Source organism: Mytilus edulis, chromosome 1 (genome assembly GCF_963676685.1).
Source record: "Mytilus edulis chromosome 1, xbMytEdul2.2, whole genome shotgun sequence".
Classification (NCBI taxonomy): domain Eukaryota; kingdom Metazoa; phylum Mollusca; class Bivalvia; order Mytilida; family Mytilidae; genus Mytilus; species Mytilus edulis.
This window is the reverse complement of record NC_092344.1, coordinates 67,743,693-67,887,871: the sequence shown is the minus strand read 5'-3', so window position 1 is coordinate 67,887,871 and position 144,179 is coordinate 67,743,693. Positions and strand designations below refer to the sequence as shown.

General features: G+C 32.7%; 6 protein-coding genes across 6 annotated transcripts; 3 read left to right on the top strand and 3 right to left on the bottom strand.

Moving 5' to 3' along the window:
* The first annotated feature begins 8,005 nt into the window (after positions 1–8,005).
* Positions 8,006–13,082, top strand: LOC139487775 (uncharacterized). Its single transcript, XM_071272855.1, has 4 exons — positions 8,006–9,057; positions 9,794–9,976; positions 11,480–11,599; positions 12,189–13,082. The coding sequence occupies exons 1-4, from the start codon at positions 8,080–8,082 to the stop codon at positions 12,342–12,344; spliced, it is 1,437 nt and encodes a 478-aa protein (XP_071128956.1). The 5' UTR covers positions 8,006–8,079; the 3' UTR covers positions 12,345–13,082.
* Positions 13,083–19,024: 5,942 nt separating this feature from the next.
* On the top strand, positions 19,025–19,768 carry LOC139529486 (uncharacterized). The gene has a single exon (XM_071325496.1). It carries the CDS (start codon positions 19,025–19,027, stop codon positions 19,766–19,768), a length of 744 nt encoding a protein of 247 aa, XP_071181597.1.
* Positions 19,769–20,649: 881 nt separating this feature from the next.
* LOC139487815 (baculoviral IAP repeat-containing protein 7-A-like) lies at positions 20,650–30,789 on the bottom strand. The gene is made up of 6 exons (XM_071272952.1): positions 30,757–30,789; positions 27,498–28,715; positions 26,815–26,990; positions 25,904–26,069; positions 25,083–25,274; positions 20,650–20,924 (listed from the first exon to the last, which is right to left on the bottom strand). Exons 2-6 carry the CDS (start codon positions 28,708–28,710, stop codon positions 20,725–20,727), a joined length of 1,947 nt encoding a protein of 648 aa, XP_071129053.1. The 5' UTR covers positions 28,711–28,715; positions 30,757–30,789; the 3' UTR covers positions 20,650–20,724.
* Positions 30,790–74,244: 43,455 nt separating this feature from the next.
* LOC139529330 (uncharacterized) lies at positions 74,245–99,129 on the bottom strand. Its single transcript, XM_071325482.1, has 5 exons — positions 99,078–99,129; positions 96,153–96,363; positions 81,603–81,846; positions 81,260–81,355; positions 74,245–74,466 (listed from the first exon to the last, which is right to left on the bottom strand). Exons 1-5 carry the CDS (start codon positions 99,127–99,129, stop codon positions 74,245–74,247), a joined length of 825 nt encoding a protein of 274 aa, XP_071181583.1.
* Positions 99,130–104,844: 5,715 nt separating this feature from the next.
* LOC139487767 (polyunsaturated fatty acid 5-lipoxygenase-like) lies at positions 104,845–128,994 on the bottom strand. The gene is made up of 16 exons (XM_071272843.1): positions 128,864–128,994; positions 126,907–127,389; positions 123,126–123,170; positions 121,713–121,841; positions 120,783–120,880; positions 119,735–119,870; positions 119,039–119,134; positions 117,779–117,875; positions 116,375–116,492; positions 115,979–116,071; positions 114,283–114,343; positions 111,912–112,020; positions 108,884–108,975; positions 108,395–108,568; positions 107,645–107,808; positions 104,845–105,138 (listed from the first exon to the last, which is right to left on the bottom strand). The coding sequence occupies exons 2-16, from the start codon at positions 127,363–127,365 to the stop codon at positions 105,024–105,026; spliced, it is 1,986 nt and encodes a 661-aa protein (XP_071128944.1). The 5' UTR covers positions 127,366–127,389; positions 128,864–128,994; the 3' UTR covers positions 104,845–105,023.
* Positions 128,995–136,489: 7,495 nt separating this feature from the next.
* LOC139529174 (KRAB-A domain-containing protein 2-like) lies at positions 136,490–137,101 on the top strand. Its single transcript, XM_071325468.1, has one exon. The coding sequence runs from the start codon at positions 136,490–136,492 to the stop codon at positions 137,099–137,101; it is 612 nt and encodes a 203-aa protein (XP_071181569.1).
* Positions 137,102–144,179: the final 7,078 nt, after the last annotated feature.

Sequence of the window (144,179 nt, the reverse complement as noted above, 5' to 3'; positions counted from 1 at the left end):
ATGTCTTAAAATATTTCCTTCAGTTTGTTGTTTAATATATCTCTGGAAAAAAAAGTAGAATAACAAAAATACTCATAGGAAAATTTAAAAGGAATAGATTCTGACTAGGAACAAGCATTTTCATATATAAGAAATGGTAGATTAAACTCGATATACAGCTGGCTAAACTACTAATTTGGATAAGAGTCGCATAAAATTTCATGATTTGACAACGGTGTACTCAGCGGTGGTGTTAAACGACCCTGGTTGCACGATCAGATCGGTCCCCAAAGTCGTTTTTCGAGCATTTAAATGTTTTTGTTGTCAAGTATGAAAAGGCGGTCATTTTGATTTTGCTAACCTATTTGATGTTTTACTAACTATGGTTGGTTTGCAGTTTACTTCCTTCACAATGGCTTCTAACAAAGACACACTGACTGACTTTCTTTTCGAACTAACAATACATATTCAAATGATTGATTTGACTGTGATTGGTCATTATATTAGGTTTTTATGTTGCAACTTGCTGGATTTAGATTGATAACTTGCATATAACAATAAATCTGCAATTACCTTTCTGTCTTTTGTAGAATAGCAAACTCCATGAATGGACGTGTTTAGGAAATAATTTGTTCATGTCTTACTTTATGTTGGTTGACCATTAAGGATTAAACGATTCACAAATGATATCGGATATGTTCTTTGCGTCGTTACTACAATCCCCTTCCCCTGCATGAATGTGACCTACCAAATTAGACGATTTGCCGGATTTGTTATAACATGAGCAACACGACGGTTTCCGTATGTGAAGCAGGATCTGCTTACCCTTCCGGAGCGCCTGAGATCACCCCTAGTTTTTGGTGGGGTTCGTGTTGTTTATTTATTTATTATTTATGTTGTGTCGTGTGTACTATTGTTTGTCTGTTTGTCCTTTTCATTTTTAGCCATGGCGTTGTCAGTTTATTTTCGATTTATAAGCTTGATTGATGGTATCTTTCGTCCTGCTTTTATGTTAGGTTTAGCATGAGAAAGCACTATATTTGTGAATATTTCTATATTGAGCGTAATTGCGGTGTAAAATGTTGACAATGGTGTATAATGCATGCTAGTGTTACAAAGAGAACGGAGCATTGTATGACAGAATTACTCTATCATAATAGAAAAATTCAGACATTATGTACTCCGATTTTTGAGACACATTTGAAATGAAGAAACTTCTAGAAAAAATTGAAAATGTAATCTTATTTTTAGAAATATTTTATTGCATCTCGTAGCTAGACACAAATGTCCATTCTGATCTCCGGTGCAATTGTAGTTGAAGAGTCAAATACGTGTTAAATGTTTTATTCGAAAAATATGTTGATTTTTTAAAGCCCCGGTCACAACAGATCGTACGATTTTTTTGTCGTGGAAGATCTATAAAATAGTTGTCGTGGAACTGTCGTGCAAAATGTCAAAAAAATAGTTTCGAGTAGTCACATCAGCTACGACATTCCACGATGGTTCCACGATGAGTACAAGGCAGAAAAAAGAATTGTAATTGTACTGTCGTGGGTTTGTCGCAAGTCGGTCGTGCTACAGTCGTGCGACAATTGTACGACAATCATTAGTTTTTCAGGGCTATTTTTCAGCTTCCATGTCATGGGATACGCGTGTTACTGTCGTGTCACTATCGTATCACTTTCGTGTCACTATCGTATTACTGTCGTGTCACTATCGTATCACTGTCGTGTCACTGTCGTGTCACTATCGTGTCACTATCGTATCACTGTTGTGTCACTGTCGTGCGACTCTCGTTCCACTGTGATACGAGGGGCGACTCTCAGCAAAAGCTCTTGAGACATGCCAGGCTCCATCCGCATGAATACAACGAAATCACCGCCAGATTCCAGCTCCAGTGTACTATACTGTCCAAAAATCAGACGCCGTTCGATCCATGGCCTAACCCATCATGCAAAGTCGGGCGTTTCGCCGGTTCCTATAATGTTCACGGGCTCGAATCTATATTGCTAACAGGATCATATTTTGCTCTTGTTGGAATCCGGCAAAGCACCTATTCAGCAGGGCCAAGCATAATCGTTCTGGTGGAATTGCTATCCTCTTTAAACAGTAGACGGTATGTTTTACCAAACATCCATTCTCGCCGAATTGTATTCTTCTTAATTAAACGAAAATATGTTATACGACGAACGTACCACTGTCGTTCGACAGACACTCAATGTTGTGCGAGCATCGTACGAAATTTGGTATTCGTGAGACAATCGTGCGACTGTATCACGAGTGTCTTGTGATAGTCGTGAGATTGTCGAACGACAGTCGAGCGACGATTGTTTTATTAAAATGTTTTATGTCGGTACCTGCGACAATGTATTTATCGCACGACAGTCAAATGGCCGTGGTAAGACACTCTCACGACAGCCACAAGACAGTGAGTGACACGACAAAATATCGTAGAGCAAAAATGGTGCATGTCCAATTTTCGTCCCAAGACACACGATAGCGCCACGATGCTCAAAATATCGTGCGTCTGTCGTGCGATTGTCGTACGACGATCACATATGACCCGCGATTTGACCAGATTTCATGTCGTGGCGCTGTATAGATGTGTCTTGTGTTCGTTGTGACCAGGGCTTTAGCGAAAGAATAGCTTCATAGTGTTATAAAACAAAAATGCCGTCTGTTTTTTTTTTTTAATTTAGAAAATCAAGTAAACAGGAATGGTATATTAAAATATCAAATCCGATGCGGTGATTTAATATATTTTAATTCAAACTGTTTCTTAAAAATGTATTCTTAAATCGTATTATGAGTTGCATTATTTTATTATATACGTGAACGTTTAAACAAATCATTTAAGTTAATTTCAGACTTTTAATTATTTCGCAATACATGAAATTATCACAATTTGTAGTTGCATGTACCGTAAGAGGTAAAGAAAAAACTAAATGTTCAGCCAGGATTGCAATTGCATTCTAGGTGGAATTTTGTTTTTTAGATTGAACAATTTGAACAACACATATTCAAAGACTATTAAACAGCATACTTTTTTTCATATAGTCTATAGTAATTCTTTTATCTAACATTAGAAACACAAATCGTTTCATTTTGTCATTCCAGGATGGAATTTGGTGAGCCTTACGAATCAATTTATGATGAGATAAAGGCAGAGGAAGAATTTAATAGCCCCCCCCCCCCCCCCCCCCCAAACAGAAACCCATATTTAGATGTGACTTCTGGATATGAAGATCTCGGACAAATGTCAGCAACCAACCCGTACAATCAGCTGCAACAAACGAACACTGAAGAGCTTAATCAAGAAGTGACGAATACTGATAATCTTACAAGAACACAGCTATCTTCCAATGACTTTACTCAATATGAGGATTATATGGAACCGGTTGATACGACATATTGAGGCAACATTATGGCTGTTAATTTCAAGTAGTAATAATGAGAACTGAAGAATTGAAATTACTTTAAGAAAGTTTTATGAACCTAAACAAAATAATTGAATATGTCCAAATAAAATATGAAATGTAATTTTATCTATTTTTTTCAACCTACTACATTAACTCCGAAACCTGATTTTATAAACACTGCTTAACATCAAGAATTAGATTTTGTAAATTTACTCATCGAGCATGATTTTTTCTCGCGTATCTATGTCGTTATCTCCAGATAAAGGCACATTTAAGGATTTCATAAAAATGTTTTATGACCAACGCTTAAACACTGTAACGACGAAAATGAATTGTGAGGTTTAAAGCACTAAATTGATCCAACTCAATCTGTTATCATATCCAATTAGTTATCAAAGGTACCAGAATTATAATTTAGGACGCCAGACGCGAGTTTCGTCTACATAAGACTCATCAGTGAAGCTCAATCTTTTATCATGTTGCCTTGAAAATAGTAATAAACATTACAGAAACTGAAATAGGTTTTTTTTTCAAAGACAAGCACTGTAGCATATTATTGGATGCCAATACATTTTAATCTTGATAAGTGGTATTCTGGTAAAAAATAATATATATAGATGATTATAAACAAATACTGCATGATAATTAGATATATGAAGATGTGGTGTGAGTGCCAATGAGACAACTCTCCATCCAAGTCACAATTTATAACCAGACAACCATAACAGGTTAAGGTACAGTTTTCAACACGGAGTTTTGGCAAACGCCGAACAGCAAGCTATAACGAACACCAAAACAATACTATTGTAAAACCATTCAAACGAGAAAACCAAAGGTATAATCTATATAAAAAAAACAAGAAACGAGAATGACTAATGAACCACATAAACAAACGACAACTACTAAACATCAGATTCCTGACTTGGGACAGGTGCAATCAATTGCAGCGAGATTAATCGTTTTAATGGTACCAAACCTTTTCCCTTATCTGAAACAATAGTATTACAGCACAACATAGAAAAATACACACTATAAAATATCAATTGGAATGGCTTAACTCAATAAAAAAAACGTAATTACACAAATTAACACACAATGAACGAACAAATTTGATCTATGATACAATGTTAATACAAAGTTGATAAAAATAAGGGACGAATAATTTAAGTAAAAGTATTCTACCGTTGTGAAATATTAAACAATTTCAGAAAAAAAATTACGTCATAAAATAAAATTGAGAATAGAAATGGGGAATGTGTCAAAGAAACAAAAACCCGACCATAGAATAGACACAGGTAAATGAAAATAATTGTGTTGTTTTAAAAGTATACCTCTTCCTCTGTCTGTATAATCTTCCGTTTAGAAATACCATGAAATGTCTTGTTTATCAATAAAACTAATCTAAATCTTGGTACGTGTGGGTTGAATATCAACAATAAAACTATAAAATTGGTGCTCGATAAAACTTCGTGTTCTTCATGTTCAGGTATCAAAACAGTATAAAAGGAGAAAGAAACAATGCTGATGTTCAAAGAACAAAGAAGTGAAAAATTGAAGTAATTCTAAACAATCAACTCTGGTATATATACCAGATGCATGTTAACATTGAATAACAAAAGAGCATTACAAATAGTATCATCAACTGGTCAATTTAACAAAAAAAGTACGATTTCAGAGTACTCGCAGTTACTGACAGTCAGTTAAAATCGAAAACAAATAAAAATAAAAAGTCATGCATCATAGACTAAAATCAACTATATTACATCCCAGGGATTTAGAATTTTAACGTCATGGACAGTCAAAGAAGACATGACTATTTGTTTTTCATGAGCTGTTGTTATCTTAAAAAGATGTTTTATACATTTACTTATATGTTTTATTATCCATTTGTTTATCTTTTCTCTATATTCATCTATAAATTAAGACTTGAAACAGCAGGAAATATTTGGACCACTCAAATAATAGGTGCAAGAGTTTTTAATTTGATCCATAAAATCTACCCTGAAGTCGATCATCCATGTTTACGTGTAGTTTACAATATCATTTCACGCATCTAATTTAGGTTAGATACTTTTAGCTCGCTTTAGTAACTGTGAGAATTCTGTGAAACTGTATTGTGTATTGTACTTTAGTTTTGGTATGATATTCTGTACTACCGATCACTACCGCTCTCCTGGTTGGTCTCGTGTAGGGGCGTTCGCCTCGAGAACGGGAGGTCTTTAAATTTGTTCGAATCCCGAACGGGTCAAACAAAGATGTTAATTAAATCGGTATTCTATTTCAATGCTTAACACGTGGCATCATAGAGTAAGAGCATAGACTGGCCGGCTCAGAGTCGGAAATGTGTCCGGGTCGGGTGACCTTTCTTCCTGCGAACTAATATCTAGTGAACTTACACGATAAAAAAATACCGACTCAACTTGTCAGTCTAGTAAAAAACGGGGTTAATACTCTTATTATATTTACACGTAATCGTCCTGAATATTAATTTTATTCGCCGCTGGTCATCATCCATTATCATTATTTATTTTACCGTTTTATTATACAGTGACGTGTTTTTCTTTTACTAGTATATATTAAAATTTCTTAAATCTTGACCAATCAAAATTTAAAAATGGCAGGTGAAATCTTTCAAACACTTGTGATTGTTGCGATTATTATCTTTGACGGTAAATAATATTAAATCAAATGTGCCTTTTCGGATATATAATATTTGAAGGAAAATATTATTGAATCAACTCTGTATAACTATTATTTAGTCATGAGTCGGTTTTGAGCTTATTATTCTGTTTACGGAATGTTATATAAAAAAGACCGAATGTTGAATATTTTTATTTATCTGTGTCTTTGGGTTGCTGTCGCATTAATGTATACCTTTATCTCCTTTTATTCAAAACCCAGATTCGCTTGACATCTCTAGACCTCTCACGTCCCACAGTATACCCTTGCTAAATGGGTGCGTTCGTTTGGCTTATTGGTTATATAAATACGCAGCTGTGTCCGATCAAAATATAATTGGAATGTATATCAGATGCCTGTTGCAGTGAGAATTCCACGCTATCGAAAGGGGAAAGACGATCTACGCACAAGTTCAATCATTGAAATGTGTAAACAACAAGAAAGGTCAGCTTAATCTTTTTAAATAAGTTACATGGCTGATTTTAACAGCATTTTTTTTACTTTTGCTAGAACAATAGTAGATGAAAACAAAATATAACAAAACCGATCAGCAAGACAATATAAGAAAAATGAAACGCTCAAAATACATGTAAGTTGAATCTTTTTTGAATTGTTGTCAACCTTTTTTATCATTTTTTTTGTTGCTTTTATGACAACTATTATACCAGTCTGAGATATAAATAAACTTTAAACAGCAAATGTTGTCACCTAGACGAGAGAGCCGTCATTGTTCGCTTCAATATATGAGTTATTGCCACTCATTAAAGATTTTTTTTCTATTATAGTCCCTCCCCTATTAGTTTTGCTGGAAATTATACAATGTAACCCCTGATGTGTACTACCACAACGTTTTTTTTTAATATTAAAAAAAGAGAAAATGCAAAGAGAAAATGATGGAAGAAATGCTAAGATTTACGCATAAAAATTCAAATGTAAATAAAAATAAAATATATAAAACTTGGAAAACTGTTTGAGACTATAATCAACTGAGGACAAATGATTATAAATCACTAAATGAAGCTAATTAATTTATTGCTCCTTTGTGTTCAGTGGCAAATATGTCATGCATATTCACGACTAGATTCAAAGTGGATGAATTTGAAGCAAATGTTTACAAATTTAGAGTGGCACTTTTTACAATAAGGCAGAGCGTTCGCTAGAGGTAAAACGTATGCCGTAATAGAATAGATTTGAACCATAATGATCGAACTCGCTTTCCTCTTTTTTCTCGACGGTAGACGAACGTCGTATACAAAACGTCATGAATTTACAAGCAATAACGGCCACTCTAAGTAAATGAGATATGGACTTTTTTATAAATTAATTCCTATTGCAGCCAACATCTCCCGGTTCCGGACAGGTTATTTATTTCCACAAAATACCGCCTGATTATTGATCGAAGATATTTGAGCAACCAAAAGCACTTTGAATTAAACAAATTCTCGAAATTGTAAATTAAGGTATTTTGCTGGGTGTTTTTTCACAATCCTATTTCGGACCCCCTGATTTTAAGAGGGCGTATCTACTTAGTCATCATGCCCGATTAACTTTAATTGAATTGAACCTCAACTTAAAGACCTACATCGGGTAAATAAGTTCGAGGTACAATAAGTAGACAATAGAAATCCTTTGTGAAATAAGATCGTCCCAGGTATCTTAGAAAATAAATTTGCGTTGAATAACAATGAAAAATGCACGAGCAGGTTTGTAAAAAGAAATAATATTTTGTTAATATTATCCCTCGTCAATGATTTCGGTTTATATATGGACAGTAATGCTACAGCATGGTTCTCACAGGAAAATAAATACGTGATACTTTTGGTTAAATACAGGAAATAGAAATACTTTGTATTAAGAATAAATTTCCATTGTTCCTTGACATACATGTTTATATAAATTAACAATTTTAAGAGTGATTCATAAGGACGTAAATGTTACGGATTCGATTTCGTATGTGTTAAAGTGTCTTGAGAGTATTTGTCATTCAGATCGAAAGATAACCATGAAATCAGAGATTTGTATACTCGCTTTGGTGTTTATATTGATTGCTTTCTCTCGTAATGTATATGATATACATAAAGTTGGCCATCGACCCGTCCTGTTGGTAGAGGGAGATTGTGTGTATGTAGGTGGAGAATTAGGTATGGTTAATCTAGACAAAAAATCGTTTGAAGAACTTAAATTCATGTCGGTTCAAAATGTATGGGCACTACTAGTTGATGATGACGCAAATTTGCTGATTGTATGTTCCTCTCTTGGAGACGGGAAAAGTCAATGTCATAAAATGAACAGGAATCTCAAAGAAAATGACATAACATCTGAGCAATTTATGATCGATCTTAACACACCTCCGTTAAGCATAAAATGTAGATTATCAGACGAAATAGGAATTGTGATTGCAGCACCATACATAAAGTCGTTCACCAATCGCAAAGATTCCAAAACTATATACAGCTTACAAATGGGAAGTCTGAATGAGTTTAGGTATTCTAGCAATACTGTATACCAGTTGGGTTATAATGAAAATATGAACCGCTCACAGATGAGGTATATTGCCGGTTTTGTGCATGAACAGTTTGTTTATTTTTTGTATAATATTTATTTGAACGATCAATTTATTGAAGCAAAGCTAGGTAAAATGTGTGCATCCCACCATACATACTCAAGTACTGGTTTTCGTACTTCTTATGAAGATATTCCTCTGGTGTGTTACCATGATAACGTAAACTACACGAAGATCGAAGATGGATTGGTACTGAATGGAACAATGATTGCATCTTTCAGTTATATGGAATCAAGTGTTATCTGTTCTTTTAGCATTAAAGAACTAGCGAAACGTTTCCTAGATTCGCGGATGAATATTTTACGTTGTAATCAGAAAACAGGATGGAAAAATCGTAGCTTCAAACCGGATCCTTTTATAGCCTGGCAGCCAAACACGTGTATTCATTTGAACAACCAGACCTGTGTTGAATCGATGGTAAGCGTGTGTTAGACATGACTAATGAAAGCATCTACCTGTTAATTCAGCACTATAGATAATGATTTTATATACATTGTTTTTAAATGTTTGGTTTTTGACTTCAGAATACACCATTAGAAAGACGTATTGATTAATAGTATTTTCAAGAATCACCATTGTTCTTTAAAGCAAACTGATTGTGTGATTTTTTCGTGTGCCTTATCTCCTTTATTATTACAAATTATAATATATAGCACATAAAGAGTCTGTAATAACGTCTTTCAAATTTGCTAAAATGAAATATTACGACATAAATTCTTGCTTTTGAAATTGAAATAAAACAACTTTGTTCTCACGTCAAAAGAGACAAGAGTATGGCTCATGGAATGAATATTCATGTCTGCATTATATATTCTGATAGCTACTATGTTTTTTTTACCATTTTCATTTGCAATAATGCCCTTCATTTCCTCGTCACATGGATCCAACCCCTAGCTCATACCGGTATTGTCTTACTACTGCTCGTCATCTCGACAGGTCCAATTTGACATTTAGGCTATCAATAATCTTACTTTTATGTTCATAGTCATAAATAAAAACAAGCAAATACGTTATGGTTGCCAATGACCCAACTATCAATTACACATTAGAAATGATACCCACACATTCTTATACTTCGGCTGTACACTGTTTCGGTACAAACAAACTCATTAGTGTTGACACAATTGAAAAAAAAATGTGTCATATATTTAAGGTTTGTAATGTGATCAAAGGAGATTTCTGCAACACTGTTCTATACTATACAATTGAGGGAGTAGATCCAATTGTCTCAAGTGCAGTTTACAAACCAACAAGGAGAGTTCTACGACATCTCGCTGGAGTTGATTCAAATGACAGGGTGCTGATTGCAGCAACAAATTCTGGGCATATTATTAAGGTAAAAAAATTTTTATATCTATTATTTATATTTCGTCTAAGTAGTTTAAGTTTAAGTAGTTTGGAAAAACTTTAGCTGGGACTATTAAAGTATAAATTTTTATAATTCGCATTTGTTGGTCACTTCGTGCTTGAAAAAATATCTGTAAATATTGAATACAATCAAACTCTTAACATTTGTTTAAAATTGATACAGAAATTTTAAACAAATAATGTTCTGATTTATCTAACTATGCATTCAATGTGTAAAATTTAATAAAAAAAAACAAGAGTAAAAAGAAAAGAACAAATATAAGTCATATTTATTTAACTTGCATTTACCAGGTATCAATTTACAATTTGCAATCCTCTTCCCTTTCATAAATGTGACTTACCGAGTTACACTATTTACCGGATTTGTTATCTCATAAGCAACACGGCAGGTGTCATATGTGGAGCAGGATCTGCTTACCCTTTCGGAGCACCTGATATCACCCCTAGTTTTTGGTGAGGTTCATGTTGTTTAGTCTTTAGTTTTTTATGTTGTGTCATGTGTAATATTGTTTGTTTGTCCTTTCATTTCTAGCCATGGCGTTGTCAGTTTATTTTCGATTTATGAGTTTGACTGTCCCTCTTTTACAGATTATTTTCATTTTCTTCATATTCTCAAAAATCTTTTTAGAAAATGTGTCATGGACAAAAAGATCTAGGTTTTTCCTTGTATAAACAATTAATGTTAATTTTCACATTTCCTCTATCTATATTGTTATCGTCTTATTATAGAATGGACCGTCATCAAATTACTTCACATTCAAACAAACAAAGAATGTTTATCAATTAGTGTGTCAAGTATCTACTAAGTACATATTTAGAATTTGAATTATTTAATCCATATATGGTTTTTGAACTTCATTAGGCTTATTACATGGCGTGCAGGTTCAATTTCCTTTTTATGTCATCAAAGTACATTTGAAAAAAATATATATTTGACAAAACAAAAGATCAATCGAAATAAGTTGGATTCCCTCTCAGCTTGATAAAAATATTATACGAAAACTTTATTCCAACATTTACCTTATGTATAATACTAAAAATATTTCTATTTTTACTTCATTATTTACATTTATTTACATCTTGAAAAATATAACTATGCTTCTTCGCCTTTGACCATTTATTACACATGTTACATGTTACGTATATAATCGGTTATTTTCTGTATTATAATGTATGCATGTTTCAATCCTCATGAGTCATAATGATCAACTCAATCTGTACATGCAAATTTAAAAACAAAATGAGGTCGGCATTCCTTTTTCCACAATACAAGAACAACAAACAATGTCTTGCTATACATTTGTATGTTGATTCAAATAATAATTAAACTATAGACTTTAGAAAAAATCTCTTTGCTTAATTTTTATCATTTTTTAAAGTTTTATAGTAATTAATCTTTAATAAATGTAAATTGCATTTTCAATTACTTATGAAATTATATTTTTTTTTACATATGTACATGTATTCACAGTTAAACATCAGCTCCTCTTCCTCCTATGCAGTAGACGTAGAATATGAAATAACAGGATCACACAACATTGTAGACTTACAGACTCTAAATGGAACAATCTACATATTAACAGATACAGAGGTATATTTAATAAATGTAAACTTGACGATGTTACAATAAAAGAGGGACGAAAGATACCAGAGGGACAGTCTAACTCATATATCGAAAATAAACTGACAACGCCTGGCTAAAAATGAAAACAGACACACAATAGTACACATGACACAACATAGAAAACTAAAGAATAAACAACACGAACCCCACCATAAACTAGGGGTGATCTCAGGTGCTCCGGAAGGGTAAGCAGATCCTGCTCCACATGTGGCACCCGTAACTGATTAACTGGTTAAAAAAAGTACAGTCGATGATTTCTGTTATATATGAATAATATCAATGTTTACAGTCCTATTAGAAGAAATTATCTTTAAAAAAAAAAAGCGAACATCCTTAAAGTAGTTTTATGCCCAGAGGTAATTACAATGATGAATTTATTGATTGATCTATCTTTTACTCTTCTGTCACCACTCTGAGAATTTACAATCCTAGTCGATTAAGATAGCCGTCAAGCGCACAAGCAAACAGCAGCATAGTATTGCGTATAAGTCGACGGAAACATAAATGTATTGTGAGAAGGTATGATAGTCATTTGTTCTGTTTTCTTTTTTTTTAGTTACAAAGAATAGCTGTGGATGACTGTGTCTTTGACAACAATTGCAGCAATCAACACATTGACTTGAAAAGCTGGTTCAACCATATCAAGCCTTCGATATATATATGTACCATAGCTTTACTATACGTTAGAAGTGTCCTCGGGGAAATGTTCTGAGCTGGTGTGTGGCATTTTACCTAGTTAAACAAGCTTCTAAAGAAGATACTTGTTGATGTTTCTATTGAAATGTCCCTGTTATTATAGATACATATTGTAAGTTTATAAGACTTTCGCTACGGATATCACTTGTTGTGTTCGTATTAAAAACATATGGAAATTTCAAGATAAGAATAACAAAATACCGTGTTCAATATTCATACGGAAAAAAGCGAATACAATCCAGTGGTTTTGTTTATCTGTTTCCTATCAGCCGAATATAATTGTGTGTGATATGTTATCTAATTACTCTAAATAGAATTTTTCGTAAAAGTAGTTTGTTTATAAAAATCGGCTAAGTATTTACCTGGACTGGATTCTTGGACTTGACTACACTAATCTGGACAGTTGGTTGGACTGGACTGGACTTGCATGTTTTTTTAAATGATAAACATTCACTTATTTTTGTAGTTGTTTATATAGTATCTTCTTCCTTATTTACAATTTTATTTTTTAATATTATCATTTTAGTTTATAATCATGTCTAAATTATAAGTTGTATTGATTAACATTAGAAACATAATCTTAATTGCAAATATTTACACTAATACAAAAATAGCTTGGTGATTAAAATAAAAACTCAAATGAAGTGTGATATTTGATGGCAGGAGTGTTGTGGTCTTCCTTTTAAATACACCAAGTGCTGTAAATAACCTTTTTTATTCACAAATAAAATTACACCATTTCATTCATTTAAAACCGGTTTCTTTCACTTAATCTTCCATCATCATATCTATACATATTAGATTTCGTATTCTTATTTCATTTTATATTCACCGTTTACGTGATATCGCAGAGCTTGCTCGTCAGGAAATTGTGCCCGAAAGTGGGAAATGTATTCAGTGGACTTTTATAAACTATTACATGTACATTAAAAACCAGCTAAGCTTGTCCCTCTAGTTCAAGATGATTTTATTTCTCATTGGTTCGTCCAAATTAAGCGATCTTACAACATGAAATAAAAATTAAAACAAAAATTAATACCAATGCAGAAACAACATTCATTCTGTGAATATTGTCTGGCAATACATACTAGTAGTCCAATATCAGTTCATACTTCATTGTACTGGAACGAAATGCTTACTTGGTCTGTAACTTGTCATGGTGTAAAGTTATCAAAGGTACCAGGATTATAATTTAATACGCTAGACGCGCGTTTCGTCTACATAAGACTCATCAGTAACGCTCAGATCAAAATAGTTATAAAGCCAAACTAGTATAAAGTTGAAGAGCATTGCGGTTCCAAAATTCCAAAAAAGGTTGTGCCAAATACGGCTAACGTAATTATGACGTTACGCTCGATGTTGGTGACGTTTTCTGATTTCATTCACCTATGACCAATAATCTGCTTAAAATAAGAAAAATACCGAAAAGATCAACTGTTTTTTGGTGTTAAAATCTTCGGAGCAGGTGTTTTTTTAGTTTTTATTCCCTTTTATCAATCAGCTTTCCAAAAACAAACATGAAAAATCTCATGTTTTTGCGTGTAGACGGGTAACATCCTAATATTGTTTTTGAGGGTTCCTCCTAATTTCGGATACCCAAAAATAGATAAAATATAAAAATTATATACCATTTTAAAGAGGAACGTTAGGGCTTCATGACGTCATATTTGTATGACGTAATCGACGCCATTTTTGAATCGAGTAGACCTTAAAAGACGCCATTTCAGCTTGTATACACTGAAGGAAAATTATAAGCCCTTAGCGGCATCACAGGTAAGAATCTATCGATAGCGAGATTATTTGTAATCAAAGTCTTTATATTATATCGAATATCATTATGTATATATATCTTTATTCTCACAAACCAAATTACAAAGGTATAGAGATAATTACATATGTCAATACAATTATTACAATTACATAAATAAATAATGTACGAAAGTAGATAGAGGCGTTCACAATTGTTCACCCAGAAAAGTTCAATTTGTTATTTATCTCCTTAATAAGTTTACATAGTTTGTTCAGGTCTGTACATTTTTTAGAATTCATTAATTCATAAAACTTCAATGAGTTTGGTCTATTTCTATAGTAAAATGCAATACATTGTTTTCTACAATTATCAAAAGCTGAACAATTAAAAATGTAATGGTATTCATCACCAATGGCATCTGAATTACACAATAAACATTTTCTGTTTTCTCTTTCTATGTTTTGCCATCTTCCAGTTTCTATTGGAAATTTCATGTTTAAAGTTCGAAATTTAAGAAATAAGGATATCTGCCTGTCATCCAAAATATTTAAATATTTCTCAAACTCCAAAGTATCTTTAAATAAACGATAATTTAATGCTTTTGGTGATTCTTGTAGGCTTGCTAGCCATTTTTGTTTAAATTGATCTATCAAATTCTGTTTGATGGTTACATGTAGCCATGTTTTATTTACAAAAAAGATATTATCCCATACATATGACAAGCCACACATGTCTAAAATTGATTTGACTTGTTTTAACCATAAAATATTTGTACCATATTTGGCAGTTGCTAAGTTATACAAAATAAAAGGCAATTTGTCAGGTTTTCCAGTTACCAACTTGAACCAATAATTAATCATTCGTAACTTGATTGAAATATCTAATGGATATCTTCCCAATTCACCATAAATCATAAAATCAGGAGTAGACTTTTTTACTCCAAGTAATATTTTACAAAATTTAATATGAACCCTCTCGATTATTGAATTATTTCCAAAACCCCAAACTTCGCACCCATAAAGAAGTATTGGTTTCACAATTTTATCAAATAGATCAAGTTGGCATTCAATTGACAGATTATGTACTCTACCTTTTCGAATAATATCGTACATAGCATGTGTTGCTTTTCCACATTGCTTTTTTTTAGCTCTTGAAAAAATTTCCTGACCTAGACAGTAATACACCAAGATAAGTAAATTCACTCACAATGTCTAGTATTATATTATCATACTTAAAAAACAATATTCTGCGGTAGTCTACCTTGTGAAAAAATGACAATCTTACTTTTTTGCACATTTACTCTAAGTTTCCATAACTCACAATATTCATATAAGGAGTCCAGTTGTCTTTGTAAATCTATCTGAGATTCTGCCATTAAGACAGTATCGTCAGCATATAAAATGACAAACAATTTTAAATAAACATTTAACTCTATTTCTAACTCATCAGAGATAGTGCACAAACCTTCTATATTTTTATTCTTTAAAAACAATTCCAGATCGTTAAGATATATAGAAAAAAGCAAAGGAGACAGATTTTCTCCCTGCCTAACACCAATAGAACAAGGGAAAAATTCAGAAAAATCTGATCCAAAGTGAATACGTGATTTGATATTATTGTACATGTTGACAATAACGTTATACATCTTTCCGTTAATCGAGTGTTTAATAAGTTTTGACCAGAGACCAGACCGCCAAACAGTATCAAAAGCTTTCGCAAAGTCCACGAATGCACAATATAGTTTCTTCTTTTTTCTCTTTAGCAACTCAAATAATATGTGAATAACAAATATATTGTCTACTGTGGAATAACCTTTTCTAAAGCCAGCCTGGTTTTCATTTAATAATAAATAATCCTCTAAAAAAGAACTCAATCTAAAAATTTAAAACAGATGTGAAAAGTTTTCCCAGGCAGCTGAGTATAGTTATTGGTCTATAATTCTGGGGATCAGATTGGTCACCCTTGTTTTTATAAAAAGGTATAATATTTCCCATAAGCCATATGTCAGGCAAATTACCAGAATCAAAAATCATATTAAAAAGTTTCACATAAACGGGTATAAAAATGTGTGATGTGCTTTTCATAAATTCATTGATTATCAAATCATCGCCACTGGCCTTTCCGTTTTTCAAGTCTCGTATACACTTGCTAATTTCTTCTGCGGTAATTTCTGAATTTAAAACTTCATTTACACCTTGAATGTCATTCGGCTCATTTGTGACGTCATTTGTATTCTCGGCGTTATTTAAATTTTTGAAAAAATCAAACAGTACATCTAATGCTATGTTAGGTTTAGTTCTTTTCCCTCCCCTATTTAAAATTTTCAAATATTCCTTCGGATTTTTTGTCCTCAGGTTTTTCATATGTTTTTGAAATTTTTTTCTATATTCCCTCATCGATTTATCCATCTGGCGTTTATATACCCGTTCTTTCTTTTTCATTTTTTCCCTTTTAGCTTCTGATCTATTACTGCTATAATTTCTCTTTGCTCCCCTGTAAATCTTTCTCTTATTCCAACATTGCTTATCAAACCATGGTTTGTTCCCCTTTTTGTCCATTTTTTGTCCTGTACGACTCCCTTGGCTAGCATTATATGTACCTAGAACATTTTCTGCAGCATCCAAAAATATGCTGTTAATGTTTTCAACTACTTCGTTTATTTTGCCTTGAGATAAAAGGTTACTGTCAACTGATTCTAATTCGGCAACCAAATCAGAAATTTTGTTCTTATCAATAAATTCTACGAATTCATTCTTTTTCTCAACATCCCATTTTTGTACCCGTTTTACTTCTCTTGCATTTTCCACGCTGTTCTCAGCAATGTGCACATCTTCCTCAATACCATCTTTAAAATTTAAAGATAACATTAACGGAGAGTGGACATCTGAGAACAGCTTGGAAAAGTCTTGAACATACATATTTACAACGAAACATAGACGCCATTTCAGCTTGTATACACTGAAGGAAAATTATAAGCCCTTAGCGGCATCACAGGTAAGAATCTATCGATAGCGAGATTATTTGTAATCAAAGTCTTTATATTATATCGAATATCATTATGTAAAACAAACTTGGAAAATGCTTTAAAAACATTGATTCCCAATTTTAAAGAACGAACTCCATGAGAACTTCGACATCATAACCAAAATCAAAGACCCGAAAAACACTGTCACAACAACGTTAAAAAAAGACATGATCTACTTGAAATTATCAATACCGAGTAAAAATATGTAAAGCATGCTATCTAGTCAGAAAAAAATACATGTCCGGTAATCTAGAACATCTGAACGGCATGTATTCATATAGCAGTCTCTTTTTTTAGCATTACATAAAATCATATTATGTATATGAATCCCCACAGGGATCCCGTCACAAAACTTTTAACTAACGTTTAACGTTCGTAATTTCGATGGTTTTTAAAGAAAACGTGAAAAAAAGAGGGTTATACATTTCAGAACGGCGAAATGATGCCAATATTATAAATTCCTAATGAAAGGGGAACGGTTGTATGCATTCGTATATATTTTTGTCAATTTATTACGATTTCTGATGCGTTGGAAGGGTGTCTACCAAAATGTCACAAAAACGGCATCTTCGTTTTTCCTCTAAAATACTTAAAACAAATTGTAACAAATCTTTTGAAATAAGAGAAAGCTGTATAATTGTTAAGAAAATTCAAGCGATAATCGTAAATTCTAAAACCGAAGGAACATTTCGATATAAATAGGATAAAGATTAATGTTCAAATTATCAAAATAGATTAGTCACATGGTGGTCTACCAAAATGTCACAGCATCGCTTATTTGACGTTATTGACGTTCACATTACATGTAACCTTTTTTTACGTTATGGCGTTTTTGAAACGTATTTATTTTGTTATAAAAACATCTAAAACTTAAATTCAGAATATACGTTTTCTTTCAAATGCTTTTTCTTTCATGTCATTTTTTGTTAAGTTAATGAAACAGAAACTCAACAACAACAACAAAAATATACAAAAGTCATGTACATACAAAACTAATATCTTCAGTGGAGAACATTCTTCTCAAATACCACTAGCATCATACATAATGGATATCTGTATCAATTAAAGTATTGAATAAGAAAGTTGAACGTTGTGTATACATGTACGAATACGGACACACGACACATGTAAAACAATCAAATACGGAGATATGTTATACGTGCAGCTAATTGGGTACACTTAATTACAAATACATTTTGTAAATGGTAATAATTAATACTCCCAAACACTTTTTTCCGTTTTATGATTAATATTTTAAAAGTACATATATGTATCTAATAAAAATCATCGATACTTTATACTGCCTTTAAATACATAAATATTGACGAAGAAACTTTTGGACATTAAATCAACATTCGGTATGGGCTTTGCTCATTGTTGAAGGCCGTACGGTGACCTATCGTTGTTAATGTCTGTGTCATTTTGGTCTCTTGTGAACAGTTGTCTTATTGGCAATCATACCATATCTTCTTTTTTATATGTTCGGGATATCTAGGTTGGCGTGTTAAATATTCACCTCAACATGTCTGATATTTAAGTTGTCTTGTCAGATATTGAAGTCGATGGAGTACATAATTGTGTCACCATACTAAACAATAACAAGCAAAAAAAAACGCAACGCAAGCTCTTTCACGCCATGGACTCAATAGTAGAACAAAAATACTACTAGAAATAATCTGTATAGTGTCAAAATATATAAATAAGGAGATGTGGTGTGGTTGCCAATGAGACATCTATACGCTAGTAAGACTTAGAGTTCCAATGACGAAGACAAATGCAATTAAAGGTTACCATTACATACGATCTTCAACAATGAAAAAAGTCATATGTTATAGTCAGCTATACAAGTCTTGATATCAATATAAGAAAATTTTAAATAAAGATTGATTCAAATATTGTCATTTTCCGACTTGTAGGTATCATGACAGTTATATCCAAAATTCAAAAACTGAGAGCTGAGAATAGAAGAGAACAAAAACGCAAATGGAAACAAAAGAGTAAAAATGACCAAACAAAAGCATTATCAAAGTCTTCTTCTGCAATCCGAAAAAGGAGACAGAGGGAAAAGGATAGGAATAGTAAAATAGAAGATATAGAGAAAAGAGCAGCAACAACAAAAAGAAAGCACAAAAGTAGAACTAAAAAAAAAGATCAAATATCAGCAAAAGAAATAATTGAACAGACCTTAAGGGGTAGAAAGACAAACAGACAGCGTATATGGAGGGGAAAACAAAAACAAAAACAGCCGCAATCGCCAGTACAATTGAATTTGACCACGGCTGAAGACAAAAACGATCCATTTAAAAACAAAATGAGCCGAAGCCGCGCGGTAAGAAAATTGAAAAGAGCCTTACCTGTAACGCCAAGTAAAAGAGTAGCTACAGTTAAAGCATACCTTTCAACAAATAAATCTCCAACAGCAATCACACTGCAACGCATTGGACTAGTTCCTTCACCCGAAGAAATCAAAGAATCAAAACTTAATGCGTCAGTGGTTGAAGATATTAAAACTTTCTTAAGTAATGAAAAACTCAAACGCAACGACCAATCACGTGCATCTGTAGAAGTATTAGCTGCATCGGTGTCTGGACCTGCAGTTGGAAATTGCAGAGCTAAGGTTGATTTAGCCAAAAAAACTCGGAGTACCTGTAAGACGTATTACTAAAGGGTTTCGCGTACGGTCAAGGGTTCTCACATCAGACAAGTTTTCTTACGAATATGTCAAAAGAAAAACGAGGTCGCATAAATTTGTCTGAAGAAGTACGGAAAATGATATACGATTTTTGGTGTTCCCCTGAAAATTCTCGACAGACGGGCAATAAAATAGATGTCAAACGTGTTCGTATTGGGATAAAGACATACTGCAGTCATGCAGTTCAAATTTTGGAGAAAACGTTCTATTTCTGGGATAAGAAAATCCTTAGTTTTTCGAAAAATTTAAAGTTTTGTCAACAGAAAATTTATAAAACGACCATATAATTGATATTCATGTCAGCACAGAAGTGACGCTCAGATCAAAATAGTTATAAAAGCCAAACAAATTTGAAGAGCATTTAGGACCCAAAATTTCTAAAAAGGTTGTGCCAAATACGGCTAAGGTTATCTATTTCTTGGATAAGAAAATCCTTAGTTTTTCGAAAAATTTTAAAGTTTTGTCAACAGAAAATTTATTGAAATTAGTTATTAAAGCCAAACAAATTTGAACAGCATTGAGGACCCAAAATTTTAAAAAAGGTTGTGTCAAATACGGCTTAGGTAATCTATTCCTGGGATAAGAAACTATACCAAATATCAGGTCACCATCATCAATGAAAAATCTACTATTTGAGTGAATTTTCTTAGATCAAGGGCCATAACTCTGCACAAAATGATTACTAGGGAACAAAATTTGAACTTGATCTGTAATTTGTCATAACAAAACTATATGCTATCGTCCAAGCACGAAGAAAAAGGTGTATCAACTGATTTACCAGACTGACGGACGGAGTGCAAACCTACAGTCCTCTTCGACGACGTCGGTAGGGGACTCAAAACAACAAACTAATATTTATCATTTGATTTTTCTTTATTATGAAGTACATATTAAATTTCATAAATAAAACTTCAATAATAACACATTTGTTAACTCAAAATAGCCTTAACGGTTCCTTTTATGAACGCTCTACAAATTGGACATCTCCTTAGCGCAGGCGCACAGTTTGTGCAGGCAGCTAGATGACCACATGGAAGAAAAACTATGGCTATTGGTTCGTCTAGACATATTTTACATGTCTGTTGATCTTTCAGGTTTTGATTTTCTTCTTCTAAGCTTCTTATCGACACTGAAATATAATTTGAAACAGATCACTGAAAATTTCATCAAAGTCAATATTATATTATAAAACATGTCAATAGTAAGATAATTTATTAATCCCTTTCACGAAATTTATTTCCAGTTACGATTGAAATCCATTAAAAGAGTTTAGCTCAGATTCTTTTGGCTTTGCTGTATAAAACCATACTAATAAATCTTATTTCTAAACCTGTTTGTACCAAGCGTAGCTTATTACTGATACATCTGGCATCAGAAACACTTTTATTGGCATCATACGTTCATTAAAGGGAAACTTCGCAAAAAAATCAAAAATTGATATTATGTCCATTCTGTATAAAAAGGCTCAAATTTATAGATATTAAAGTTTTATTCCGCTAGATAAGAGATCAACATCGATTTTAAAATTTGAGTATCAATTTTCTACGCTCCGCCATCTTGTCATCTTCTACGATTATAATCACGATATGTCTATAAAACACAAAGGACCAAAACTACAGTAACCGATGTAGTCGTAATTGCGTGTCGATATCTTGTCAATCGTACGATTGTTTTATCTGAGTAACTATAAACTTGATACGGAAAATGTTCTTATTTTTTTTTAAATGACCATTATTATATATCTGTTATTTTTAAACTGTTAATATTGGAATTAGTTAAAGAGTCACAGTTCAAATAATAAATAAGTGTTCCGTGAAAATTGTTTTCAAAAATCTAATTCGTTCATAATTCTTTAAAGTAATAAACTTTATTCAAATAAATTCGGATCTTTCCTCATCTGATCACCAGCATGGCTAAAGGTATTACTCCCAAAGGTATTGTGAGGGGTGTGAGGACTCAGGTGACACGTCCGGGTATTCAAGCGATTTCCTGTCGGGCTTGCAAGTTCATGCATCGTTTCACTTCTGTAGGTATTGATCAGTGTACACGGCAGACTTATAACTTTCCATTTTGAACTATCAGGTGTATAATACACATCTCTGTCTTGTGTGTCCGAAAGTGATATGATGCCAATAATTTAACTCGTACGCTTGTTTATAAATAACATTTCTGGTGTAAAGAATATTATTTATGAAAATATAAAAAATACCACAAAAAAAAAGATTTGAAGAAATAAAAATCTATATACATATTTTTTCCGAGGGTTAATTTGGGAAAATGTAATTTGTCAATAGTAAAGGACAGACTGGTACATACCAAAAAATATTGATTTAAAAAATGTACGCACTTGTCGATGTTGGCTTATACGCCTGGATAGAAAGTTACGGAACTATAGTGCAATTTAAAATATATACATGTATCAGACTATATTGTATACCAAAAGAAGAAGAAGAAGAAGAAGAGAACCAGTTTGATTTAAATACAGGTCAATATATATCTTGCTTTGGTTCATCGAAGTTATGAACATAGTAAAATCCCAGTTTTATGTATCAATTAGATTGTTCTCGAATAAAGGAAGAAATTCGTCATCATCACAATTGTTCCGACATTCATGTAAAATATATGCAACTGGACGTACACTAATAATCCCAAAGGGGTGTGAGTATTTTCTAGGAAAACTATTGAGTATTAAAGTTTCAAATCAATTTCGGGATTTATTTTCTTTCTTGCCGTGATATGATAGCAATTTAAAGAATAAACTGCTTGTTCGCTTTAGCGGTATTCTTGCCAGTTGAACAGCCTTATAAGTTACATTCAAAAATAGGGAAAGATGACATAAAATTCGCTGTCTTTTGTTTTTGAACATCGTTGGTCAAATAGTATTATACGTTGTGAGACGAGGACTATTTCAACAAATTCTATAAATACAAGTGGAAGTTTTCGTTTTTTGCAATTTGAGAGTAAATGATGTATCAAACGTTCAAGAATACGCATGTAAAATGTGTCACTGGATATAAAAAAAAATCAATCTCAAAACCTACTTCCGTATGGAACTTCCCCTTTCAGTGACCTGCAAATTTAACAGATGATACACTTTATAAGATTTGCATGTCCAACAACGACCCACTACTCTACATGTGTTACTGACAGCCTAAGATAGTAATTCTTCTGTTAGGTCAATTCTCTTTCGAACAATACCAGAAAACATGGAAAATAAGTTCTTTAAATTTTGACTCTGGAATTAACACCATTTTTTCGTGCGACAAACTTTATTTCTGGCGATGAGCAGACATGGACGGAAAACAATAAACAGATAGGTTTAATATTTGTTCATTCATTTAACATGTATAATATGAATACGATTGTACTTAAAAAAAACTTATATAGTTAGTTTCAAGAACAACCGGGTTCAGACAAACTGTTATGAAATCGATGCTGTTACTTATGCATTCACCCAATTCAATATTACGATCAAAGAGAGTAAATTAGTGGCAACATAGACATTCCGTTAATAACGGCATAAGTATGCAGTTAGTACACGAACACCAATCTGTGTTTTAAAAACTAGCGATGGTTGCTAAGGATATCTTCATTTCGGGAACTTTCTGCAGCTTCCATTTTATGGAGCTCTTCGAAGTTCGGTATACCCTGGCTCTAGTGCGTACCCAATATGACCATACTCGTCAAAATCTGACTCTTTTGACTGACTGGAACCACTGTTATAGTACTATCATTCTCCGAACAAGACATTTTTAGTTATGATTTTATGATAAATTTTTGGACCATATATAAACTGTTCTATAAAAACAAGCACGCAAAAATCATAAGATAGAAATATAAGTAATATGTGAGTAAAGTTAATTGAATCATTTAAGTTAATATCCTTTGGGCTCGAATGTAGTTAACTAATAAATGTGTTTTATAGGATAGCTCAAATCCTCATCCAAATAATATAATCTAGTATATGTAATAACCCCTTCCTACTACACCGAGTTTTAATGCCAAGCGGTAGACATATTTTAGGTACCAATTAAGTAATTGAATGAGTAATAGATAACAATAATTAATCATGAATGTGCAAAGATTTAAAAACAAAAGTATTTTTCTTTGTTCGTACATATTATACTCCGCTTCGGTAGATTTATCTACTTATCTTCAGATAGTTTCAGATATACATTAATACATGGCTTTCAAAAGTCTAAATGTAAGTGTTCTCGTACATTTTTTGCCTAATAAAGAAAATCAAAATGCTTTGGTAAAGCTATTTCTAATTCCCCCTTTTTAATGAGACATACATCAAGGACAAGAGGTGTATATCATTTCATTCTGACACATGAATTAAGTTTCCCGTCTTAACCGAAAATTGTTTAAATTTTATTACTTAGTAAATTAATTTATTTGAATTGAAATAAATGATACAGCAAATATAATTAAATAATTCCACGGCGATCTATTTTTATTTGTCACAAACTTGAAACTTGAATTAGTATTATAGATGTGTATATTGAATGCTACCTTGTTTTATAATCCACTGATCCGAATAGACAGTCACACCTGGCAAGGTGTGCCCTAGAGGCGTGGTTAAATACCGAAGTGCAAATAACAATTTACCTTTCAACAAGCCATCTAAGAGTATTCAATTTGCCACAGAACCGTGAATACACACATCGTATAAATCTAGTCAAAGCAGAGATAGTAAAAGGTCAATAAGAGTACACCAACATATTGTCTTTACAGATTATTGTACTTTAATTTGTTCACCTCATATATCAGTCCGAAAATGCATTAATTAATAAATTTATAACTTTTTTGGTTGTCTACTAAAATAATTCGAATATATCTTTTAACATAGAAAATTTATCTCATGAATGTGTACAATTGCACGTCTGTGCGTCTTATCTTCTTATTATCGGATGTTTATTAGATAAACCATAAGTCATCGGCGCGCTTACGATTACGTTTAAATATCATTAAAAACCAAGACTTTTACTGATTGTATTTTAAATCCCGGCATGCAAAAACCAGGAGAAAACGTCACGACCTACAGGAAGTAGTTAAAAAAATTTATTAATTGTTGAATTTCTCCTTTATTACTGGACATATAGCGATAAAACTTTGTGAATATATATATTTTGTCATAATGAACATATTTAAACCATAAGTAAAAAATCGCGTATTTTCCCTTTAATGGTCTAATGTGTGTTCTAATGAAACAAAAACGCGAATAAAATAATTCATATCTCCGACAGAAAAAAGGTATATGTTTATCTAATAATTGTATATTTACATTCAAGATCAGGATTACATGTCGCTTCTTCGGTAGATTTATTTTTATTGGCCTCTTTTAAGTTGTCTAGTTTTGCCTTTTGTGTACCATTGAAAGGTTGTTGTTCAGTTTCTGTTGAATTTGTTGACTCGTTATGTCTGCCATTTTCTTCAAGTTGGAAAATGGCTTCAAGCAGACGTGTTCCAGTAATCTCTGAAATATAAACTGAGTTTTGTAAAATTTATAGTCGACGGGTTTCAGGCAAAACATATTTAGTCATAACAAATTCAAAGTAGTTCCCTTTATAACATATAAAAGAAGATGTGAAATCTCACTAAACGTTCTAAATAAGGATTGTCTGTTCAAGACTTTCAAGTTAAGATAATACTATTCAAATTCCGTACGTCCGGAGTTCTTTTCTGAAGTAACCTTCACTATGAACGCACAAACACAATTGTTTGAATGCGAGACATGTGTATAAATAAGTTGAAACGTTATGAGATATATTACCAAAAGACACCTTTAAAATATAGCCCATTCGTAATAGTCAATGCGTATGTGTACTCCTTAAAATTACGAACAAGATAGTTCTATCCTTAAAAGAAATGCATTTTAAAGCATAAAAATAAAATTGCGAGTCGAGTAAATATTTTTTTGGATGATTTGGTCTGAAATGTTCCTACGAATTGTGTTACAGATGAAAATATTACATGTGTTCGGAGCGCTTTTCATGATTAACTATTACCAGAAATGGTTATTATTTACTTTTTTCTGAATTTATAGTTATAATGTAAAAATAAAAACATGTAAGAAAACTTTGAATTGACAGTACTGTTATGTACCTGTGGATCCTGATTTCTGTAGCGATTCATAAGCCTTCTTTACCACGCGTTCATCATATCCAAAATCTGCAACCGCCATTACAGCAGGGTGGTTACTGTATTCAACAGGCTTTGTAACCTGAATTCTTGTTTCTCCAGACGAATTTGGACGCCAATTATTTTCATTCTATAAGATAATGTGTATTTCAGTATCTGAGCAAGATTTGAACGCAAAATACATACATTTTCGATATTATAAAGCTGATATATGTCTGAAAAAATTTAAGATACATGTAACAGGAATTTTGAAATATCAGGGTTTGATACAACAATAATTTCGAGATAAAGGATTCAACTATTAGATGCAAACATTGAAACTAACGTTTAAAATTAATGTCAATTACTACAATAGTACATGCATGTATTATTTTTAATGCACTAAAAGATCAAACAGAGAATTGTTTGATTACAAGCCTTAAAGAGCGGCACTTGACCTTGATTACATTAGATCACTAATGAACTATTGCATGTATGGTTGGCAATCTTTTAATTCATAGAATGCATATGGAGATGTTGCACTTGATAAAACGAATGCATACTTATTACGTTAACCTTTAGCAAATTTAAATTTGAAAAAAATATATATATAGCATTTTCGCTGAACTAATATAAATTTTTAAGGGACCAGCTGAGGCCTGACTCCGAATGCAGGATTTGTTTGCTGTATTGGACCCATTGGTGGCCTTTGGCTATTTTTTGCACTTTTGTCGGGTTTTTGTCTTTAAACACGTTCCACGTTTCCATTCTCAATTTTATTAGTTTTAGACATATATCTGTTCTAATATCTACATAAGACCTCAGTTAATTTGTTATTTTTATGCAATACTTTGTTTTAACTTTTACATACAACAAAATAATTAATATACATATACCTCATTTGGTAAAATTCTATTCATTTGAACATCTTCTATAAATTTGTCTCCTTTACACTGCCGTAAAAAAGCACACTTCTGGTACCATCGTGCATGTTCAATCCATGGATGATCACCTGGTTCCCAGCTTCTTAAACCACCACCACAGAAAAAGCATCTGCAATGGTCGTCTGTTCCTTTAGTAAATAAAACAAAACATTTATTATTCATTCAATTTGCCCATTTAAAAATATTTAATCAGTTTTCCTAACAAAATGATAGGCAATTCAATAATACATATTTGTTTCTTGAAGGTTTTTGTCAGTTATGACGTCCATGTTATTGTAATAATTTTTTAATATTCAAAACAAAACAACAAAAAAAAGAAGTTTTGAAGCAATTTACTTGTAACTTGAAAGCTTTTTTGATTTTACAACAGTTTAACATTTTTGAATTCCTGGTATAGTAATGTCCCGTTACACATTCATCTTATGATTACTGATGAAATCTTTACTTTCACTACATTTGGTGTGATGTGTATAAGACTGGATTAATAACAAAAGACATGTGTCGTTTGTCTATCTTGTATCATGTCAGCTGTTTGAGATTTAAAAATATGACAGAATTAAAATTCATTTAAAATTGTTTATATCTCTTTCTTTTTTCTTTTTTTTTTTTTTTGTCCACAAAAGATAAAATTTTACCTGTGAAATAGAATCCAGCTGTAACCATTTCTTCTGGAGACTGTGTCAAATACTGCGGCCAATGATTAAATGAATCAAGTCTCACTGATCTTATAGCGTATTTAGGATACTTTGGTTTATCAAGACATACTCCTAACGCTGTTGATTCTCTTTGATTGTTTTGCGACGTAGATTTTGTACATACATCTTGCATAATACTTCCAGTAGCATTTAGTATTCCATGTTGAGAATGTTGAGTGTGCGTATTGAATTCAGGAGTTCTGATTAAACTTTGTGTGTCATTTTTGGAATAACTGGAGGCGATAGGAGTACCTTCCGTTCTGTTGTTGTTTACGTTGGCAGAACTTATTTGATGTGAACACGTAGAACTAAACCCTCTGCTCCCCCATTTTTCATCCTTCGATTTAAAAGATATATGAGAACTTTTATCGTCTGAAATAAATTCCGTGTTATCTGGTTCAATTTCATTACGCCCACAAGCACCTGACATAGAAGTGGCTTCATCGCGCACTGGTTTTATATCCAATAAAAAGGAGCAATTTGGAGATATTTGTTTGTGAATATTAAAAGGTACATCGTAACGATTCCAGTGTTTATGCTTTACTCCGCAGCTGTGGCAAATAACTTCATCATCAAACCCGGAATAAAAGAATCCAGCTTCCGCTAGCCTAGTGGCATATATTCCTGGTATATCAGGAAATGTTGAAAATGTGGAGAACCTTGCACCTTCAAATTGCATACTCTGTGATTTCTTCTCGTCTTTCAAGAATGTTCGAAAATCTTGAGGCAAGAACGGCATAATTTTAATTATAGACTTTGGTATGTTTCGAAAAGGCATAATAATGTTATCGAGCAGCGACTTATGTCCAAAACATGATTCTTTTATCTTTAGAGAACTCTTCCATTTTACTTTAACTTTCGTTGTGTAGCCGTATTTTCTTATCATGGTTTTATAAATAGAAGCCTGGCATACACATTTTACAAAGAAAATAATGCACAATGCCAATATATATATATTCATCTGACTATTCTTGGATTTTTCGTATGAATGCATTGAAGTATCATAATCTATATTAGTATATAAAGCACATGCGATTGGTTGATGGTCAGAACTAGATGAGCAGTAGGATTCATATTTAACTTGCTCGTTATACTTTTGAACACCGTTGTCGCTGGGTTTTGGTATCTCGTCGTCTTTGAAAGGGATAGTCATTGTAACTGCAAAAAAAACCTCAATGAAATATACATCCAATGTATTCAGTGTCTTAATATTTGCAGTGATGTGCCAGATTGCAATGAACGAAAAAGTTTTGCTGCTGAAAAGGCCTTTTACTACAAGGATATAGATACCATAAATTGCTGAAAGCTTAAATGATAATTTTGTCTTGGTGATTATCTTACTTATATATAACTGACAGTTTGTGGGTTACCTTCACAATCTGTGTGTATGCTTGTCTCAACAAACTTATTGCTAAATGTTCTGGATTATTTAGTCTTGTTCAATTATCATCTTCTATTTTTGCGTCTGATATCAATTTTCCCATTTATAGTTTAAACAAGACTGTTATGTTTGGGTTTTTCTAATTTCTGCAATGATATTATATGAAAATTTCCATTTGGCATTGCACAATATTGTGTAATCCTTAACTATTTATGACGTTTATGTGTTTAATCTAAACCTAATTACAGCCGCAAATATTACAGTGTATGACTGCATAAATATTTATCAGCACTTCATATACTTTGAGTCTGATTTTAATAGCGGCTTTTATTCATTTACGGTAATTAATTTTCTTATTTCGTTTTTCATATCTTTTATATTGCTATTATAGAGAGTTCTGTTTTACTTTTTTCTTATGGAACGTGTTTATGTAAATCTTTTGTTATCCAACTGATCGAAATGTCAAAAGGGTTGAAATATAATATATCTACTTTAATCCAACCGCATGATAAGGTGTCTATCAAGTCAGTATCCTCATCAATGGTTCTCGTTAGAGATAGCGTTGTTTGGGGGGTTAACATCAGAGCTCTCATCGGCACTGATTTTTAAACTCGACGAAGACAATGCTGATATAAACCTTTGAAACAAAACAAAAAGTGTACACACGAGAGCGCTAACGATGCAACTTTTCATACGATTAATGTTTCTAAGGAGCATAACACTTTAAAAATTGTTGGTCGACACTGCCGTGTTACGAACTCGTCAAAGTCATTGCTATATAAACCTGATATAAGTTTCATAAATATCAGGCAAGAATTGTACACATGTGGGCGCTAACGATGGAATTCTGTATTATAACCATTGCTTCAAGGACCATGACTCTTAATTAACTAATGTATCAGCACTGATCTTCGAAATCCAAGACATAATATGATTGCTAAAATACGTCATATGTAAGTTTCATAAAAAAAATCTTGACCAGAACTATACACGTGAGAGCGCTTACAAGACCGTAAGGACGGACGCCCGATAGTTCAATGTCCCCCCCCCCCCCCCCCCCCCCATAACGCGTTCGAGGGGACAAAAAAATTGCTGAGTCGATCAAAATTGTTCCTTGAAGCTTTAATTCGTAAGGGGCGACCATTTGCTTTTGATGTATATATCAAAATTCTTGCCTTGTAAGAGTTGAAAATAAATAATCTTGCGTAAAACAGTATGACAGTGAATATCCATTTACTCAAAATACAGGAAACAATTATGTACAAACATGAAAATAACGTTCGTGCGACGAAACAAATATGTAATAAGCAACAGATGAAAATTGAAAGTAAATCAGAAAGAAAAAAATCTGCCCCCCCCCCCCTTTCCCTAGATTTCAAATAGTCGCTTATAGGAATGTGTTTAAATTAGGAGTTCGTATAAATGGACATAAGACCAAGCCAATTATAAAAAAGCTGTTAAAATTGTTGATGGGTTGATCCGTTTTATCTGAGAAACAGTAAATGCTGACATAAACAAAAAACAAAATGCAAGGAATTCTTATGAAGAGGCAAATGATTTATTCGATCAAAATCAAGATAAGTATTTTCATTTGTGTCAAGGAACTTTATTTTAAAAGTTCACAAAGACTGATCAACACATTAGTGGTAACTAAATTATTTTTGAGCTAAATATCACAGTTTTCTATAGATAATGAAAAAGGTTTATGATATACACATCTCAATATAACGTTGTCATATCTCTTAAAATAGATAGAGACACATAAACATATCTCATTATTTCATTATTTTTTTGTGTACCTTATTTTTTATCAATTACCTTTTTTCACTCTTGCTGATTCCCGCAACAATTTAGAATATTGCATAAGAACGATTACATTTACTTTTATATAAATCAGAAAATAATGTCTATTTTTAAAATGAGCAAAAGGGAGATAACTGAATTTATATTCACATACCTGTGTGTGTTAACTATTATCTATTGATTTGCTAAAAATGTATTTATACGGCTTATTAACTTAAAATTTATACATGTATTTATGTTTTGTTCTGCAATATCTTTTATCAGATACGCTGGAAATCTAACGTGTAGGAAATCAATGAAACAAAGACATCCATTTTCACGGCCGACACTCGGCTAACCGAGAGATTGGTCGGTTAATCTATATTGAGTATGCGGCTATATGGGCGGTTGGTCTGTTAATCGGGTTGGTTATACGTCTGTTAAGAGTAAAACGCACAATTTAATATTAAACTCTGTTAAATATACAGATTTTTGGCATATTATAAGAACCAAATCAAAAAAATAAAAGTGTCTGACAAAATGATATCTACCATAGAACGTTTTCCACCTGTAAAAACATTTCTTAGTCTGCGCAGTTTTCAGTAAAACTGAAAGGCGTCGCGCATGTATGTAGTATTGATGCTTATATGCATAGCAATTTTTTTTAGTAAAAGGCGAAACAAACAATTTTAGATATCATTTAAAGGACACAAAATAGTATTTAGGTTCTAAAAATAAATTGACATTAGTAAATATTTCATAATTGTAATATAACGTGAAGAATACCACGTTTTAGCGAAAATTGTGGAATAGAGTCTGTTAATGGGTTGGACAATTAAAATTGTGTCAGTTAAGAGTTATTTAACCACGGCAATAGTTTTGCTACCTTTATATTTTCCTATTGAAAAAGTTAAGAATGAGATGTTCTTGAGTAAACAAATACGGTGCAACAGTATCCTTCTAGTAAGAGCATTTTTATTTTGACTTTCTTAGCATTTTATTGAAGGATGTGTCACTTCAATATAGCGTGATATGGATTGGCCGCTGGAATATGCATAAAATTTATTATTAACCATTTCAATCAGCCTTAATTTTTGTGTCTGTTCAAAGTAGCACGTTCTAATATCCGACTGAAAGTGTCTTTCTAATACAACACAGGGTACATTTAACGTGTTGTCGTTCTCATATGCACATGATATTTGTCACTGGACGTTAAACCCTAATTCGTCAGCATCATCCAATCGGTTCTTTTCTTCTATTACAAATCATTCTAAAGAAGTAAATGGAAAGGAGCGATTGCAGCTAAATTTGGCTGTCTTAAGTTTTAATTCATTTTATTCCTTTAAGTTCCTTTCTACATAAGTGCAGAGGAGAACTGCAGTTGTCCGCATGTAAACGTCTAGCATTTGTCACCAATTTGAGTACATCGCAATCCGTTACTTTTTCAACACCCAGGGGTGTTTCATCTCTGTATTCTTAAACAATTATTATTTTTTCTCTTTTTTAGCAATGCATCACTTCTGTCCTTATCTGTTATTCTATATTCTGCGTCTCCATCCAGATTCTCGTGTATACCACGAGGGTCCGGATTGGGGGTGTTGTAGATTTCTGTATTCTTTAAATTGTTTTGTCACTTTTCTCTACATTTTATTTATCTTACTCATTATTCTTTCTCTATTCTTTATATTTTAGCATCCCGATATATTTTTCTTACTGATGTTTAGTTACATTACGACGTTTATCTCTGATTTATATACTAGTTACACATGATGACAAATTGACGTCATTCAAGACAATTAAACAGAATCCACATGATATATGCGACCATTCTGGTCCGAGAACACAATTATTTCGTAGTGCATTTCTTTTAGAACATAAATAAAAATAAAAAAAATCCCACCTGCGCTTTCTAAAAGAAACTTTTACAGTGTGTTGTACTACTTTTGGGACAAATTATATCAAAATTATAGAAAAATTCCTCGGCTCTAACTCAAAATATGGACAATTTTATGTTTAGGGCGTCTTGAAATCTTTTGACAGCTTCCGAAGTGCTAATTTTCAACCTTTTTCAGCTGGACCAAATCACTACTTTCCTTTAAAATTCTGAACCCAAATTTTTTTACAGTGTAATTTCACCCCCCTACTTGCAATTTGAGGCATTAAACAAAATAAATTTGGAAGGGGTATAAAAATTAATGGCAAGTAACCCACTGTCAACACTAGGGACTATATTCGTGAACAACGAAAATCAAGGGGCGACAGAACAACGAAAATCAAGAGACGACAGAACAACGAAAATCAAGGGACGACAATTGTGGTCTCGGACCTTCTTGGATGAAATTAATATTAAATATAACAATTGTTGAACCATTTTTATCAATTTTCAATTTCCATTGTCTAAATTGTTCATTGTTCATGTGTTGTTTCCGTATATTTTATGTTTCATTGATCATGTGTTGTTTCCGTATATTTTAGCCGCTCGTCTTGAGCCTATCCATTTGATCCGATAACACCCAATACATGTATAGCTTTTATTGCCATTCAGAACTCTTAACAGACCAATTAACAGACCGGGTTTTATACATCCGACCCATTAACAGACCAGGTTTTAAATAAAAATTGAGTAATGTCACCAAAATACAGATTTTCGCGTAGATTTTTCACACAATGATATTTATATGGATGACAAACATAATGCTTGTCTTTTTTCTATGTTCAAATTATTGCATGCAAGTAAATTCAACCAACGTGTCATTTTGTGTACATTTTGTGTGTGTAAAATGTGTATAAATTTATTGATGAGTAACCCGCCTTTTCGTTTTATAGATCGTTTATCGAAGCTAGAAAAATAATAATTACACCACTAGATTCAGTACATTGAATTGTTTTGTCAGACATGAATAATTTTTATGATAAAAATATATTTAAAAAGTTATACATTGAAACATACTGAACTTGCAAAGATTTTCTCGATAACACCTGATTAACAGACTTTAGCCAACCCGATTAACAGACCAACCGCCGATATAGCCGCATACTCACTATAGATTAACCGACCAATCTCTCGGTTAGCCGAGTGTCGGGCGTGATTTTAGAGTTACTGTAGAAAAACCACACATGCATGAATAGAGCAGTTTCTGATCAGCTCTTTTTGAGCATGTTATGGGAGTAATCAGTTTAGCATTTATTTAAAACTGTACAATATTTAAATAACCTATGTATATAAATGATAGTGATAACGTAAGTAAGCGTCATGATAATAAGCCGCCTTCTATCTATAGTGCCTAACAAGATTTTGTGAGGTAGACCAAATTGACCTTAAAACGATCGTATTGACTTTTTTGCTCCAAAAATAGGTAGATCGGACATATTTTGACTTTATTTAATGATTTCCTTAGTTTGGGATTAATTTGTTATTAGCATGTTTCAATGAGACTGAAAAATGTTGTTTTTTTGTAAGATGAATAATAATTTTACCTGGCGTAGCCGTGTGTAAACTGTATTTCGGCTTTCCTCTCCGAAAAATGACCTGTTTATTGGAATACAACGTCTTATTTGTAAACTTTTTCTGTTTTTCTCCGCAATTGACTATTAAAAAAAATCTGTTTACTGTGTATTTTGAAAATTTTGTGAAAATAGGAGAATTGGCATTTCTTACCTTTCATACCTGTACTTTCTTTGATAAAACATAACATGAACTCATCCAGTGTCCAGTTTGAAGGTCATTTTAGTTACTATCACATTCATTCACGTTCTGATTTAATCAATAGTCATGTATAAAAAGTATAAACAGTTTGAAGGTAAACTAATAATAACTTAAGCCAATCAAATTGCGTAATATTTAATAACAATGACCGGTCCACATTATAATAAGTAATAGGGGTAAACTTGGTTGGGAGAAAATGTAAGATTTTCAAAATTTATATTTTTGCGATAACGAATAAAAATTTGTCAACCAAAAGTTTTGCTGTAATTTCATTAACATGTCATTCTGTATTGGTACAGTTTTTTTATCTTTCATTTATGTATTTAAGGCCATACAAAATTATGGCTTCAAAAGTTAAAACCTAAAAGTTTCCAAAACAATACGTTTTTACAAAGTAAAATCTTTTCTAAAAACACTTCAAAAAATTTCATTTCGATTGGTACAGAAGTATTGTCATAAAGTGCGTTGAAATAAATAGTGGTATGGCAAACATCGAATTCCCTCACAAAATCTTGTTAGGCACTATAAATATATTTTATTTCTTTTTAAATTGGGTTTTTCCCGTTTGCTATTTGTAGTAACTATTAATAGATGGGAACTAGTTCTGATACTGGTTATGCAACAGTATGTTTGATTTTAGGATCATAAGGGACGAGGAAAGTTTTGGCAGTTTCTACGGTGGGGTTTAATGATACTATATAAAGTTTGGCATTTAAAATGTAAATGTATTAGTACCGAAGGTGCTCGATCGCAGTTGCGTCGAATTGATGTTTGTGACATTGGTATATTTACAGTTGCTGTTATGTATGGCAAGCCGTTGTGGAATTTATTCCCTATTTATTAATATTAATAAATCATTTATTAATATTAAATATTATTTTTTAAGAATATTCATTTATTAATATTAAAAAATCAGCGTATTATTTAATATTAAAAATTCGATTTATTAATATTAAAAAATGATTTATTAATATTAAAAAATCATTTATTAATATTAATAAATGATTTTTTAATATTAATAAATAGGGAATAAATTCCACAACGGCTTGCCATATGTTTATTGTTTTATTGTACGTACACACGGGTGTCATTCGGTTGAACGGGAGAAATGATCATGAAAGAATATCTAACGGTGGTCAAGTATTGCGAGACAATCGTGGAGAAGACTATATAAGTTTGATTCAGAGGCGGATTTAGGAAGGGGCCAGGAGGCCCGGCCCTCCCCCCCCCCCCCCTTTGGGATTAACTTGTGTCTCATCCCTTTTGCACATTTACGCAAATAAAATATGTTTAAAATAAGACGATCGTGAAAGCTCTGGTTCCGGATCGTGAAAGATAATTAATGTACATTCTAGTTTAGAATATGTGAAAAAAATCGCTTAATTTTCAAAACGCGGAACAACTCATATTGACAAATCTGTGTTAAGGGGTGTAAAATTCAGTTTGATAGCTTCAGACGTGATAAAATTCGACCTTTTTGAACTGGACCAAATCACTACTTAACATAAAGATTCAGCACCCACATTTTTTTTAACATGTAAATACATCCCCCTACTTAATATTTCATGCATCTAATATCAAGAAATAAACTGGGAAAGTGTATCAAATAAAACATGCAAGTTATACACTGTTTACACTAGGGACTATATTCGAAAACCAAAGGACGATAACTGTGTCCTTGGACCAGCACTAAAATTGGAATTGTTTAGTCAAAAAATTGAGTGTCAACTTATTCCTCAGTTAACATATAATAGCTGTACAATAAAGCCAATTGGAAAGCAACCCAAATATAAATTTGTTTCCGAAAATTATACAATAGCTATCTTTGGTAAAGTTTCATAATTATATTTTCATATCTGCACTTCGAAATAAAATAAAACCAATAAATAAGCAGAACAACAGAATCGTCGTGGAGGAACAAACAGTGGCGGATGCAGGAATTTTCGAAAGGGGGGTGCTAGCCCAGGGCAAAGGGGGGGTGCAGGGGGGGGGGGGGTGCAAACATATGTCCCGATTCAAATGCATTGATCGGCCAAAATAAGGGGGGTGCGGACCCCCGGAACCCCCCCCCCCCCCCCCTCTGGATCTGCCACTGACAAAGCTAGACTGGCATTATTACGTGTCGATGCGTACTACGCATGTTTATTTTCTCCTACATATAATCAAACCACGTGTTTCATATTTCCCGCCAATTATTTTGTCAGTCTAAAAGCAAGATAAACAGACAACAGAAGAAATTGACAAATTAAAAATTATTGTTACACAGTTATTTCAATAAATCGTTTTCAAATCCTATCCCAGCACTCCAACTTCATTTATCACAAGGTGTTTCGAACATCTATTTAGACCAATTAGAATAAACTAATTGACCATGTCCATGTCCATTGTCAGGAGACCAAGCCATTGCGTCGTGACACTTATTTTAAATAAACTGTAATTTTATAAGGAACTCGACACCTCGTGATTTGCTTGAATAATACTTTTCTATACTTTTATTTTTATTTTTCATGTTTATCAATTATTCAATGTTGATAAACACGTACAGCATAGAATAAGTTTTCATAGTTTGCGACATGTCAATTGCCAAAAATTGCAGATAACGTTATGTCTTTCAAATTTTTAAGCCTGGTGAAAGCGAAAAGAGGTCTTTATCGAATAAAAGGTTTGCCTCTTCGTCATCTTTTAATGTATCACAGTGTTTGTTAAATTTTGTTATTTTTGTGTTTTTTTCTGTCTTGAATACATTGTGGAGAATACCAAGGGAATCGACTGTAATATAGATTTGTGTTTTATCATAAATGTGTCATTTCTTTGTTGTGCAGATATTTCTTCCATAACAATTTTGATTTCATTATCTTTAATAACCCTTTTAATAAGGCCTTCAAAAAAGAACGCATATTGTGTTTGCAAATATTTTCCAGAATGTCACGAGTTCTAAGATTCTTTTTTCTCGAGTCTTTGGCCTTTAAGTACCAAATAAACTCGTCATAGATACCAGGACTAAATATTGTACATACGCCAGACGCGTGTTTCGTCTACAAAAGACTCATCAGTGACGCTCGAATCCAAAAAGGTTAAAAAGGCCAAATAAAGTACGAAGTTGAAGAGCATTGAGGACCAAAATTCCTAAAAGTTTTGCCAAATTCAGCTAAGGTAATCTATTCCTGAGGTAGAAAAGCCACTTTAAAAACTGCATTTTGGTTTTTGATATCTCGTATGCAAATTTTAGTAGTGCTTGGTGTCTGTTAGCATGTTCAAACCATTATATGTTGGAAAATCCTTAAAATACTAATTTAGACTTCAAAAACTCTCAGATCGGTTATTTTAGGTGATAAAATATTTCCCATTTGAACTCCAGTTAACGTTTTCAGGCGACAGTCTAACTTTGCAGCCTCTACAATGCTGCCTCACAACCCCTTCCTCTGCCTATGGTTCTCATCAGATCTAGAACGGTCTGATTTGAAACACACTGAAAATATAAATCAAATACCGGTAGGATGAAAATTGGAATCAAAACGACAATGTGCAACGTAAAACATTTCAAGAGAGCAATTACCATTAAAGGGAAAGCAAGGCTTTGAGAGTTTTTAATGATTCATGTATCTACTCAACAAAAATAATCAATAATTTGGAGTACAAAAAAATTTAAAATTTTAGACCATAAAATAGGAACCAAATAATCTAATCGAAATGACAGATGTATTGCTAGTAATATTCATCAAGTGTACCTCTGTTGAATTCTCTTGGTTGTTTGGAGTAACTTTGCTCCCTTTCTGTATCTCTGTATTTTCTGAATTTTATTAATTAATGACTCCGTTTCATAAGTCAATGATCACAGCGTAGTGACACGTGATACTGCGTAGAATAAACGTTCCAAATCGTAAGAATACGTGCGAAAAAGTATTTCAATTAGAATTAGAAACGTGATGACCCCTTGAAATACATACTGAAACGTGATAAAACGTTGTTTATACGTAATGAAATGTATTAAAGCTTAGTAGAACTTGCCCCTTGTATTTATCGAAAAACCTAACAAAACGTAACAATACGTAAAAGAACGTATAAAAACGTGACATAAGCCTAGAAAAATATACAGACCTTAAAGCCCAAGTCACACTGTCACGTTTCAAGTGCTACGTTTTACTACGTTTCGAAAGCGTAGCGAAAAGGGAATATACGTAACGAAGCGTATCGAAACGTAGTGAACCATTTTTCAAAACGGGACGTGCCCCGTAAAATTTGGAAAATTCAACAACAAACGTAGCGAAAATTGAAGCGAACAGTAGACACCTAGTAAATACGTATCAAAGCTTAGCGGAACGTAGCAAAACGTACTAAATACGTATAGAAACGTATCAATGCTTGGTGGAAACGTGGGTCTACACGTACTTATTCGTAGCAAAACGTGATAAGAACGTAGCACAAACCTAGTAAAATCCAGCTTTTCACCATGAATATTACGCTTCATGGTACGCAATTCTATGTTTCATTACAATACTCTAGGCATTAGTACGTGTCGATGTGTACAACTACGCATGTTTACGTTCTACTTCGTATAATCAAACCACATGTATCGATATTTTCCTACCATTCTCTAAAAAAAATTGTAAGTCTAAGAGCAAGATAGACAGACAACGGATGGAACTGATAAACTGAGGATTTATGTTACACACGCACATTTTGCAATTGAGAATGTTAGTAAATAGATGGAGACATAGACAAATGCGTCGCAGAGTGCGAACGATGTGAGTAAGGGATTGGATAGGTAGACGATCTCAATTTGGTGTTTGTGCACAAATTTTGGACGAATAAAGAAATAAAGACACTTCTTCTTTCAACAACGTTATAAAAATTGATCCAACCATGTTTCAGGAAATTGTTAATAGATTAACACCAATGCAACAAAGGAAACATACGTGGTACTAAAGGTCATTGTCAGTTGGTCATAAAGTACCAATAACCCATTCGACATCTTGCTAAAACGGACAGTTATCATTCACTTATGTATTTATTTAGGGTGCCGCATAACACTATATCCAATCATTTAGTACAATTCTGGGAAGCAGTTATTATATTACTGATATGTGGCATTTTTATCATGTGCTTGGTGCACTAGATCGGAAACACGTTGCTATCATATATAGGTTAACGTTGGTGCATCAGGCGCTTGCTCTGATGCACAAATTTGGAGCAAGTCAAACTGAAAAAATCATATAATTGAGGAGAATATTCACATATCACACAGCAGAATCTCTTCCGTATGATGGCAAAGACATTCCGTACTTCGTCGTTGGTGATGACGCGTTCGCCATCTTGGAAGAAAATGGCCCTTGAAGAAAGATTTTTTAACCACAGTTATCACGATCACGAAAAGTTGTTGAAAACGCATTTGGGATACTTGAAAATAGATTGCAATGCTTACTTTCAACTTTGAAGCAAGAGCTAATATTGTCGAAACCATAATTCAATAATTTAATTAAATAGAGAAGACGAGAATCATCATCTTTTCCTTGGAGTTTGACGAGACGAACCCGAAGGACATCGATAATGTGCAAGGTTGGAACTATCCTTGCAAGGCAGCTAATTGAACAACACATACTTTATATTAAACATTATTTTTTGTCAACTGCAGGAAAAGTTCCATGACAAGAAAGGACGATTCAATAACGTTTTTTCAACTGTTTTATTATAGTTTATTTGAATGAAAAGTATATGATTTGGAATTTTGTTTATTTAACTTTAAATGTATCAAAACAATATTATGATACATGCCTATAATAGTTTACTTTTATAAATTGTTATTTGGATGGAGAGTTGTCTCATTGGCACTCATATCACCTCTTTCTATGTCTATTAAACTTTTACTACAATAGTTTACAAATTTTTTGAAAACAATGGCAGACAAAGGTCAACATAATATAATGTATTAGAATTTTGAATTTATCAATTCAATATTTTCGATAAACAGAAAATTTCGGTATAACACAAATACAACATAACAGACCAATCAAAATGAATACAAAACAATTCGCACAACAAAACAAGCATTTGGACAACTGGAGATACTTTGATACTATAATTGCCCTTCAATTTTTACTAGATTTGGAGATACCGTATATTGTCAAATTATCGGAATCCTGATGGGGTCTAACTGATCACCACTTATTTGTTTTAAGATTATAACACAGTGATGACTGCTGTTACCATATTTTGACCATTTAACCTAATATGTTTGTTTTGTTTACGCATCGTTGTAAATATTGCTATAAAACCAGGTTCAATCCACCAATTTTTTTCATTTGAAAATGCCTGTACCAAGTCAGGAATATGACAGTTGTTGTCAATTCGTTTGATGTGTTTTAATTATCATTTGATTTGGCCATTTGATTAGGGACTTTCTCTTTTGAATTTTCCTTGGAGTTCAGTAATTTTGTGATTTAACTTTTTTTGCGGACCTGTTTCTGTATTGTTATGAATTAACATTTATGACTAAAATCAGCAGAGACTGATCGAAACAACATCTGATACAAAAATTTAACAATACTTTCATACATTTGGAGGATATATTATTTATTATGATGACTTCAGTATCTACTAAAGACATTTATCCTGTTGCACTAACGTTAAATAAAGCTAATACTAATAATGAGCACGGCCCTTTCCTCGATCTTGATATCTAGTATATCATTAACGGGAAGCATTACACCAAACTGAATGATAAAAGAGTTGATTTTTCATTTCCTATCGTTAATTATCCATTATTAGATGGTGCCGTTCCCTTGTCAGCATCTTATGGTGTTTATATATCTATACTTTTACGATTTGCTTGTGTATGTAACAACGTATTAGATTTTTGCGAAAGAAATTTATGTATTTCTGAAAATTTCTTACACCAGGGTTTTCATTATCACAAACTAGTCAAAACATTAACTAAATTTAATCATCGGTACAAGGATAGGATTCGTCAATATAAAACAACATGCAGACATCTTATACGTTTAGGTATTTCACATCCATTTTTTATGGTAATATTCTCTACAAAGCACAAAAATGTCGGCTTCACCTCAAAAGCTTACAGAACCTTTTAACAGACTTATAAATAAGGGATATAGTAACGATACTGTTGTCAGGTCATTGAAGATTTGGCTTTAATAGTGATTCACTTATAGGGTCTTTGTATCGTAAATAAATACATTTATTCTAAAGCCAGAACGTTGATTCGCTTGGTGGAAGGTGCACCAATATCAGTTTTTGTTTATTATCTTGATTTGTCTTGCAACTCGATGTTATTGGCACTGAATATTGTTGGCATGATACAGGTTATGTTCTTCTCATATATTTTATGATGGCATAATACTAAATCCCTAAAGTAAGGGATTGTTCTTGATATTCATATGATGAAGACATAATCTTTCAATCAGTTTAATTGAGGTCTGGAGCTAGCATGTCAGTTACTGCTAGTAGTCCTTTATTAATGTATGTATCATTGTCATTTTTTTTAGTTTCTTTTGTAATCTTTTCTGACATCGTACCCAGGCATCTTTTAAACTGAGTTTAACTGTGTGTATTGCTGTGTGGTTTTTTTTCTACATTGGCTAGCGGTAAGGGGAGGGTTGAGATCTCAGAAAATATGTATAACCCTGTCGCATATTTTTAGCCAGTGCCCAGTCAGGAATATGTGACCTCTGTTAGTCTTGTATGATTTTTAATTTAATTCAATCTTATTTTATATATTTCGGAGTTTAGTATGACGTTATCACTAAACTAGTATGCATTTTTGTTTTAGGGCCAGATGAGGCACGCCTCCGGGTGCAGGATATTCTTGCTGAATTGAAACCAATAGGTGGCCTTTGCCTGTTATTTGCTCTTTAGTCGGGTTCTTGCCTTTTTTTTTTTAAATTCCCCATTTCCATTCTCAATTTTATTCAAACAAAAAATATTTCTAATTTTACAGAAAAACTGTCATCATACACGAAGTAATGTGTCTGCTCATTTGTATCCCTCGTATTAGTTGCTTGATCATCATGCGATGAACTTACTTTGCGGAGGCACATCTACCACGCTCTCCATGACCCCTTCTTCTGTCACTGATCATCATCAGAACAGTCTGGTTTGAAACGCGCTCATAAAATCAATCAAATACCGGTAGGAGGGAAATTTGAATTAAAACGACAATATTCAACGTAAAACATTTCAAAATAGCAATTTACATAAAAAGGAAAGCATTGACAATCTTTTTCAAGATTCATGTACATGTATCCACTCAAAATATTTATTAAAATTGTATCTAGAAAAATAATCTGGCCTTTTAAGAACAATAAAAACTCAACATTTAGACCCATTAAAAAAAACTCAAAATATCTAACTGAAATGACAGATGTATTCATATTATTAAAGTGTACCTTTGTTGAGCTCAAATCACTCTATCAAGTTTCGACAGCTAGGTTTTAGTATGTTTAGAAATGCTACGTTTCATATTATTTTTGTAATTTTTTCACGGACCGTAAGTACTACTAGTTTTCCGCATTTTGATAATTTCTTCTACGTATGGTTACGTTTTGTTAGGTTTTCGATAAATACACGGGGCATGTCTGATTAAGTTTTACTACGTTCCATTACGTTTTACTACATTTTAGTTCGTATTTCAAGGGGTCATTACGTATCTGTTTTGGTCCACTACGGTTAAAATACGTTTTTGCACGTTTTGCTACGGTTTGGACATTAATTCTACGCAGTATCACGTGACACTCCAATGTGATCGTTGACCTATGAAACGGCGTCATTAATTGATAAAATTCAGAAAAAGACAGAGATGCAGAAAGGTTACAAAGTTACTCCAGAAAAAACAAGAGAATTCAACAAGTAAAATTGAAAGTAGAAATGGGGAATATGTCAAAGGGACAACAACCCGACCAAAGAATAGACAAAATCGGAAGGCCATCAATGGGTCCTCTACGCAGCGAGAAATTCCGTACCCGGAGGTGGTCCTCAGCTAGCTACTAAATAAAATTGTGTACTAGTTCAGAGGAAATGAACATCACACTAAACTCCAAAACATATAAATGAAATTAAATATTAAAAACATACAAGACTAACAAAAGCCCAGAGGCTCCTGAATGCGGGTCGGGTTAAACATGTTTTGTTAGATCTCAACACTCGCCCTATACCTCTAGCCAATGTAGAATAAAGAAACACATTGTAAAACTCACAGTTTAAAAGAAGTCCGAGTCATCAAAACATATGAGGCAGGTATATTCCCGTCTCGTTACGCTTTCAAAACGTGACAGTGTGACTAGGACTTAAACTGATTGAATTAGTATGTCTCCATCATATGAAAATCAAGTACAATTCCTCCCGTTAGGGGTTAAGTATCATACCATCATAAAATAGATGAAAAAAACATAAGAGGTACACTTTATTAATATTAATACATTTGCATTTCAATTAAAATAATTTGTTCCTCATATGATGGTCTAAAAGTTTAGATATTTTTTGTACTCCAAAAGCATGAATTTTTTGTTTTGTATATTTTTCAAATAACATTTTTGTTGAGTGGATACATGAATAATGAATAACTTGTCACTGCTTTCGCTTTTATGTTAATTGCCTTTTTGAAATGTTGTCGTTTTATTTCTAATTCTTATCCTACCGGTATTTGATTATTATTTTAAGGGTGTTTCAAATCAGACCCTTCTAATGAGGTCAGAGGTAGAGGACGGTCGTTGAGGGCGTGGTAGCGGCCGTTAAGCTAGTTAGTCGCCTCATAACTTCAACTGGAGTTCCAAAAGGAAAACGTTCATCGCCTGAAATAACCTATCTGAAAGTATATGAAGTGTTAAATAGTATTTAACGGATTTTCAAACATAAACAGAAAATATCTAGCCTCTTTATGTTTAGTGGCGATTGCTTTTTTATTTACAATGAAGTTACAGGTGATGAAATAGCACAATGGTTTGAACATTCTAAAAGACACCAAGCACTACTAAATTTTACATTCGAGAAATGCAGTTTTTAGATGTGTTGGTATTCAATGGCCCAAGATTAGAGAAACAATATTCTTAAACCAAACGACATTCTTGGGGAAAATTGCACATTATCAGAACTTAGAGAGGTCCTCGAGCCATCCATCTTCTAATAAGAGATGTATTTTCAGAACACATATTTAAAATGTTTAAAAAAATCTAAATTTAAACTGTTATATAGGAAGTGACTGCACAACAAAGATAAAAACGAATTTTTTTTCGGTTGATTTTTGTATCTACAACTAAAAGTGTAATAAAGTGTAATAAAGAAAAAATATTTAAATTTTTACTTTTTTTTATACCCTCCATCCTCCTTAAGTACGAATCGATACAATTCGGTACGTACATTGCCGTTTATCTACGTTTTGAAAACTTAGTAAAACGGGATAGCCGAAACGTGACAGTGTGACTGAGGGTTTAAGTCTCTTAATTGTCTGGAGTTTCTTGGCTCCCTTTCTGCATCTCTGTCTTTCTGAATGTTATTGATTAATGACGCCGTTTTATAGATCAATTATCGCAGCGTGATGACACGTGATACTGCGTAGAATAAACGTGTAAAACCATAGGAATACGCGCGAAAACGTACTTCAACCGTAGTGAGACGTAGTTAAACGTAGTTAAACGTAATTAAACGTAGTTTATACGTAATGAAACGATTTAAAACTAGTAGAATATTCCCCGTGTATTTCATGATAAATCTAACAAAATATACTTATACACCAATACGTAGAAGAACGTCACAAAACGTGGTACAACCGAGTATAACTTATGAACTGTTTAAAAATGACAAAAAAATACATGAAACGTACGTAGCATTTCTGAACGTCTAAATCCTAGCTGTCGAAACACGACAGTGTGACTGGGCTTTAGGTCATGACAAGGTTGCAAAGCGTAGTGAATGCGCGATTTTAGTTGTATAGACTGCACTACGATATCACAGGAACGTTACTATGACCTTCTAACGACCATCACGTTCACACCGCGACCCAACCACACTTCTAATAAAACTTTACCACGTTTATACTACGTTGTTTAAGACCATAGCATCTAAAGAACTGTTAGATGCTTCTAACATTTAGTGGAGTTATTCTTGTAACTTACTAGTATTGTAAATCCAAGGTATCTAGTGGACTACTTTTTAGCCTTCTATTGCCCCTGAATAGATGGTTGATTTTGTAAACAGGGACCCTTAGTCTGTTACCTGGACGACGCAGGTAATTGTATACAGGAAATATTTCGGAATAAAACGTTTATATGTGTTAAAAAAAAGACCATAGTACAATTCGTCACACTCTTCTTTGACCTGACTACGTTCATACTACGACTATTTCGAGTTCTAGTCAAGCTCATTATCATTGTTACATAAAATATTTAACAGCTCTTCAGGTTTTGTTTGAAATATCAATTGCAATTTAACCATGGAAACACAGGACCATACACTTTTAGGAATGCTTCTACACTCATTAGCACAGACAGACCATGATATTGTTATTGAGAGATCGAAGAATAAGAAAATAATTTAGACGGCATAGATCCTGCTGGGTACTTCCTTGATAATAAATCGAAAGGAGACTCCAGTTTTATTATTGATCCTGATGGACCAGCAATAGGCTGTGATTCAGATTGAATTGGTCGGTCAGACATCTCTACTGGAGCATGCACAGGATTCGTATTAGAGATCCCTCTTCCTCTACCTCTACTCTTATAACCACCACGCCCACGAGTTCTGGTGGATTTTGGTGTCATGACTGTGTTATTTCCGAGAAATCTATGCATAAATGAGAAATATAAAGAATGGAACAGTACTTATATGGTATACGATTTGGACGTTATTGCCGAGAGCAGAGTAAGATCGTGAAACGAACGTGGTATGATCGTGTTCTGATTGTGGTATGAACGTGCTACAATCGCAGCAGAAGCGTGGTAATATAGTGTTGCAATCGGATAAATCGTAGTATGTTCGTAGTGAGAACGTTATAATCATAGTGGGGCGCAGAATAAGCGTGGTGAGACCCTGGTTTACCAGTAATAATAGCGGGATCGTTACAAAAGAGGACTTACATGTAGTAGCATCGTGAAAACATTTTCATGACGATCTTACCGCGACCTTACTACGTTCTGAATTCAATTTAGATCGCTGTGCGTGTGGTGCGGTCGTGGTCTTGTGTGGCGGGGGCTATAAGAGAGAGGCGGAAGATACCACATTCACACTTATAGTCGAAAGTAAACTTACAATGCCATGGCAAAAAAAGAAAAACGACGACAGAAGACAAGCAACAGTCACATGTTTAAATGTTAAGCTAGATTAAAACTGAAGGAAAAGTTATCAGATCCATAAACAGAAACAATTAATTAATTAACTCTTCCATTTTTTATTACTATGTAATATAAAGTAAGGATAATGTCATGTGAAACTAATTGTCAATGTCTTAGTTAACTTCATTTCGATTCTGCAATTTAGTTAAAATTATTCATAATTAGGTATGAATATAATACTAAAATAATGCTAACATACCTTATTATTTATAAAATAAAATCGTCACTTACGTTGAAATGAATATTGGTAGGTTTAAAAATTATTCCTACGATAAATCGACATTCTTCTACTAGGAGTGTACTTTTGATATTTTTGTTTGTTTCTAAGAAAAATATTGATGTCGCGATAATTGTATATCTTGACATGTGACTCATGTTACCTTGAAATTATATATTGACATACATCTTTAAAAGACATTAAAACCGTCATGAATGTGTTGTAGACAAATCCATGATTATTGTTTTCCATTTATTTATTTTTTGAATACAGTTTCTTTATATATATATATATATATATATATTCTATGTGTAAGAAGATTTAAGGAACTTATTATATTTCAAACGAAATATTTATTATACACGTATGGCTTATAAGACATTTTCATCCATTCTGAAAATTATTTTATTTTTGTCATTAAAGAGCAAAATTGTTTTACGTATGAAACTTTTTGAGTAACCTCTTTATTTGGTATTTGCTGGTGATATAGAAATCCCCAAAACAAGATGTAAATTGGATCAGATGATAACTAACTAAAACTATTTATATCTTCTTTTTTTAAGATACTTTAAAATGTTCGAGTTTCTGATTCCGTAGTGGTATTTAATTTCTTGAGTATGCTTTTGATTAATTCAAAATTTCAACTAATATGATCTTATATTATGGTCCGCTTATCAATCTCCGCTTCGTCGTTCATAACAGCTTCATTTTAGTATGTTTTCTGAGAACGAAACGTGATGGCGACAATACAAATACGATAAGGGAAGGTAGAAGATCATAGTTTTCATTGAACTCGAAGTCATAAAGGATTTTTCAGTATACGGATAAAGATAGTAAACTGCATATTGATAGTCAACAACGAATTCATCAAATAGTGATGCCATCTTTAAAAACATTAATAATGTAATGCAAAAAGGCAGGAAATACAAAAAATAAAATAAAATTTAAATATGCTAACCGATTCACTGTGGATCACACGTGTATTACAGTTACCTTGAAATAGAGGTAAATTATTCAGAAACTCTTTTCTCGGTACGGAACAATTAAAATTTAAAGACATTCACATACAATGAGTATGTATACATAAATCACAGCATTCGTTATAAATAAATAAAATATTCTATATTCAGACTTCGAAGTAAAGATTAAAATCTTAACCTAGTTTAAACAACACTTCCTTCAGACGAAATTGAATTGAACTGGATTATGCAACAGGCTAAGTATAAAAGCCCTTTCACCAATCTTAAAATGAATTTAACATGTGGATCAAATATAAACTTTTTTCTAAGAAAAGTATCTTGGAGTTTAATGTCTTACTTACTTACCGATATTGTATAAATATTTAACAATTATGTCAAATATCAAATTACTTAATTACATAAATGTACCTATGTTAAGCGCTATTTATATACACAAATAAACGTGATATTTAAATAGGAATATTTGATTCCTTTACTATATTTTATGAATGAATGAAGGTAATCGTATAGTAATCATAATGCAATTGAGCTGTTTTTAATAGACTTATTAGGATGGAACAAGTTATGAATGAATGGACTGGAATTTGACTTTAATCTCAAGGTATTTAACCGGCACTTGCAAGAACATAACAAAAAAAAAGATTAAATATGTTCACACCTTCTGACCATCCTACTAAAGAAATTACTACAAAATGAAAATTTTCATTGGTAAGACATTGTAGATTTGTCTATAAATATAGTATTTAATTTCTCGCATGTATGCAACGTGTAATTGATATTTGTTTCATAGATATAATGCAGTAGAAAAATTTAAAATATGTCTTACGGTAAAAAAGGGAAGACAAATCAATTTATCTTACTTCCTATACATTTCCAGGAATATGATTGGTTAAAAGCGTCCGCGTGCAAACCGTGTATATTTGATATTAGGTTAGTAGGGAGGCGGGCCTTATCTCATACACGGTTAGTAGTGGAGTTACGTCCCTTTATATTCCATATTAGGTAAGAAGGGGGCGGGGCTTATTTCATACAAGGTTAGTAAAGGTGTTATGTCCCTTTGTAAAAACAAAACGGTACTTAGAAAAAACTTAAAAGTTCCAACAGACGAAGAAATTGATGATTAAGATTGAAATGAATTCATAAAACACATTTAAACCTTACAAGTCGTTATTGTTGGCATCTGTTTTTGTAGGATCAATGGAAGTATTTTCTTAATGCTAACAGTATTGCCGAAGACTTGCTCATTTTGGGAATCACACGTTAAGATAGTCGGTAAGATAAATTCGTTACATAGTGTGCTAGTGACCTAATACGGTATATATGGGGTCAGTTAATTCCATATGGGGTGAGAGCGAAGCTAATAATACCTCCCCCGCATATGATATCTCTATGATAGAGTTATTTGATGATCATATAGTAATGTACATAATTATTCAAGTGTATAGATAACACATCTTCAGATTAGGGTAACATAATATTTTATTCACCAACAAAACTGACATTTCATTTATTATAGAACGTTTTCCTTTTTATTATAAAACAGTTTTTACTTGGGATGACGAAATTGATATTGATATAAACGGTATTTATAAAATGGAGTGCGAAAGGAAGTTAAAAGAAAAGTTGGTAGTTTTATAGAATTGAGTTTAAATCGTACACAGCTACTTTAGAACAAGTAATCTTTATGTATATCAAATGAACATCTGTAAAGCTGTATATAAACTGTACAGCTGTAATACTGTATATAAACTGTACATCTGTTAAACTGTATATAAACTGTACAGCTGTAAAACTGTATATAAACTGTACATATGTAAAACTGTATATAAACTGTACAGCTGTTAAACTGTATATAAACTGTACAGCTGTAAAACTGTATATAAACTGTACATCTGTAAAGATTTATATAAATTGTAACTCTGTAAAGTTTTATATAAATTGTACAGCTGTAAAGCTGTATATAAACTGTACATCAGTAAAACTGTATATAAACATACTAAGTAGATATAATATTATATATTCACAAAAGACACACACCTTTGAATGATGTATTCCATTAAAAACGAAATTGGTTACCCTATCTAGTTTTTTTCCACATTAAAACGGAGGAATCAACATCAGTTTTTTAAGAAAAATCTATGAAGTAGATAAAGAGATTTTATGATTTCAAGAAACATTTTTGACGTTTTTTGTTGATTTTATACGCGCTTTCTCAAGGTATAACTTACATAATATACGTCCTTGGCTTTCTATACAAATGTTCACCCATTTTGAAAGAATTCAATAAGTTATGTTTCAAAGGATAAATAAGATAAATGCATAATTTTTTCTATTTTCATCGAGCCAGAGTTGTAAACAACATTTTACTGAAATCTGCGACATAGCCCATTTACTGTAAATAAACCCATCATAGATACCAGGACTAAATTTAGTATACGCCAGACGCGCGTTTCGTCTACAAAAGACTCATCAGTGACGCTCGAATCCAAAAAAGTTTAACTTTACCTTAATACGTCAATTACAAAAAAGTACTACATTTTTCGTTGGAATGTGCGGAAGACAATTGGTTTCACTTTTGTGTTGAAAATACTTAAATCGCATTAATAACATATAACTATTCAAACATGAAAATAAACGGCCTGATTTATATTGTGGGAAAATATACGAACACAAAATGTAATAGTATACCTAGAAAATTCATGGAAACGAAGAACTTATGCGTCTCGATATATTCATCCGCTCCTTTCGCTTTTCTGAATACATCCATATTGTGTAATCAAAGTATTAAATATAAGTATAAATCAAAAGTATTGCATCAGCCTAACATAAAATAAATCATACTAATCAAGGAATGCACAGAATGTAAATATCGATATTCTATAATTAATGTGATTTATCTTTATTGTCAATCAAACTAGTGGTCAACCATAATGTGTAACGTAAGAATCTCGCGACTACATATCTGAAATTCCTATCTTTTCTTTTTGAAACAAATATGCGTCGATATTATTGGGACGACAAAAAAATTTATTAGCACGAATAAAAATAACATTTTGTCAAGTTTAATCATTATTGCGACCGAAATTCCTAGTTTAAAAGAGGAATCTAAGTAACAGCTATAAATATCGCTGCATAGTGATATCGGACATGCATAAAAACGAAAGGGAAAGAAGGGGGAAAATTAAAGCTGTATATTCTAGAACCAAGTATTACGTTTTCCAGAAACTATGATCACTATTTCTCAATCATATGATCTAACTATTCTCGTTGCAATCACCGCATTTAAAAGTACAAATTGTTTTTGAAACTATTGGTACCGATGGCTTACTTTTGTCTGAAACAAAAACTGAAGGAAACATAAAAGGCAGCAGATAAATGCATCAGAATGAATTAAATGACATGATTACTGATAAAGATTGATTGATTGTGGAAGTGTTTTGCGTCAGTTTTAGCACTATTAGCTATATTCCGGCGTTCCGTTTTATAGTGTAGGAATCTGGAATGCTTTGGCATTCAAAATTATAGTCGAATGCACCTGCAATGTGCGGTTTCGAACTCACAACCTCAGTATTGACAGGCTTGTTAGACAGTTGATGAGCTACTTAGATCAATCGGCGACAGAAGCCTCTTACTGAAAAAGTGATAAGTGTTTTGACCTTTAACGGGGAAATATTGTATAGTGTTTAAACGTTATGCATATATAAAAATAATTGTGATTTTAGTTTTGGATATACGTTTAACTTATATGCTATGAATCCAATATGAGACTTTGAGTCAAATTTGGTAAATTTTTACAGCTAATGCCTCTTTGAAAAATAAAAGATAGACAAAATATAATGTATCAGAATAAGGAGAAGATAAAGAATGTCACGAAATCGTGAGATTGTGTTGTAGAAAAATAACATTTATGAAAGAGTTCCGAAATTGGCTTTAAACCAAATTCAGAGGTATGACTTAAAGGCTTTCTATGCAACCTTTTTAGACAGTATACAGGAAAAAAACTTCTAAAAAAATACTAAATATTCTTGCATTGAAACAAGTATACCTATACTACAAAAGAGGGACGAAGGATACCAGAGGAACAGTCAAACTCATAAATCGAAAATAAACTGACAACGCGATGGCTAAAAATGAAAATGACAAACAGACAAACAATAGTACACATGACACAACATAGAAAACTAAAGAATAAGCAACATGAACCCCACCAAAAACCAGGGGTGATCTCAGGTGCTCTGAAAGGGTAAGCAGGTCCTGCTCCACATGTGGCACCCGTCGTGTTGCTCATGTTATAACAAATCCGGTAAATAGTCTAATTCGGTAGGTCACCTTCATGAAAGGGAAGGGGGTTGTAGTTAAGACTTACAAAAAAATGGAAAACAACACGTTTTATAATTTATTGCGTCCGAAGCGCTTTTCTGGATTTACCTTCATCAGGAACGCTCAAAGCCAAACATTTGAAATCCGAAGATGTATAAGTACCGAAAATCGTTGAAGAGCTTTATGTCAAAAATACCTAAAATAAATAGCCAAATTCATCTAAAGCCAACTTTGCCTGAGGGAGTTGAAACCTTAGTTTCATAATAATTTCAAAATTTATAAACAGACAATTTTAGTAAAGTTTGTTAAATCATGTCAGTACCGAAGCACTGACTACTGAGCTGATGATACCCTCGGGGACTGATAGTCCACCAGCAGAGGTATCGACCCAGTGATGTAAAAAATGGAAAACAACACGTTTTATAATTTATTGCGTCCGAAGCGCTTTTCTGGATTTACCTTCATCAGGAACGCTCAAAGCCAAACATTTGAAATCCGAAGATGTATAAGTACCGAAAATCGTTGAAGAGCTTTATGTCAAAAATACCTAAAATAAATAGCCAAATTCATCTAAAGCCAACTTTGCCTGAGGGAGTTGAAACCTTAGTTTCATAATAATTTCAAAATTTATAAACAGACAATTTTAGTAAAGTTTGTTAAATCATGTCAGTACCGAAGCACTGACTACTGAGCTGATGATACCCTCGGGGACTGATAGTCCACCAGCAGAGGTATCGACCCAGTGATGTAAAAAATGGAAAACAACACGTTTTATAATTTATTGCGTCCGAAGCGCTTTTCTGGATTTACCTTCATCAGGAACGCTCAAAGCCAAACATTTGAAATCCGAAGATGTATAAGTACCGAAAATCGTTGAAGAGCTTTATGTCAAAAATACCTAAAATAAATAGCCAAATTCATCTAAAGCCAACTTTGCCTGAGGGAGTTGAAACCTTAGTTTCATAATAATTTCAAAATTTATAAACAGACAATTTTAGTAAAGTTTGTTAAATCATGTCAGTACCGAAGCACTGACTACTGAGCTGATGATACCCTCGGGGACTGATAGTCCACCAGCAGAGGTATCGACCCAGTGATGTAAAAAATGGAAAACAACACGTTTTATAATTTATTGCGTCCGAAGCGCTTTTCTGGATTTACCTTCATCAGGAACGCTCAAAGCCAAACATTTGAAATCCGAAGATGTATAAGTACCGAAAATCGTTGAAGAGCTTTATGTCAAAAATACCTAAAATAAATAGCCAAATTCATCTAAAGCCAACTTTGCCTGAGGGAGTTGAAACCTTAGTTTCATAATAATTTCAAAATTTATAAACAGACAATTTTAGTAAAGTTTGTTAAATCATGTCAGTACCGAAGCACTGACTACTGAGCTGATGATACCCTCGGGGACTGATAGTCCACCAGCAGAGGTATCGACCCAGTGATGTAAAAAATGGAAAACAACACGTTTTATAATTTATTGCGTCCGAAGCGCTTTTCTGGATTTACCTTCATCAGGAACGCTCAAAGCCAAACATTTGAAATCCGAAGATGTATAAGTACCGAAAATCGTTGAAGAGCTTTATGTCAAAAATACCTAAAATAAATAGCCAAATTCATCTAAAGCCAACTTTGCCTGAGGGAGTTGAAACCTTAGTTTCATAATAATTTCAAAATTTATAAACAGACAATTTTAGTAAAGTTTGTTAAATCATGTCAGTACCGAAGCACTGACTACTGAGCTGATGATACCCTCGGGGACTGATAGTCCACCAGCAGAGGTATCGACCCAGTGATGTAAAAAATGGAAAACAACACGTTTTATAATTTATTGCGTCCGAAGCGCTTTTCTGGATTTACCTTCATCAGGAACGCTCAAAGCCAAACATTTGAAATCCGAAGATGTATAAGTACCGAAAATCGTTGAAGAGCTTTATGTCAAAAATACCTAAAATAAATAGCCAAATTCATCTAAAGCCAACTTTGCCTGAGGGAGTTGAAACCTTAGTTTCATAATAATTTCAAAATTTATAAACAGACAATTTTAGTAAAGTTTGTTAAATCATGTCAGTACCGAAGCACTGACTACTGAGCTGATGATACCCTCGGGGACTGATAGTCCACCAGCAGAGGTATCGACCCAGTGATGTAAAAAATGGAAAACAACACGTTTTATAATTTATTGCGTCCGAAGCGCTTTTCTGGATTTACCTTCATCAGGAACGCTCAAAGCCAAACATTTGAAATCCGAAGATGTATAAGTACCGAAAATCGTTGAAGAGCTTTATGTCAAAAATACCTAAAATAAATAGCCAAATTCATCTAAAGCCAACTTTGCCTGAGGGAGTTGAAACCTTAGTTTCATAATAATTTCAAAATTTATAAACAGACAATTTTAGTAAAGTTTGTTAAATCATGTCAGTACCGAAGCACTGACTACTGAGCTGATGATACCCTCGGGGACTGATAGTCCACCAGCAGAGGTATCGACCCAGTGATGTAAAAAATGGAAAACAACACGTTTTATAATTTATTGCGTCCGAAGCGCTTTTCTGGATTTACCTTCATCAGGAACGCTCAAAGCCAAACATTTGAAATCCGAAGATGTATAAGTACCGAAAATCGTTGAAGAGCTTTATGTCAAAAATACCTAAAATAAATAGCCAAATTCATCTAAAGCCAACTTTGCCTGAGGGAGTTGAAACCTTAGTTTCATAATAATTTCAAAATTTATAAACAGACAATTTTAGTAAAGTTTGTTAAATCATGTCAGTACCGAAGCACTGACTACTGAGCTGATGATACCCTCGGGGACTGATAGTCCACCAGCAGAGGTATCGACCCAGTGATGTAAAAAATGGAAAACAACACGTTTTATAATTTATTGCGTCCGAAGCGCTTTTCTGGATTTACCTTCATCAGGAACGCTCAAAGCCAAACATTTGAAATCCGAAGATGTATAAGTACCGAAAATCGTTGAAGAGCTTTATGTCAAAAATACCTAAAATAAATAGCCAAATTCATCTAAAGCCAACTTTGCCTGAGGGAGTTGAAACCTTAGTTTCATAATAATTTCAAAATTTATAAACAGACAATTTTAGTAAAGTTTGTTAAATCATGTCAGTACCGAAGCACTGACTACTGAGCTGATGATACCCGAACTTCACAGCGCAGCAAAAACATCATAAATCTTCTACAGATAGGGGGTCTCATCTCCGGCGCTCTTCAGTTGCTTGATATTATTTATGTCACCTATCTTTTAGTCATGTTACTCGGATAGGATCATTTACGGAATTGAACGAAAACCAACCAAAAAAATAAATGATAAAACGAAAGGACACATTATTGTCATAAAATCAAGCTACCTCACAAACTATAACAAAAAAGTTAAAACAGTTTGAGGTACTGTATATTTGTTAAATAGGACTGAATAGAAATGTTACCGTGAAGGGCAGATACGAAACAAAAAGAATAAAGAAAATTCAATGAAACTTGCTTGAAAAGAAATAAAATATTCGGTAATTCAATTAAAATTTTATGACATACAAATAGCATACAAAAATTACAACATTCGTAATTAATAAAATTTTAATGCTATACATTCCCTCTCCACAATCTTTTTATAAATTTAACATGATTAATAGAAACTTTTTCTCAGAAAGTTCATTGGAATTTCATTATTGGTAGCCTGACCGATATTTTATAAATGAATAATCTAAAATACATAATTACCTATGCTAAGCTATATTTATACACGTACGTCTATAAATATATGTTATTTGATATCGTGAAAATTTATGAATGGAAGGATGCATTCATGAATGAAAGAATTCATGAATGAATAGTTGTAAAAGTAGCTGAAATAATATAATCGGCCTTTCTTCAACTGTTCAAAAGGACAAAAAAATTCAGATGTTTTCGTGGAATCCAAAAGGCAACGTGATTTGTTGATAAAGAGAAGAAAGATTTTGATTTTAGATACCTAAACAATCCTATTTAAAGTCATATGAAACGAGTGACTGGTGAAAAATAATGTTTATCCAATTCTTGAACCAATGCATGTATATATCATAAACTTTGTCTTCTACTTGTCGCAATACGCATGGAAATGTCCTTAAAATAAACAATTAATATCTGATTGTATATGTTAATCACGTGCTAACTCTCCATGCTCCTTTGTTGATTGTTTTCTATAAGGTGACAATCGGTAATATACGGATTCAAACACGACAATAAAGTAGCTGCCATTTTTCACCTCATAACAAACAAATAATTAAGTCGGTCAGTATATTTGCTGAGTGCATGTCTACATGTTTGCATCATTTCTCTTTTTATAATATGAGACTATCAGATATATAATGTATGACACTTTTTCGAAGATTTCTTTGTCTGATTTGATTTATGATTTGTTGATAATACTGTGGTACAAGCTAACCATCAGTAGTGTTCTCAAACGCACAAACGAGGCGTACATGACATTAAGAAAAGCTCCGCTCATTTCGGTGCTTGGAAAATGATTTTTCAAAGTATCATAGCAAAAAGGCAGTTTCCCTTTGTTTTTGATGGTATTCATGTGCGTGTAATGAATAATATCATGATTCAGTTTTTAGTTATCTTTAAAATTCTATTTGAACCCAAAAAAAATTGAGTTAAGTTGATATAGGAGATATCCTTCTATATCTAAAGAATATACAGTCATTTTGGCAAATCTTGCTCATGTTTACAACTTTCACTGAATCATATAACAATCTTCGAGAGTATGTATACGGGATGCAAATAATGAGCATAAACGAAAAACCCAATATGATATACTGCAATAAACAACAACTATTGGATTGCAGTATGCTAGTTTTGGACAGTCACTTCCAAAATGTGGCGGGTTTAAACACGTTTGCAAGCACCTACACCTCATATTTAACCTGTACATGCACATCTAGAGCATTTAGATTTCTCTCATAGAAACAAAAAAGTAACTAGTAAATTCTCTCTAGATAGGATCTTATAAGTATTAATGTATTACTGCACTAATGAATAAGTAATCTAATCATAGATATTACCAGGATTAAATATTGTATTTACGCCAGACGCGCGTTTCGTCTACAGCAGTATCATCAGTGACTCTCAAAACCAAAAAAGTTAAAAAGGCCGGATAAAGTACGAAGTTGAAGAGCATTGAGGACCAGAATTTCCTTTTTTTTTTGTTGCAAAATACAGCTTAGGTAATCTAATCCTAGGTTAGAAAAGCCTTAGTATTAAAAATTTTCAAAAGTTTTGTAAACTGTTAATTTATAAGTATGACCATATCAATGATAATTCATACTGGGCTGGTGATACCCTCGGGGAATTAAAATTTAACTCCACCAGTAGTGGCATCGACCAAGTGGTTGTAAATAATCTCATCATATATACCAGGATTAAATTTTGTATTTACGCCAGACAAGCGTTTCATCTACAACAGAATCATCAGTGACGCTCGAATCCAAAGAACAGGCCAAATAAAGTACGAAGTTAAAGAGCATTGAGGACCAAAAGTCCTTCAAGTGTTGCCCAAAACAGCTATGGTAATCTAATCCTAGGGTAGAAAAGCCTTAGTATTTAAAAATGTCAAACATTTTGTAAACAGTTAATTTATAAATATGACTATTTCAATGATATTCATGTCAGCACAGAAGTGATGACTACTGGGCTGGTGAATGACCCTTTTTATTAAAAATATAAACGATGGTCTTGATTTCGATCTGGAATTTGAAAACAGGGACATAAGCATTGTAATATATATTTGATTGTCTAGGCACTTGTTATGAATATTTATCACGAATTCTAATATGACGTGCTTCTTTCGCTTTGTAAACAACACTGTGTGAAAATTCTCGATATATCTATACTTTATAGCGCAGACTCAGAGATATACATAATAATGGATGTTACAATATACCTCCCACGTAAATCCACATGTATTTGAACCTACATTGCAAACGCTTTGCCAAATTTATTGTATTACTTATTTTAATTAAACAAAAAACATTACAGAACTTTTATTCTTATTCAGATGCATAATAATAAGAATTAATGTATTGCAACTAGTTTTGTTTATTTCCTAAATATAGTAACACTGTATATTTTGTGCAATGTCAATTTCATCATGGAACACTTTCTCTACAATGAGGCGTTCATTAGGGGATGCATTGTTACGATTTAAAAAAATATCAATATACTAATTCAAGTTGCAGTATAAAAACAATATTTAGTCAATATCACAAAAATAAAAACTTTTTTGTAACCAACGAAGTTCGTATAATATTGTATTAAAATGGAATTCTGAGGTTTTCTATTCTATTGCCTTTGATTCAGCGAGTCAACATGGCAGCTCCTTCTTTACGAAATGTCAATTTTGGATTTGACGGTAGCTTACGAGAAAACATGTAAATTAAAAATCGGAAATATTAGGTTTGAGAATTAAACATATTTTTTCTAGCGGTTATTAACGAAATAATTAATGCAAGTTAAAGATGTATGAGAATATTTGAGCCGGTTTATCTAACAAGGAGTAAAAAAGAACAGCTCCACACACGGCATACCAACCCTCGCTTCAGTATTTAAATTAACTTATTTGTCCTATTAGAATCGAAATAATTCATGGAAGCCATAGATTTGTTGTAAATTTACACATGGCCTGGGCCGTGATATTCGTTAATTTTATCCCTCGCTAACGCTCAGGATAAAATTCGAATATCACGGCCCAGGCCATGTGTAAATTTCCAACAAATATATGGCTTCCATGAATTATTTCTTAATTAAAACACCAAAAACAATAAGAGTTTTTTTTAATTAGTTCTGATACAGAAAACAAGGAAACAAACACTAAATTTCAGTTTTACCCATTAGTATTTAGTAGCATACCATCTGTTCCTGCCTTTGGCGTCAAAAGACGAAAGATACCAGAGGGACAGTAAAACCCATAGATTGAAAATTAACTGACAACGCCATGGCTAAAAATAAAGAGACAAACAGACCAATATTAGCACAGAAGACACAACATAGAAAATTAAAGACAAAGCAACACGAACCCCACCAAAAACTGGAGGTGATGTCAGGTGCTCCGGAAGGGTAAACAGATCATGCTCCACATTCTCAGTTTCTTAGATAAGCTCGATCTCATTCTGGCTATTCAAGACAAACATAAAAACTTAGAAACCTATGTAATAAAGTTATACTACTGTAAAAATCATTTCAAAATTATACTTTCACTAGTATGATCATTATAGGGTTTCAGTTAGTAACTGTTTTTGAAATATTTGAGAAGTACAACATGTTTAAGGAAATATAACAATCACAATCACAATCATACTCTGAGAATTGAATTTTAAGGTTAAGGAGGCTTTTATCATTCATGATTGTCCGTCGAACTGAAGCCGAATTTAATAGTTGAAATTTATCTCATTAGTGTTTCACGTTGTTTTCAAATCACTAAACGTGCTAGGTTTTTTTATAATAACATGTGATGCATTAATGGGTGATAGTAAATAGTAGATGCACATAAAGCTCTGTGGTTATAAATTGTGAAAGAATATATCAGAATGACAGTAGACTCATTTGTGAATTTCCCTTCTTATATGATAAATAAAAAGGATAACAGGAATAGCCAAAAATATTAGACAGGCGACAACGTTGAAAAATAATCAAACTAATATAATAAGATAAAATAAAAGTTTATTTGTTGAAATCCAAACAAAGGTCTGTTACAATTTTATCTTACAGTTAATAATAATACGGAAAAAACATGACATATTCCAAATATATATACACATGGAAAAAAGTATTGCAACACCAAATTGAAATTGACTGCGCGTATTGTTGGTCATCACCATTCCTCTATAAGTCGTTTTGAGAATAAAAAATCAGGCAATAAACGCTGTTAAAGACCTTCCGAGATAATGAAGACCCCCTATACCATTTGCTAGAGAAAATCAAGCATAATGAAGGTTGGTCAGAAGGAAACCCATTGCATACAATACAATCTTAAAAAGAGAGTGGTGGCCATACATGAGCCTTTTAACAAGAACTGTTCGAGATCAACTCATCGCTACTGGTTATCGTGTGATAAGACCATTTCGGGGACCTTTGCTAACGAACAGACACACAGTTTTTCGTATCTAATGTACGTAGTGCAGAGCTCGCCAAAGTTGGAAATTAGCATCGTGGAGGAAGATCCAATGTTCAAATGGAATTTGGTTCATCTTCCTTGGCCCGATCGTAGCCCGACTTTGAACCATATCGAGCAAATATGGGACACTATTGGGCGGAAAGTGCGCGAAAGGACACCCCAGTTCAAATACATCATGAAATAAACAATGCCCTACATCAGAAATGGTTGCTGCTACCTTAGCAACAAATTAATCGATTTATGGCAGGAATCAGAAGACGTTAAGATGCGATTATCCGTTTGAATGGAGGCTGCGCACAAAGTACTAATTCTTTGGCATATAACGATCAACCATGATGTGAACAGTCATCTGAAGATTAATTTTGAAATGTCTGACATTGTAAAGTTCGACTACAGTAAAAGTTGTAAAATGCATTTTTTTGTACAAAAAACACTTCATTTTGTTATTAAAATTGTGGTTATATAAATCATATTTTTTCAAACATTTTTTTTCGTTTCAATGCCAATGTTATCATAAGCTATGTTTCAATAGTATTATACACATATTTTATGATATTTCATCCAAAAAAAGAGGCTGATTTTTCAAGTTTTAACAAATCAAGGTGTTGAAATACTTTTTTCCATGTGTATATATATAGAAAGCATGTAAAAAAAAGACGACACAAACACAAAAGTTATGCATGACAATGTGCCTTCAACCTAAACTGCATTGTAGTAAAATAAGACTAACCAGGCAAACAGAAGGGAATGCTGCTGTATACCACTATAAAAGCCATATGAAAACTCATTGAAAAAGAAAAAGATTATTAATATGCATATGAACCATATACATGTAGTTAATGAAAAATATAAAATTCATGCACAAATATTAATGCTGTATTTTAATTAAAAATCGCATTTATTACAAAATAATTTGTCACATTCATTAACTAATAAAAGTTAAAAAAAAAAATCAAAATTTATGTCATTATTCTCTAAACAGAAACAAGGAAAAAACATCAAAATGGCATTAAACGTTTTATTTCTAGAGTTATTTAGGTATGTATTCGTTATTATCTAATTCTGATATAAATTCAATATAAAATACTACAAGAATGCATACTTAACTTTAAATTTCATTTAAGTGCTAATCATTATTATAGAAATTAGAAGCAACAATAGTATACCGATTTTCTCGGCGTTTTACGTTTCCGCAAATTGGCATTACTTTTCCGGAAAAAAAATATGACGTTTCCGGAAAAAAAAGTTTACGTTTCCGCAAATAAATATCTTACTTTTCCGGAAAAAAAGTAACTATTCCGGAAAAAAAATAAATTATTGCTTTTCCGCAAATAATTGAGGAATACCTGTTGATCGAAAGCAAAGCCATAATATAAAATAAATATTAAGTAAGTCAAAGGTCATCATAACATGCAAGTACATTTTATCATTTAAATCTATGAAAACGTATGTTCAAAAGTCAGCACTAATCAGAAATATCTTGATATGAGTTCATAAGTCAGTTCTGGCAGAATATTTGTAGCCAACACGCTGCACAAAGTCCACAGTAGTACATTCACCGTTTACAAGTTTTGTATTTTGTTCAAGAACTTAAAGAAGTCCATCTTCTCCTTTTCACATTTCCAAACGGGTGCTTTTACAGTTAGAAACTCTTTAATCTTTTTAATTTTTTTATTACACCAACCAATGGTCAAACATGGGGTAATCTGCTTATTTGCATAGAGACCATGTTGCCTTTCCATGAGGACAGCCATTATAATAGGATAATATATGTCCCTTAACAAATTGAAATATGCCTATTGCTAAGTCGCATTAACATTTTGACTGCATATGGGTTGGTTTGTACATGTTTTTGTTTTGTCTACAGTTACCACTTGTGTACAAATGCACATACTCACTTTGAAAACTGTCGGGTTTTACAGTTTGAAAATCGGAAGCGTAAATGTAGTACAATTGCTCTATGCATGCAAAATAACGAAAATATCAAGATTCGGTATAGAAATCAAAATTCAAGAACAGATTGTTCATGATTTGTAGTTGAATTTCATGTTGGATAACTTTTACCTCACCTGCTTTCTTAAATTTTTAAAAAAGGCATGATGATTTTGTCCTTCCTTTTTTAAACATTTTCACATTTTAGCATTTTTCCTCAAAATAAGACAACATATTTGTAAATATCCGCCAAAGGAAGATTTTAAATACACGTTAGTTTTTGATCCCAGACAGAAAAAGACTAGATGATCCGCAAATACGATATATAGAAATAAGAAGATATGGTATGAGTGCCAATCAGACAAATCTCCATCCGAGTCACAATTTGTAAAAATTAAATAATTATAGGTCAATGTACGGCCCTCAACACGCTTCCTTGTCTTATACCGAACAGCAAGATACACTTCATCTTAACCTGAAATAATACTGTAAAATATTAATTGAAATGGCTTCATTCAAACAAAACGACATTAACAAAAACTGTCTAGTAAAGAAACACCGAAATGTCCTTTTGAAAGTAAGAAATGCTATTTTTTATTACTATCAATGCAATGTCCACTTAAATTGGTTCATTTATTGATTATTTTCATCATTTATTTTTTTATGAAATATGCCCGTTTGCATCGTTTGAAATAGTGGTATCTTGTTGACTATTTGGTTAACGTTCAACATTAACGATTACTATTGTGTTCTTTTAGATTTGTCTTTTTAGTCTCTTGTAATTTCGACATGTGCGTCATTGACAACCTGCTGAAAAATTAAGGGTCAAAATGTCCATGCATAAACTGTATCCTATCATTATTTCTTTATAACCATTATACTACATGCAACTTTTTACTGAAATATTCTCACTGAAGATTTCAATTGGGAACACAACTTCAAATACTGATGGATGCAGTCTAAGATAATTTCAGGCAACGGGCTTACGCGTAAAATAAGACTAAGCTACTCTTTAATTGGATAGTTAATACACATTAAATCTAGAAAAACTGAATTGATATGCATGCTTGAAAGACCCAAATGTTTCTACGTACCTGGCTTTACCTCCATCACAGATAGATGTAGATAAAGTACCACAACATCGTTTTTGTGTGTAGGTTACATAACATTTATTGCTTGATAGAGGAATAATGTTAAGATAATTCACTTGTAAACTTAAAATATACACCCACTTTATTTACCTAGGAAGAAATTTTGAATAATCATAAATCAATTCTATGCTCCTTTGGTAATTTTAACCAAAGATGATGAACTGGGTCCTCATTCATTAAATTTTATACCAAATAACAAAAGTCTTCTTATAAACAACTTTATACTACATTACATGGTCTTCAAAGTGCTTCACACAACCACTTTCTTATTATTAAACATACATTTAGTCAGCAATCAAGGCCGGGCATCAAAGTTATATCTCAGGATAGTTTGTTTACAAATACTGTTTGTTCGAATAAATAAATACTGACTATATTTGTACTTTATAATGAAAAACCACATGACGCTATCATCTGGTAATAGCTCTATATGTTAATTGTCAACCAATGCTGAAACACCACCGTTCGGAAGTAAAGTGCTACTAAAATTAACCTCTGGTTATCTGGAAATCTTAAAAAAAACGTTTTACTGTCAGTGTAAAATCGAGTGCATTACTAAATATTCCTAGATTTTTATTGCAAACTCATGAACAAGTAGATTTTGATTAAAATTTATTTGTTATATGTATTTCTCCGTCACCAAAATTTCATTTCTTCAAATGTGTTTGCTACTGATGATTTACGTAAACAATGACATCAATAGTAATATTGTTTTGTCAGTGTAGGGCTACTTTTACATACTAGTATATTCTAAATTTGAGTGGATGAGTTGGTGTCCTGACACCGAATTACTATATATAACCTCGGTAAACTTACCTTCTCATGCATTTTTCTTTTCTTTTTAACATACAATGATATTAAGGTAACTTACCTCATTGGAATGTGATGAAGGCATACTCATTTGATCATCTTTTACTTTAGTTGCTATAGACTACCGTACACAGGCTGTGTTAGGTACCACCGTGCATTTTTTGTAGTGGATTGCTCATTTGTTTTCCAAGTCACTAAAAAAATTCACAGGAATATCTCTGGCAATGTTCTTCTTATATTAACGTAAATATAAAAAAGTAAGTTGTGAAATATGCTCATTTCATTTCTATTTTCTAGAAATATCAATATGGCGGTTGCAACTATTTTAGCATAGGATTGTTGTAATTAAATAAAGGCGAATCGAATATTTTGTTAGTTTACATGTAAGAGACACAAAAAAATTATTCATAACATTGACACTTTTAAATAAATTTACCTGTAAAGCATTTTCTATTAAATACACATTTGTATCTTTGGATTGTTGATGTAAAAGTTTGCTTTTAACACAAACATGTTTACACATATATTTTTTTTAATAGATCGCATATTTTCAGTTAAGATAACAAAATACTGCAAAATTTCATTTGTAACTTTTGTTTTTAAATTTTGTCCTTAAATAATCACTATTCACCTATTAAAAAGAACTCCGCCAAAGTCATGTTTGTCCTAAAGCTGTATCAGATGACTCAGATAATTGTTCAAATGAATCAAATCTTGCTGATTGAATGTCGTATTTTAGATAATTTGGTTTATCAAAATATATTCCACAACACTGTGCATTCTGTATCAACAACAATGTAGTTGTTTTATTGTTTTATGACTTAGATAAATCTTGCTGGTACAATGTGTGATAGTCTTCTGGTAATTTTCAATGTTGTTTGTTAGTTGATGGTTTACTTTGGGATTCCTTCGTTTTACTTTGTGTATAACTAGATCATTGAATTACTGATAGTAGTTAGTGCGCATCATCCCTCATATATTATAAGCTTATAGTACTCATTTGATTTGAATAGTTGAGAGTTAAAATCTTTGATAATTTCGTATTATCTGGCTCAATGAAAACAAGCACCTGACATCAAGTCTATCCCTCTTGTTGTGGTTATATGTCGAAGTATGAAACACACAATCTAGCAATACTTTTATAAAAAATAATAAATAACAAGGACTGCAGGAATAACCAAAAACAATGTCAATATACAACAAAATAATGCCTTTTCATGTGAGTGCGATGACGTATCGTGATCTGTATCGTCGTGGATATTTATTGAGAAGTGTGACCCATAGCTACTGGTTATTGATATATCATCGTTTGTAAATGGGATAGCCATTAAAGTGCAATCTGAAAATTTAAAAAACAACATTATGAATATAAAAAATTATTAAACTTTTGAATAAAGGATATGTAAATGCTGTATGCAAGTTTTTGTAGTGACGTTTCAGATTTCAGATTTTCAATATATGAATATACAAAATGATTACACTGTTAACTTTTTACTAAAAGTAGATGTAAATGTTTCAAGCAAGTTTTTGCAGTGATTTTTTCAGATTTCAGATTTTCAATATTCAAAAACCTGCAGTAATATTCAATTAAAATAAACCATGTCAAAAAAATAAGGGCACGATCTGGTACCTAAAATTCACAATATCGCAGCTTTGTGTATGAAATTTGGGACTCTAAACTCGCTGAGTTAAAGTTCTGATCATTTGATGTACTACTTTTTGATAGACGTTGATTGAAATATTGAATATTTACCTCAAAGATAATTGAAATTAAAAATATACTGTCTATACGATACACATTTAATGATCTTGGCTGTTAATTGAAATGCAATTGATAGAGGGTTGCTGCTCACAAGGAAGCTATTAAACCAAGAGTCCCAAATGGTGAAGTTGAAATCATCCCTTCGTAAATTTTACGGACGCCATCACGAGTTGATTGACCGTAATGGAATAACCGTTTCAAAAATGATATCGGATATGTTCCTTACGTCCTTACGTCGTAACAACAATTCCCTTCCCTTTCATGAATTTGACCTATGGAATTAGACTATTTACCGGATTTGTTATCACATAAGCAACACGACGGGTACACATGTGGAGCAGGATCTGCTTACCCTTCCTGAGCACCTGATATCACCCCTAGTTTTTGGTGGGTTCGTGTTGTTTATTCTTTAGTTTTCTATGTTGTGTTATGTGTGCTATTGTTTGTCTGTTTGTCTTTTTCATTTTTAGCCATGGCGTTGTCAGTTTATTTTAGACTTATGAGTTTGACTGTTCCTTTGGTATCTTTCGTCCATCTTTTTTAAAGATAGATAACCTTATCTAGTAATAATACACATGACTGTCCTTTTGTAAGTGTAAACTATGTTGCTATAAATGTATTTATGTTTATATATCTGCAGCTAGCCTTTCGGTTTTAGGGGCATCTAAATCTAAAAACAATACTTCCCTTTTAGTAAGATATCTAGGAATTTTAGATGTAAAATACCGTTTTTAATCAGTTTTAATCATTGCTCACGATTCTGCATCATTCTTTTATTATTCCGACACTTTCTAAAGTAGGTGGCATAGTGGTTTGAGAGTATGTACGTTCGTTTGTATGTTAGTCCGTTTGAATGTTCGCCGCTTTTTCTCAATTTTGTATCCACAGCTGCTCTTAAATCCTTTGAAAGAATTTATGAAACTTTCTCTGAATATTACTTATTTTATTCCTCCGACTGAATTATGTAAGGGTGTTCTTTATAATGACACGGAATCCGTCATATATACACATAATAATCATAACAAATTATCATAATTAAGTGTTACATTCTCGTGATCTTTATCATATATTACTTTTATTTATGTCATAATTTCAATTTTGGTTTGATTAATTTTTTAAGTGAACCTTAATAAAGACTTTCTCCAAATCTTTTTATTGGAATTTAATTAAATTTTCTGAAAAATCTAATAACTCAGAATTTTCTATCTCATAAGCACACATATATATAGAATTTGATTGAAAAGTTTTGTGTTGTATCTCGGAATCTCTTGTTTATTATGCTTGCTCTTCTAAAGTTCTATTTGAAATTTATATACGATCATCTTAGAGTCGAAAGCTCCTTACGGAAAAAGTAGGGGGAAATCATTTATCGACGGAAAACACCGAATTACGTCGTTACCGATTGGAACACATATCATGCAGAACGTCTATGCTGCGACACTCTTTATATTCTAATTTTTTTCTGAAATCCTACCGTGAAGTTCATCATAACTGTTTGTGCAAAGCTACCAGAAGCATGCAGCAAAAAGCTGCAATGTTTGCACAAAGTTTTCAGCTAAAGATGCAAACATTATTGTTAAGTTTCCTTCCTACTGTTTGTTGACATCAAATCTGCAGCAGGTCTGCTTCAGATCCGCAGCTAGCATTTCAGTTGTGTTGAGTTGTCAACACTTGTGTTTCTTAAAATCTTAAAAATTACCTTTTTTTCAACTCCTGCTGATTCCTGCATTTAATAATGAATGTAATACATTCAATTTATTTTTATTCAAGACTTAAAATTATGTCTATTATGTTATCGATGGAAAACGTCAAATTACGTCGTTATTGATTGAGACACAATATCATGCTTAACGTCTATGCTGCGAACGCTCATTATATTTTCAATTTTTTTCTGCAATCCTACCGCGAACATAATTGTTTGTGCAAAGCTTCCGTAAGTATGCAACAAAAAGCTGAAATATTTGCAGAAAATTTGGAGCTAGCTGCAAAATGATTCAAAAATCATTTTCAAGTTTCCTTCATTTTATTTGTTGACAGCAAATCTGCAGCAGGTCTTCTTTCGATCTGCAGCTAGCATTTCAGTTGTGTTAAGGGGACAACAAATGAGTTTCTTAAAATCTGTACGCTCAAAAGCAAGATCGCTTTTGCCTGTTGGTTAATGGCAACTGAATAAGAATGAACATAAACATACATGGAGAACCGACGCTTGATAAATAAACGTACATAATACGACGGTAAGATATACTAGTACAATGTGAACTTTTCAATATATTTTTCATAAGAATTACCTTTTTCCAATGCTTGCTTAATCCTACAATGATTTTGAGAATTGCATAATACATTTTATGCACCAAAAACTAGGGGTGATCTCAGCTAGGTGCTCCGGAAGGGTAAGCAGATCCTGCTCCACATGTGGCACCCGTCGTGCTGCTTATGTGATTACAAATCCGGTAAATAGTCTAATTCGGTCGGTCACATTCATGAAAGGGAAAGGGATACCAAGTGTACTAGTAAATAGAATACATAGTTTAGTAGGGAAACAATGGCTTAAAACGAAATAAATCTTTGTTTGTAATGAGTTATGTGCAGCTTCGGACGCAAGTACATGGTTGGAACTTTCATTGTACAATGCATTTGGTTCTGCTTTGAAAAGAACCACAGAACTGAGTCTATGTACCATATTATATAAAAGGTTAAGTGGTTGTTAGGACCTTGTCCTTAATTGAGATCCTTGTCAGATAGTCCTGGCCATATGTTTTCCTTTTTGTCATATTAAGAATTGTTTTAGTTTAATATGTTCGTAGGGGAATCAAGGAACATTATTCTCATACAAAAAAATAAGATAATTCTAAATACACATTCATAAAAAAAATGGAATTTATTACAAAGGATAATCATAAGATATATTTGAATTGTCCTGGACCTCATTTCTGTGATGGGTATATGTCAATGGAATCCTTCTCTGAATACGGGACAAACATATTAGTAGTGGTAGACCCCAATGTCCAATGATCTTCAATTTATCCCGAATATTGACTATAAAAAAAATGCTAACATTTCAGTTTTCAATAACAGTTAACAGAGAATACATTATCACAATAACAGATAACATAAAAACTAAAAGCCCAATAACAGCTAACAAAGAATAAGACAATAACAGCTAACAGCAAATATATTTTCAAAATAACAGATAACCTAAAGTCATCAACTAAGTTTTTTTTCATTTGTTGCAAGTGCATTTATCACATAATTCTACAATAAAAATTCCTCGCATCTTTGAAAATTCTACATTAATAATGACTGCACTAACAGTGATAATTCATCGCATCTATAGTTAAAATGGATCGCTTTCAATAATCGATATGCTATATTATGATGCTTTTATAACACTTATTTGAAGTTTAATGCAATGTTTGTATATTATAAAGACACATCACAATGAAAATATGTTAACTTAAAATCCTTTAACTTGATATTTTCAAAACGTAAACAAATACAGTTTTCCCATAATCCTTTATTCTACAATAGCCTAGACATACCCGCATATAACAGTAAAAATGAACTAGCTGGATTCGCACTTTATATACACTGTGTCCGTTGATTAGGATCAGATAAAATAGTGTACACCTGTAAACATGTTACATGTTATTGAAAGAAAGTGTAAAAAGATACTTATTTTAATCACCAGATGTGCTTTATCTCTTAATCTAATTATTTGAGGTGTCATTTTGAATCAGCACCATATGATATTAATTAAGTGGTTGAAAGAAATCGGAAAGCAATACTACTGAATGTTTCACGGTTGTCATGTTTATAAGATAAAAAAATCCAAAAACTAAAAAAGAAAGATATAAATATTTTATGTATTGATATCAAACATTTTAATCCAATTATCTTTACGCGTGCATCTATTTATAATACCGCCTACTAGATTGAGTGACAGTTTATCCGATTAAATATAAATAGGTATCTTGGAGAATTCTTGGCTGCAGTTGTTATAAGCATGTCTTAGTAGTAACTATTTTAAGAGGTAGAATATTCTTTTCTTCAGAATTATCACAGACTTATTATCTAGGAGTTGGGTAAGCGTTTGGCAAAGAAAATATCGCGTCCGTTTTCGAGAATATACCGTCCACTTTTAAGGGTGTGACGTAACGTCCACCTTGGAGGGTAGCCTGGTCCAACATTTAGGTATAGTGTCCAGGGTTTAAGCCCAACTATAGCGTCAGTGTCCGCGCCTAAATACGGCATCCGTGCGCGTCATACCCTTAGGTTCGCGTCCTGATGTCAGGTCCAACTATGGCGTCTGCGTTTATGCCCAAATATAGAACACCAGATGATTAATTTATTGTGGAAGGAAAAGAAGCGACACACACAATGAGGTCTTCTCGTTTAATAGTATAGATGCGTAACCCCTCCATAACCTAAGGAGTTAATTGTTTCAATCAGGTCGAATTATCAGCGATGTTTCAATTTTTTTGAAATTTAAATTTTTTTTTTTTTATCTTAGCCAAACTGAACCAAACTGGCTGCAAAAAAAAAACAAAACAAACTAATTGTTATCTTACTATTTAACTTTCGTTAATGATGGAATAAACACAAACATGTTTTGATTTTTCGTGTTGTCCCGTAGCTAATTTCCCTATAAAATGACTTTCTCAAACACTAACGTTCGCGGAGTTTCTGTCTGGTTGTGAAAAAAAGTAAGTCTTTAAATCTAAGTGTTAGAACCAATAATTTCAATTATTAATAAAAATCATAATAAAGTTATCATTATGATTGTTTATTAAAGAATAATTTAATTTTGGATATACAAAATGTAACGCGTCTTCTGATTGGCTGACGTTGTTTTGTTCATCAGCTCATAGACATAATTTAGTCATGTGACCGTGACATCATCAATGTTTTTTCATGGGTTTCTCAGTTTTAAAACGGAATTTAGAATTAAATTATAAGAAATAACTGTAATATTTTTTTCTGTCTATTCGAAATAACATCAAAAGTGTAGTGCACACTTTAAAATAACCTGCTACGCGGGTTATTGAGTGTACACCACATTTTTGATGTTATTTCTTTATAGACAGAAAAAAATATTACAGTCATTCCTTAATTGAAATATTTGGTTGAAAATAACCAATGTGCGAAATACATTAAGCGGAAATCAACGACCTACCAAATAAAATCACAAACCTGATAACTGTGAATTCATATATTTTCGTCGATATTGAATTATTATAGATAATGTGTTGAACATCAAATCTGTGGTTCACATGAAACCACGAAATCAACGTTGGTATCAAGCGAATAATGCTGAATTAAAAGGCTATAAAAAAGACGGTACAAGAAGAAAGAATACAACTAAGTGCTGTTGAATTGAACAATAAAAAAAAATGCAAATCAAGAGATGACTGAATTTTAAAAACCATGTTTGAATGTTGGCCAACCAAAGATAATAGGAAACAACAAGGGCTGATATTATTAAACAGAGTTTTTGAGAGTCAGATGAAAATTTTTGTTAAATAACCACTTTTAATTCATTAAAATCCTTATAACATAAATTAAAATTTAAGATATTAATGTTCAGTTGATAAGAAAAGAAATATCTAGACGAAAGAGTCTGTTTTAACTGCAATATCTTAGAGGATAAAACATGTATGTCCATTGTATGAAGATCTAAGACATGCTCTGTTTATTGATATTTTGTGTCATAATGATTTTAAGTTTTTAAACTTGTCTGATGAAGAAAAAAATATATATTATGTTTAAAATACCAATGTGTGTAATATTGTTGCCAAAACCTGCAATAACTTTTTAACAAGGAGAAACAGTATTTTATATCATTATAACTATTTGTAATATTTTATAAATTAATTAGTATACATGTAGATATGTATTTTAATAGTCTCTCATAATTCTTTTAAGAATGGCACATACATAATTTTATATTTAATTGTTTTAATTATGTTTACTGAATATTTAATTATATAATAATTGTATCTTGTTTTAATTATGTTGTATGTGGTGAGACTTTAATAAACTATTGAATCTAAATCTGAATCTTTGATATTTCTACAGTTCGGTGATTACTATGATTACAAGTGAACTGATTTTGACATACATTGTGCAATCTGTTAATTAGCCGTATATTTGTTACGTTATATATTAACAATGACTTAAGGATTGTCACAGTTAGCACCCTTTATTTCATCTCATTTAATATTTTTTGCGCATACAAAATGTAAGAAATTTAAAAGCTAACTGAACATTAAAAGGACAAGAATATTAAAAAAAAAGTGATATACAAATGAAAACAATAAAAGTTGGTTCTTTGTACAGGTATATATTGCAAATTGTAAAATGTTAAAAGACCGGTGAAGTATGACATTTCCTTTGCAATAAAAAGCATATATTTTCTTTCATAGTGTTGACATTCTTCATTCATCCATCTCACGTCTCAGTCCTTACAGCTGAACGGACGTGCTGGGTCAGCTCTCCTTTACCCGCTATCTTCGATGAGGGTTTATTGCTAGATGGTCAACGACATACTACTAAGATGACAGAAACCAATCCATGCCGTACAGAGAGACGTAGTAGTAGGCGTACCCGCGTTAACATGCCTCCAAAACCATTGTCTATTATGGGGAGTGTCATGCCGATTAACGTCCGAGGGCTGTATCCTAGGCTGTTGGGTGATACGACCTACATTTCACTGCCTCAGGGCTTTGGTCCTGATAACGCTTCCTGTCATCTTAGAACTACGTCCACGATTCATCTACCAGTACTCCATCATCGAGGCTAGCGGGCTGCCAAGCTGACCAAACTGGCCCTGAAAGCAGCCGTTGTGAAGTAAAGAAAACAACAAAAATAGTCAAAAAGTAAAATCAACTCACCAAAACCAAGATGGCGGCCTCCATTCGGCGTCCTTTGCTACCCGTTCCTGACCCACGGCACAAAATATTTAAATGCTCACCAATCGTCTTCGGGCACCGAGCCGACCGTGCGAGGGCTGAAAAGCCAGTCAAGGTCGTTAAACACTTCCATATACATAGTGTTGTACTCTTACCAAATGAAGGATAACTGAAGGGGCGAGTACCAACCTTTCCCAGACAATGGTAGACATTGGCGTGCTCCCCGATGGACTGTGGTATCCACAGCCCTGAAGGAGTAGAACTCTATATTGTCATAGCCATTTTGAATCACTGTCATATTGATATTTCTCATGTGTATGGGAAACAGTCGTATACAGAGAATTCACTGGAAAAGTAGTTGGGGTCATGTATAGGAGGAAGGGTTAAGTGTAGGGTGGGAAAATGACGGGGTGTTTTTTGGTAGTATGGGTAGTTAGGGGTTTACGGGTAGGTATGGGTTTACGGGTAGGTATAGTTATGGGTAAGGCTAGTTAGGGATAAGCATAAGAATGGGTATTTATAAGTAGGTACGCGAAGGGTTTAGACGGCTAAGGGTATGATGGTGAAATTGGGTAGGGTCCTGAAAATCAGTTAAGGTAGACGGGTGCTTATGATATAGCATAAGTGAAGAGTCGGGCTAAAGGGAAGGGTCGGGCTAAAGGGAAGAGTCGGGCTAAAGTGAAGAGTCGGGCTAAAGTGGACCGTTTAGCTGGATCGGGTTAAAGTCCAGTGTCGGGGTTAAGGGAATGGTTGGGTTAAAGTTAAACATTGGGCTGAAGCTGAGGGATGGGGAGGTGTGTGAGAGGGTGAGAGAGGTGTGTGAGAGGACAGTGTGTAGTGAGAGGACAGTGTGTAGTGAGAGAGAGGTGTGTGAGGGGACAGTGTGTAGTGAGAGAGGACAGTGTGTAGTGAGAGAGAGTTGTGTGAGAGGACAGTGTGTAGTGAGAGAGAGGTGTGTGAGAGGACAGGTGTGTTTGAGAGGGAGAGAGGTGTGTGAAATAGAGACGTGTGTTGGAGGAGAGAATGTGAAATGAGAGATTGTGAAATAGAGAGAGAGAGTGGGTAGTGAGAAGAGTGTTTGAGAGGGAGAAAGGTGTATGAGAGAGAGTGTTTGAGTTGGAGAGAGATGTGTGAGAGGAGAGTGTTTGAAAGGGAGAGGTGTGTGTGAGAGGAGAGTGTTTAAGAGGGAGACAGGTGTGTCAGAGGAGAGTGTTTGAGAGGGTGAGAGGTGTGTCAGAGGAGAGTGTTTGAGAGGGTGAGAGGTGTGTGAGAATGTCTGAGAGGAGAGTGTTGGAGTTGGAGAGAGAGGTGTGAGAGGAGAGTGTTTGAGAGGGTGAGAGTGTGTGAGAGGAGAGTGTTGGAGTTGGAGAGAAGTGTGTGAGAGGAGAGTGTGTGAGATAGAGAGGTAAGAGGTGTGTGAGGAGAGTCTTTAAGAGAGGTGTGTGAGAGGAGAGTCTTTGGAGTTGGAGAGAGGTGTGCGAGAGGAGAGTGTGAAATAGAGAGGAAAGAGGTGTGTGAGAGGAGAGTGTTGAAGTTGGAGAGAGGTGTGTGAGAGGAGAGTGTTTGAGAGGGAGAGAGGTGTGTGAGAGAAGAGTGTGTGAAATAGAGAGGAAAGGTGTGAGAGGTGAGAGGACAGAGTGTAAAAGGAGACACAGTGTGCGAGCGGAGAGAGTATGTGTGTGTGAAGGAGAGGAGAGGGTAGACATACTGTGTGTGGGTGTGTTGGAGAGAGGAGAGAGAGAGTTTCTATATGTGAAAGGAGAGAGTGTGTGGGTGTGTTAGATATTATCCTTAATGTAAAATATCAAACATAAATATTCCGATATATATCACATGGTGATAAAAATGAGAAGCATTTTATATGTCCATTTTTCTGGTTTGTTGAAATAAATCAATGACTTCTATTTCGGATATGAGCAGTGAAAAAATCCTAAAGCCTTTTTTAAAACCAGGTGTATAATCGGCGAACGGGAATCGAATTTTGAAAAAGGATTCATAAAATGTTATCCTTTAGATATTAGTTAAAACAAGTACATGTACTGATATGGACCAAAATTCGGTACCTAGAGCGCATTCGTCTTAAATGACTAAGCACGAGTTTATTTTGGATTTAAAAGGTTGTTTTTGTCTTTTTGTAAATAATAGACCAAGCAGAACATGGATGCACTAGTTAGTAATCATATTTTCTTTTGCGTGCAATTATACAACAGAAAAAAATTCTATAACCGACGTTAGTGTGAGAGTGACAGTTAGTGTGAGAGTACGAGTTAGGGAGAGAGTAAGAGTTAGTGTGAGAGAGAGTGACAGTTAGAGAGGGACAGAGTGAGAGTTAGGATAAAGTATGGAGAGGGAGAGTGAGGAGGCTGTCGGTGTAAGTGAGAGTTATGCGGCAAGGTTGTGAGTAAATGTTAGGGTGAGAGTGAGATCTAAGGTAAGAGTGAGAGATAGGATGAGAGTGAGATCTAAGGTAAGAGTGAGAGATAGGGTGAGAGGGTAAGCGAGCGAGTGAGAGTTAGGGTGAATGATAGGGGAGTGAGAGTAAGAGTAAGGATATGTGTCAGAGTAAGTGTTTGAGTGAAATTGATATCGTTTTTGTGAGTTAAAATGAATGAGTGGTTGAGTTTGTTATGTGACAAACGAGAGAGTAAGCGATTTCGAGGCAGAATGAGTGTAAGACAAAATGTGCAAGTGAGGGAGAATGAGTGAGTGAATAAGGGAAAGAAAGTCAGGAGAGAGAGAGAGAGAGAGAGAGAGAGAGAGAGAGAGAGAGAGAGAGAGAGAGAGAGAGAGAGAGAGAGAGAGAGAGAGAGAGAGAGAGAGACAGAGAGAGAGAGAGAGAGAGAGACAGAGAGAGAGACAGAGAAACGAATAGCGAATAATAATAAATAAATTGTAAGATTGGAAAATTTTTGACGATTTAAAACAAAATATCAATGGTAACCGTCTCTGTTTAGTGATCAAGCAGACGAACCAATAAGATCACCCTGCCACCGAGTCCCCTCGCCTTTTAATTTAAAGCATGTTTGTACCATAGATGAGAGAAAAATCATCAAGATACTGTAATATTATGTCTACGTTTCTTGATAGCAATACATTTGGCTATCTAATTCTAAATCGCATAATGCATACGTGATTTCTTTCTTGCATACTTCAGCAACGGCAAACAAAGTAAAGTGATATATATGTTTGATAGCTTAAATTATTAGAAGACATAGTAGTGTTTAGTAAGTATTACGAAAAGCAAACACATGACATTTAAAGGGTTTTATAATGACTATTTAAAAAAAAATGCATGATGTCGTTTTTACAAATCTGTTTGTCATGATCCCGATTTTAATAACACTAAATAATAAATCAATGATATTATATTAACCGGGATCATATACATCCTTTATATAACGAGAGAAAAATGCGGTCCGGGATAATTCAACCGCAATTGAATGAAATTATAAATCATTACTGTGTTTTATGATGATAATATGTGGTTTTATAAACTTAAAAAAATACTGATGGCCGAAATAATATTAATGTTGAATAAATAGTAATATGATGCTTCTTTGCAATACATAAAGTACTATTCTTAAAGGATAAAGCACATATAAAGTTTAAAGTAGACATATAATTATATACAATACTTCTAATAAAAAAAATGTACACTATATGTGAAGACCTTTAGTCCATAGCAAACACACCGTTGTAAATAAGTGATATAAATTTATGTTTGGTCCATACATGTACCTTCTATGTTTCAAGTGATAATCTTTCTGTATATAATGATACTACCAATTATATTTCGAAAACAATATCATTCATATTATTTTAGCCTTTAAATCATACGACTAGTATTTAACTGAACAGGGATGTGAGACACCTTACCCTCAGATGATGTATGATGTTTTATTTGCTCTGTCAAGTTTGGAGTATAGGTATAATTCTAATGCAAAAATGTATTCTGGTATATTTTATGAAGCCTTTGTATGTTGCTTATTCTTGTTTCACACAAATGTATGCCATCGGTAACAACATATGGTTACTTAAACAAGTCTGTGCTTTACACATGTCATGTTGGAACGACAAGGAGCATGTTGTTGAGAAATGTCATAGCTCCTGAAAAAAGTGATAAAAAGTTATAAATAAACAGCTTTACTATGTGAATTTAAATGACTATTTCTTTCTTTTAAGTATATTTCTGGTTTCAATATATGCAGTGATATTTAAAGTTGTTACGTAAGTTCTAATATAAAATGAGGAATTTCTTTCTCAAGAATGATGAAACATGACAAGGATTTTTTTTTACATTCCGTGTTGATCAATATTTTGTATTCCAATTATCTGCATTTTTAAACTAAGAGAATAGATAGGAATTTAAAATATGCATAATTTTTTATGCAGTTGTGCGTTATCTTTCTCTTGATTGACCAACAGTGTGATCGACAATATTGATTACAACAAGTACTTGTATAGAATATCGGTATTCATGCTGATGCAATGATAATGAATTTTACTTTGATAACATAATATGGATATGCAAAACGAAAGGAGCGGATAATGATATTTAAAAGCATGACTTCTGCGTTTCCATGAATTTACTAGGTATGCTGTCATATTTACTTTCGTATACTTTCCCGTTAGGCTGTTTGTTTTCCCTTTTGCAATGTCATAACAAATTATTTCGGGAACTTTCATATATAGTTTGCTATGCGGTATGGGTTTGGTTAAATATATGCATGGAAATTTGATAAAAATCGGCAGTCGTTCCTCTTGCTCTATATTTGAAAATTCGAATCTGAAAAGTTAGAAGATTATTACATATATTGGATCGTTATAACAAATAAACAAATACATCTATTAGATAGATTATTAAAAGTGTACCGACAGGATTGAAGAGGGGAATACAAAAAAGGTACTTAACATTTTGGATAAGGCTACAATTTGCCTTGCAATGGGTTTACTAAGTAACAATTCACTGAAATTATTTTTAAAACAGACGGTGACGACTCAACATAAGACGCAACACTAAATTTTCAAATCCTAAATGGATGGTGTTGAGTATTTTTACATCAGTCGAATGAACGACCCTTCCCATAATGGTATGTCCTACCGCGCGCAAGACAGAGAAATTTGGTCTACTTTCTACACATTACGCCCCTATCCTGTTGACCTTTACGACATCTCCGACAAGCAGTTTCTGGTTGGAGCCTTGAAATATGTATATTAAAATCTAGCAATTCGAAGTCTGTCTTTCTGAAGAGAAATGCAATGGTATAATGGAACACTTTGTGGATGATACATATACTTGTAGAAAATAAACAAAGATGGAACACCCGAAACATCTATTTGTAGACCAAAATTTAAAAACAATTTACTTGCATGACTTATCTTTATAAGAAATTCATCCCTCTAGTACATTTAAGGGATATTGTCCCCCATAGCCAACTTTTAATCCCTCATTGGAGTTTTTAATGTTTACTCTTGTAATGATTTTAATAAATTTAAATGTGTAATTTATTACAGATAAGAAATTATCTTACCCATTTTTTACAGCAAGGATTGCTTCCGAATGTAGGGTTATACCAAAAGAGACAGAGGGAACCTTAAACAAAAGAAGTTACCCCGTTTGAATTTGAATCTTTAAAGTGAAATCATTTATAATTTTAGTTTAAATATAAGTTTAGTGTATATTTATTTTTAAACGCATCAGTGAGTGCACGTGAACTGTTTAATAAGCTAGAATCCATATATATTGTAATGACTAATGTGGTTGAATTACAATTAGATATAAAGGAATCTCAGTTAGCACCCTTTATTTCTTCAGGATAATATTTTTTAAAGTTACAACATAAGAGAAACTACGGAGCCCCGATAGGGACAAGCAAAGAAAAAAAATATACTTTGTATGTCCCTATCGGGGCTCCGTAAGAAACAATTTAAAAAGCTTAACTGAAATAAAATGTTATAGGATATTAAATAACTGAAGAGCAAATGAAAACAAAATAAAATGGGTTCTTTATTTAAAAAAAGTTTGCAAAATATAAAATGTTAAAATACCACTGATGAAACATCTACATAATTTTGTAATAAAATGTATACTTGTTTAAATTATTACACTCTGTACACATATCTAATGAAGGTATTAACTGAAGACGTGTGACTTATTCTCAGTCAATGGTAGACTTAGAACATTGTTAATAACACTTATCTACGAAATGTGTTATCGAAAGGTCCGAAATATCGTGAGCCTAAATCCATCAATTGGAAATACAACTTTAAAATTTTGATGGATTCAGTCGAGGATTATGCCAGGCAATGGGCTAAGCGCGAGAAGGAATACGTAGACACTCTTTCCGAATGGATTAAGGCAGTGAGGTCGTTGATACAAATCAAAATTAAGAAACTGAATGGGTCCATCAATGCCCATGCTACGTCAATCTTTAAAGACCCAAATGTTGCAATTTTTAAGACCTATTCGACCTCCATGACAAATATGTTGTTGTCCCCGCAGATAAAGCCCCAAATAACATCGTTTTTGTGTGTAAAAGTCATTACATTAATTGCTTGATAAACGAATTAGGTATTGACAATTCACTTGGAAACTCAACATATACCCTCACGACACTTACCAAAGAGGAAATCCTGGATAATCATAGGTCTGTTCTATGTTTCTTTTGAATTTCAACCAAAGATGAAGAACTGGATCTTCCATCACTGTATTGGATACCTAAACTACATAAGTGTCCTTACAAACAACGGTATATTGCTGGGTCTTCCAAGTGCACCACAAAACCTCTTTCTAAATTATTAACATCTATTTTATCAGCAATCAAAGACGGGCTTCAAAGTTATTGTGAAACTGCCTATTCTAGAGGTGGTGTGAATCAGATGTGGATACTTAAAAATTCCAAAGATCTTTTAGAGTACATACAATCTAAATCTCTTTCATCTTGTAACAGTATTAAAATATTTGACTTTTCTACTCTTTACACAAGTATTCCACATTCCAAACTAAAAGACAAATTGAAAGAGTTGGTATTACTTTGCTTCATAAAAAAGAATGGCCAACGTAGATGCAAGTATCTTGTCTCAGGGAGGGATAAATCCTACTTTGTAAAGAATCACTGTGATTCAAACAAAACATTCTCTGAAACTGATATTATCAAAATGCTTGATTTCTTGATTGACAACATATTTCGTTCGGAGGACGTTTTTTTCAATAGACTGTCGGCATTCCAATGGGAACAAACTGTGCCCCTCTACTTGACGACTTGTTTCTTTATTATTATGAGGCTGACTTCATGCAGGAACTTCTTAGGAAGAAAGATAAGAAGTTAGCAATATCCTTTAACTCTACTTTCCGCTATATGGATGATGTTCTTTCACTAAACAATTCAAAATTTGGTGACTATGTGGAACGCATCTATCCCATCGAACTAGAGATAAAGGATACTACAGATACAGTTAAGTCGGCTTCATATCTTGACTTACATCTATAAATTGACAATGAGGGTCGGTTGAAAACAAAACTTTACGACAAAAGAGATGATTTCAGTTTTCCAATTGTGAACTTTCCATTTCTAAGTAGCAACATTCCAGCGGCACCTGCATACGGGATACATATCTCCCAATTGATACGATATTCCCGTGCTTGCATTTCCTATCATGATTTTCTTGATAGAGGGTTGCTGCTCACAAGGAAGCTATTAAACCAAGAGTTCCAAATGGTGAAGTTGAAATCATCCCTTCGTAAATTTTACGGACGCCATCACGAGTTGGTTGACCGTTATGGAATAACCGTTAACTTTCACAAATAATATCGGATATGTTCCTTACGTCGTAACTACAATCCCCTTCCCTTTCATGAATGTGACCTACCGAATTAGACTATTTACCGGATTTGTAATCACATAAGCAACACGACGGGTGCCACATGTGGAGCAGGATCTGCTTACCCTTCCGGAGCACCTGAGATCACCCCTAGTTTTTGGTGGGGTTCGTGTTGTTTATTCTTTAGTTTTCTATGTTGTGTCATGTTTACTATTGTTTTTCTGTTTGTCTTTTTCATTTTTAGCCATGGCGTTGTCAGTTTGTTTTAGATTTATGAGTTTGACTGTCCCTTTGGTATCTTTCGTCCCTGTTTTAGAAAATATGTCCCAAACTGTGCGCTCTACAGCTATATCGGAGTTCAAATGCTGATATGTCATAGCCATTGGGAATCGCTGTTTATACTTAGTTAAGTAAAAATACGTCAAACATTCGTTTCCTGTTTTTCTGTAACTCTTTTCTCTTCGTTTTCCTTCTTGTTCTTCTTCTTCTGCTGCTGCTCATCGCTTCTCTTCTCTCGCTCTCTCTGTGAAGTGTGTGTGAGAGTATAGCATGTGCGAGAGTATAGCATGTGTGCGACAGTATAGCGAGCGTTGAGTTTAGAGTCTGCGAGTGTGGTTTAGAGTGTATAAGTGTGGAATTCAATCTGTCGGTGTAGATTACAATGTGTGCGTATGGATTAGAGTAAGTGCGAGTGGATAATAGTGTGTGCGACAGTGGTGTAGAATGTGTGCGACAGTGGTATAGAATGTGTGTGAGGATGTAGTATTTGCAAGTTGAGTGGAATAGAGTGTGTGCGAGGGTGCAGTATGTGATAGTGGTATGTGTGAGTGGAGTGGAGTAGAGTATGTGCGACAGTGGAGTATGCGAGAGTGGAGGTGGGAGTGTGCAGTTGCGAGTATGGACTTGAGAGTGTTGAACAGTGTAGTGGAGTTTGAGAAGAGTATATCAGTGGTGTGCAGTGGAGACCATTGCAGATACGTATGGAGTGTGTGTGAGAGTGGACTAAAGTGTAGTCTGTATGAGTGGAAGGAGGAGTATGTCAGAAAAAAATAGAATGTGTGTATTAGAGGAGTCAGGAGGTTAGTGAATGAGATATGATACGCTATAAATAAACGACTAAGACGACTCCCCATAGTGCAATTATAGTGGACTTTTTTTTATAGACTTTAAAGTAACAAATTTTTATTCTGTATCATATTATATTATTTCTTGTGTCGTCCTTCATAATAATTACAATTCTTATCTTAATCATACCTAATTGTCGGTCAACTCAAATAACCAGGCAACTTTCTTTATTAGTGCAAAAAAATCATCAAGTAGTAGATCGGTGGTTTTCTCCGGCAGGTCACTCCAGTTTTTACACCAATAACAAAATGACCACTACGATACAGCCATTAGTACTAAAAGTGGCGTTAAACTAACAAACATTTAATCAATCGCTTTTAATATCCTATTCAACAAGATCTTGTTTCATACAAAAGTATCCGCCATCGTCAACAAAATATGATTACTAAGAAAAGTATGAACAAGTCATGATTGGAACGAAAAAAGTGCATGTTGAGAAATAAAATTTTGTCATAGCACCTATATAATAAGTGACACATCATTTTAGAATAAAACAAGAATTGTGTCCATAGTACACGGATGCCCCACTCGCACTATCATTTTCTATGTTTAGTGGACCCTGAAATCAGGCTTAAAACTCTAATTTGGCATTAAAAGTAGAAAGATCATATCATAGGAAACATGTATACTAAGTTTTAACTTGATTGGACTTCAACTTCATCAAAAACTACCTTAACCAAATTTAACCTGAAGTGGGACAGACGGACGGACGGACGGACGAACGAACAGACAGCCGGACGGACAAACGGACGGACGAACGAATGAATCCACAAACTAGAAAACATAATGCCCCTCCACTATCGTAGATGGGGCATAAAAAGTAGAAAAGTTGTTATTCTTTTCCTTTTGTTATGTTTCTGATCTCGACTTTTTATTGCAGCAAAATAAGATACTAACGTAAAAAGAAGTATTTAAAAATATACAGAATGAGCTTCCGAAGAAATATCCTATGGGAAGAACGACTAAAATAACAATATATACGACTCATTATTATTTTTATAGTCGCAATTAAAGTACATGCATGTTTCGTTCTATTGAATAGATCGGAATTCCATATTACGCCTAACCTAGCGGCGTTGACTTTTTTTTTATATTGACAATAGTGGTAAAAACAATATTATTATAGAATATCAATATTCACACATGCACACTCCTTACACCATAAGATTTATTCAAAAGCTGATGCAATATTATTGATTACACTTCAAATAATACGCAAATGAGAAACGAAAGGAGCGGATGGTGATACCGAGAAGCATATATAACTTCTTCATTTACAAGCATTGTCTAGGTATACTATCATATTTGTTTATCATTAATTATTGATCCATTAATAAATCATGCAATAACAGTTTTCACCGTCGTTTGGACTGTTATATAAATTTGTCAGGGCCTTTTGTAATTTGCTATACGGTATGGGTTTTGCTAATTGTTGAGAGCCTACGGTGGACTATAGTTGCTAACATCTACGTCATTTTGATCTTCTGGTGGAAAGTTGTCTCATTGTCAATCATACGACATCTTCTTATTCTAATATATATTGCTACCGTATTTCTATCTTTGAGCTATTAACCTATTAAAACTATTCGCAGGTAGATGAGGGTCAGTACAAACATTCCTAATCCAATAACGCTGTTATTGGGACACACATAATCAAAGAAAAGATAAATTGACCGTTCGCGTCAAATTGGCGGTTAGATATGATACTCATTTAAAAATATATATAATGAGCATGTGGAATAAATAAAGGCACCAGTTGTATACCGCTATCGAAATTTCATAAATCAATTGAGAAAAAAATCCGGGTTACAAACTAAAACACATCAAATATATGAGGAGAACCACGACACAATAGAAACAAAACACTAAAATGCAACACACACACAGAAAAGAATTCATAAAAAAAGTAAATACTGGACTCTGGGACTGTCCGTATGTCCGTATCACACTAGTGAACACGACCAAATTGGTATTTTTCAACCGGTCTTCACCTTAGTTGATGTACGTATTCAATTTCTGGATGGATAATCACATATCGATTTTTTGAAGGTCTAAGGAAAATTTCACATTTATTTTGTTTTTTTTTTATCAACGGCGAACTTCTCCGCTTCAAGATATTTATTAAAGTTGATGTTTTCATGATGAATTTGAAAAGAAAATGTAATTGACTTTTCGTTTTAATGTTACAACATCTCAGCAGTACATATTTTTTTTTACATACATGCGTATGGAATTCATATTTCAAGATGTTAGTTAATACTATAAAGCTCGTTGACATTGCAAAAACAATATGGTCAGTGCTAAGCAGGTGCTTGGAGACCAACGGCTGAGGTCCCGAAAACAAAATACCTTGTCCCATCGTCATAGTGTTCTTCCCCTGTTCCTGAAAATGACCTTTTGGTTTCTTACAAGAAGTTGATCAAATTTCGTTGATTTTATTTATAAACTGTCATTGCTGTGTTTTGTTTTGTTTTCACCGGGTCAGAATTTGTTTCTCTATATCCAATTTGCGGAACAAAGTTTTGTACCCTTTTCATTTTTTTTTCGTACTTAAATTTTTTATCTCATCTATGACTATACATTACATGTAGGGATGATTTGAATCAAAATACGAAGAAATGGTCGGTTGCATTTCCCGGAGGACTGTGTTCTCCTTAGAGACAAAGTTTATCCAAATCGTCATCCTTTACTTACACCATTTACAACACCTCAAATAAATCGTAAGCCATAACATTTGAGAAAAAAAGCAGCAAATTTAATAGCGTGATTGTTGAATACAGAATTCAAGTTGAACACCAAATTGGTGAATTAAAAATATACAAAGTATTGGGTACATTATGGGGTCAACCCAGGCCAAAAGTAATAGACATTGTGCCACCCTTGTCAACAGACATAAGGAATTGTTTAATTAAATTGTAACCACAATTAAGCATGCTTTGTACTTTTCATTTTCCAAATTCTACCAGGACAGCTAGAAGCTCAACGTCTCAAAAGATGAAATGTGACTTAAAGTCCATCATTCTCCTTCTATATATATATATATAATAAACTATTTAAAAAATCCATGTTATTTGGACTCTGTAGGAAAGTTGTATCATTGTCAATGAAAGTAATAAAATCAATAAAGATTTAATTTTTTTTTAAATTTTTGAGACGGCCCTTCACATTTTACCTGTCGTATTCGTTCTCAACTGTAGGTGTCAAAATACTCAACACCATCCATTTAGGGTGTTGCGTCTTGTGTTGAGTCGTCACCGTCTGCTTTAAAAATAATTTCAGTGAATTGTTACTTAGTCAACCGATTGCAAGGCAAATTGTAGCCTTATCCAAAATGTCAAGTATCTTTTTTTGTATTCCCCTTTTTAATTCTGTCGGTACACTTGTAATAGTCCATCTAATAGATGTATTTGTTTATATGTTATGACGATCTATTATATGCAATAATCTTCTAACTTTTAAGATTCGAATTTTCAAATATAGAGCAAGAGGAACGACTGCCGATTTTTATCAAATTTCCATGCATATATTTAGCATTGAAAAAGGTATGTATTGCTAATTTGCATTAAATGTGTTGCTAGAAGTTTAATAAAACCATCTTAATATTTGAAGCATTCCTTTTATGATAAATATATATTTTCAGGATTAGCGATTATTTTATAAATTGGATTATCGTTTAAAGTTTATGAACCCTTCTGTAGATCTGTGCATTATAAAATTTTCATAAGTGCAATAATTGATCAAAACTGTCAGCAAAAAATCTACAAAAGAGATGGCATCCAGAGCCAGTTTGTATATGTACAAAAGCAAAACGTTGGTTAAAGATTGGGTTTTTTTAATTTTTTTTATTTGCTTTTACTTTTAAGAATACTCGCTAACTTGTCCATGTTGTGCTAGGTTAATATTGTTTTAAGAAAAAAGGCCATAAACAACTGTTTTAAATCCAGAACACCTGGAGCCAAGTCACTAAATTCGAGCGCATCCTAGAAAGTGTACTTGATTTGGTCCATATCTGTACATGTACTTGTTTTTTTAAAACTAATTTAAAAAAAACTTGTTTATGGGAAATCATTGCAAGCACTGCGTGCAGTAATCCCCTATCTATTAAGCATAACATTTTCAAATATGAGCGCACACGTGGATTATTTTGAGTGCATTTATTTCTAGCACAAACGATGCATACGACTAAGCGCGCATATGTTTTGATCATTTGTTTCAAACATAGGTTTGCAAAGTTTACATAAACTTTGACAAACCATGACAAACTATACACTCGCTAAAAATGCGTCTGAAGTTTGTCGTAACGCTACATTGGTTTCTGACTTCAACCTTTAATATATAAAAGTCAATCGGGTCCAAGACCAATCCAGTAAATCTTATTAAAATCCCTCGTAATTTATCCATTTTCTATGTGCATATATTTAGAGTAATTTAGAGCTTGTATAACTCTGTGAGTGATACATATTGTTTTCTTGTGGAATACAAATTTTATAATTCATACTTGCATGCTAGTAGTATGATACTTGTGTGTGTATTTTAAGAATAGAAATTCATATCTGGTATGCGTTTTTAATATTACAAAGAGGTGTTTCGGTTATGGTCATGTAGACCATTTTACCTTTCTTGTAATATTTTAGAATGGTTCGAATTTTATTTCACTTATGGGTATACATACATCTGTTTACCAACAACACGTGCATGCAAAATCAAACCAGGGTCAGAAAACACTGATTAAACGATGCATTTGTTTCTTCTTTTGTAGCGTTAAGCAAACGATAACAAACGCCACACATGCAATGTATACAAAATTTTGGTCAGAAAGAAATGCACTCCATCTCGTTCTCTTTTCATGTTTACATTTTATAGAACTCCATAGCTTTTTTGCTTAACATATTTACTGTAATCCCAACAAGGTTGTTTTTCATAAAAAAATAATTGTTACATGCATAAATTGCTTCATTGTTTTCAATTAAATCAAATGTGCTGTCACATACTTCTAAATTTAGAACTAATAAAGTTATCATTGAAGTCCCATTGAATAAATTTATAAACAGATCAATAACCTACCTTGAACTAGATTATGGCCATGTTTGTTTACAAAATTTTATATTGACATATACACTTCAAATTTTTCCGCAAACTAGGTCACATGAGTCTATTTAAAAATTATTGTAATTATAGCACATTAAAAATTTCAAATTAGAACTCTCGCGTTCTAACGTGACGAGTTCAATTCGAAATTTAATATATATCTCTAAGTTACTTTCTTATATGTTTTGGTTATTATAACTCATTCGGTATTGAGCTTTTAATTAAGAATTGAATGCTCTTTTTTGTAAATTTATTGGGGTGTAAAAGCGTTGACCGAAGTACATTTTGTTTCCGCGCTTCATACTTAAAATGTGCGCACGGTCAACGCTTTTACAACCCTATAAAGTTACAAAAAAAAAGCATTCAATACTTATACTTACATTTTTACCTATATGATCATGAAAACACGCCTTTTATCAAGTTTTTATTTTATTTACCTGTGCACTTTATTGTGGGACCTCGTGTCATCATGAATGAGAAGTTTTATTGAGTGATACAACTGCTTAAGGAATAGCACATGCTGTGCAGTTAGCCAATCAGAATAACGTATTGTAATGAAACATACATCTAATGTAATTATTTTAAAATATATAGTCTATACGATACAATATATTGATCAACGCTTGTTATGTCTTGAAATGAAATGCAATTGAATAAATGGACAACATTTCAATTTTACGGTTACATTCTTGGTTAAAAAAACGCAAATTATATTTGGTTTTATCAACTCTGACGTCTAAATGTTATGTGAACTTCTGTGATGTCCACTAATGGTGAACAATAGCGATAGTATTGACAAAATATTCCTCTGTAATCGTCACACATGGCACAATGAGGTACGCACTTTGCATCGGATCCGGAATTCATCCTGCAGTCCTACATTTGGTCGGATAAGATTCATCTGCTCCAAATCTTCATACCTTGTTTTTGCATGAACACCGTAACTGTAATTGGCAATAATTACATGTACATTTTGTACGTGTCATTATAATAAGTTATTTTGATCAAGAAGCATAAGATATGCATGCATTACAAGCGAAGTCGTGTGGTCCTGATTCCGTGGGATGGAGATCAGTATCGTCTGGCTTTAGTGACGAATATACGGTTTTCGATAAAAAAAAATAGATAAAAAAATCCGGATTTGTAAAAGTAAATGTTCCTAGTTGAATAATAAATATCTCTCAAACTTTTGTGATAATCTTTGTTTCTACAAACAAAGAAAATACACAGGACAAGTGTCATATTACATATGATCTCTATTTGAAACATTCTGTCATCTTCTTCAATTAGTGATTCCGTCGCTGCAACCAACTGTAATGGTACAAACCTTCAAGGACCAAATTAATAAATCAAACAGAACATTGTAATTGAAGGCAAATAACTAATTTTCTTTAACATAAATATAGGAAGATGTGGTGTGAGTGCCAATGAGACAACTCTCCATCCAAATAACAATTTTAAAAAAGTAAACCATTATAGGTCAATGTACGGCCTTCAACACGGAGCCTTGGCTCACACCGAACCACAAGCTATAAACGGCCCCAAAATTACTAGTGTAAAACCATTCAAACGGGGAAACCAACGGTCTAATCTATATAAAATTTGAAAAAAACGAGAAACGAGAAACACGTATAAATTACATAAACAAACGACAACTACTGTACATCAGATTCCTGACTTAGGACAGGTGCAAACATTTGCAGCGGGATTAAACGTTTTAAAGGATAGAAACCTTCTCCTTTTTCTGAAACAATAGCATAACATCACAACATAGAAAAACACACGATAAAATATCAATTGGCAGGCTTAACTCAATCAAAAAACGTACATTAATACACTATAAACAAATAAATTTGATATCTGAATGCAAATGCACAGTTAATAAAATATTAGGGACAAACATTCAAGGCCAAAAAGCAAACAAACAAGTCCAAACAAAGCCATGTCAAGACACCACTGCAAAATATTTAACCCTATTCCTTTATTCCATCTGAAAGTGAATCAAAACTATTGATAATGTGAGTAAAATACTAGAACATTAGTTACCTACCTTATTACTTTAAACAATTTCTTACTGTCGAATAAGAAACTAATTCGAGAGATTGAAGTACTCTTAAAATGAATCAGCATTGATAGGAAAGTTTTAAGTCATTTGTTTATTATTGGTTTCTTCTTAGAAGTATATTTATATCGTAGAAATAATTATAGTTTATTTTGATGAGGGGGGCAAGGGGTTTAAATGTTATGCTGTTATGGGGCAATTTAATTCTTTGATTTATGATACATGTATTTTCCAATTGAAATACAAACTCCTCATTCATTCTTCATCAAATATATAGCTTTTCAAACTTGTAACAAAAGCGATTCTCAAAATGTCATATTGTATTCTTCAGATTACGTTTCTCCTTGATTTGAACTTATATAGTGAATCACTGGAGCGTGACAGCAGCGGGCCCTCTTAAGCAGTCAGTGGGCCCCTACTTATGAAAAATTCTAGATCCGCGAATGGATACTACCACAGAGGTAAAACCATGCACATTTGGGTTATTGTACACGAAATGCATGCTACAATTCATTTTTGTTGATTTTAGACCCTTTGGAACTCTATGTGGGCTATTTCAGCAACTAGGCAAAAAATCCCCAAACTTGATACATGGTCAGATTCAACATGTCAACGAATTCCAAATATCTATATTAAAGGACTTTTATCTATAAATTTGGACCCCACAAAATTGAAAAAGGGACCAAAAAATATGAAAAAATGCATGCATCGGATACTTTTGGTATTGAAGGCATGACTGTAACAATAGGATGAATATACAAAAATATCTTTTTCTGGGGTCTCATTGGGGGGTTCTGATCCCGGATCCCGCTTACTGTTTTGGCAGATTCCCGTATTCCGCTTATTGTTTTGTCAGATTCCCGTATCCCGCTTAGGTAGCAATACACAGTTAGGAAAAAAACTTAAAATTGACACTCAAAATTTTTAAACACCCTCTTTCCCCTCCTGTCTACCAAAGAAGGCTTTATATGTGTGTTATGCATGTATATACTTATAGAAAGAGAATCTTCCATAGATTTGATTTCTAATGGTCATAAGGGTGAAATATAATCCCTCTTGGGTGTAACCATGGCAACAATCTGCATTTCTTAGATACAAAATATAGCAAAAAAGGGGGGTGAACATGTCACAAAAGTCTCCAAAATTTGGTCTAAAGGAAAATTTCAATCAATTACAGTGATACCTTTCCTGAATCCATAGGTTTATATCTATCAAGTGGTCCCAAAAAAATTATATGCTTATCTGCTCGTTTTTCCATAAAATTGAATTGAAAAGATCGAGCGCAAAATCTTTGTTGATAAACACTACAATAATGTATGGACCTATGAACGGTACGGATAGGAAAATACGGACTGTCAATCATATAAATGGCCTATAAAACATGTTAAAAACAATCTTAATGTTCATATAAACCCACTAAGAAGGCTATATTATTCTTCAATTATCTAAAAATCAATTTTATTGTACAAAAACTTTCATATTTAAAAAATTCACAGGGGCCATAATGCGAAACTAAACTTCTAACTGTGTATTGCTACCTTATACTATGCAGTTCTAATATTTTGTAATTATCCGTGTCCCGCTAGACTTCATTTCCCGTTTTTCTCTACACAATCTTTTGACTTTCACCTGTCACGCTTGCAAAAAATCGGCAATCCGGCGTGACGCTTATACCCAAATGCGACCCACTATTTTACTCTATTTTGACTCATATAAAGCCCATTATAAATATATTAAAAAAGTAGCGTAGATTTTTTCATCCCTTTTTATCCCGTCTCGTTTCGTTTTTGAGCCATATAGATGTCGTATGTGACAATGAGACAACTCTCCATCCGAGTCACAATTTATAAAAGTAAACCATTATACGTCAAAATACGGTCTTCAACATGGAGTCTTGGCTCACACCGAACAGCAAGTTATAAAGGGCTCCAGTGTAAAACCTTTTAAACGGGAAAACAAAGGTGCAATCTATATCAAGATGTACGTAATTAGTGGTGAAGTGTCATGGAAATGGATAAAAAAAAATAAGGATAAAGATCTCTATACGCTTTATAAGAAACTAGATGGAATACATTTGAAATAAATGTTATTTCTATTGAATTTAGTAGAGTGTTTTAAAACCAAACTTTTATCCGTAAGTTAAATTTTATCAAATCTTTCTCTTACTTTATCTATTATTTGAGCAAGTCGGCTAAATTAAGGCTTTACAGCTAATTTCCTAATGCATGTAAAGCAAAACTTTGGTTGGCTTGCTTGCTTTGTTTGTATAATTGTTTATACAAACTTTGTAAATAAGATTGACATTTTTAAACAATATGAATAGGCATAGTTTAACCTGTATTTTTAATATTTGAATTAAATTGGGTGTTATCATAATGATTATCCAATAAAAAAAGCAAGCAAATCAACTAAAGTCTTGCTCTACATGCTTACAGAAATGAGCTGTAATAGATAAAAAAAATAATAATTATACAGTGAAAATGCACCGCATATACAATACTAATGATTCGCTCCACAGTTAAAATGAAAGAATAGTATCATTATTCGACAGTAAACATGACTAGCATTACGAAATCATCATAGTGGAATTCAGTTAAATATGAAGAAACTGAATGACAAAACATATTCTACGTTATACAACTTTAATAATTGTATTAAAATGAATATTTTTTACTGCAACAACATCTCACCTGTTAGTTATAAAGCACCTGCACGATCTGTTCGTGAAATGTCCTAAAAATTCACCTATTTTGGTATATATTTCACAGTTGGATGGCTTTAGGCGCGATAAATCCCGCTCGCATCTCTTACTTTGTTTTATTAGTATTATGTATTTCTACGGAAGCCGATAAGGGCCATTCAAAAAAAAAAATTTCTATGTCGTAATTTCGACATAACATGTCGTAATAACGACATAACATGTCGTAATAACGACATAACATGTCGTAATAACGACATAGCTATGTCGTAATAACGACATGGCCGTATCGATTGCTCTGTATTTACTGTCAAACGATGGACACGATGTTCCTAAAACACGGCGTTACACTTAAAAAGCGACGGCGAAGAGGGGTTTTGATTAATTTTTGCAAGTTTTATTCGTTTTTTTTATATGTTTTGTGATGTCATTTTATCATAAATTATCTCAAGTTGTGGAAATCTATTTAATAATGTTTACCCTTTAAGTTATTTCAACTAAAAATGCATTACTGTCGCAAGTATTGTGGGAAAGAAAGATGGGACGGAAGTAGATATAGGAAGATGTGGTACAGTTTTCCATAAAAAAGATATTCTTTTTTAGATGTACGAAACTTTTATCATATGATGTTTAACTTTCAAGGTGCATATCATCTGTCATTGTAAAATTTCTATATCTTAACTCAACCCCAATACAAATATATTTTACACTCTGCAAGTAAATCGAACATTTTTACCCTTGGTTAAATTTGAATAGAATTGTATTTTCCCTGGTACATAAGTTGTCGAAATACATTGTACACCCCTTCAATTACTTGAACCTTGGCTTGAGAATTATTTCCGCAAGTCATCTATAGTGTTTAATTTCTGATATACATTTTAAAATATAGTAATCTACTCCTGAATCGTCCGCGAAAACGGCTTAAATAATCCCGGGTTTTTAAAATTCGATGAAACGGTTTTCGTCGCTGTTTGGGATTTGTCTTTCAATTACTAGTACCTCCATTTCATGCACAAGTTTATATTGACGAAAAGTTCCGGTTTCGCTAGTACATGAATTAATTTCATCACGACAGAGTCAGTTATAACATGAATAACAGGATAAATCGCGAAGTAAAACACTCCGTGAACTGGTATAAGTCTTTCAATATTGGTGATTGCACCTTACTGAAGTGACGACTTTAAATGATCTATGGAGTACTTCCACAATATAAATTTCAATTCGAATGTTACATTTAGAGGACTGTCTTGGTGTCTAAAATTTGTCTTTGCAAAAGTTGGACGAAGTTCATGTAATGAGAAGTTTTTCCTCATTTCACCATTCTTTTAAATAAATCGTTAAAAGCTATAAACGATTAATAAAAATTGCAAAATTTAACCTGTGTCGAACCTATATCCCCGGGTGGAGTCTATAGCATCATGCGCTATTCTTTTTTTTCGGCAGCAATCATCAACCTGTTTTTCCAAATTTCATAACACGATTTGTTTTAATTATCATGAACATTTAATTGAAACTTTAGCACATGTAACGACGGAAATTAGCGTCTTTCGAACTTTCGACGTTTGGACAAATTGGCTACTGTTTTGTAATGTGTGGAAGCATTTTATTCCTTTAAGACCCAAACATGTAGTTAATAAGAAAAGAATCTTGGCATTTTTTACTCTTCGTGTATCTAACTTTTGTTTTGATTAATTATAAAAAATACGCGTTAACTGCTTTGAAAAATTAAATATCAACTTGGACAAAATGGCTACCGTTTGAAAAACGACTGTGTAGAGAAGATTTTATTGAAATTTGAACTCACGAACAATGAGGCAAATATTTGTACTTTTGTTAGATATTATTATTGTCTTACTCTTTTTATTTATTTTCTGCTACTTACAAAATTCACTTTCAGTCGTTGAGATAACGAAAAACGTCGTTGGACATTTTTCTTATTCCCGCTTAATATGAAGCCACCTAGTCAAATAAAATTTGGCAAAAATAACGGCTTAACGCCACAAAGAACCGACACCTGTCGTTGTTCCTGCCAAGTATCAAGAAGATCAGAGAATAAGAAATAGGATCACTATACATAAGATTTAAAACAGTTTTTCATAAATGTAACGTTGGACATCCGTTTTTTTCACATAGCTTTGCTAATCTAATCATCAAATATACTAGATATTACTTAGTATATGATCAAGAGCTGTAAAAACATAATTTGAAACATATATTGAATTTGTTTTAATATTGGTTCGTGTTTTCTAACATTTTTATTTTGTTTTGCGGATGAAATTTCGAAGATTCTGTTTTAATCTTAGGGGTTGTAGGAACATCGTGTCCAACGTTTGAAAGTAGAAAGAGAGCAATCAATATTTCAATTGACCCTTATTACACGAAGGCATGTAGTTAGCGCTTGTTTATAGGTAGGACTGTATGTCAGTCCTCATATAATTCCACTCATATTTGTTCCAACAAGTAGAAGGTTTATAAAGACCTTGACTGACTCTGCATCCCTTCCATGGTCGGTATCTTCAAGGACTGAAATGGGATCTATAATTTATATAAGTTTCTCACAGAAGGTAACCAAAGAAGGTGGCCAAAGATTTTGCAACGATACAAATATTAAACTTTACAATATGAATAAATATCTTTAACCAATGAATCCAAATAGCAAAAGCTATGCAATTAACAAATATATACTTATTAAGCATCATGTAAATTAATCAACAATGAAATACTTTAAATATGAAATTTGGAGTTTTACCAAGGGAGCTAATAATTAATTAATGTTATAACTGTCTGCCACACAGCATTTCGGAGCCTCTCCCTCTGGTATCTTTCGTCCCTCTTTTATAGCTGACTATGCGGGGGTTTTTCTAATTATTGGGGGCATTATGATAACATATAGTTGTTAATTTCTGTGTCATTTAGTCTCTTGGCAATCATAATACATATTCTTTTATATACATAGCGATGTCGTTATTACGACATAGCGATGTCGTTATTACGATATAGCTATGTCGTTAAAACGACATAGTGATGTCGTTATTACGACATGTTATGTCGCAATAACGACATAGCGATGTCGTTATAACGACATGTTATGTCGAAATTACGACATAGCGATGTCGTAATAACGACATGTTATGTCGAAATTACGACATGCTACGACATGCTATGTCGTAATTACGACATAATTATTTTTTTTTGAATGGCCCTTATCGGCTTCCGTATATTTCTGAACATATACATTTTAACTATTTTTCTTCATTTTCTTCAAAAATTAAAAAAAGTTCGTCTGTTTATTTATCATTCTACATTAGACATTTATGGCATATACAGTAAAAATGATATTTTAGGATCCGCACTTTACATACACTGGGACATAAGCAACAGTAATAGAAATATCGTCTGTGACTTAAAATATTTATCTTTAGTTTTTAAATTTCTTATCTTATAAGCATGAAAACCGTAAACATTCAGCAGTATATTGCTTTCCAACTCATTTGAACCACTTATTATTAATATCATATAGTCATGATTAAAATTTCACCCCGAATAATTAAACCAAAACCACATCTTGTTAAAAAAAAATTGTTTCTCATTTAACATATTATCTTATCTATATAGTTAAAAAAGTCCACGGTCGTAATTGATTCATATCTTCAAAAATACATGGATAATGTATTTAATCAATCTATATTTATATACGAGGAGTTTGGATGGGGTTCGCGGAATAGAGAATAATGAGCAAAAAAAAAGAATAGAGAAAGATAGGGGAGAAAAAACAAAGAATGAAGAAATATAACAAAAAATATAAAGAATAGAGAAATAAACGGCTGCTAAACTATAAGGAATAGAGAACTATTGGCTGTGAAACTATATAAAAAAAAGGAATACAAATAAATATGACTATATTTAATAGCAGTAAGATTTTTCTTTGTCTTCTTTCCACTTAATACATCTAAACTCAACTATTTAAAGAAAAACACAACACAAACTTATGTTGTTGACTAGCTCGAGTACTGTATAGAATACGATGTTCACAGTACGAAGTACAGGCTAGAATTAACTATATAAAACAGTCACTTTCCAACCTTATTTTTTGGCGCCAAAAATTCCTACGCCAACATGTACATGTATTACACATGCGCCAGAAGACAATCAATTCCCGTTATACTTTTGTGCCTCGGGAATTTTTTATTCTTATCCTCCGTTTTTTAAATTGTTGTGCAGGAATTATTTCTGTGCAGAGAAACAAGAACCGGTTTGAACCGGTTTAAATTAGATGATACTGGCTATGTATGTGGGATCAATATGTTTAATTGCAATCTTTGCCGTAAAGTGTATGTGTGGCCGAACGATGAGAAGTAGGCATTCTTCAGATGAGAAGCTATATCACCAAGATCTAACCCAGCAGCAGTTGCTGCTGCTTTTGCTGCTGCTTTTGCTGCTTTTGCTGCTACTGCTGCTTTTGCTGCTGCTGTTGTTGCTGTTGCTGCTGCTGCTGCTGCTGCGGTTGTTGCTGCGGTTGTTTTTGCCGCTTCTGCTAGGTTAGATCTTCGTGTTCCAACTATTGATTAAGTGATCATTTATTAGCATTTGTTTGTCCAAAGTCATGCAGTTGTTCATATTTAGCATAATAGTTAGCAACACATACATTAATCTTGTTGGTTGATTGCTTGATGTACAGTCGCAAATATTTCATGCATATTTAGAGCAAATATAAAAATATAAATTTTGTTCAGTTAAATTCATTAACAGAGTATATTATTCTTTTCCACTAATAAATTGCAGTGATTACTATATATTTTGATAATGTATCAGGTATTCATGGTATTACAGGTACATGCACGGCTTCATGCAAAAGTTGTTTTGGGGCTTTTAGAGAAGTACTGTTTCAAATTTACTTTAAAAAAGGACGGTTTCTGTAATAATATCAATTGAATTTTATATTTAATAACACGTGATTGATTTCTGAAAACTATAAACCTCAAGCCCCCATCCACATTTATGATTGTTAAATCTGAAATTTCTAAAACTCGAGAAGGAGCTTGCATCCATAGATGTAAACATGTACAATTCACCAAATTTTATGGGAAATAGTGAAAGCAGGGTGTAGTTAATGTACCACATGTTGACGACAGACAAACGATCAAACAACGGTAAACCTTAATTTGTCCCGTCAAATACACAGGTTGTAGATATTGTACGACATGTTGACGACAGACAGACGGTCAGACAACGTTATACCATAATTCGTCCTGTCTAAAACACAGGCGTTTAAAAATATATACAGCTAAAATCTTGAATCATTATTTTTTTTAAGTTTGTCTGATGTTTGGTTTAGAGTTAAAAAGTACTACTTTCTATGAAACTGTAAATCTGGCCGGGGTAAAGTAATTGCAGAAAACCTAAAAAAAGAATTCCTTAATTAATAAGTGACTTAATATACTGACCCATGTTATAGAGGTGGTGAACATGGAATGATTCCCACTTGCCTCACCCTTTCCTTGTCATTTTTTATATTATCTTTTTTTTACTTCCCTCGCCAACTGGTTCCCGCCCCACTCTCAATTCCCTCCAAACTAACTGGGTATACATTTACAATTAATTCTCCATAGGCCGTAATGGTAACGTTTTCCTCCGTTGCTCAGTCCATATCGTTTACTTGAACATGTATGATGGCTCATATCGAAGCTGATACATTTATACATGTCTGGTTAAATTTTCGGGGTGGCAAGTGAGATTACTTTTTTCGCAAATTGATGGACCCCGGAAGATGGTGAAAAATGTCACTCTCCTCATGAAATAATCCCAAAATTCTGATCATAAAATTCAATAAAAAAATTGTCCTTTCTAATAATTTATTTCAGGTCAAATCTACATCTTTCTTTTCTCATCACACCAGCTCTATAAAACAGTTCTTATTGTTCATTTATGTCCATTTTTAAAATCACAGCATCCACAATTGTATGGCGGACTAATATTTTTTTTAATTACGTCATCTGAGTTCCTCATCTCAAGGTCTATTAGGGATCCTGACCCAACTACCACTCATTCCCATGAATCATGACCACCAAGTGGCATCTTTGAGGGAACGTGGTTTCGGGGGTCAGAAACCCACTTGTTTGGACTATCAATGCATTTAAATGGGACATATGGTTGGAACTGCGTAGAGAAACATATTGCGACTGATTTTTTAAAACCTTTCCGCCATTATTTAAAGCATGTTTTTAATATAGAATTAACATCCCTTTGGTAGAATTAATGACTAGATATAAATACACTGATGGATAGCTTAGTCGATTCTCAAATTGAGGGGTGTAATGTGTACGAATCGTCTGCATCAGGTAACGGAAAATTTCAAAAATTTGACCTAGATGTTAATACGAATATTTCTTTTCTATATATTGTTGCTAAAAACATATGTTCTTTGGATTTTTGCGATAGTCATGATGTATTTCTGATCGAGTTTATAACCTCCCCCCCCCCCCCCCCCCCCCAATCCCCAACCCACAGTTTATTCTATTTAAATCACAAAAAATAAAGAATTCAATGTTTTGAAAAATATCACTCCGGAGAAAAAACCCGGTGGACAATTAAAAAAAACTGCTCATCTTTATCACAAAGTGGCTTATATATCGTAATATTGTTGTTTAACATAATGGATAATCAATATATTACTAGTACAATATAGAATGTTATTAAATGTAAAACTCGTTCATCAGTTGTTACAGCCCTTTCATTTTTTTTAGAAAAAAACAAATGACTCAACCTAAATAGTCAGAAAATATATATTTTGGCAATAATCCGTAAGGTGGAAAACCTTCCCCAAGCTCCGCCCATGCAAATAAATGGAGTATATTATAGCTCAAATGAACGCTATGGGTTTTTTCTACGTGACTGTTTTCTTACTTATTCTTACAATTCTTATAATTATGGGAAAGAAAGCCAAAAAACAATTAAATCTACCCCTACATGCCTGTCGGAAAGTTTTTGACCATACGGAATACGGATTTTTGCCTTAAGGAAAGTGTGGTGCATGCTTTAGATCCAAACGGAGTACCTTTTGTTTCACAAAGACCTTGGCTAACTATAAGACGTTTTTTTCATACGAAGCAGTCATGTCCAAAGGCAAAAAATCGATTAATCAACCTGAAAGGCCAGATAATCAACCTGTAGGCTAATACCCATAATTTTTTCTAATTAAAAAGGCGAATCCTAAAGCAGAAAACACAATAAACCAACCAAAAAATGTAAGATGATCAAAATAAAGGCAATTACCTATACATTGTAAGAGTGAGTATCTTCCCCCAGCACCACCAAGGCATGCCATTAAAGGTATATTATGGCTCACACGAACGCTTAGAGTTCGGACTACATGCCTGGATCCTTACTTAATCTTAATTATGCAAACGTAAGCGAAAAACAATTTTAATCGACCCCCTACCTCATTCGGAAAACCAGACGCAAATATTGACCTTACAAACCCCGGATCATTTTACCCTATGGTCCGAGCCGAGCATCATGTCATACGTCTTTACAAGGCAATTTTTACATCGAGGTGACCTTCAGGTCATTCCAATGTATTGCTATCGTCTAAATTTCCATTATGCAAATTATTTTTGGGTTTTCAACCGATTTATAAAAATTATAGATCCGCGGACATTATCTAGTGCAAAATAACATTACTTATCGCTTGTTTTAAATTAATTTTTTTCAATGGATACTCTAAAAAAAATAATTTTAAACACAAATTAATAATATGTCGTTAGATATATATATAAAAGTAAAAAAATCATTGATAATATCTATGCACACGTACCGAAAAAATGTGTTAAAGCTTGCGGAAGAATATTGCAAGAAAGTTTTGCGACACTCCCGGCGAGGACCGGTAACTCTGTAATTGTTTTTGCGGGAAATATAAATGGCTTCTCATATATCAAATGATACATTCACGGAAGTGGAGAGAAACCCTATTTTTTAAAGCATGTTTTTAATATAAATTCCCTGATGGAGATTAAAAGAGGGACGAAATATACCAGAGGGACAGTCAAACTCATAAATCGAAAATAAACTGACAACGCCATGGCTAAAAATGAAAAAAGACAAACAGGCAAACAGTAGTACACATGACACAACATACAAAACTACAGAATAAGCAACACGAACCCCTCCAAAAACTAGGGGTGATCTCATGTGCTCCGGAAGGGTGAGCAGATCCTGCTCCATATGTGGCACCCGTCGTGTTGCCTATGTGATTAAATGATTAAGTATAAATACTCCTTCGAGCTTAGTCTGTAACTCTGTAATTGTTTTTGCGGGGAAATATGAATGGCTTCTCAGAAAAATCGATTTTTGTTACAGAAGAGTGTCCACCATGCACTTGCACTGCACTATTATTAGAATAGTAGAATAGAATGATATACAAATGGATGAAAACTATATATACATGAAATTGTTATATTAATATCATATATAACAACAAACCAGTGTATACTCTGGGACTATTATTATATTAGTATAAAAGTCCCAGGTATACTGATTTGTATGACTACAATATAATAGTAATTACTGTGCGGTTGAATTTCCTGTCATTTATTAATCATCCACGCACGCACTTGTATCATAAAAAAATATATCTCTGTACATTAACCTCAGTTTCAGGTATAGAGATGTGATCTTTTCTGTGACATGTGCATTTAACCATCCACAAGAACTTGCGGTCATCCGATGTTCAGTACTTCAGTACTTTGATTCCATTTGTAAAAAGACAATACTCTAGAACGTTAAAAGTGACGCTGTCAAAATTCCAACTTGATTTGTGTTTTGTGGTAATAACCATAGCAACTATGTATATCTTATATAGAAGAATGGCGACAATGGCGGTAATAAAAAAAAAACTGCATCAATCAAGGCCCTTTTGTTTACCAATTAATTAATATTACCAATTATTAATGAGTTTGAGGTCGACGGGTTCAAACAGAAAGATTTGGAAAGCAGGGAAAACCGTGCACCTTTTAATCAACGTGACTTTATCCTCGAGACTTTTCTCAGATGACAATGCCAATACTAAAAATCCAGGTTTAAAAGGCTTATACACAATTAGATACTTAATTCAGTCACGGACCAGCTATGCTGCGGGTGTGTTCTAGTTATTTATAAGATTCATAACATCTGGTTTAGGCAAACTAAAGTAAGAGAACGGAAACGATCTGCTTTTTTTCCATATGTTAAGAGTCGTTACTCAAGAACAGTCAAAGTGATGCCAGCAAATATAAACTTGGTCTATGCTTATCAGTAGCGATTCCGTCACACTACAGTGATTCTAACCAACCAAATTTTTTCTGAAAAGGGGGGGGGGGCGGGCCCCCTGCTCCCCCCTAAATCCGCCTCTGCTTATATGCACGTTGTGTATAAGATTCATAAGATTTTGTTGAGGCAAACTTCAGTAAGAGAACGGTAACACACAAATCAGCATTTTTTTCTCTTGTAAAGGAAATAACTCCGGGAAGGTAAAAAAGACGTCGCCCAAATTCGATCTTGATCTGTGTGTTGTGGTGAGGAGCATTGTGTATAAGATTCATAACGATTGGTTGAGGCAAAGTAAAGTGAGAAAACGGAAAACGAAAAGCAAAACAATATTTCTGTTTATATAGGGGCATGATGTGCGTTTTGTGGAAATAAGCATAATGTTTATGTTTAATAACATTTGGTAGAGACAAACAAGAGTAAGAAAACGGATACGAAAAATTCAGGATTTTTTTTTATATAAAAGAGCATAACTCACGAACGGTAAAAGTGACGCAATCCAATTTTGAATTTGATTTGTGTTTTTCGATAATAAGCAACATTGTGTGTACGTTTTATAAATTTGGTTGAAGAAACTAAAGTTAGAGAAAGGAGACAAATTTTGGGGACGGGCGGATGGGATGGATAAACTGGACGGACAAAGGTAACCCTAAATGCCCCCTTCGCCTAGCGTTTTGACATACAAAACGTATATACGCTACACAGTATGAAACCAATTGCTAGACCAAATAGGTCAAATTTTCGAAATTTTCCATCCAGGTAGAACATTTGACCGTTGCAGATGACTCATTTTTTCCCATTGCAGTTACAAACCTCAATTTAAGAAGCGACTAAGTATTTATAATTAATCATTTAATCAACTTAGCAACTCGATGGGTGCCACATGTGGAGCAGGATCTGCTTACCCTTCCGGAGCACCTGAGATCACCCCTAGGTTTCGGAGGGGTTCGTGTTGCTTATTCTGTAGTTTTCTATGTTGTGTCATGTGTACTATTGTTTGTGTTTGTCTTTTTTTTCATTTTTAGCCATTGCGTTGTCAGTTTATTTTCGATTTATGAGTTTGACTATCCCTCTGGTATCTTTCGTCCCTCTTTTAATCTCCATCAGGGAATTTATATTAAAAACCTGCTTTAAAAAATATGGTTTCTCTCCACTTCCGTGAATGTATCATTTAATATATGATCTGATATTTGTAATTTTTCTGAATACCCCTTCACCATCGATTCGACTAGACTGCATATTATGTATTCTGGCCGATCGCAAATGTAAGAGGTCACACTGTGTTAATAGCAATTATGATAAAATGCATGTACCAATGACAGGGTAATTGCTGAACTAGGTGTATTTACATGTACACAATCCTTTCTTTTTATATATATTTTTTTATATATGTTCAATAGTCTACAAAACTATTACTGTTAGCTGTATAAAGGGGTGTGGAAGTGTAAACTATCCCATGTTCTTCCATCGATTACAGGGACGGGAACCATATGAAGAGAGATGGAAACAAGGGATAATGTATGCCTCACTACCTCACTGACAAAAAAAATTTACAAGGATAGAGAAGCGAGAATCATCCCATGTTCATTCCCTTAATTACAGGGATCAGTGTATTAATAGTTATCAAAGGTACCAGGATTATAATTTAGTACGCCAGACGCGCGTTTCGTCTACATAAGACTCATCAGTGACGCTCATATCAAAATATTCATAAAGCCAAACAAGTACAAAGTTGAAGAGCATTGAGAATCCGAAATTCCAAAAAAATTGTGCCAAATACGGCAAAGGTAATCTATGCCTGGGATAAGAAAATCCTTAGTTTTTCGAAAAATTCAAATTTTTGAAAACAGGAAATTCATAAAAATGACCACATCATTGATATTCATGTCAACACCGAAGTGTTGACTACTGGGCTGGTGATACCCTCGGGGACGAAACGTCCACCAGCAGTGGCATCGACCCAGTGATGTAAATAGTTATCAAAGGTACCAGGATTATAATTTAGTACGCCAGACGCGCGTTTCGTCTACATAAGACTCATCAGTGACGCTCATATCAAAATATTTATAAAGCAAACAAGTACAAAGTTGAAGAGCATCACTAAAAACGAATTGAAGAATTTTAAGTCACTAAATGAATTGAAGAATTAAGTCACTAGATTAATTCAAGAATACTTTTTTTTATAGGTTTCTTACAATTTCTTTACCCCAATTTAACAGTTTTATTGATGATAGTACTTTTAACTATCAATCAAACGTCACTAAAACTATTATTGAGTTAATTGATTGAAGATTTCAGCTGTATACATTTGTATACGCCTGTGTTATAAGACGGAACAATTTATGGTATACCGTTGTCTTGATCGTCTGTCTGACATGATGAGGTGGTACAATAATTACAACCTGCTGTCACAAGAAACTTCGGTGAATTGTTTATAAATAAATATCTATTGATGTAAGCTATCTCTCGATTTTTAGAAATTTCAGATTTAATGTTTTTGATAAAAAAGAGGTGGGGGCTGCAGTTTTCAGACTATAGCTATAAACTACTTTCACCAATTCCTATGAAACTTTGGTTATATTAGAAAAAGAATAACAGACGAAGCACAATGACATTTTGTACGAAACGTTTCCCAAAATTGTCATTAATAAATAGTCGTACAAAGAAATGAAGGCAAGCCAATGTTTTGTTTTAAGAAATCAACAAAACACCGTTTGATCTTAACTTGAAATAGAATTTTATAAGGTATTTAAGATTATATTTAGGTTTTACATAAATCCAATCTCTGATATTAATGAGTTTGCGGGTATTAAATGTGGACAAAAGAACGAACCAACTCATCGATCACTATCTACTCCACCTCAATAATCTGGGATATAATCATATCAGAATAACCAAAAAAAAGGTCATTTAAGATTAAGTATTCTGATTTATTGGAGATACAACTGAAAACATAATGCCCAATAGTTGTTGTTCATAACTAATGACCGCCAATGACAGTATGTGATACTAGTCGTAAGTTGCTAATGCCGATACATTTATTTTTTTTAAATTGGCAAACAATTATCATGGCATTTTCATATGTTGTACAATACCTAGTAACTGTTGATAAACATATGTAGTACCTTAGGATTATACAAGAAAAAGGCGAAATATCCCATAGGGAAATTCAATATGACAATTTAAGAACAATCTGACAACGCCTTGGCTAAACAAGAAAAAGCAAACAGACAAAAAACAGAACACAAAATACGTACCACACCAAAAACTGGGTTTGATCACAGGTGCACCACATGTGGCACCCGTTGTACATGTGTTGCTCATGTTAGTATAAATCAGGAAATAAGTCTTATTCGGGAGGTCTTTTTGGGGGAAAAGGGGACGTTATGAAAGCGCGTCTTTTTGCATCACATCTAAACTTAATGCACATTTGTCATCATGACAACTAACGATGAACAACGATAACCAGTTCTTTTCAATCAAAATAGGAAACAAACCAAAAATATGAAACTAGGTCTAATTATTTTGTTTACCATATCTATCATTAATACTATTAAAAAAGTAGCTTACTCGGAAAGGTATTAAATAGCATTGCAGGTGTTGAAAAGATTATAGCTGATTTGAATTAACTCATGTTCTTTTAAAAATTCAATTGCATTTGACACCAAAAAAAAGTTTAACTTTTAGCGTTCCTGACAAAGGTAAATCCAGAAAAGGGATTCGAACGGCATGCCATATATAAAATGTTATGTTCATTTTTTTATTCTTCAATAAGTAAGATATATTGTGCTTATCATATAAATACACATTTCAGATAAATCATATAGTTTAAGACCACATTGACAAATAAATAGAGATACTCAGAAATTCGTGCATGTTGTACGATATTCTTTAGCTATAATAACGCAGACAGAAACTTCAAATACTTATGGCATTCGGTATTGCTGTTGGATGAAGCCAGTCGTATGGATTTTCCCGTATTTTGTTGCGCTCGTCAATTGTTTTACCAATATCCCTTAAGCTTTGTCGAAATCTACAATGGCAAGAAGATGGCGAATTACTAAACAGACAGCAAAAAAAAAAAGTATTAGTATCTTGAAAACAGTTCAAAGTTTTATTTCATTGGTGTTATTTATTTTTTGTATTTAAACTAATGATTCTGAATGCAGATGGTATACAGAATTACAAGTAAAAACCCTCCGATGTCACACAAGATAACAATACACAACTTCCTCCTCTCCTTACAGCTGCAGTGTCGTGAATATAACCAAAGTGTGCGGAATTACATGGGATTTAATAATTTCATTGCTTTTCTCCTGTTATTATTATATATATTTTGTAACTTGATTTAGAAAAACATGGGATTTTCAATATCCAATGGGACAGGGCAAAATCCCATGGGATTGACCATTGGGGTAATATTGAGAACACAATACGAAAACATGCTTCAAATAAAACATAATAGAGTACTAAAAGTGTGTATGTCCCTCTGGTTTCTCTTTCCTACTTGTACTACACTTATTGGGGTTTTTTTTCTGCGAAGCCTTAAACCTGTTACAGTAAACAGTGCATTTCACTTCTCTGTTTAATTATTCATTTAAACCTAGTTTATATGATTTGCCTTTGATTGCACACCAGTTTACAGAAATGGGAATATAATATTTGATAATGAAATATTTTGTGTTATGTTTCTGATAATTTAATATAGTATCAATTATCGCAATAGTTCTAAAGTATAAGGAGAGATTCCCAACTATTAAAAATATAGATAAAAATATACATCAGTACAGTAAAGTGTTAAACTTATGCTTTTAAACTCAGCATAATTGTATATCGACAATTTCAATGGATTTTTTTTTGTACCCTTATTTATGACATTTTCACCTACAATGTATTATGTCTGTTTGTTTTGTTTACACATCATTGTCAATATAATGGAATTTGATGCGACAGTCATACAAGCGAGAGTGCTGAGCTAGCTATAAAACCAGATTCAATCCAACATTTTCTACGTAAGAAAATGCCTTACAAAGTCAGTAATATGACAGTTGTTATCCATTTGTTTGATGTGTTTAATATTTTCATTTTTCCATTTAATTAGGGACTTTTCGTTTTGAATTTTCATCGGAGTTCAGTATTTTTGTGATTTTACTTTTTAGTAATTAGAAGTTAATATGAAATCGCAATTTTTTTTAAAGTTTATTAATCTCAATGTATACTACGAAGTAATTTATCATTTACTCATTGCTCTCTCCTACATCGATGATATTCATTTCTATAGATTACAGAGTCAGAAAAAACAAATGAGGCAACAAAACGTCCTTTTCAATTATTCACGATTTACGATTTATTCGTTTTATAGGCACCATATGCCTTGATACTTTTTATAATTTATAACACATGGGCTCTTATTTGACTTATTACTGGACTTCACATTTATCCCTCGATAATGCTTCTATATAGACAGCGGGAAGAGCCTCTGGTCTCACTTTGTATATAGAATGCATGATATTCCGATGAGTTTCAATCTATTTTTGTTTCTCTATTTATACTTAAAAAACCTTTACTAACCATTTGTGCATAACTTTTATATTTTTAATACGGTTCTGACACATAAGATTTATAAAGCGTTATTTGCAGTTACTCAGCGGAATTTCATTACAAGTTTGTGCGCATGTTAAATTAGTTTAACCCTAACATATGTTGATTCTGTAGCAAACCAGGCTGTCATGATAATGTGCTGTTCATTGTTGTTTGTCTTTTTTAGTTCGTCTATTTATTTTCTGAAGAGTATGTTGTTTGTGGTTGATTTAGTTTTTAACTGCTGTTTAAAATTTGTCCTGTTATACTTTTTAAAGATAATAGTTCGGCCATTAAAAGTAAGCTTAATCATCTGTTCCGAAATTATGGTAATTTTTATACGTAAAATGAAAAAAAAATCATAGTTTTATATTAATTTACCACATGTTTAGCATGTTTATGAAATGGTATTACATACCGTATGTATCAATACTTTTTGCATTGTCAATTAAACAACGATATGCTAGAAAATGGCGTGCGTCAAAATCAGTGTGTTACATTTGATTTGATGTTGCCTATGTAAAAAAAAATACCTCAATGTTTATTTTCGAAATTTAAAAAAAAAAAATAGAAGTAAGAAGTCATTTCTTTCCCAGTCATTAATCAAGCTGCTTTAATAGATTTCTGAAAAAGATTAAGTGATAAGTAAAATCACAAAAATACTGAACTCCGATTCAAACGGAAAGTCCCTAATCACATGGCAAAATCAAATAATAAAACACATTAAACGAATGGACAACAACTGTCATATTCCTGACTTGGTACAGGTATTTTCACATGTAGAAAATGGAGGATTGAACCAGGTTTGATAGCGCTAAACCTCTCATATGTTTTAAAGGCAAATATCAAATAGGTTATCCATCAAAGATGTTAACTTTATTGTTTATACCCATAACATTTTTTAAATTGTAAGAAAAAAATAATCTTAAATATGAACTCTGACTTAAGTCTTAACTTACTCATGTACAATTTTTACAGCCGGTGGATCTACAATCAACTGCTTCTCAAAATCACCCAGACTTTGTGTTGCTTTCTCACTAAGCACTTTTGTAATTGACATTAGCTCGAGAAGCTCAGCTCTGTTAGGAATAGTCTTCAATATGGTTTCAATCTCAACTTGACTCTAAAATTTCAAATTTAAAAAAAAAGGTTTCTCGAAAGTTAATATGTAAATGCTGTTAATTAGTCCATTTATATCTGTTGTATGAGCGAGTAATATCATTTTTTCTTCAGTGGTCTGTTTTCATGTTTCCATCCTTCACTCCCATCATGGGGTTTCTGATTTTTTTATAGTGTCTTTCATAAATATTATGTAATGTCACCTATTGTTTATTATACATAATTTAGGTAAATTTAAATTGTATTTAAGTATTTGCTTGACATATTTCAGTATGTTAATTAGTTATCAAAGGTACCAGGATAATTTAGTACGCCAAACGCGCGTTTCGTCTACATAAGACTCATCAGTGACACTCATATCAAAATATTTATATAGCCAAACACATACAAAGTTGAAGAGCATTGCGGATTCAAAATTATGTTTTACTATAATTAAGTACGCCAGACGCGCGTTTCGTCTACATAAGACTCATCAGTGACGCTCATATCAAAATAGTTATATAGCCAAACAAATACAAAGTTGAAGAGCATTGCGGATTCAAATTATGTTTTACTATTTTTGTCGACTAGAGATACAAGACACGCCTTACCTTATCCTTAGGAGGAACTCCATGCATAGTAAATGCCATTCTAAATGGAGCTGCGTATTCATCATACTGTTGGAAGTTAGCTGCAGCATGGGCAACACTGCATGTATAGATAATGGCTGTCAACGTCACCACTAACTGGTCATTTGTTTCAAATTTGCCGTCATTTGGAACTCCCTGCAAAGATGAAAATTAGCTCATCATTGATACCAGGATTTGGTATATGCGCCAGAAGCGCGTTTCGTCTTCAAACGACTCATCAGCGACGCTCGAATCAAAAAAGGTAAAAAGGCCACATAAAGTACGAAGTTGAAGAGCATTGGGGACCAAAACTCCTAAATATTTTGCCAAATACAGCTTAGGTAATTCATTCCTGAGGTAGACAAAGCCTTAGTTTTTCAAAAATGTAGTTTTGTGCAACAATGTATGAATTGGTTCATTGATAAAACGACCACTTGAAAATAGTGTATTATATAAAAAGAAATTACGAACCAAAATTCCTACACCACCATCATCCCTGCTCTTTACAATTTCTGCGCCCCAGTTCTGTATTTCATAGTCTGCCTTCAGTGATCCTTCTACAGCTAAAACACAAACAAATTCAAATTTTAATAACTATTGATTCTGAGTTATTCTTATACGTCTAAAAATAATCATGCTCTTTAGTTTTCTAGGTTGTGTCGTGTGTACTACATTTGTATAATTTGCTTGTTTGTCTTTTTCTTTGTTAGCCAGGGCATTATTATCGATCTATGAAAGAGGGGCGAAAGATACAAGAGGGACAGTCAAACTCATAGATTTTGATGAGCTTGACTGTCCCTCTGGTATCGTTTGCCCCTCTTTTGTACTTTAGTACAACCAATTGGCTCAACAAAAATGTTACCGTCATGTAATGTGGTCATTTTAGCGGTATACTTAACATTACCATTAAGCGTGCAGTTTGGCTAGCCACAGAACCAAGTTCAACCCACCGTTTAATCTAATTGCTCGTTTCTATATATGTAGCATTATCGTTTGCAAGGTGTTGGGGTTTGTTTTTTTTTTTCATTTCCGTGTTTCTGTTGTTTCATTGTTTTCCTTTTATAGTTGCTGTGTTTCCCTCGGTTTTAGTTTGTAATCCGAATTTGTCTTCTCTCAATCGATTTATAACTTTTGAACAGCGGTATACTATTGTTGCCTTTATTTACAACATATAAGATGTCGTGAATAAATTAATATAACCCTTAGAAAATGTACCATTCACTGTTGGTGACATTTGAACAATATACATTGCTATAATCATTGATGAGGTATCTAATAAAAAAAAAAATAGAATAATCATATAGGAAAGACACTTTTCTGAGTTTATTGTTTCAAAAAAATAAAACTGTAAAAACATGAATACTGAAAATCAGTCATCATAGATACCCTGACCACAAACACAATCGGAAAGCAAGTGTAAATGATACACTGTAGACAGTCACGTATGAAAGTCACGTGTTAAAAAATCTTACTTTTTGAACACATAAGGTTACAAGAGCGCAATTATTCGTAATGCATTTTCCATAGGGTACCACTAGTGTTCCGTATTTTTTTCTCGTCTATTCTCAACAAGAAAAAAAATAGATATTTTCTATACTTCGTAAAATGTGAATATGATTTTCGGCAATTTTTAAACCTAATTGGATAAGCTTTTGATTAACTTTAATTCCAATCCTGTATCAACCAATCAGAAGCCGTTTATGATTCTATTCTGAGTACCATCTTGCCAGTTAAATGTAAACCATTAATTGCGCTCTTGTAACCTATACGGTAGTGAAAAAAAATCCGAAAATTCAGGCCCGGGCCAAAAGTTGCGCTAGCGTCTATCTAGATAATATCACATCTTCAAAACATTATCTGATCACTCTCTGAATTTGGAGAACTAGTTTTTGCACGCCGGTCAGGCCAAAAATTGGAACTGATTTTTTCACCAAATATTGTACTGGTCAAAGAGACATGAAGATAATGTTAATTTACTGGCCTAATTTTTCGAAGGTCATCCAGCACTGGTCATGTTGTCGACAAAACCGTCCTGATATGGAAAAGCTACATCGAATTTTGAAGAATGGCTTTGTATGAAACCATTTCTTGAAAAAACACGTTTTTGAAACAGACTAAAGTTTTTCCAAATTTTGAAAATATGATAAAAAGTAAAATCACAAAAATACGGAACTTAGAGGAAAATCAATTGGGAAAGTCCATAATCACATGGCAAAGTCAAATAACAAAACGCATCAAAAACGAATGGACAAGAACTGTCATATTCCTGACTTGGTACAGGCATTTTCAAATGTAGAAAATGGTGGATTAAACCTGGTTCTTTAGAGCTAACCCTATCACTTTAATGACAGTCTCATCAATTTCCGATATATTTACATTGATGCGTTAAATAAACAGACACAATAAATAAAATAGTCAAAATATAATATTACTACTTTGGCAAGAGAAACTATTCTTGGACTACAATATTCAATGTCAAGATTAATTTTTCTACTTTGTAATTTAACTAAATCGTTGGTATTTGTGTAGGGACCCTTTTGGCCAATTTTCACGAAATTAGCTTTTTGCTAGAACAGCAACTGAAACACGGTCATTATGGTTAAAAACTAAAATTTAACTTCAAATTCAAGATAAATAGATGCTTTTTCCGATAAAAACAGTAGATATCACAAAAACGTTTTATTCTCTTCAAACTTTGTCGACATTCGAGCTTACCCTAGATTTAGATATAGAAATAAATGCAAATAGGAAACAGACTTTAGCATGAATTCACGTTGATAAAAAGTCCATTTGACCCCGTTTCTCACTGTTTCACATTTTCCCCGAGCAAAATGACTATTTTTGATATTTTTCAAACCCTTATTAAAAAAAAAGTGTCATTTCTCTATAGGTTACAAGAGCGCAATTATTCGTAATGCATTTTCCATAGGGTACCACTAGTGTTCCGTATTTTTTTTTCTCAAAGACTAGACTAACTAAGGAAAAACGGGTAGCAGTTCCTGTTACTAGAAATGCCAGTGTTGCATTACAACCAAAAAAATATCTAGGGTCATGCGGCTCAAATTGACTTAAAATGCAGTTGAAAAAGATCGTCTACTTTTTACGCTTAATGAAAAAGGCATATTTTTAATGGCTCCGACGTGCAGAAATGGAAGATATTTTCTATACTTCGTAAAATATGAATATGATTTTCGGCAATTTTTATACCTTATTGGATAAGCTTTTGATTAAATGTAATTCCAATCATGTATCAACCAATCAGAAGCCGTATAAGATTCTATTCTGAGTATCATTTTGGGGTGAAAAACTTGCCGGTAAAATGTAGACAAATAATTGCGCTCTTGTAACCATAATGTTGCCACAGTTTAGTTTGATTAGAGACATGTTAAAAATGAGGTGCAAAAATTAAAACAATGGTTAAAAAAATTGAAAACCAAAGTTGAATTATATACCTTATGTAAACAGTAAAACTTATCAAAATGAATTAAAAAGGACTTACAATAATAGTGAATCACATAATTCTGAACGTAAGTTTTGATGGCATCATAAAGGAGAAGAGCATCATCCCTCATATGGTAGGCATCTTTTAAAACAGACTGGTCAAGAACCTGAAAAGAAAACAGGTGGGCATTTAGCAGCGTCTCGTTAATTTCATAATGCTGTCAAAATCAAATATGTTGTGGTCAGTGTATAAACAAACAGCAGACTCCCGCAGATAATGTATCCGTAAAACATTTATTGCTGTACATTAGGGTTTTTTTCGTTTACGTCCAAGAGTTTCAAAAAACAATAACAAATCACTTGCATAAATACAACTATATCTGACATTCATGTCATTATCAACAAAACAATTAAGTTTCAAATTTAATGGCTAATCATCCACTGTATCACAATCAGGCATAATAAAGATTTTATTTATCGATTACAGCAAATATTTCAATCTGATTCTCTTGTATTTAATTTGTCGTAGTTTAATAGAACATTAGATTAGGGATAAGACCTTTCCAATCTTTTTAAGTTTTTCGTTCCTTCATGATAATTTAACGTCAGCTCTTCAATAAAAAAAAACGTATATTTCTCATTTTTCCTAGTTACATGCGTTTGCAGTGACGACTCATAGTTGTCTACTAATAGTGTTTTCAATTTTTGGAAGCTTTTGTAACAAGAATATTTTTAAAATTTATGACTTTTGAACAGCGGTATACTACTGTTGCCTTTATTTGGAATAACATTGTGTTTTTAAATTTTGTCTGTTAAATAATGTAATAAGAGCAATCAAAAAATTGCAGTGAGCAACTGTGATTAAATGGATTCCTTCCTAAAGGTATTAGGTAAACAGGAAGTTGATAAACCATGACAGAAAAAAATGTATAAAGCTATCTTTAAAATTCAAAGAAGCTATGTTTCATTTTATCTGAGAACGTATTTTTACCCGACATTGATATGTGACAGAAAGTATTAGTACTTTCACTATACTTGAAGTAAATGAGCGATCTACAAGAAAATACACCATGCATTTAGTATTATTATAAAGGTAAGTTCTAGCTAAGGTTAGCAGTTTGCAAAATCCAGTTTCAGTACTGAATAAGAAACGACTTTTTCTTTTAGATTTGTCGTAGTGAGACTATAATTATATATTGTTCAATATGTTTGTGAATGTAAATACGTTTTAGAAAACAAGTAAAGTAGTTATTGTATGACAGGTAAAACAAGTAAAGTAGTTATTGTATGACAGGTAAAACAAGTAAAGTAGTTATTGTATGACAGGTAAAACAAGTAAAGTAGTTATTGTATGACACGTAAAACAAGTAAAGTAGTTATTGTATGACAGGTAAGTTTTTATTTCCATGATTTGTATTATTTATTTTTGTGTTTGTCTGTCCTGTATGTTCTTCCATTCATTTGTATTGTAGTCCTGTCATGTAATATTGTCATTCTAATGTTATATTTAAAAGAGGGACGAAAGATAACGAAGGGACAGTCAACATTGCCATAAATGCGGGAGGTTTGGCTAGCCACAAAACCAGGTTCAACCCACCATTATTCTTAGAATATCCTGTACCAAGTCAGGAAAATGGCCAATGTTATATTATAGTTCGTTTCTGTGTGTGTTGCATTTCAGTGTTTCTTTTGTGTCGTTGTTCTCTTACATTTGATTTGTGTCCCTCAGTTTTAGTTTGTAAACCGGATTTTTTTTATACTCGATCGATTTAAGAATTTCGAACAGCAGAATACTACTGTTGCCTTTTTTTAAAGACTTTTCTTCAATCTTTCAGGTATTTTTATAAGGACTTCTCTAGAAATCATAAAAGCGGGAGGTTCGGCTAGCCACAAAACCAGGTTCGACCCAACATTTTGTTTTAAAATATCCTGTACCAAGTCCGGAAAATGGCCATTGTTATATTATAGTTCGTTTCTGTGTATGCTGCATTTTAGTGTTTCTGTTGTGTCGTTGCTCTCTTATATTTGATGTGTTTCCCTCAGTTTTAGTTTGTAACCCGGATTTGTTTATTCTCAATCGATTTAAGAATTTCGAACAGCGGTATACTACTGTTGCCTTTATTTAAAAACATTTCTTCATTCTTTCAGGTCATTTTTATAAGGAATTCTTTAGAAATCATTTTTTGTTAACCCTTGTAATTTTTTGTTAAAGGATTTGTACTACTTATTATTTTACTTTTTGTGTAACGTTCTTGGAATGTGACATAAGTATTTATCCTTTTTTTTGTTCTTTTACCCTAGCAGAAGATGAATTTCTTAAATTTTTGTTCTCCCCTCTATTTGTCAATACTAGAATCTCATTCCGATTTTTGTGCTTAATTAACTCGTGCAAAATCGCATGTTATTAAATATCATTCATTATAACGCACCCCTCTGCTCTTTAGATTTTCTGGTAAAGTTCCATGTGTATCCAATCTCCAAAACTCCATGCTGTAAGAAGAAAATTAGAAAAGAATTATATAATACTAGTATTTTACCGTTGAAATGTACGAAGAAGACACATTGTGGAAACAAAAACAAATGAAGTCAAATAACATATACAAATAGTATACACTAGCATACATGTGTATTACACATATGATAAACAAGCCCAAATTCTTTGGATTTAGTTAAAATATGTTTTCTTTCATCCATCTGATCGAGAGGCAAGTCATGTTGTCAAATCAAAGTTTAAGATATATGTTCAATGTCGACATATTCAGCACAACAAACTTGCTTTGAATAACTGCGATCAAATTTTGATACGTTTTTTTATTAGTGTTTTGTTTAACTTGAAATTTGTGTATCTAGTATTGAAGGGTTCGTGCCTTTTACTGATATGATTTTTATTGTTCTATGTAAATATTAATCAACAAATCTATATTTAAAGAGAGGGGTGATATATCAAAACCCTAATTATACCAGTCACATGATCATGTACCGATCATAAAAGCCAACGAAAGATACCAAGCTCGTGATTTTCTATTTTTGACGTTATATCAACATAAGACTGATCAGTAGAACACATCAAAACAGTTTTCGGAGAAAATATATTCGAAGTTGAATAACAATATCAAACTAAAAATCCCGTAATTAATGCCATTATGGCACATACGGCAAAGCAAATTGTTGTCTGATAGAAAATAATTTTGTAAGTGAGGATCTTCGTCAGTGGTTGTATTTTAACTCATATACATGTTGTTGCTGTTTTGTGAAAAATCTGGTGTTATAAATGTAGCAATTGTATACACATGATAGATAATATAAAGTATTATACAATAAAGGCAACAGTAGTATATCGCTGTTCGAAATTCATAAATCGATTGAGAAAAAACAAATCGAGGTTACAAACTAAAACTGAGGGAAACATATGGCCATTTTCCTAACTTGGTACAGGACATTTTAAAAAAATGGTGGGTTGAACCCGGTTTTGTACAACATCCGTCCATTCTTAGATTATGAATGTTAAGCACTAAAATTATGGGCGTTGGTGTTCATCGCAGATCTTTTAAAATTGGTTTCTGTCAATTGAAATGACTATTGCTTTTTTTACGTCGTTCGGTTGCTCTCTCATTGAATTATAATTAGAAATTATAGAATTTCAAGTGGTGAAGTTAAATTTTACGGGAACACCGACATATTTTGGTTGAGCGTTATAGGATATCTGTTCACAGATGATGAAGAATATTTGCCAATCGTCGCGACCTCAATCTCTCATTTTCCAGGAATACGACTTACCGCACGTGTTTGGACTTGCATGAACAACACGACGCTTGCCATATGTGAAGCAGATTCTGCTTGCCCTCTCGGAGCAACTGAAATCGACCCGGTTTTTGGCGGGGTTCTTGTTAATAAGTCTTTAGTTTTCTTTAACAGTTACGTTTGTTATACTGAATTTTGGTCTTTTTTTGCCATGGAGTTGTCACGTTATTTTCAACTTATGAGTTTGAATGTTCCTTTGGTATCTTCGTCATCTTTTATCAACAAATTTTTTTTTTTACAGGCAATGCAAAAAACTCTTCTATTTGTTTTTTCTTTGTTTTAATTTTTTTGTTAATATCTATGTATCATAGCAACTGTTCTCACCTTTTTCTCATTAAGAAGAAGGCACCATTAATTCCACCACTTGAAGTTTTGTCAAAGAGACCTCCTGGGTTAATTAAAGTTCCAAGACCAAGGCTGAAGTTAAATGCAAGAACCAGTTATTTCATAATTCACGTTATCAGGACGTTTTTCTTTTCTTTTACATTTTTTACTATTAAAATATAGTTTTCTTTAACATGGACCTCTAAAATAGAACTTAGAAGAAAAATAAAAAGTTAAATACACAGAGTTGATGTACATGTAACCTGTTCTTATTTTAATATTAACTATCATAATCCCTTAAGATTTTGTATTGGAGAAATGTGAGTTAAATATTTCATTTAAAAGACAGAAAAATGTGAGTTAAATATTTCATTTAAAAGAAAGAAAAATGCATACAAATTGATAGCGATCAGGTACATAAAATGAGGAGTGAGTAATCTACAAATAGGATGTGATGGTGAAAGGTTTCTCTTTGTTGCAACACATATTCCTTCCATCATAAAATGGGTGAGATCTGAAACGAAAACAACAGTAATTATTTATGCACGTTTTCTTTGATCTTTGAGGTTTTAAGTTATTCATATTAGAATGTTTAATTCAAATTTTTTTCATTTTTTTTTGGGGGGAGGGGGGCCAAGTGGTTTAAGAAGTCTTCTCTCTGTATCACTAGCCTACCAATACTGATGTTGTGAGTTCGATTCTTGCACACGTGACAGGTGCGATTGACTAGGACTGTTAGATTTTAGAAGATTTGCTATGATTGCACTCAATTCTATATTGTTGTTAATGAGAGTTTTTTTTAATTTACTTTGTATTTTTCTTTTGGTCTTATATCTCGTCAAACAGGTAGTTACACTACAGAATTACAGAATAGCTAAATGTCTATGTAAAGGATTTTTCCGCGTTTTATGAAGAATAAAACCTGACGTAAAATGATTCAAAGTGTTAAATTGATTGATTAATAAAATTTACTGTTTGCAATAGCATAAATTGTTCTTAATAATAAGGATGTTCTTATACCAAGCAGAAAACCCTAGACGTATATGGCACAACCTTTTTGAACTTTTGATCCTCAGTGCTGTACAACTTTGTACTTGTTTTGACTTTCGAACTTTTATATCTGGGCGTCACTGGTAAGTCTTGTGTGGACGAGGCGCGATTCTGGTGTATTGAATTTTAAACCTTGTGCCTTTTGTTAGCTATTATTCATGTGTTTCTTTGTCATATATGTTCTCCTATTTATTTACATTGTAGTCCTGTAATGTTATGTTGTCATTTTAATTTAACATTGCCATTAAAGCGGGAGGTTTGGCATGCCACGAAACCAGGTTCAACCCACTTTTTTTTCATTAAAAAATGTCCTGTACTAAGTCAGGAATATGGCTATTGTTATATTATAGTTCGTTTCTGTGTGTGTTACATTTTAACGTTGTGTCGTTTGTTTTCTCTTATATTTGAGTATGAATTCACATTACTACTAAAACGTGTCACGATACTTTTCTATCCCAAATTCATGTATTTGGTTTTGATGTTATATTTGTTGTTCTCATCGGATTTTGTCTAATGATAAGTCCGTTTCTGTGTGTGTTACATTTTAATGTTGTGTCGTTGTTCTCCTCTTATATTTAATGCGTTTCCCTTTGTTTTAGTTTGTTACCCCGATTTGTTTTTTGTCCATCGATTTACTAGTTTTGAACAGCGGTATACTACTGTTGCCTTTATTTAACATAATTAAGAGTTTGTTAAATCTTGTATCGCATATAACAAAGCATGTTTAATGTAAAAAGTTTTCCTACTTACTCAAATGAGTTAAAGCTTGGTGGTAATGAGCTTCAGCCAGATTATACCACATCTTTGCCATCATCCACGTGTACTCAGGATCTGATGGTAAGAAGACCTGTAATATATAATAAGAAAATATGTAAAAGTCAAACTATTTATCGTGCATTAAAATTGAATAGCTGGACGTCAGTATACCGTGTCAAAATAAATATTTTTATATAACATGTATAGGTGCTGCCGGCATATTGGTACATACATTTTAGGTCCACAAAAGAAAAGAAAAGCCTCCTCTTGTGTACAGTTTAAATCTCAACATATATGCACTTTTGAGTACATATATTTTAAATTAAAAATGGAAAATTGTAGACTCCAATTGAATAAAGTTCGTCTCAAACTTTGATAGTGTATGAAAAAGACTGACTGTAGTCATTATCTTCGATATCCTCAAATAAAATCATATTGAAAAGACCATTCATCTTATAAATAATAAACTTTAAATTATTTAATAAAATGATTTGTTACATTGGTTGCAATGAATTACGTTGATTTCCCAGTTAAATAAAAACCGATAATTTCACATGTGAAATAAACGTGGTTATTTCACTCTCTAACGTCATACAACAATAGGCGTTGTCAAGACGTCGATAACAGTGGATCAAAACAAATTGTGAATGCGTAGAAAAAAGATATAGTTCCTTACATGTTTTTACATTAATTTCTTTAAAAAAAAAAAAAGCCGTTTGCCAATGTAATAAAAAGAATAACTAATTAAAGAATTAAAATATCGAAAAATATTAAAGTCGTGACCGAACAACACTGATAATGAACTCATTTGCTACGCGCATTCGTGAATTAATGTGTTGTTCGGTCACTCGTTGAATATTTTTTTTCTGTTTGAATTCTTCGATTAGTTATTCTATAATTAATCTATGAAGCGAAACATGAAGAAATTGAAGAATAAAACATCAAACGAATGGAAAACAACTGTCATATTCCTGACTAGGTCTAGGCAATTTCTTTTACAGAAAATGATGGATTAAACCTGGTTTTATAGCTAGCTAAACCTCTCACTTATATGACAGTCATATAAAATTCCATTACATTGACAACAATATGTGAGCAAAACAAACAGACATAATTGGTAAAAAAGTCAAAAATTGAGGTACAGTAGTAAAAATTAATTTATATTCTTAATCACTATAGTAACAAATAACTAACAAATATGTTTCATGATTTACAATGAAAGGACATGATATGGAAAGTAAAGTATCAACTTACTGGGTTATCCGTTCCTTTTTGCTGAAATAACTGTATAGCTATCGGCATAAGATGATTGGCATTGTTGAAATAAAACAAGCTAAAAGGGCAAGTTATCTACAAACATAAAAGGGCAAGTTATCTTCAAACATTATACAAATAAAATAGAATAATATGCAGCAACATTTTATATGCATATAAAATTACCACAGAGACATTATAGTGTAAAATATATCGTCCTCACACATTTATTATTCATAATTAAAAGGTTATTAGCAAATTTGAAATCGATTTTAAGAAAATACTAGCCGATCGATTTTTGTCGATTTTTAATATGTTGTTTTAAAAGACATACATTATAATTCAAATTGACCAAAAATTTCTTTTGTTGCAATTAGTTTGACGTTAAACTTTATTTTGACTAGACTAAATGTGTTAGTGATAAATTTAGTGAAAGATCACAGGAAATACAAATATCGAAATTAGTCTTCAATCCTATCAGTCGTTTTTAAAAGAGATCAACAAGATTAACAACAACAACCAAGTACTACATGAAGGTGAATATTTATTTACCAAAAATAAAATAAAATGTGCATATATCTGATCTTATGCACAGTGTAATACATTCAAACAATTAGGATTTGACAGTAACATTAGTCGAGCTTAGTTCGATAGATCTGATCGCTTATTTTATAAACCAATATCAATATTACTTACAACAAGGTCCTCGGTCTTTGCAGGACAACCTTCTAAAAGCGCTAAATCAATAATGAAAAGTCGATTTTCTTTCATGGCTTCTTCTAAAGTCTTGCCTTCCAAAAATGGCTTAACCATTTCTTCAGTCACTCCAAACCTGTGAAGATATTAATTTCTTAAAGCAAATGACGTTGTTTGTGTCACACTTTAAAAAAAACTTCGTTTCTCTTTCCAAACTCCTAAGTAATTTTACGCTAACTCCGTGATGATTTGTGTCATTCCTGATTAAACAATAAAGATAACAATAATCCTTCCTCTCTTTCTTTTACATTCTGTAGTCCACTGAAGTGCTGTCTTAGTGATATCTTCTTTTGCTTTCCGTAGGAAATGTCCGATCAACCTCAAGCGTCTTCTGAATATAGAAGTTGCCATATCTTATTGTTGGCATCTGGTGAAAGGTTCTGGTTTGAGATTTATTTGTGGATAAAAAATTCGCATAATTTTTCTGAGGCTTTTGGTACGGAACACAGAGTCTGTTTTTGTCTTGATCTGTCATTCTCCAACAAATTTATATACACATAATATAAAGGCAAATCACAGCTGCTATTAAGTTTGAGTTTGGTCCGGTCGATCTATTGTCCTGCAGATCTCCATATACAGGTTGTTAAGAGCTCACCTTACCTTAGGTTGTCTTCTTTTAATACTAGATAACGTTTCAACATCCGTTGTTACAGTAGTGCTAATGTGATTGAAGGTGTAAACAATTGGTAATGTTTTCTGTCAAGTAATTTAGAACTGGCCCGGGTTTGTTTACATTTATCATCATGATTTCAATTTTCTTGATGTTCATTTTCAGCCTTGTTTGACCTGGACATTTAGAGAGCATAGTACCCTTACCCTAACATAGCAGAAGTGTAAACTTAATATGTTGACCTTCTAGAAAAAAATTGTTACACGTATCTCATTAAAAATATTATTAAATTGCTTTGTTCAAAGGTAAATTTTAAATTATAAATATAAGTTTTTATTATCAAACTTTTATACTCTTAGAATAATTGAAGAGTTATACTTTTCTGGGATTGCTGTACACAAGGTGATAAGTAAAGAGTTCAAACTTGCAAGTCTCTGTCGCCCAAAATCTGCGTCGTCATTGAAATATTCTGAATTCTGAAACAGAGGACTTAATAACAATTATTGCAAAACATGTTAAGCCTTCTTCGAAGAAATTTATTATCGGTCTATCCTTTTGCCGTGTCACTATTGTCAGCTGTTCATAAATTTTCTTATAAATACATGTTTGCTTGTCTCGTCCGCAATAGCTTTGATACTCCGCTTTTATGCCCGACGCCATTGTGTTTGACCCGAATGGTAAAATCAACCGCCGATAAATTGATTGTCAGATTGTCATCGAAATAATATTATAAAATATCAGCTACTCGATAAATATGAAACCTTTCTAACTAGTTCGCTGTGCTCCCTTTACAAAATGCTGCATATAATGAATTTTGTCTTGTTATTAAGTGTGTATGTTCAATATGATCCAAAAGTTAATTCAAGGCACTTTTATAAATTAACTTATTTACAAAATAGTATAATTATGTTTATTATTATTATCTTTCTATCCCGTGCAGAGAGTGCAGACTCTTTGGTCGTTACAGAAACTTTACAACAATTGCTAAGGGTTTTGTGTATGGCCTGTGACAAGGCAAATATTCTGTCTTTATCAGTGACAATACCATGGCAGAAAACGTGAAGCAACAACAGTACATAAGACACAACAAAGAAAAAAAAGTGTACTCTCTAATGTATTTGCTCCTGGCTTTCAAAACTTTTGATATGCACACACAACATAACATGATGAAGGTTATTCACGAAACACGTGTTGCGCTCGCATAGGAAAATCAAATCATATTATTATTTAAGAATTCGAAACCAAAACGAATTAAAGAAGGACAGAATGGTGTAGTGAGATCAAAGGTAAAATGATATAAGAAGTTACCTCTGGAACACCAAAGATTGGCGTATACACAGTCTTGACGTCATCTACATCCTTCCAGTTGAAGCCATTGGCCATTACTAATTTCTTACTTTCTAGTGCAAATATCGTTAACTTCTTGCCAATGTTGAACTGTTTAATTATAAATGACATTATCATTTAATCATAACATTCAATTAAATATCTTTTAAAAATGTAAAATCCGTTTTTTTTTAATATAAATATTTTTACTGAATTTATGCAACTTTCTTTAACCCTTAAAGGACTTTGAATTATTGAACATTAGACTATTCGAGTGTACCACATGAAACTCAATTCTAATGAACTGTTTTTGATATGACTCTTCATGCTTTCTTTTCTTAAAATGACAAAAAAGATAATTTTCTTTTTTTTCAAGCTGATATCTACGAAAAGACGAATTTTCATGTTGGTATGTCCAAACTTTCTTATAACATCACTTTTGAAACGATTTCCGATTTTCATCTTATTTTATAAGACAAAGACATTTAGTTAATTTATTATACTAAGGCAGTGAAATCTTTTGTTGTGCTTTTTAAAATAAAAAAAAATTGAAATTGACACGCATGCATTGAAATAAAATAAGTATATAACTAGGTAATAAATGCAAACTAACAACATAGGGACATAATAGTCCAGATGTGAAATATAGACTGTTAAAAGAAGTAGTTTCTAGCACAAACTCCTATGTTTTTCCTTGTCAATAACTTCAAGTTATGTTACGCAGCATAACTTCATTACAATTTGTTCTTCGACAAACAGAAGAAGGAGCTATATGCCGCACATTATATGTTAGTAAGATTGAACGATAATTCAAAACGTAAAGTCCCTAATCAAAACAATCAAAAAATCAAAAGCACGAACACATCAAACGAATGGAAAACAACTATCATATCTAGACAAGGTACAGTCATTTATGTATGTAGAGGGTGGTGGATTAAACCTGGTTGTGTAGCTATCGAAACCTCTGACTTGTATGACAGTACATATAGAATTCCATCATTTTGACTCGTGACAACAATGTGTGATCAAAATAAACAGACATGGCAAATATTGATACACATGTATATAAAAAGATACAAAGACAGAATCAAATAAAATGAAATTATTATAAACAATTGATCCTACTAGAGAGTACCGTACTGGGAGGTGACTTTTGTAAGCACATGGTCAATAACGATCAATAATATCAATTTTATATATATCAGAACAACAAGGCACCGTAAAAGACCTAAAAGAAAAAGATTGGGGAGAAAACAAAATCTTCATCGCAACGTTCTTAAAAAACACAAATCATCATGGACATTCAAAATTGTATCAATCGAAACCGTAATAAAGCAACTTAACTAATCATTTTTACAAGCAAGTTTTATATTATATTTTTATAAATATACTCACTTTATAATCAAATGAAAAACTTTCATCATCTGGTAAATCTTTAACCTGCAAAATATTAATGTACATATATCATATTGAATGTTCTTTTAACAGTATATTGCACATTTTCAAAATTATTGTAAAAATATAACAAGGAAGGAAAGACAATTACACTTAAACATAATTGATTAATGAGATGAAATTTTTTTTTAATGAACACGTTGTGTCATTGAGAAGGACCTGCCGAGGTACTACATAACCTAACTGAACATCGTCATATTTGATGGTTTTGATGTTTATACAATAAACACAACTTTCAACTATACAAAAAAAAAACACTTAGCCATTTGTCATAATGATATATGTTTATTCTGAAAGTCTTCTTCAAATTGATTTTAAGCGCAATAAGGGCATGCACAATTTATAAACAAACATAGAAAGCCTCAAACCGTACTTAGACGGAATTTTGCAATTTTTTAGTATTTGTTGAAAAAAAGTGCATACTTAACAAAAAAATAAAGTTAGTCTACGGAGCAAATGATTTCATTTTGTTAAGCGACATCATTTGAAGCGGACACAAACATTGAAATTGCATGTTTGAATCGAAATGCTTTCAATAGCAAAACGTAGTTCTATAGATAAAATTTCAGTTCATAGAAATATAAAAAATTATTGTATAATGTTAAAGGTCTACCCATATGTACTCTTTGATATTCAAATTCAATTAGCAATGGCAACTTCTGGGCGTGTAACTAATTCAGAAGATATTGTTTCAACCTTTTTATCGTTATATTAAGAATGATTGAAAGTCAGAGCAGTACTTATTCATAGAACTCTGTGCAGAAAGGTTTTGTTTTTTTAAAAAGCAAGGTTCATGTGAATTTATATACTGGTACTTTCATTGCATTTTACGCTCCCATTTGACCATCTTATACTGGCCTTCAACTGTAAGCTATTGGCTGGGTTGATCATGGACATGTTCAATAAATTGATGGCAGTCGATATTTTACTATTTTTTATAGAATAACTAATCGAAGAATTCAAATAGAGAAAAATATTCAACGAGTGACCGAACAACACATTAATTCACGAATGCGCGTAGTTGAATATTTTTCGATATTTGAATTCTTTAATTAATTATTCTTTTTATTACATTTAAGGAATGACTGTAATATTTTTTCTGTCCATGAAGAAATAACATTAAAAAATTTGGTGCACACTGAATAACGCGCGTAGCGGGTTATTTAACAGTGTGCCCAACATTTTTTATGTTATTTCTTCATAGACAGAAAAAAATATTACAGTCATTTCTTAAAATTTAATTCTAAATTCCATTTTAAACCGTAGAAAACCTTGAAAAAACGTTGATGACGTCACGGTCACATGACTAAATTATGTCTATGAGCTCATAACAAAATAATGTCAACCAATCAGAAGACGCGTTACATCCAAAATTAAATTATTTGCAAATGGCTTTTTTTAAAGAAATTAATGTAAAACATGTAAGGAACTATATCTTTTTTCTACGCATTCACAATTTTTTTTTGATCCGCCGTAATCGACGTCTTGACAACGCCTATTGTTGTATGACGTCAGAGAGTAAAACAACGTAATTCATTGCAACCAATATAAGTTTTATCGTACCGCGGCTAAATTATCACGTTGTGATTGGTTTAACGCCGTCACGTGGTGACCCCCTATGAGACCGTAGGGGGTTAGTAAATTTAATAGGGGGTTCGTGACGTGGTAATGGTGACGTCATCTATTTATGTTGTTGTGTTTCTTTGATTATTTTTCAACAAAACGCAGCAATAAAAAAGTCCAGCGTACGATAAATTCGTTATACGGTTATCTACTGACCCCCTACGGATCCATAGAAGGTGAATTATCCTCCGGCCTCACCCCCTATGGATTTTACTAACCCTCTATGCATCCGTAGGGGGTCAGTAGCGAACCATATAACTTATAATATCATTGGTCCTCAATGCTCTTCAACATCGTACTTTATTTAGCCATTTAGAAAATTATTGGAGCGCCACTGATGAGTCTTTTGTAGACGAAACGCGCGTATGGCGTAAATGTAAAATTTTAATCCTGGTCTTTTATTTACAACCACTGGGTCGATGCCACTTCTGGTGGAGTTTTAATTCCCCGAGGGTTATCACCAGCCCATAAGTCAGCACTTCTGTGTTGACTTGAGTTATCATTGATATGTTCATAACTATATACATCAACCGTTAACAAAACTTTTAATTTAAGGCTTATCTACCTCAGGAATATATTACCTTAGCTGCATTTGGCAAAATTTTTAGGAATTTTTGGTCCTCAATGCTCATCATCGACGAACTTTTTTTGGCCTTTTTAACATTTTTTTATTCGAGCGTCACTGATGAGTCTTTTGTAGACGAAGCGCACATATGGCGTAAATATAAACTTTCAATCCTGGTATATGATGAGTTTATTTACTTGCCAACCGGTACAAACTTTTAATTAATTGCTCCTTATGATTATGATCTTTTCGCTATTTTGGATTGGCATACTCGATGTGGTACTTGGATTTTAAACTTGAATAAATGAAGCTATTACCAATCTAAATTTTCAATACGTGGGTTCCGAATGAATATTGCTCTTAAGAAAATAGTAAATTCACAAAAATTCTGAACTCCGAGGAAAATTCAAAACGGAAAGTCCCAAATCAAATGGCAAAATCAAATGATAAAACAAATCAAACAAATGGACAACAACTGTCATATTCCTGACTTGGTACAGGCATTTTAAAATGTGGAAAATGGTGAATTGAACCTGGTTTTATAGAGCTAAACCTCTCACTTGTATGACAGTCGCATCAAATTCCCTTATATTTATAACGATGCGTGGTCAAAACAGACATAATAGGTAACATTGTCAAATTATGGTTACAGCAGTCATCACTGTGTCACAATCCAAAAACAAACAAGTATTTAACAAATCACAAAAAGTATCTATCAAATTTAATAACCACATTCATTGCTTACTTATATATGTATTTTAAATCAACCTATAAAGGATTGAAATATTTGAAGTCATGTTACTGCATTCACATCAATTCTTAGTGTAGTCACGTGTTTGATCTAAGAAAATGTAAACGTCACACAGGAAGAAATATAAAATAGTTTTGTCGTTCAACATATCTTCAAAATTATAATGGGGAATGGCGGTTTACAGGGTTGAAAAATCAAAAGTTTTTGTTGGAACTAATAACAGAAAAAAAACGAAGACTTTAAATTATCCAGAAGTTCTTTAGAATTTTTGACAATCCACATTATGGTTAATACCACTACGCGAGTAAAATAATTTTGTCGTTCAAAGTATTTTCACCTTTATAATAGACCAGTAACATAATGGCATTATAATAGAACATTAACATAATCAATGGTTGGACGTTTAAAAGTACAGATCCACGTCATATGTATAAAAAAAAAACACAAAACGTCACACGTACAAAACACACCAGCAAAAATGAAAGATCGACCTTTGATCGGATATTAATAATGTGTGTTAGACTTCGCTTTAATAATATTTAGATATTTATTTGATGTTACACTGATGTTCTGTTTGGGCCTTTGAAAACATATAGCCGTTCACTTGCTCTCATCTATAAAGCGCAATTAATTGTTAATTCGTCATATATAAGGTTTTTTGAAAAATCAATGAACTACACCAACACATTTAATCGTGTTAATCGTATATTTGTTAACCAACTGTTCAAATAAGTTTTATATCAAATTGTCAGGTTAAATAATTATGTAAATGTTACATATACCTGAGCAGGGAGTCCAGGTACTTTCACTTGTAACTGATAGTCTTTCTTTATAGTCTGTAATTCTAGCATTCTCTTTTGTTTAAAGGGATCATCTTGTGGTAGACATGTGTCTATGTGGTTAAAAATGTAATGGTGGTCTGCTTTGATCCACTTCATCGCAGGGAATATAGACGTGATGCCCGATTCCACATTGGTTACCTCGATCCAATCTAAATACCAGTTGCTGAATAAACCATAATTGTCTCGCCATAGCTCGATTCTTTGAACTTCGGGTATGTTGACATCAGAATCAACTGTATAGTCATCAATACTGCCTTGTTCAAAATCATTTTTAAAGAACGTATCAAGGTTGTACTTGCTTGTCTGAGGACCTTTTCCATACAGTATTATATATACATTGGCATCGGTCCCAGCTCCCTTTTTGTCACCAGTTTTAACTGATATTTTATAGGACACCATATTGACAGTCTACGAGTAATTTACCTGTTAATTAATGAAATTTATCATATACTTGCATCAAATATTACTTAAATTTAACAGTTCAATAACATTTAAAAATATGTAAAGGTTACGAAAGGACTACTATGTTTATTAATCAGATTCCTAACCATTTCCTCGACAGGCTGATAAACGAACCTTTATTGACTGATTCCGATATGTTATCACATGCCTTTTCGTTATTTTCCGTGACGTTTATCGCATGCAACTTCGTGTATTTTTTTAAATTTCGTTTAGAAAACATGGCAGACGTTAAAAAAACGACAACACAGTGTGGAAATTCAAATGGTTCCTCTCTGTATTTCTTCTGTTGACGTACAAGTGTATAATTAAAAGATCATTACATGTCATTTTTCATATCAGACCCTTTATCGGCCCTCGTTCGTGATATTTGCTCTCGAGCCTGCGAATCGGGCTGATATCATGACCCCGGGCCAATGAAGGGTCTGAAATGAAAAATGCCATGCAATAATCTGTACTGGTTTACTAAATCAAAAGTTACTTTTGGGTTGCTGTGTCTGGAGCGATTTTCTTATTTTGCCGCCCGCAGAATCCCTTATCAGATGTTTCACGGTGTGCTACCGGTATCAACCGACGTACGAATTAGGAGTCGTCTCCGAACTTTTGAAAATAATTCATATATGTTTTATAAATCATAATCAAAAAAATTAGGAGGACTTTTAGGTGTAACTTGGTATTGATTTTATTTTTACTTTTTGCATTTTTTCAGTAATCTCGGACGGTTAAATAGAATAAAATATATCACATTATAAAATATGTGTATTCTACAATTGTATGCAGCAACAAATAGATAAACAGACATCGTTAATTGTATCTATTTGAAAGTCATCCGTCACTATACTGCACGTTAGATGTAATCGAATCAAAACATTTTTTCCGGAGTACTTTAGACACAGTACATGAAACTCAAATGAATATCTTTATATTGCTTTCTATCGTTTCAACTTACACAAATATGAATTTGTTTTAGATTTTATTTTGTATGTACATGCAGTGTCAAGTAACACATGTGTGAATAAGCCATTTTCATTTTTTTTTTTTTTTTTTTTTTTTAAAGCCTTGTAAGAATAGAACTGGATTTAAATTTTAAAAAAAATATTACATTTTTAATATTTATATAAAAAAAAATGGCACTATGACATTATGACTGATAATGCGCTAGTGATAGACGTAGTGATAGTTAATTTTATAGTCAAGTGTTATTTGACCGTATTCTAAAGCAACACATTTTGTTATCTTAAAATGTATTAGATTGAACCATAAATATGATGGCATTCTTCTCAAGAATGGGGTATAATATCTAGCGTTGAAATGAACAATTTATTTACATAATGGATTATCTGATTTGACGATACATATACGTAACAACTTTGCTGATTGCAGTTCCATAACTTTTTTTCCCTAAAAAATAAATAATATAATAAATATGTAATTATACCTTATTTCAACTATTGTTTCAAATTGAAATCCACCGCCCGTGACTGTCTTATCACGTCTTGAATAAAAATGCACAAAAATCAGTTAAGGATATTCAAATATATACAGATTAAAAATCTAAATCGAGAAGAGCATCCGTGGCTTAGTTCAATTCTTAATCTTTAAAAAGGATACATACAATTTAATTAATCTGGTTAAAAATAAGAACATCTTTTTTGCAATGTTCACTTAAAAATTATATGTGAAAAAAATTTAACATGAAATAAACCAATTGTTAAAAACGATGTTAACATTATTTGTTTTTTTTTCCATATTGTAAATAGGTGTTCTAGTCCGATTTTTCGTATTTCGTAGAGAAATGTTGATCGAATTTTCTATAAAATGGTATGGGATTACAGTATATATTAATTTATTTCAAAATTAGATAAAGTAATATATTGAATAAAAAGTTGACTTAAAGCGTCTTATTCTTGTTTAATTTCCATTTAAATTGTAGGAATCTTCTTCTTTAAATACATTATTGTAAAATGGAAAACCCAATGATTGAACATGTTTTTACTTTTCGGAACGCATTAAATGATTTCAGAGATCTTCGGAATAACTTCAACTGACAGATACATCTAGAAAAACATATAACACGAGCTATACATGCACAAATTATGGTGTCCTTGACCTTTAACACACCTTCATTCAATTTCATCACTTTGTTCAAGATCAGTTAAAAAATTCTTTCTGGTCAGAACATGTTGAATTTTATGAGTTTTTGAAAATACAAATACATGAATTATATCCCCTTCTCAGAGTCGGCTGAATTGTTTAGAAAGATTCAATTACCAACAGATTCCGAAAACATCAACCTGTGTTTAAAGCTTTTAGGATCGGAAAGGAAAGAACAAATGTTGCTGTTTTCGGAATGTTTTGGAATTAAGTTGGTGATTCTGAACCTGTGCTTTCATCTGACATAACTGTATTATTATGTCTCTGCATACTGGCAGCCATAATAAAATGATTTCAAGTGTGAGAATTACTTGAAATTAATAAAAACAAATTAGATATGCCAAAAATTCGCTGTGAACTTTCTATGTACTTTTTTCATATTACTATTGCACAAACAGCGAAATATATATAAAAGAACAAATATATCTGGGTACCATTTGATTCAGTATAAGTACTCAGGTCATTTTCTAATGGTACAAAGAACGACAATGATCTCATTGTTCGCTACTGACCCCGTACGGATCCATAAAGGGTTAGTAAACTGCATAGGGGGTGAGGCCGGAGGCACCCGGGTTTGAACAGATGCTCGGTGATGACACATGTCAAGTTTTATAACAGGTGAACGGTGTACTCGATAATGTAAATATTGAGGATGTCACGCCTGAACAGATTAACAGTATATTGCATGATATTGGTAGCTCATTGATGAATACCGTATCTTCTGTCTTTGATTCGAGAAAAGGAAAGCAAGAAAAACTAAGTGATAATAAACCGTGGTTTAATACTGACTGTAAGATAAAGCGTTATAAATTTCACAAAGCAGCGGATTTTTACTCAAAACTCAAGACATATATTATTAAGAAACAAGTACATACCTATGTACTACACAGCTCACCCGAGCATTATCAAGTTTGAAGGTTTACTCTTTTATTGTGGTACTGAACTTTACAAAAAGCTTTCATCGTTCATCAGAAAAGTTAATGTATTTCTTTGATTTATGTCATATCGATCCATATTATATATTATATGTTGTATATCTTTTTTTTTATAATCATTCACACTGTTTGGTACTTTATGGCAAGCCGTTTGACTATTTATTCGAATTTCAAGATATCTCTATAATATATAAGATATCTTATATAGATATCTCCTTTAATATATAAGATATCTTATATAATTTCATTTTTATAAGATATCTCATATATTATATAAGATATCTTATATAATTTCATTTTTATAAGATATCTCATATATTATAATAAGATATCTTTAATGTTATATGAGATATATTTAATGTTATATAAGATATCTTTAATGTTATATAAGATATTTCATAAAGTTTATATGATATATTATATACTTTATAAGATATCTTCTAAAGTTAATAAGATATCTTATAAAGTATATGATATATCTAATAAACAATTAGTATATGAGATATCTTATATAATTTATAAAATATCTTATATAGTTTATAAGATATTTTATTTAGTTTATAAGATATCTCATATAGTTTATAAGATATCTTATATAGTTTATGAGATATCTTATAAAGACAATTTAATAAGATATCTGATAAACTAAATAAAATATCTTATAAACTTTAGGAGATATCTTATAAACTTTAGGAGATATCTTATATAATTTCATTTTTATGAGATATCATATATATTATATCAGATATCTTTAATGTTTTATAAGATATCTATTAAAATTTATAATATCTTGTATAATTTATAAGATATCTTATATAGTTTATAAGATATCATATATAGTTTATAAGATATCTCACATAGTTTATAAGATATCTTATATAGTTTATGAGATATCTTATAAAGACAATTATATAAGATATCTGATAAATTATATGAGATATATTATAAACTATATAAAATATCTTGTAAACTATATGAAATGTCTTATAGACTATATAAGATATCTTATAAACTATATAAGATATCTTATAAAGTTTATGAGATATCTTGAAGTAAGAATAAATAGCAAAACGGCTTGCCATAAGGATTTGTATAGTAAGACAAATCCTTGGTTCTATATTTTGATTTGATTAGTTTAATCAAGGATTTGTACTATACAAATCCTTGGTTTAATCATTCTTCTGTCATGTTGTTTGCATATATTATACAAATATAGCCTTTGTATGAGGTCGATACAAGGATATATTGACCTGAAAGAAGTATATTGACTGAGGACGAAGTCCGAGGTCGATATACTTCTTTGGGTCGATATATCCTGTATTGACCTCATACAAAGGCTATATTTGTTATATTATTAATTTCTGACCATATTTGTAACAAAATCGTCATTTAGGTTTGTTGGAATTTTATAGATATTACATTGTCTCCTTGACAATAAAAACATATTAGTTGTTATTTCATTTACTTTTTATTTTTGACATCTTATGTATTTGAAGATTTTTTTCGTCAAATAATCGATCACAGCTATCATGTGTTTCAAAACGTTAAACAATATCCTGAAATTCATTACATGACGTCACGATTTACTTTGTGACGTCATGTAATGAATTTCATGATATCGTTAAACGTTTTGAAACAAATGATATCATGAAATTCATTACATGACGTCACAAAGTAAATCGTTTTTTTAGATATTTTAAAAATAACCGTGCTCTGTGCAATATGCTTTTTGCTATTCGCCGTTTTCTCTCTACCTTCGAAAATATAGTTTAACATGTGACTATCCCTAAACGAATCAAATTTGTTAAAATATACGAATTAATAATATTGAATTATATATTTGACCACATGTTACACGTTTATATATGTCTCAGTGTTTTCTAATAAATCGTACAAATCGTACCCTCTACCAAGCAATGCAGCCCTGGAATTTTCGTTTCATATCGCCATTTACTTCTGTAATTCAATTAATACGTTCATGTAGTTAAGAGTGGTTTTAAAACATTAAAAAATTATGAACTTCAAGTATTGGGGTCGCCCAGAATCGATTAATATGAAAGTAAAGTCCAAACAATACACAAAATAAAAATCAAACAATTTCACAATAGTATGATTTATAAATGAGTTGCATGTACAGACTGTTCAAAAGTAATTTCATACAATGTTCATTGTAAATGCACGTCCTACAGTTGAACTCGACAAGTCAAGTTGCTGTCCACAAATTCAATTTACTTGAGAATGCATGTCAGCGGCCGATCAGATGGGTAGTGAGATGCGTCGTCGATCAGATATACTAGAAATATAATCATAATTAAAAACCAATTGTTCAGAGAACAATTGAAGGTCTTTCCACCCAAAACCATGTACTTTAATATGAAAGTAGTAAAATTAGGTTTAAAATGTAATTTCAATCGTCAAATGATAGCTTATTGTACGCTGATTCCAAAATATATATGTTTTCTATACAATATTTTTTTTAAAAGGGAGATAATTTGTTACTTCCGTTTTGAAAAATGTTACCTCCGATAATATTTGAATATTTACTTGACACTTATTCCAAAAATATCTGTTTCTATATATTTTAATATTAATAAAGTATAAAAATTGCTACTTCCGGTTTACACAAGGTCACTTCCGATTGTATTTTTCAAGGTTAAATGGTTTGATACCTATTGCCAAAAAGTCTCATGACTTTATCATGTATATGTTACAGTAAATAGGTGAAATTAGGAATTACATGTATTTACTCAAATTTAGGAATTACATGTAATTCCTAATGCACTTAGTAAATACAAGTAATTCCTGAAACTGTCCAGTTATTACCAGTAATTCCTAATGTTTAAATGAATTTTTACAGCTATTTACTAACTGTTAAAACAATGTAGTAATATTGTCAGCTGGTCAAAAGTTATGGTTATTCTGAATAGAAGGCCTGGCAGTGAGTACTATTAAATAGTGATCATCCTATAATATATCTTGATGTTAAACCAAAAACATATATATTGACTGTTCCCAGGTTAAACATATTTGTTGAAATTGGCTAATGAAAAAGATAAAATATTTACAGAGGAGTTATTAAAATCATACAATGAAAAATGTGATAGAGTTTTAATGCCAAAGGAGAAACTGAATACTATAATCAGCAGATTGAACAGTTTATGTGAAAGTGAAACAACAAGACAAGAGATGATTACAATCTGCTCTCAAGGTAAGTGATTTTTTTCATGACATTTCTGTTTAGCCACTAAAACACTAAATAAACATATCAATGTGTTTAAATCCTTTAGGGAAAGACTATTTAATTTAAAGGGGGTGTATGTTTTCTTGCCAGATTTTAATATAAAAAGTCTCCAGGACAAGTTTGCAATTCCGCTGAGTGCAACAGTTGTCACCTTAATTTTTGGAGTTAAGTCAAAATGAAGTTGATAACTTGGTTGGTATTGGTTCCCTGATATTTGTCCAAAAGAATTTTGTCTCTAGCCCCACTGTTGAAAAAGTTATGCCCCTTTTTCAACAATTTCCTCAGAGGAAAAGTAGTTTTCCTCAAGGGAAATCAAATTTCCCTGAAGGAAAAGGATTTTTCCTCAAGGGAAAAAAATTTCCCTTGGAATTTGCTGCATAAATATTTCCTTAGAGGAAATTCTTTTTCCTTTGACGAAATTTGCGGCTTCAAATTTTCCTTTGAGGAAATTCTTTTTTCTTTGAGAAAATTCTTTTTCCTTTGAGGAAATTTGCGGCTTCAAATTTTGCTTTAAGGAAATACTTTTTCCTGTGAGGAAATTTGTAGCTTCAAATTTTCCTTGGAGGAAATACTTTTTCCTGTGAGGAACTTTTTGGCAAACACTTTTCCTTGAGGGAAAATTCAAGACAACAAATTTCCTCTAAGCAACAACATATTATACATGTTATATATATTAGTCGAAAGAAAGGAGAAATGCAGAAAAAAATACTATTTTGTTGTTGAAAAAAAGAACACCAGTTTTATCCACTCATTTACATCCCTCCCTCATATCATGCATATCAAATATACGAAAGATCATTGAAGAACAATTTGCAAAAATGTTTTCTCTTAGAATTGAAGGAAAATATTTAGTGAATGGAATAATGTATTCACTGAATTCTTACGTAGTGGATTGAATAACTGTACACAAGCTGAAACAGAAGAAAATTGTAATTCAAAATAACAGGAAAAGTGTTTATTTTATTATTTAATCTGCAAAAAAAATTATCTTTAGAACACCACAAATGGTATGACATTCAAATTGGTTGCTTATTAATGTATTGCATTGAAACAATTACAAAGAAAACAGAATCCTTTGCTTCAAAAATTTTTTATAAATCAAAGTTAAAGTTATATAAAAAGTATGAACAATACCTAGACCTAAACAGTCAGACTGTATTAATTTTCAATGTCATTCAAATGTTGAGTCAAACATTTATTAAAGTTTTAAATATCATTTCTATCAATTATTCAGTCTTGTAAAAATTATATTCAAACTGTTTGTATACATGGTATAGTGAAGAAATGTTAAACGAGTAAAAATAAGGGAAAACATTTCCTTAAGGGAAATTTGATCTTCAGAAATTTCCTTAGAGGAAATTTGAAGAACAATGATTTCCTTAGAGGAAATTTGTTGTCTTGAATTTTCCCTCAAGGAAAAGTGTTTGCCAAAAATTCTCTCACAGGAAAAAGTATTTCCTCCAAGGAAAATTTGAAGCTACAAATTTCCTCAAAGGAAAAAGAATTTCCTCAAAGGAAATATTTATGCAGCAAATTCCCTAAGGGAATTCTTTTTCCTTTGAGGAAAAAACAATTTCCCTTGAGGAAAAATCTTTTTTTAGGGAAATTTGATTTCCCTTGAGGAAAACTACTTTTCCTCTGAGGAAATTGTGAAAAAAAGGCATAACTTTTTCAACAGTGGTGCTAGAGCCAACAAATCTTAGGACAAATATCAGGGAACCAATACCAACCAAGTAATCAACTTCATTTTGACTTAACTCCAAAAATTAAGGTGACAACTTTTGCACTCAGCGGAATTGCAAACTTGTCCCGGGGACTGTTTATAACTTATATCATTATTTTATATCGGCATTGTCAGTTTTCCTATTACTTCCCAATTAAACTTATGTAGTAGCTTGTAACTTCAGTTATTGTCCAAAGATACAATCATTGAGGCCATAAAATGCATTAAACATTCCATAATAATTTCTAAAAATAATAAACCCACACGCATGGTGGGAACAAAGCACTGTGTCATCAACATATGTGGCTAAAAATTAATCAGCAAAACCTTCAACTTTCTTCTCTTTTTGCATATCTTTATTAATTATTCAGCAAAGCAAAAATAAGAATAAATATATATTAATCAAAAATAAATATGTAAGGTAAATTGGCGCAAATGAGTTCCGAATATTGACGCAATTGATACAATTGGAAAACAAAATTTGGCGCAAATAATACCCCTGAAAAACAGGAATTGGCGCAAAATGACTGATGTTGTGGTTTTTTTTTATCCTCATTGATGAAGGCAATAACGGTTGCTTATCATAATTATTATATCTACTTAATGTTAACTTTGATGCATAGATGTTTCATTAGCAATCATTCCACGTCTTCTTACGTTTTTACTTATATTACAATTTCTTGCAGGTATGAAGTGCTGAAGATTGGAGGGCTTGAAAAACTCATAAGAAAGAGAAAAACAGAAGATGATCCTATTCTGTACTTCGTCTCTCTTGAAGAGACATTTGATGTTATCAAGAAATCCCACAGTGCGCTCAACCATGCTGGGAGAGATAAGATGCAGAGGGAACTGAACAAGAAATATGCAAACGTGACACTCAGCGCCATAAATCTATACAAATCTATGTGTGAAGAAGACCAGCTTCGTCGGTAAAATCCAGCAAAAGGGGTCGTAGAAAACCCTATTTTGTCAAAAGACTTTAACTCTCGGGGGCAAGTTGATCTTATTGATATGCAGAGTATGCCTAATGGAGACTTTAAATTTATTCTGAACTATCAAGATAATTTAACAAAATTTGGTGTAATTGAATGTCTGTCGTCAAAAAGAGCTGCTGAAGTTGCATATAAACTTTTTACAAATGTATTTCTTGTATTTGGAGCTCCTCACATTTTGCAGAGCGACAATGGCAGGGAATTTACAGCTAACATCATTCTTGAACTGAAGCAGTTATGGCCTGAATTGGTAATAGTACATGGAAAACCGCGTCATCCTCAATCCCAAGGCAGTGTAGAGAGGTCCAACGGTGATGTCCATGACATGCTAGTGAGTTGGATGAGAGACAACGTAACTACAAAATGGGCAACTGGAATTAAATTTTTGCAGTTTCAAAAAAATCGCCGTAATCACTCTGGAATCAAACGTTCACCATACGAGGCAATGTTTGGTTGTCCACCAAAGGTTGGCCTAGCGTCTTCTCCAATACCAACTAAATTGCTAGAAACTCTGCAGCAAGAAGAGGATTTGAATTTTGAGATGACAACCAGACATCATGGTCTAGTTTCTCAAAGCAGTAAAGAGGATTTGGTTGCTCAAGATTATCTTTTTCACCAATTCATTCGTTAGCTTTGCAAGATGCAAATACCCTAGTAGAGTTAAGTGTAAGGGAAGCAGCGCGCCAACAGTCAATCGGGGATGGGAAGGGCTTCCTAAAGTGTGCCTGTAAAACAGGTTGTGTAAGAAAGCCCTGCAAATGTGTCAAATCTAACGTTTTATGTAACTCTAGATGTCATAACAGTTTATCATGCCATAACAAGTAACTTACATTCATTATGTAAATAGGTATTCGTTCTACATGTTCTATGTTAAATGATGAAATGTGTAGGTTTGGTTCATATAATTTGTGTATAAAACATTGTCATGTCATAGGTTTATATCATTAATTTGCATGTTTCAAAATAAATTAAATATTATTATCAGCTAGTTTCCAAAATTATAAAACAGCCATTCTCTTGTTACAATTCACAAACTATAAGTAAAAACATGCAATATTAACTGACATTTGATTCATTAACCCTAAAGTAAGCAATACAAACCCTGCCCAATTACTTTCGTATTTGATTTCTTGAATTAAATTTAACAGTCAGTAAATAGCTGTACAAATTACAAAAAAAATCAGTGATTACCTGTAATACCTGAAACAATCAGTAAATACATGTAATTACTAAATTGGTTAGGAATTACATGTATTTACTGAATTGTTCAGTAATTACTTGTAATTCCTAATTTCACCTATTTACTGTAACATATACATATGAGGTAAAAGCAAAGGTTAAAATCTAGAACGTCAAATTAAGCTATGACCTTGAGATTAATTCCAAGGTCATAAACAAAGGACCTCAAATCAAAAGACCATAGGTCTGAATTATATTTGGTCAATGAGTTACATCACCATACGCGTATTTTTAAATACAAGAGGGGAGAAAACTCCCTTGCAATCATGTTACGACATTTTGCAACTAACAATTTAGTAAAAATAATTTGTTGATATCTTATACGGTCTTTGGGTCTATTTTTCATTTTTTTTTTGGACCAAGGTCTCTATGACTTATGGTTTACAAGATAGAAATGCATATCACTTATATCAAATGCATAAGGGGAAATAACTCTCATATGGAGCATTCATATTGCTTCGGTAAAAATAGGACAAATCATGCGAAGGACATAATTACCAATTTTATAAAATAAATTTGTTGTAATCTTTTACGGTTGCGAAGGAGTATTGGACACAAGGAAAACAGTGTTTGGGGAGATAACTCCTACAAAGAAAAGTATTCTATTACGCAGGGTAAATTTCAAAAGCACATAAAATGTTCGATTTCATTTACCAAATATCTAAGCGACATATAAAGTTTCAAGCCATAGAGAACATCCAGAACCGATCTATACGTTACTTTTTAGGAGTTCATCGTTTTGCCCCACTTCTTGGTATTTATGGGGATATCGGATGGATCCCGTGCCACTACAGTCATTGGACTAATATTGTGCGTCTCTGGAATAGACTTGTTCAATTTGATGACAATCGCATTACAAAACAAGCCTTCAATCACGACTATGAAAAATGTAGAAATAATTGGTGTTCTGACTTCAAAGACATACTCATGAAACTTGGTATTGTGGACTACTTTGAGCGCAAGGACGTTATAAGTATGACTTTGTTCGAATCCATCTTGAAGGAACACTATAACTGTTTATGGAAAAATGATATTGTGAAAACTCCAAAGTTGAGAACTTATGTGAAACTAAAGACTAATTTTGGAATAGAAACTTATGTTAAATTAAATTTGAACAAAACTGAACGATCTTTCCTAACACAGCTGAGATGTGGAATTCTTCCTTTGAGACTAGAGACGGGTAGATATAGCGGCGAGCAACCAAATGAACGCTTATGTAAGTTTTGTAACAGCAATTCCATGGAGGACGAGTGTCACTTTATTCTCCACTGCTCCTTATATAATGACTTGAGAGAATCTACTTTTGATGATATATTTTCTGGCAATGAACTAATAGATATGACAAACGATGAAAAAATTATCTTTTTGATGACAAACTATCCTAGAAAGCTGGCTAAGTATACAGTGAAAGCGTTCCGGCATAGACGTGAAGTGTTATATAATACATGAACAGTTTGATAAACAGTATATTGCAATTCCAGTTGACAGTATTGATTGTATTTGACTGTAATATGAAAATGTAAAAAGGTTACTTCATGGTCAATCTAAAGATTTCCAGTTTTCTTTATTATAAATATTAATTTATTATGCATTCAACTTGACATTTACTAAATCGATTTTTTATAACTTCATTTTTTATATGAGTTTGAATTTTTCATTATTAATTAATTATGCATTCAACTTGACATTTATTAAACCGATCTTCTAATAACTTCATTTTTAATTATTTTTTTATATAAGTTTGAATTTTTCATTATTAATTAATCATTTTGAAATTTAGCTTAATCTTACTTTTCATTAATTTGTTTGAAATCCGTGATAAAAGAATTATGTTTTATTATTTGAAAGTGACTTATAGACCCAATGGGTCGGGTGTATTTTATTGTGTATGTAATATTTTTGTACTTTATTGAAATGTGATTACACATGTCACTATAATAAACATTTTACTTACTTACTTTACTTACTTATTGCGAAACAAATATTTATCGCAAGAACAAAATTAGGCGGAAAAAAGAAAAAAAATAATCAGAAGAAAAACAATAGGTCTTTCCACAGAAAAGTGGCAGAAAGTGACAGAAAAGTGGAAAGACCAAAAAAAAAATAATCAGATGAGTGGAAAGACCTAAATATGATTATTTATAAGACAAATTGCACAATTAGCACAAATATCAACGATATTAAAAGCTTACTTTTTTTTCTCTTATAGCCACTCTCATCACGGACACCATGCAAATTGGCAAACCACCGACACACAGTTCACCAACACTTTAGGGGAGATGAAAAGGGGAACCACTCGATGGCGATTTTTAAAAAAATATCCATTTGAATATTTAAGAATTATCTGGTGTATTTTGAGATACACTTTATCATGTGTTTTATTTACAACAGTTTAACTATACAAAGGTTATGCTACGGTTACTAGAACAAAAACACGGAAGTTGTAAATCGTATCCTGTTTAAAACAGTGCATAACAGGTTCATTAGAGTCTCTTGTTAGTATTGCATGAAGCAGTTAAAGAACAAAAACATATAACACCACTGAAATATGACTTTAAACAATTTTAAAGATTAAAATATTTGTTTCTCTTGTCTGTTTAATAATCCTCCATATTTATTGTTTCCATTGTAGATTCAGTCGACAAATCTTAAGAAATGTAAGTAAAACAATTGACGAGCGCAACATGCGCAACAAAAGAAATAATAATAAATAAGCTTTATTTAGAGTCGGCAAGGTATACAAACATAGAAAGGAATATCCATAAGCAATACCGAATAGCATTAGCAATATGAAGTTTATGTCTATGTTATGCCAACTGAAACCTATCGTACACCAATTTTGTGCACGGATTTCTGATCATCACTTTACATTTGTGGATGTAGTCATTTAAAATTATGGATGGCATGTAATGTGTATTTATTTGAATGGCACAATACATCCTACTTGTAGCAGAATAAATTAAAGTACTGAAGTACTGAACATCGACTGACCGCAAGTTCTTGTGAATGGTCAAAAGTACATATCACAGAAAAAGATCACATCTCTATAGCTGAAACTGAGGTTAATGTAGAGAGATATATTTTTTTTCTGAGACAGGTTCTTGCGTGGAAGATGAATTAATGACAGGAAACTCAACCGCACCGTAATAACTATCATATTGTAGTGATACTAATCAGTATACCTGGGACTATTGTACTAATATAAGAATAGTCCCTGCGTATACACTGGTTTGTTGTTATATATTTTATTGTCTGCTAAAGTCAAAATAAAAACTAACACATGTCATGGTTGCTACAAGCCACAGATGTGACAGTTTATGTTTCAAAATCAATCATATAAAAAGATACTTGTATAAAATTTGCATACACTAAAATTATAAGTACCAATTGTGAATTTAAATATACAATACTTTCATTACAGTCTGAACCAATGAGCATATTGTGTAATAAATGAAAAGACAAATGTCATCAATTATTGAAATTGATATTTTTGAAAAGTCAATCAATTTAGAGTTATCTCCCCTTGACTATAAATTTGTCAATAATAGAGTAACATGAATGATGCCGCTCTTATTGTTACCTTTAATTCAACAATTAAAGAACCTCTTTCCAAGGTGGAAGGAGGGGAAGGGGGAGGGAATTAAAATATTTTATGAAATTGAGTGTCACCAAATTTCTGTACGTGTTCTTCCTATGATAGCTATTTGGAAAAGAGCCTGGATATTAAAACATGTGCTTGAAGTAGAGCCCCTTATGAATTACAAAATTCCAATGAGTTTCAAGTTAGATAAGCACATATGTACCATACAAAACTATTTTTTCTACATATTAACAAAATTTACAAAACATGATATCACAAAACTGAATACAATTAATAATTACAATTTTTCATTGTACCATAAAGTCACTTATGCTGCACACAAGTGTATATTTTAATATAAGTTCCAGTGGCGTAGCTTGCATGTATGCACGGATGCTCAAGCATCCACATCATTTTGACAAAAATAAAATAAAAATAGCAGCAGCTTAACACTATATGTCATATTTTATCGATCAAAGGGCAATTAGGAACGAAGGCATAACTAAAAAAGCACTTTTTTTCTTTTTCTTTTCAATACCTTAAGAGAAATAAAATCTTCACAGCAAATGAAATGTGATTTCCATTACAATTTATATTTTAAAGGGCCATAACTGGTTAAAAATAGTTGATTACGACTTATTTTCCAAATTGTCAAAGACATTGCTTAAGATATGAGTTTCGTTTAATCTAACAAAAATTGTACACATGAGAGTGCCAACAAGACCAGACGATCGGACGCCCGGTATTTTTACGTCTCGTGCAACGCGTTTAGCTCAGTAATCAAAAATCAAATACCCAAGGTTGTAGACTCAAATTCCTGGAAAGAGAAGTCACTTCAGTTCCTATATTCCGAAGTTCCTAAATTTTACAGAAGTGCCGCTGTAATGAGGTCCGTTTTTGATATGTCAAATATAAGATTAGGTGGGAAACTGTGCATCAAAATATTTATGAATTGAATGATGGTAGTTTCGAGGAAACAATAAAATTTGGTTAAAAATATAAATATTTGAATTGGTGGGTATTTTGAATTTAAACAAAAATCTAACTAGTGTCGGATTCTGGGGGAGTACATGTGCTAAATAAAAAATATTTTTCTGCATAAAAAGGTCAAAAAAATTTTTCGCCTCGCTTCGATCGGCGAAACATCCACATCATTTCAACCCTGGCTACGCCACTGATAACAATTGAATGCTTCTTTTTGTAACTTCATTAGATTGTAAAAGCGTTGACCGAAGTACATTTTGTATGAAGCGTGGAAGCGCTTCATATTTCTAAAAATGTGCGCTTTTTGACATTTTTTTAATTTATTTCACCTGTGCACTTTATTGTGGGACCTTGTGCTATCACGAATGATAAGTTTTATTGTGTTCGTTGTTCATCGTCTGTTGTTTTGATGACAAATGTGGTAATCGTCGTTCATCGTCAGTTGTAGTGATGACAAATGTGGTAATCGTTGTTCATCGTCAGTTGTCCTGATGACAAATGTGGTAATGGTTGTTCATCGTCAGTTGTCCTGAAGACAAATGTGGTAATCGTTGTTCATCGTCTGTTGTTTTGATGACAAATGTGGTAATCGTCGTTCATCGTCAGTTGTCCTGATGACAAATGTGGTAATCGTTTCTCATCGTCAGTTGTCCTGAATTCGTTGTTCATCGTCAGTTGTTTTGATGACTAATGTGGTAAACGTCGTTCATCGTCAGTTGTCCTGTTGTGCTGCAAATGAAAAAAAACCACCACAAACACAAGAAGATGACACCAATGAAGACGATAACATTTTAGCACACTCGGGAATGAATTACAGCCTTCAACGTGTAGCCTTGGTTCACACCGAACAGCAAGGTATAAAGGGTCTTAAAAAAGACTAGTGTAAAACCATTCAAACAGGAAAGCCAACGGTCTAATCTATAAAAAGAAAATAAGAAACACTTATGAAGCACATCAACAAACGACAACCACGATACCAGGTACCTGCCTTAGGACAGGTGCAAACAAATGCAGTGGGTTAAAACGTTCTAATAGGCACCAACCTTTATCCAACTTGAAACAATAGTGTGATATCACAACGTAGAAAGACACACTTTAAAATATCAACTGAAATGGCTTTACTCAATCAAATGACATATTAAACTAACTAATGAAGATACACTGAACGAATAAATTTGATCTATGACTCAATGTAAATACAAAATAAAACAATGGGGTTAGAGGTAAACAATATCAGAAAGACAATCATAACCTTAAACAAAATTCAGGACTGATAACGGACAGAGAAACGGACGGAGAGTCAAAGAGAGTCTCTCTCAGTTTTAAATGGTAGGGCATTAATTATAGCGCCCATTTTAAGGGGAGAATAAATAATCTGTTCTCCATACATGCCATATTACAGAACAACGCAGTATTTAGAGGTAAAAATGTCGAAAATGAATGATTACGCGGCAATAAAAAACCTACTTAATAAGTAGTAAAAATAAAGAATAACATCCTCTTTCCCCAATGGATATCAAATGGTCATCCTCTTACTTTTGGCACAGATTCATTACCTTATTGAGCATGGTTTACTAGATACTGGATGCCTGCTCTTAAAAGCCTCTTCAGTTTTAAATATGTTCACAATTCACACACGATTGCTAGCTGATAAATTCATAATGGATACCAGGTTTGAAATTTTGTATTTGCGCCAGACGAGCGTTTCGTCTACATAAGACTTATCAATGACACTCGAATGAAAAACTAGAGGCTCTCAAGAGCCTGTATCGCTCACCTGATTCTACTTGTGTTTTTGAAAACGTATAAAAAAAGATTTTTTGGTTTAATATTGCATTCTGTTCTGTGGTTTTCTAAAAGAAGACATTTGTATGTATTTCCCTTGGGTCCTATGTTAAACAAAGTC

Coding starts and splice junctions, on each gene's coding strand:
- LOC139529174 (XM_071325468.1), top strand. CDS start 136,490: ATGCAGAGTATGCCTAATGGAGACTTTAAATTTATTCTGAACTATCAA.
- LOC139487767 (XM_071272843.1), bottom strand. CDS start 127,365: ATGGTGTCCTATAAAATATCAGTTAAAACTGGTGACAAAAAGGGAGCT. Junction 123,171..126,906: donor TACCTGGACTCCCTGCTCAG/GTATATGTAACA, acceptor AATATTTTGCAG/GTTAAAGATTTACCAGATGA. Junction 107,809..108,394: donor GAGTTCCTCCTAAGGATAAG/GTAAGGCGTGTC, acceptor TTGAAATTTTAG/AGTCAAGTTGAGATTGAAAC.
- LOC139529486 (XM_071325496.1), top strand. CDS start 19,025: ATGACAGTTATATCCAAAATTCAAAAACTGAGAGCTGAGAATAGAAGA.
- LOC139487775 (XM_071272855.1), top strand. CDS start 8,080: ATGAAATCAGAGATTTGTATACTCGCTTTGGTGTTTATATTGATTGCT. Junction 9,058..9,793: donor AGACCTGTGTTGAATCGATG/GTAAGCGTGTGT, acceptor CATATATTTAAG/GTTTGTAATGTGATCAAAGG. Junction 11,600..12,188: donor ACATATTAACAGATACAGAG/GTATATTTAATA, acceptor CTTTTTTTTTAG/TTACAAAGAATAGCTGTGGA.
- LOC139529330 (XM_071325482.1), bottom strand. CDS start 99,129: ATGGCATGCCTTGGTGGTGCTGGGGGAAGATACTCACTCTTACAATGT. Junction 81,356..81,602: donor CACTCTATTCCACTCAACTT/GCAAATACTACA, acceptor CACACTTCACAG/AGAGAGCGAGAGAAGAGAAG. Junction 74,467..81,259: donor CAGAAAAACAGGAAACGAAT/GTTTGACGTATT, acceptor CCAACTCCAAAG/ACTCTCCTCTCACACACCTC.
- LOC139487815 (XM_071272952.1), bottom strand. CDS start 28,710: ATGACTATCCCTTTCAAAGACGACGAGATACCAAAACCCAGCGACAAC. Junction 26,991..27,497: donor AGCTGGATTCTATTTCACAG/GTAAAATTTTAT, acceptor TATTTACTAAAG/GAACAGACGACCATTGCAGA. Junction 26,070..26,814: donor ATAGAATTTTACCAAATGAG/GTATATGTATAT, acceptor ATTATCTTATAG/AATGAAAATAATTGGCGTCC.